At 33.3% G+C, this 144,179-nt stretch overlaps 1 protein-coding gene across 3 annotated transcripts; it reads right to left on the bottom strand.

Annotated features, from left to right (window-relative positions):
• Nucleotides 1–66,587: 66,587 nt before the first annotated feature.
• LOC124534851 (hemicentin-2-like) lies at nucleotides 66,588–124,297 on the bottom strand. Of its 3 annotated transcripts, none has more exons than XM_047110879.1 (7): nucleotides 124,255–124,297; nucleotides 115,769–115,938; nucleotides 99,614–99,750; nucleotides 80,552–80,762; nucleotides 78,698–78,797; nucleotides 71,293–71,450; nucleotides 66,588–68,140 (listed from the first exon to the last, which is right to left on the bottom strand). In XM_047110879.1, the coding sequence occupies exons 2-7, from the start codon at nucleotides 115,806–115,808 to the stop codon at nucleotides 67,860–67,862; spliced, it is 927 nt and encodes a 308-aa protein (XP_046966835.1). In that variant the 5' UTR covers nucleotides 115,809–115,938; nucleotides 124,255–124,297; the 3' UTR covers nucleotides 66,588–67,859. The 3 variants fall into 3 exon arrangements, with proteins under 3 accessions (XP_046966835.1, XP_046966834.1, XP_046966833.1); XM_047110878.1 differs by having other exon boundaries at nucleotides 115,769–115,958; nucleotides 124,255–124,290; XM_047110877.1 differs by having other exon boundaries at nucleotides 115,769–115,971; nucleotides 124,255–124,288.
• Between the last annotated feature and the right edge of the window lie 19,882 nt (nucleotides 124,298–144,179).

Here is a 144,179-nt window from a genome sequence, read left to right as displayed (position 1 = left end):
GATGATAAAACTAACACATTCTTTATAAACAAAACCCAAAGTCCCAATAACAAACTTTCTATCCCTTATTTAACCCCCTGGGAGATTCATTAATCATAAATCGTTTCTCAATACGTTATGTGAGCGTTCTATAAATATATTCTGTGGAAAAATTAATGCTTCTAGAACCTTCGGCTTAGGTTGTCCGTTGTCTGTCAGTCTGTTAGACAGACAGTGCCAGCATTTTATTAAAGAGATGATACCCAGTCTCTCTTCAATATTATTTATAAGACGAGGTAGAGCTAAAAATGTATGATAGGGTTTTTTTTGGTAGAGTTTAAGTTTAATTTTAAATCAGTTTTTTTATTAATATAGGAATTAATAGCATGAAATACTTACATTTATACAAATAAGAACTAAAAGTAGTTACTGTATAAATCTTGAACGCGTGGAATGGTGGCAAGAATGCTAGCAACATTTCTCTGTTGAATCGCAATTCCGATTCTTTGTGCAAAAACACACAAGATAATAATATTTTTAATTAGTATTCTTGTTGTATGACGTACCAAAAATTTATCGATATAATTTTGATTGCTTTTACAAGTGCTTCAGCTACTTTACATTGGGATCAGAGTAATGTATGTGATGTTGTCTCATATTTATATTTATATTTATTTACAGCCTGTAGAGTTTATTTTACTTGCCCCGTTAGCACGCGTGGGTCAAATCTAGCGACTGAATTTTAAGCAAGTTCCATTCAAACAATTGAACTGAAATTTTGGACGGTCTTTTGTTACAGGTGACAATTCCATCTAGTTCAGCTAGGACATGGAATAAACTGTAGCTTGTTTTAAAAAATGTATATTTAACCTCAATCAATTCGCGTCGAATGTGATATTGTTCATTTATATCGTTTTTTATTTCAGTATAGCCTTATCTTTTATTTATTGGCTATTTTTATTCACAGCGTTATGTTTATAAAACAAGTACCAAACCTTTTTTCTGTGTTATATGGGTATATATTTTATGCTATAGGTTAGCGGACGAGCATATGGACCACTTGAGGGTAAGTGGTCAACAAAAACAACAACAGCCTTTAAATTCCCACTGCTGGGCTAAAGGCCTCCTCTCCCTTTAAGGAGAAGGTTTGGAACATATTCCACCACGCTGTTCCAATGCGGGTTGGTGGAATACACATGTGGCAGAATTTCTATGAAATTTGTCACATGCAGGTTTCCTCACGATGTTTTCTTCACCGCTGAGCACGAGATGAATTATAAAGACAAACTAAGCACATGAATCAGCGGTGCTTGCCTGGGTTCGAACCCGCAATCATCGGTTAAGATACACGCGTTCTAACCACTGGGCCATCTCTGCTCGGGTAAGTGGTCACCACCGTCATTAGAAGATGGCGCTGTAAGAAATGTTTACTATTGGCTCACTCACCCTTCAAACCCAACACAACAATACTGAGTACTGTTGTTTGGCGGTAGAATATCTGATGAGTGAGTGGTACCTACACAGACGGGCTCCCACTAAGGCAACCAATGTCTAACTATTTTTTAACAAAATATTCACTGGTACTATTATATACAAACAGCACAGTATAGTATACTTTACCACGCGATTTCGACGTACATTTACCGGTGTTTTTCATATATTACTTACACAGTCTTTAAAACAAAGACAATTGGAAACACTTTTAAGCAAGTTACTTCACTCAAGCCTTTACGTACCGGTTAAGTACCGGCGAGGGGCCTGTCAGGTAGCGCCATTTCTTGTATTGCTATTTCTACCTCTCTTCCGCACGGGATCGTTTCCCGGTTTTTACTACAGAGTTTAAAACCTTGTGTTTAAAAGTGAAATTATCTACGGTGAGTTCGGTTGAGCAGAGATGGCTCAGTGGCTAGAACGCGTGCATCTTTGCCGATGATTGCGGGTTCAAACCCAGGCAAGCACCGCTGATTCATGTGCTTAATTTGTCTCTATAATTCATCTCGTGCTCAGCGGTGAAGGAAGACATCGTGAGGAAACCTGCATGTGACAAATTTCATAGAAATTCTGCCACATGTGTATTCTACCAAGCCGCATAGGAACAGCGTGGTGGAATATGTTCCAAACCTTCTCCTCAAAGGGAGAGGAGGCCTTTAGCCCAGCAGTGGGAATTCACAGGCTGTTGTTGTTGTTGTTGTTGTAAGGTGTACGTACACTTTCAAATTTTAGAGAAATATTTAATATCATCGGCTTACATCAATGATAAATACAATACATAAATGTATAAATAGCGGGTGATTTGTGGTTGACAAGCCCCCGGACATACATAAATGCAACGCCACTCGAGACGGTGATTGACAGCTCCATCGCATAACAGGACCCGGCGGATCGGGTTACGGGTGCACATGATGTCTGCGATGATTTTCCCAAAACTCAGAGAATACCGACAATGACATTGACATATCGGACGCAGAGTACAACGGGCAAGGCAAGTCAGATTGAGATTACATTTATTGCACGAGGTACCTCGGAACTAGATTTAGATGATACATTGGCTTCCAGGGCGTTTCATATGAAAAAGTATATGTATGTGTCTCGTCTTAACAGAAGTGATGACTTAAATTAATGTAAGTTGAACCATTGAATATTGAAATAACATTATCAGCATATATTCCTCCGCTGCTAGACATAGGTCTCTCCGATTGCACGCCTCTATGATCTTTTTTCGGCTACTCGCATCATATTGAAAATTACTAATTCACTTCAAATATTATGAATATGATAACGTAAGGAAAGATTAATTATAAAAATAACCTTTAACTAATAATAAAATATATTCTATTCGTAGTTACAATTATTGAGTGGTGCATTGAAATTTTTTTTTTTTTATAATTCTTTATTGCACACCACAAACAGAAACAAAAAAGAAAGTAACATAAAATTAATAAAATACAAAAAAAACAATTAAAAAAAAAACAAAACAAAAGAAGTACATTAAAAGTGTTGTACAATGGGCGGACTTATGGCTTTTTAGCCATCTCTTCCAGACAACCCAATCAAAGGGAGAATCCAAAACCATCGGCGTAGGCGGTGCAGTCATAAACTTACATACAAATAGTTACACACTAATACTTATACTTCTTATATATATATAAATATATACATATATAATATATATAAATAATATATATCTCTATCATACACTAATACATACTTAAGATAATAAAATGATATAAAAATACATAAAATTACATAATAAATGTTATATAAAATAATTAATTAAATTTTGTGTATGTACATCATTTAATCCTATAAAATGCCTATCGCTGTTCCATCCGTAATTGAAAAGGAAGTCAGACAGACTGGCGCCGTAATGCGTTACGTAACGAAGTGGTGTACCCCCCATAAGAACTTATCACTTCAAAAAAACAATATTTTTATTGAGTTTCTCTCGCTGGATCTTTTGAGGTTTAAGGTGCTTCTTTCCGAACTGTGTTTAAGAAAGTATAATATATTCAATAAAGATTTTTGATATATTTTGCTTCAATATTCTTAACATTCATTATTGGCTATCACGGAAGTTTACTTTCAACGTCGGATAAAACAAAAATGTGATTGTTATTTAGACTGAGATGTACTTGATGTAGTATTGTTAGCGAAACATATCATACGAAATCAATTGTATATTTCGCTATTACTCTAAATTGGAAACGACACGATGTATTTGTTTTAACGAGTATTTCAGTTACGTGCATTTCGTTTTATTGCCCTGCACTTAAATACCCCGGAGGAATTGCTACATCTACCGCGGTCAAATACAGTTTTTGTATTTTGATGGCATAATCCGATATAATGTCGAAGGGACTTGAAACGGAAAATATATATTGTCAATAATAAGTGCCATAAAGCTTAAATGGAGCAGCAAAAAGTACAGGTACCTCTTCAAAAATAGTCTGTTCAAACCCAACGAGCATCGCTGAATTTTCACCATCTTTCACGTGGATCTATAATTTTGGCTTTTAATGTGTATTTTTTTATTTTATTTGTAGTTATCTTTTATGTGCGTATTTATTAGCAAAGGTGGTTCATTTGCTGGGTAAGTAGCATCCACTCTTCCGATATTCTAAATTCTGCGAAAAACGGCAATTTGAGTGAGTGAGTGAGCCAGTAAAATTACAGGGATAATTTTTGAGGTTTCTAAAGTGATGTGGTAAATAAAATAATTTTGAGCTTTCATTGCAAGCGTCGGTTATACGAGATAAATCAAAATAATGTGCTGCAGTATTGTACATCATAAAAATGTCTCCAAAAAAGTTAACGATAGTATATGTCTATCTCTTAGGGATAACCCACAACAACCATTTTTTATCCTTTACATGTCACGAAAACTAAAGGTTTAATTTGAAGCCATATTAATCAAATCAACATTTATCCTTATCTAATTAAGTACCTTAAACACATTATGCATTTAATATAGATTAATGAGCCCTATTACAGTGTGTAATTTAAATGAAAATTTTCGAAGATATTACAGATTTAAAACGCAGGAACATAGCGGGAACATTTTGTTATATATTTAGCATCAGCATTAAACCCGTGCGAAGCCGAGGCGGGTTTCTAGTTTTTATTAAATGCATCTAGTAAAAGCTGAAAGGTAAGTAGAGCCATCTACAATACCATTTACACTAGAAAAGGCTTAAAAATAAAATGATATTTACGTCGATAAAGTTTAATAGTAGAACCGAGGGCATATGTAGCAATAATCTCGTTGCGTACGCTGAGAATATACTCTTACATATGTATATTCGTGGGAAAATCATTAGCATCACACGCCAGGAAATTATGAAGGGACGTAGGCATACAAATTGACAATCTCAACTCCTCCCAGTGGAATCAACTTGTAGTCCACTGTCTATACTATAGCATAGACATATAGCACTAGTTAGGCAGTATTGTTATAACAAAAGAAGTAACACCGTTACCGTTTATTTCATTCAAATACAAACACTTGGATATAATAAATTACAGACATTGCACTAAAATTAAAAAAAAAAACAAAGATAAATACAAAAATTAAATTGCAAAACAATTATAATTCGTGGAATAAAATCAGATCCTTTGGATCATTACTCTTTCGTGGGTTTTCGTGGTTTACGTTCTCTTAATAGGATCGGTAACATTTTTTTTTAATTTATAAAATAAAAACTCATTAAGTAACTTTTGGGTAATAATATATTATACAGCAATTGACGCGTTACACCATTACTCACCTTTGGAATAAATCGATGGTCTCTATACCGGAAGTGTAATAATAGCCAAGATAAAATAATAGCAAACGAAAAGAAAATAATCCCGTTCAGTTAATTCTGTTGATTCCTCATAATTAAAGGATTTTTGTTGATTTCTATATCAAACAAAGACTTTGACTTCGTTCAAACTTTCGTAAAAAAACATTCTTGTATTTTATACTCCCGACGATAGTAAGGTAATTTACATTATTTACAACCTATGAACAGCCGGAGTCCGTTCTGAAACAACAACGTATCATGTGAAATTTCCATAACAATGGGATGAGTAGTTTTTGCGCGAATTCAAAAAGTACAAACAAAACAAATGTAATCCCTTTGTTCCACAAGTATCGTTACGACAAGCACTTGTGTATCAAATTGAAGGCAATATTGATGTACTTTAGACATATCTTTTACACAATTACGAATAAAATATCGTCTTCCATTTTTACATCATACATTTAATAAACAAGTCACTCTTTTTTCTTCTATAAAGTGCAAAACTAAGTTTTAAAGTATATTTTTATCTTCAAAGCAACTTTAGCGTTCTATTCGTATTTTTAGGCGAATATTTCTTGCGAAGAAAGTGATATCTTTCCGGTCGTGTCGTATTTCCGTTCCATCGGATTATAAGTGAAGGAATAAAGAGTGCATCTGTATTTTCTCTGGGATTTGTGCACTTTAATATCCCCTCCGCAGGTAGATAGTTTTAAGGGGTTGGTCGTCAGGCGTTAGCCATAAGAATGAATTGGTAATCTTTCTTGACGTTCAAACAGCTTCATAGCAAAATTCATCGAATTCCGTTCATTAGTTTGATAGTGAAAGATTCACACAGTCAGAAAGAGAATTTCGCTTATATAATATTATATATACTAATAAATATGGCGACCATTTATTTGTATTGTCTGACTGAAAAAGGTACTAATCAACATTAAACTTATACCAAAAGATGTGTAGCGCTTTAGTATATAATATTATTATTTAAGTAGACGCGCTTCGCAGTTTCATCCGCTTTAAATTTATACTATTGACGTGACAAGCGTGAATTTCACGTTCTCGTTATGGTATAAAATTAATTTATATTCAGTGCACGTGAAAAGCAAAATTACATATAATTATTAAACAAAAACTACTATCATTTGTTCGACAGGTTATGTAATAATAAACTTGTATTATTTATATTCCGTATCAAAGCTTTTGAAGCGTCGTGCGCTTATAGTTACCGGGTAACGCTTTCCTGGCATTAGTCATCAAATCCTTGGAATGATTCTTACTTGGTCGTATATCTTATGTTATTAATCATTACATGCATCAACAGCCTGTAAATTTCCCACTGCTGGGCTAAGGCTTCTCCCTTTAAAGAAAAGGTTTTTCAACATATTTCACCACCCTGTTCCAATGCGGGTTTATGAAATACACATGTGGCAGAATTTCTATGAAATTAGATACAGTTTTCCTCACGATGTTTTCCTGCACTGGTCCATCTCGGCTCTTTTACTAGTAGCAATTAGGTATTTTCGATGTTTATTTGCCGGATATGTCAGATTGTAGTTACCACGTTACTAAGATTTATCTAAGACTTTGTAGAACTTAACAAAATAAACCAATTAAGGATTTGTCCTCGAGGCTTTTCTATAAGCTGTTACGCAGAACGCGGTTTTCTAGATTAACATACAATTGTACATGTATTTATATTTATAATTTCAACTTGAAATTCGATTGATCCAACTAAAATATAAAAAAGTCGATTTTGAATACGTATCGTTGCCGAAAAAGCTTATTAAATCCGATCAACAACCTTAAAAACTTTAGCAAGCGGATTCGCGAGTGCTTACGTGTGGGGCTAATCTCCGGGAAACAAGTTATTTTCATCTCGAATGGTTTCATTTTTACGAGTTCAACCTTAATCCGTATCAAGCTTATTTTTTCCTTATTTAATAAAAATGGAGTCCATCTTTTCTTTTCAATCAATTACAATAGCAAATCTGTGATATGACAATTCAAAAACGCTCATAAAAGTCTGCTTGTATAAAATATTTTAAGTGTTAGAAGAATTTCGAGGCGCCGAGTGCAACGCTATTTACAACAACAACAACAACAAAGCCGATAACATAGGGACTTTACATGTTAGGAAGCTACCTCATTATTCCAGGAGTCAATGACCTGCGTTATATGTAGACCACCGAACAACCAGTTGCTGTTAATTTTTCGTCGGGCGAAAATGAAGTAGTTTATTTTTTTTATTGTTTATTTATTTGCTATCAAAAGTATTTACAATTATTCGTTTAAGGTTTAGATAAATAAAATTAATACAGTAATAAGTACAGGAATGAATAAACAATAAATATTGGAGTTTTCCGGGATTTGAACTCATGGTCTAAGGATGGAATTGAATCACGGTTTTTATTCGGTGTTTGAGTCAACCAATTTGAGTGATTTGCACCACTGATGTGAAGTGTCTTTTTGTGATTTTCAAATAATAAATGTAAATTCCGAAACAGCTGAAGTGATTCAACACGACCCTTAGATACCTACTCCTAATACCTACTTTTTCAAAATATATCAGAACCAATAACTAAAGAAAATAAGGCAGTGTGTGTATTGACTTACATTTAAAGACATTGCACGTACTCCCTTACAAATTCGACAAAAAAATGAGATGAATTATATCTAAAAAAGAACCTTATTTTAACAAAATCATAAAAAGTAAAAACCTCTTAACATTTTCTAAATAAATTAAAGTTTCTAGGACAAATTATTGAAGCCTGCCGAGCTGTCCAGTCGGTTCAATGTTGATCTCCAAAATGTTAATTGCGAGCTGACCGACGCGCTGATTTCCGCGAAACGCCATAAAGCCTACAAACATAACGCCTCCGTAACTCCATTATGACGCGTGACGTTAAACTTCAATAGAATTTGGTGCATCTCTCTTTTTTTGAATTATTCATTTAAATACCAAAAACCCTTAGAATTCGTCAAATAGAACGTTCGTGAAACATATTGTTTTACAGAACTGTTTACCTGGAATACCATCCATACATATATGATACGCATTTAAATAAAATAATTTGCTCTAGCATGAAATTAAATGCAAGAGTTTCTAAGAGAATAGGCTATTTGACTGGTTTTTAAAATCCATTTTATATTATTTAGTAGAGGTTAAGAAACCCAGTAAAAGTTGATTTTTTTATTTCTAGTACATATTTGCCGAAAAATATCATATTAAAAATTCCATATTTAAATAACGCGTGAAAACGCGACTTGGACAATATGGCGCTGCAATGGGGTCGGTGGCGTCACTTTGCTGTATTTTAATCTGTGGTACATATAGTAGAAAAGCAAGGTTTACAAGAAAGTGACTTCATCATAAGCCCGGCCAATCAGGAGCGTTTTGTGTCACGTGACAAACGTTTGAAAAAATGCATTTTTATTTGTTGATTTTTGAATAAATTAAGTATTATTTTCAAGTTTCGTTAGTAAATAACCATTTTTAAATTCATAATATACAGTGATTACAATAATTCACAATTTATTTTTCGCATTGTCAAATAGCCTTATTCCATTAAGGGTATTTCTTGAAGAACTCTGTTATTTATTTCTAAGGTGACTAACTGATACAGCGATGTCGTTGGATGAATATTGTTGTTTATATGAAAATATAATTAAACACAAACTAATTTTAAACCTAAATAATAAACTTCAAGTATTGATTAAACATTTGGTGTAATTTGTTTGTATTCCATGCTCGGTGCTTTCACCCCACTTCAATCCGTCCAAATCAAAATATACTTTACTGAAGTAGGCTCTCTATCTCTCTTTACCAAGAATTAAGTTACATAGATAATTAATTCAATATTATTAATCCTGCATGAAAATTAATAAATCACTCTACGCTCTGGTACCAATTAAATACAAGTAATAGTCCTTAATGACTGTTTTGGGCGAAATAATAGCTAGGAGTCATATGATCCCGCCCGCGCTGTTCCGTGTTGCCGCGTGACTAAGACCGTGTGGCTTAGTTACTTTAAAAGTCAGAGTAACTTTCACTTTTATAGTGCTAATATAGATAGGGTTAATATTCTATACGTTCCCCGTATAATCGGTCACACACATTCATACACACACCAAAATAATAATTTAGAAATAAAATATATCTTTTTTACAATTATAATTAGAGCCGTGATGCCCCAGTGCTTAGAATAGGTTAAGATGTACATCTTACCCGATGATTGAGGGTTCAAACCCAGGCAAGTACCATTGACTATTCACGTGCTTAATTTGTGTTTATAATTCATCTCGAGCTCGGCGGTTAAGGAAAACATCCTAAGGAAACCTGCATGTGTCTTAATTCATTGAAATTCAGCCACATGTGTATTTCACCAACCGGCATTGGAACAGAGTAGATGAGTATGTTCTAAATCTTCTTCTAAAAAGGAGAGGAGGCTTTAGCCCAGCAGTGGGAAATTTACAGGTTGATGATGTACGACCAAGTAAGAATGATTCCAAGGATTTGATGACTAATGCCAGGAAAGCGTTACCCGGTAACTATAAGCGCACGACGCTCCAAAAGCTTTCCTACGGAATATAAATAATACAAGTTTATTATTACATAACCTGTCGAACAAATGATAGTAGTTTTTGTATAATAAATGTAGCCCAGAAATTTACAGCCTGGTAATATTTTATTAAATATAATTAATGTGTTTTATTTGCATGAGTTTTAAACATTCTCTAGTTGCATTGTATTGAGGCGAGGAAGTATCCAGGAATATTATAAGTCGCAACTCGGTATTCAATTACGTTAATTTTAATAGATTTCAAGTAGGTCGACGAGGCACGAGCCGACGCGAAGGCTGCCGAGGATGAAAGCGTTTCATCGTTGACATTGACGTTTAGCGTTCCGATTTGTTGTCGAAACTAACTCGGAAATAATTATGTACCAAATCGAATTTATGTTAAATTGTATTTGCCATAATTGAAATCATGATATTACACTGTTGTTGAGTACGACACATAGATGATTAATATTACAAAATATAAAAATATTAAGTGACTGCGACTTCGTACTTGTGATAACAAAAAAGTTATCAATTCGCAGAATTTATTATACTTATTAATCCACAAGGTAGGTTTTTTGATATTTTTTTTTTTGTTTATTTAATTTACTACATCCACAGGCTCAAACATTTTGGCGTTTTATATTTAATACTAAACATCAGCAGATCTTCGCTGGAAATCATTCTTGTCGTCTTCTTGGGAGACGTGGCCCTCACTGACATTTTTTTTTAATTTTTTAAAATAATATATACATAATCTATAATAAATAATATATAATAAAAATATGTAGCAGTAAATGTGAAATTCGTATTACTACAATACAGCGGGTCCTGGTACGCGCTTGATCGGAGAGAGCACGGCCTCGGCGACTCTGATGTCGCGTTTATGTATAGATGTTATGATATTAAGTCGTTGGTAGGAGGCATCCGACGTAACGTCGGAGTGGAAGCTTGCGAGACGGTAGTATTTAGACATCGCAGCGTGACTTCATCCTTAATTGATATATATTTATGAAATGAAAGTAGTCTAAGTTACTCCTTATTGTAACAGCTATGTGCTATAACCAGTGAAATTACTGGCAAAATCGGTTAAGCCGTTCCAAAGATTAGCCGGAATAAACAGGCAGACAGACAAAAGATATAAAACATTGAAATAAAACTAGTTTTAACGGATTTAAATCGCGTATATTAATTATTTTTATCGTCCCGACATTTCGAGCACTTTACAGCGTTCGTGGTCACGGGTAGACATTTTAACATTCCAATTTTAGATAGATAGACTAGATATGATTTGAACAGTCGTATATATACGGCTTTATATAATTGGCCTTAATACCAAGTGATGCTTAGTGTTACAACGCGAAAAAGGTAGATAACATCTGAGTTAACAAGATTGGTGATGTTGGGAATGGAAAATATAAGTAATAACTATAAATATAAGTATATGCATATGTATATGTTATGTCTGATGTATTTATATGATGAAATGGGATTTTTATGATAAGTGTAGCATTGTGTTTTGCTCGTTTTAGGCGTAACTGGTCCATCTACGTGATTTGTTGCGTGTTTTATCTTTCAACTTTCTCAGTAAATGGTATTTCTCACGTGAAAAGATCTTTTCATTAATAGATCCTCAGATCTCATCTTTTTCGTGTCATGAACGTATATATTTAATCAGTATTGAATAATCGGTTTCATAGAAGTGCACAGTACAGAATAAATCCTTTTATTACCCCGTATAAAACACATCATACCGAAATGTATACAACATTAATTTATCTGTGACAACTCCTTCGTTTTGGACTTTTGTTTATAAGTAAAATACACGGTGTAGTATTAATAAAAATACCCGTCTTAAGATGTTAATCAACAACAACAGCCTGTAAATTCTCATTGCTGGGCTAAAGGCCTCCTCTCCCTTTGAGGAGAAGGTTTGGAACATATTCCACCACGCTGTTCCAATGCGGGTTGGTGGAATACACATGTGACAGAATTTCTATGAAATTTGTCACATGCAGATTTCCTCACGATGTTTTCCTTCACCGCTGAGCACGAGATGAATTATAAAGACAAATTAAGCACATCAGCGGTGCTTGCCTGGGTTTGAACCCGCAATCCTCGGTTAAGATGCACGCGTTCTAACCACTGGGCCATCTCGACTCTTGATGTTAAAGTTAACTGCAAATTTAAATTATTGAAACCAAGTTAAACGTTTTTAAAATTCAAGTTAAATAATGAAACAAACCAAATACAACATAAGAGGGTTAAATAAGGGATGAACTTTTGTATGGACGTTTGTCGTTACACAAATGGTATGCTGTACAGACTCTCAAAATGCAACATTACTATACACTCGGCTTACATTAGACATTTACATTTTTAGTAAATATTTCAAAAATGAAAATCAAAATAAGCTTTATTCAAGTAGCCTTTTACAAGCACTTTTGAATCGTCATTTCACAATTAAGTGAAGCTACCACCTGTTCGGAAAGTAGATTCTACAGAGAAGAACCGGCAAGAAACTCAATAGTGACTCTTTTTGAACATTTAAAAAGTACAGTAATGTTAGTTCAATACAATTATATAGCTCTCTAGCTCCAATACTATAAACAGATTTAAATATAATATGCTACTTATTTTTGTAATTAATATTCGTAACTCTCTACAACAGCTGTGGATCCAGTGTAGCATGGGCATCGCGATGTAATCGGCATTGCTTTGCTTCAGAAAACGCATCTAGTTAGTTACTAAAGTTTAAAACTATAAAGTTACTCTATTGTTATATTTTTATAATTACTTTCAGTCATATAAAGTTTGAATAATTAATAAGTTTTCAAAATAATAATTTCAATTTACTGGCTTTGATTTCCGAGTAATTGGATAGTGTATTCTTAACTTTGATATCGTGGAACGTTTCATTGGTTTCTCAGAACAATTAATCTCTGTTTAGGTCCACATTTCTCCGACTATATTGTAAATTAACGAACCTAATTAATAAATTATTAATTATATTTTCACAATAGTTGCAAGGTGCAAATAGCTTTTCGTCTGTTTTTACTTTCATATTAAAACAAGCTTAAAAATTGAAGCATGACTGACGTGTTTAAGTCAAAATCAAAATATAATTTATTCGAGTAAGCTTTTACAAGCACTTTTAAATTGTCATCTTATAAACTATATGAAGTGAAGCACGGAATACAGAAATAATCGTGATTTATTATTAGTAACTTATATAAGGTATAACCAAAAATAATGACATCACAGGTGTACGAGTATAAAAAAAAATATATAATTCGTATTCGAAATTATATTTGTGGTTCATTTTCTGTTGAATCACTTGAACCTTAGAGTATCAGCGTTAAAGCTTCATGAAAATTATAACACCTCGCCTTATTGCTCGAACAGGTGACGGGAATGTAGGTTCACTTTTGTTTGCTGCACAGACCAGATTTGCGATTTAAAGAGGAAATGCTAGCATTCTTACCACCAATGCACGTGGTCATGGTTTTTACAGTAACTATATTTAATTCTTATTTGTATATAGTTGTTACATTAAAAATTATTTTCATAATTTTAACTTTTTTTTATAATTATATAAAACGTCAAAAAAGTGTCAATTCGCTAAATTCCGTGCCATTGACCCATTTCCCACTTAGTTTATGTCGGTGTTGCCAGTATAACGCTTCGACTTGGCATTTTCTAAAATTTTAATTAATAAAATAAATTACATTTATTTTAAAAGTGCATTAAACAATTATTAAAGTAAGATTTTAATCATCTAATTCGTTTGCTGAATTTGATTAGAGGTCATTTCGCATCGTTTCAGATTAATTTAATAGCTGTCTTCCCGTTTAAAGGTTAGTTCTTCGATGTAGGTGTCGGAGTCTAGTTATGATAAATTTACTTTGCCTCATATTTGGCTTTTCTTAATTTTAATAATTATTCCATAATTATTTCCTTGATTTTATTATGGATATAATTCCTTTTTCATTAAGGGTATTTTGGTAGTGATACTGGTCACCCTCGCTAACCTTTCAAAGGTTCGTGAACTTTCGATTTCGTTCTTTTTGAATTTTGGAACTATCGGCTTCACACCGAATCCAAACTTCTAATTCGATATACTGAATATATCGGTGAGTTGTCTTAATAATTGAGTTTCTTAATTTGTGGTTGTTTAGTATCCAGTGCTTTAATAGCAGTTATCTTTTCAGAATTTATATTAACAATGAAGTTTTGAAGTTTGACAGAACTTTATATCATGTTTACCGACTCGTAAAAAAATGTAAGTCTTTAATTCTTGTTTTTGATTAAATGCATTGGTTTGCAATTCGAAAAGTCGTAGTCATGTGTAAATTGTGGTTTCCAGTGACCCTTTGAAATGGTTCTCCGGAGTTGAGATCGTCAATTTGTGTAAGCAGGACTTTGAACCTCCAGAAGGTAAATTCGTGCTTACATTTCTCGTTAAGGTATTTATCATTTGCTTATTTGCTTAACTTATTGAACCTGTATATTTCGTATTACAGGAGGTTTTTTTTTTAATCGGATTTACCCACCACGTGGACTTCTTGAATGGAAATATTAAGAGTGAACGGCTCCAGGTTCCTGGTTGAGTGTGCCCAGATAGCGGCTGGTGCAACTCCAAGGATGGCAGGCCTGTTCCCTAAGCCGTTGTCGGTATCCACGTGTAGCTGGAAACTTTGGTGATGTACCCCCTTTGAATTATATTATAAATTTCGTTTACACCGGTCTGGCGAACGGTGTATTCTTTCAAACCACATCAACTAATTTAATCGTCAGTGGCGCCTAATTTTCAACCTTAAATTTTGGATTAGTAACATTGAATTTTCAAGCTTGCCTTTTATCCCAAGTGACCCACGCTGAGTCTAGCTGGCATAATTTTATATAATAGTCATTATAAGAAGTAACATAAGTAACTAGTAAATTAAGTAATTGGTTGTTTATAATACTATGTTACTGTGCATTAAAAATTTTATAACCTAATAGTGTTTCTTTACACCCAACCACCTAGAAAGGTAACATAGTCAAGGCCATAATGTTAATATTTTTATGCAAATAAATATCATTTAAATGTAAACAATAATATGTAACATATAATTTTAGAATGTCTCTTTTTGCAAGAAAATCCATTTAGTTATTATGTTGAGTGTATCTTACAAGTAAAATTCTTGTGTATAGTATAATTAGATATAAGAATACTTTAACGTTTAATATGTATAACAATTATGTGTAATTATAGAAGCAGATTTCGTTCGAGTTCGAATTCGAAGTAACGAGTAGATACTTCTTCGTCCTATTGCGTAAGACAAAACGAAACGAAAAATATTTAGCCTATGGACCCACCTGATGCTAAGTGGTAACCCCAACCCCAATATTGACGCTGTAAGAAGTATTAAATATTCGTAGCATCAGCACCGTGCCACAAATCTTGGAATTAATATGTTATATCCTTTGTGCCTGTATCCATATTCACCCAAGTCACCTGTAATTTAACTATTAACTACAGCAAGTAAAATATCGAAAAATTACAAAAATACTAAACATCAAACCAAAAAATGTATAATAGAAATCGCATTTATTATTTTCCTGTACTTAATTTAGTTTCATTTATAAATTGCCAATAGCTTCCAATCTTTGATATAACAATCAGTATATCTAATAAATGACTGTCAATACAAATCGCATCCAACAAAGGGCAAACCGTTCTGTGCGTGACATTAATAGGATGAAGGCTATCCTTCACATATTGCTTTTATTGGATCATATATCAGTCACGATTGTTTAACCCGTGACAAAATGGACGTACAAATGCATGTCGTATGCTAAATTGTGTTATATAATATCTTTGAAAACGTTAGAGTTTAATTTAATGGTTGAAGGAATCATTAGGACAAGCCATAACCGTGTAGAGGCTGAACAGGTCCAGCATTATTTTTCCCATTCGTACTAATGAAAAGTAAGTGGTTTTTTTTCTGAAACAAATAGTTCAGCTCCGAGGTTCAAAGTTAGCGGCGATGCACACCCGTTCCCGGAAAAGCACGTAAAGTAATTGGTCTTGTTCAATCAATCAAAACATTTATTCAAGTAGAAGTTTTGAGCTTTCGAATAGTTATTTTACGGAATTGTATTAAATAAAAAGCTGTCACTTTTTTCCCGAAAGATTATACCGAGACGATACGGTAAGAAATCAGACTTTTTGGCCATTCAAAATACAAACAGAATTGTATTAAATAAAAAGTTGACACTTTCAGAAAGTAGATTATACCGAGACGAAACGGCAAGAAAACAGTCTTTTCGGCCATTGTAAGTACAAATTGAAGTCAATTAATTAATGTAATATATCATGCATGAAAGACAACTCGTATTAGCTCCACACGTTTTCATCATCTATATAATCTTGTATTGTGCATGTATTTATTAACACATCTTTAATAAACGGTTTGAGTATTCATTAATGCATTTCTAATAAACGATTAAAGTTAATGTATTGGTAAACTTAAAAATATCTGCGTAACTTTATTACAGGGACGAATACCTTGCCCCATGAAGGGCATGTAATTGGTGTGCTGGATCTTTCTCAAATTTATGAGAGTGACGGAATGGAGATATCACGTATTCACACACATTTTTGTGCAATGACATCCTCCGAACTCTTTTTTTTGTTATAGGGGCAAATGAACAGGTGACTCACCTGATGGAGAGTGAACCTGATGAATGTCCACTGCCCATTAACATCTGCAACACTGGGGGGTTTGCAGGTGCGTTGCCAGCCTTTAAACTCCTGTTTCGGTCAGGATATTAATGTATAATTTTATTTTTGTTCAAAATATGAATGCGTTATTGATATAAAATAAAAGTTTGTAATTTTGTTTTGTAAATCGTTTGCCAAGGAGCGTGTGTGCCAAATAGTAACGTATAAAGTTGATCGTGTGGAGTTTAAAATGCAGCAGCATTTTGTAGGTATAAATTGTGTCCAAAATATAAATACATATACATGACTGAATATAAGATTTTAAATAAACATAGTTATTTTTAATATTAAAGTTATTAAATATGGGATATTTACCATGTTTTTTATATTTATTCGGTGGAGCTCGATATTTCGACATTATCTATGAATGTCTTGTTAACGAGACTGAAGTTTGCGGGTAGATGTTGATAATGTTAGAAGTGTTCATATCGGACTACCTCCTGTCTCGTGCGTTTGCTGTATTCCACACTCTCGACAGTTGAAACCGATACTCTCAATTGAAATTACTATATTTAGTTATTTCAATGGCTTCTCATACCAGTCGGGGTATATAGTGGAGTTCTGTCGTGAGTATCTAAGTTGTTTTCTTTTTTGGTAAAACTAGCCTAAAAAAAAACTAACAACTAGCCTTAACTAAATTCGGTGTACGGTGAATTTCGTCTGTAAAACACGGGATCGAGTGTCGAGTGTACGTAAAATTAATATAACTAGTGGCAATGGTAGGGGGGAAAGTGAAAATAGTAGAGGTGACCGGGGTTTACGCAGCAAACGCACGAGAAAGGAGGTAGTGCGATATGGACACTTTTAACATTTTCAACATCTCCCCGCAAACTTCAGTTTCGTGAACAAGACATTCGTAGATAATGTCAAAATATCGAGCTCTATCAAATAAAAATAAAATACATGGTGAATATTCTGTATTTAATAACTTTGATTAAATAATATAGGACCGAAACGTTCTTAGTGTTCGAGACGCGATTATAGCGGCGTTAACCGTCTTCTTATCGATATCCGAATTGACCGCTCGACATTTTACGCGTTATAATAACTGTCATTCAATATATGTGTGAGTTCTATCATCATATATTTAGATAGATGGACCGAAGATACCTCCTGTACTAGACAAAGTTTGCAGACACGAGTTGCAGCTTTCGAAAGTAGGAACTCTGCCTCAATTCCCTTTTATTTGTGATAATAACTAAAGTAAATTAAATGATATGTATTACACGAAGACACATGTTATAACATATGACTCTTTAATCTGATCGAGAAAAATTCAGTTCGAGGCACGCCAGGTCTGTTACTAAATTCTTTATTGGAAGAACAAAAACGTTTTTTGTACAGATCTAGAGTTCGAAAGTGGAAAATCAGGATCCGCAGCGTTGAGATTATTAATAAATTAGTTGCCCTTGATACTTTTATTTATTCCTTCTAAAGACAAACATTATAAATAATCGCAGAACGATTAATAGCCTGGTTGATGCCCAAGGTTCGGCCACTTTACGGCGCAAGGAATTAACATTTTATCTTAAAGTAATAATTGTCATCGATGATGCGTGATGTGATCTATTATCTTGTTGTATATCTTTGCTCAATAGTAAATAAACAAATATGATGTGGTTTTTCGTAGGATTTTTTTGAATCTTGCATTAATTTCTTAGACCAAATAATCACATTAGTGTAAAATGTCATAGAACGTAGTTAATTTCATTCCATACATAAATCGTATCTCATTGGAGTCCATTCATTAGTATCATTCGTTCCGTAGTAGATGTACCGGGAAATGTAATGTCGCTTTATGAGGACGACTCGGAAATCCCGTAGCCAAGTGAAATATGATGCGCATTAACTAAAAGCTTGTTTTGTCCTGTTTTTGCCGGCGAAGCGTTTCGTTGAATTTTATTTACGAGTGGATTCACTTGGATACCGCGCACTTATGAATCGGACGCATATAATTTTTTAAACGAATCATTAGTAACAAGCGTATTATTTTCCCCTCGCTGGTCGTTTTAACTAATTGCTTCGTTGCTTAAAGTAAGACGTTTACTATCATCAGCGTGTTTCATTTAACAATTACAATTAAGTTTTTGAACGAATAATTTGTAATTCTATCTGAACAAATAAATAAACACAGATAGAACTAGGATGAAAGGAGATGGAGCGAAAATAATAAAATTGAATACATTATAATTACTTTCAATTAAAAGTAACGAATTAAAAACGTTTTAAAAAAGCAATTGAGTTTAGTTCGATAGTACCGAAAGGATATCTTTTAACACATAAAATATTGAGCGTTCATTTGATTGAACAAATAGCAATTACGGCCAGTCCCAGAAGAATGATGCAATTTGTGAAATTAATTTATTACATTACTTTTTCGGACATCTCTTTCCAACAAATCATGATTAATTTCGACGCTCAGTTCGCTAAGAAAACAAAGGCCAGTGATGTGCCGTATATTTCAATTCATGAATATCTATATAATGACATTCATTTGCAATTTACGCACATATACATCGGGATAATTACTTCGCTATGGTTATTTACGGAAACCCTCGTCACTCGGAATGTGTTATTTTACACGTCATTCCAGTTTGCTAATGAAAAAAAGTGCTCTGGGAAAAATAAATTGCTTTTAATTGTTCAACCACAGTTGGGTGCGTAAATCAGAGATTAAGCGCTTTATGTAATACTGTTCACTTTTAATCGTTATAATTAATCATTAATGCTGCAGCGGCTGCAGATAATGTGCTTGCGAAATCTTCAGACGGGTCGAGAAGTTTGCGTCTTCCGTCATTATTGTAGTTAGTTTCCTATATTCAATTAATTTACTAGACGGGCCGGGCTCTATGCTAGACCTTCTTCGAATTATTCTACAGCCAAATATCAATATTCTGTGTAACTGGGTTATAGTTTGTGAGCTTAGTGAGCCAATGCGATTACGGGCACAAAGGAAAATATATTAGTTTCCAAGATTACAGATTCCTTACACGAATTGGTATATTCCTTACAGCGTCAAAGTAAATGGTCGGTGGTGACCACTCACCATCACGTGAATCATTCGCTCGATTAAATTCCAAAATTGTTAGTTTCTGATGACTAAGTGAAAATGTATAATTAATTCACTAATTTCTGAATTAATTCTAAATAGAAAAGATAATCATTCCAAAACTTGCTTTTGAATACTACTGTATCCGTCAGACACCCACGTTAGACGAGAGGCGTTCTTAAATTAGACTAGCACGAATACACGACCGGTAAAATAATTGCACATTAATTTGAAGTCTAACATGCCGTTCTATTTAGCATACATCAAAGCGACTCCGAAGTCTGCACTTGACAAGCGAGCCTGGCGAGTAAAAGCCGGAGTAATGGCCAGTGTAGTTATGATAATAATCGCTATATTCCTAAGTGCATTAGGGCGTCGTTAGTGCGATTGTTTGAGGAGCGTGTCCGGTGAGAAACACGACTATTTGTCACTGCTACGCCCCCCGTTGTGTTCACTGATTTCAATGGTCTGTGTTCTCCTTGTCCTATTATCTTGGGAATAATGGCTGACCCTCGTGATTGAAGTTGGGATTGTGGTTTATTTTCATTCTTCAATTACATGAGCTCTATAGATCTCATGTAATCGTATTTCATGATACATACATATATTTTAAATCGTATATATTCATATTTTTGCTTCCTTTAATAATGATCATTCGTTAAGGATATTTTAATTACTTAAGACAAATATTGCTTAAAACCGACTAGCTAGTTCATAGAATACGCCAATCTTAATATTCTTAAAAAAGATACGACTTCAAATCCGGCTAAAAGAATATTGTTGTAAAATAAATATCCCTTCCACATTCAATTTTATATGTTCATGTGGGTGTAAAGTTCAAGCAAACCTTTAGAAAACTTGTCGCTTACTGGTTTTCTAAAGATTTCTTAGATGAGGTACGATCACATTTGTAACTCTCATTGGGAACGTGGTTGAATAAGCTTTATATCTTAATATTTATTTAGCTAACATTGTGAAGCATGTAGCTAAAAATATAAATTACAATTAAATACGTATGAAACGGCTACAAGTGTCTAAACTAGGCAGATACTGTCTGTCAGACGGTATCTTCCGATGACGTCACACAATTTTAAAAGTGGCATGTGAAAATGTAGTACAACTTAATATTAGAAAAATAGTCTAGTCGGTAGGTTATGATAGCGAAGTTTTTCTCAGTTTATCATTTCGATGAGAAATAAGGGAAGGTGTATTAACAATTTTTTTTAAAAAAAATGAAGTTCAAATTTGTGTTGCATGTTTTTATATTTAATAAAAATAAATGGTGAATATACAGAGTTAATTGGTTTAACTTTAAATTATATATGTTTATTTTTACTTGATACGTATTATTGTAATTTTATTTAGCTTTAAGCCTTTAGACGCGGAGAGGCCTTTGTCCAGATGTGACACATTCACGGGCTGCTTTTAGCCTATTGGCTTGATGGATGTTTTTAAACTAAAATGAACGCTGACAAAGCAAGCATGACCTTAAAAAGGTAAATCTAAAAGTCTACGAATAATGAAAGTAAAATGGCGATAGTGAAGGAACTTGTTTCATTGTATGAAATGATTAATAGTATAGTAAACAGAAGCTCCCTTGCGTTATTGTAGAAGGGCATGCCTTCACGACCTTTGCGTTAATGGAATATTATATCAAGAAATAAATACGTTTTTGACATAAAAAAATAGACCAGTTGAGATATCATCAGAATAACTTTTTAGTGACAAATCTAATAAAATAACTTATGGTATTGTCCAAAAAAAAATAATCATTAAGTTAATTTCCTCGTATATTTATACATCATATACTGGATATGTGCCTCTACCAAAGTGTTCCAAATCTGCCGCTTATTCGGCTTCCGCACAATTCAATTCGGTCAGTTTAACTGGCTGGTGTTCTTTTTATGCCGCTTTTCGTGTGTGAATCGTGATCTCCAAGTCTTGTCTGTTTTAACAACTACTGGTCCTTCGAGATACGTAACTGAGCTCACTCCTACTTCAATCCGCCAATTTTACTAGATTTTTGCCAGAAGAAGTGACGGCTTTCTAATTTTATTCTTCAACAATTAGCGCGTTCGCGATAGCACGCTGTGCCTTCTTGAATTTTGAGGATGATACCGTATTTCATGGCAGAGATGGCACGTTTGAAAATATTCGTCATAGTGCGGACAATGTATGTGCACTGCAGACACATTGCGGACTTGCCGAAAAATGTATATGTTATATATATGTTATGTTATTGGGTGATTGGTATTATCCAACTTTTCTTTCTAAATCCTTGGTTGGCTAATAGATAATGCTATATAAGAAGACATTCACTTGTTAGGGCAATAAAGTATTGAGTGAATGAATAAACAAGGGGTATATAGGAAGGGACTACAATATTCACAGTCGCTTGTGTCACATTAATTAAGGATTACAGTCATTAGTTACTTTAGCGTATTATACTCTTATATATTGCCACATATGTCCCACGATCTCGTTCGTACTTAACGCTGACTGACAAGGGTCAACAAGGAGGGATCCACTTTGCGCTAACATTTTATAGCCAATATAGTGGAATATAATTATTTTTTGTGGCCTCCTTAGTCTCGTAAGCTTGCAAGGTGGCAGGTTTCCTGGTTCAACTTCGGTTAAGAGTCAATAATAAATTAGAATCGTATTGCCTAGTGGTTAAAAGAGGTATTTTTTCACAAAAGATTAACATATGTTTTTTTTATTTATCTCGTGTTCGGTGGTAAAAGGAAAAATTAAGAGGTCACTGGATGAAAACCTGCTACGTATGTCCACCAATCTGCATTGGAGCAGCTTGGTGGTGGAAGCTTCAAACCTTCTCCGCAAAATGGGAAAGAGACCGTAGGTCAGCAGAGTCTGAAGGTGGCGGAAACGGTGTTGATTGCACGTCTAAAATTTCTTTTGACGAGATTGAACATCTGAGACTCATTCTGTTAGTATGTGCTGCGTATATCCATATTATATATATTAAATACATATGTACGTATTATGTCATACGCAATTTATTCATTAAAATAAAAATAAATTCTATACGCATATATTTAAATGTAATTTCTTTATTCAAATAATATAATACAAGTTTTAAATATGTTATGCAAAATGTAATTCCGTTTCCTAATGCAGAAACAGACTATTTCCTGGTATGCATACAAATAAATTTCAAATGCTTCTACGTGACAGCTTAAAATACGGAGATGCATCACTGGGAGCGGCCACTCACGAGTTAAAAAGACTGATGCTCACGTTTAAACTATTTTTCAATGTAGGTATTTTAAATACCTTCATCTTTCGATACGCCAGGATGTCAATTGCATAATAAAATTGGTCTAATTTTAAATTAAAAGTAACTTTTTAAGCTAAGTAATATTATAATAAGTAAATATTGGATAACATCAGTCAAATGAATAAAAATAAAGTTTATTCAAGTAGGCTTTTACGAGCACTTTTAAATCGTCATTTTACAATTAAGTGAAGCTACCACTGGTTCGGAAAGTAGATTCTACCGAGAAGAACCGGCAAGAAATTCAGTTGTTAATCTTTTTTTTACATCACATACATTACTCTGATCCCAATGTACGTAGCTAAAGCACTATTGTTATGAAAAATCAGAATTAACGACTGTACCACAAACATCCAGAACCAAGACAACTTAGAAAACTAATTAATTTTTTCTACATCGACTTGGCCGGGAATAGAACCCGCGTAACACACAACGGCGTACCCATGTAGCACACTAATCGACCACGGAGGTCGTATTTTATTATCAAGTATTTAAAAAATTAATATAGATATAAAACATACTACCAAGCTACATAAAGTAACTGACAAGCCTAGCAGTAATTATTACGTGATCGGCATCTACGAAACCGTAGCTCTACGATGGCGTATCCCACGCTGTTGTAGCAATATCGTAGTGTAGGGAAAAGTTTACTTATTACACAATCTATACATTGTCGGCCTTATGTGGACTTTATCACAATATTATTTCCCATGTATCGATGATTCTCCTCTTGATTATAAAACAAAATTGAGCGCACCAAACATTATAGTAAAGCAATGAATTCGAATCAAATCATAAGCGAATGCGCAATGGTAGTGTAAAACGACTCGTATTTTTTGAATGTGCAAGTCAAAATATTTATTAATTTGACGTAATAACTAACTGAAAATTACTACATACACTACTGGGAATTAGCATTTGCTTTTCCTTCCATATTCTTGACGGCATACCGTAATATTTCCAGTATTTCATCTGCCTTCGTTATCTGATTTGGAATCTGGTCTCCTGATCGATTTTAGCCGACAACAATCTCAAGGGAAACTGGCCAACTGTGCAATAAAATTTACATTCATAATCCACTTGAACACAACACTACACGACTTGAAAGAGTTTTGTTGCAGGACGAACTATTTTCTGTATTATATTATGTCAGATAATCCTAAAAAATGATTATCGGTCGGACTTAGGATCTGAACCAAAAACCTCAGGATGTGTATTCCTATAGCCAGCCAGTAGACCAACGGGGTACGGATAGTCATGCCGTAAGTATAATTTCTTTGTTAGTTATATTTTTGGTTCGTCTCGGGGGACGGCGAGCTCTTTTATTGCTTTATTTCCCGCACGACCGCCTATCGTCCGTCGCTAGTTTGTCATTCCTTTATTAAGGAGCAAAGTTTACTGACCAACTAAGACCTCCGTACCTTTTAATGCCGTAGCGTGAGCGACAGCTGAAAGCCAGCTTTGACTTTCTTTGTTACAAGTAATTCGTGAACATTCATTTGTTGTTTATTTTGGGAACGCTGACGAGCAAATCTCGATAATAAAAGTAGAACCATTTCACTTATAGATGTGTATTGCTTTTCTAGTACCCGTTAGCTCCGGAATTTAAGATGAATTTTCTGTTAAAAAAGCCACATTCTTTTCGGTTACATTCAATTCGGAATTCTACAAAGTAGTAAGTAGTAAAGACTCTAGTAGTGGAAATCTAAAAGTTGTATTCCATAGGCGTATTAATGTCTTTAAAGATTTGAATAATATATATATATATGTCGTGTCGGAAATTTAACTTTTTCTTTTTTTTAAATATTTTAATTTATTATTTGGAAAAGTTAATTAACGGTATCAATCATTTTTGCGTGTTGGCGGCTCATTCGCAGTTAACATAATATAGAGTATGTATGTACATACGTTCGGTAAAATAGCAGTGGACGGTACCTACGAAGGCTAGCGTTATACAACAATGTACATATGTATGTTAACGAAATTGAATATGTCCACCATTTTATTTATATTTTATTATGACAGTTGAAACTTTTCGATTACGTGTTCGCTCCACCGGTTTCCGGTACATCATGTAAGCTGGTTTTTATTTCCCGCCGTACTTCATAAATCGGTCTCAATGTCCGGTTACGGATAATTTACTGTTTACCCGAAATCACTGTTTATTGCCTCGTGGAATTGAGTTTCGTTCACTATTCGAATAAAACTAATATACATATATTTATACAGACGTGTCTCGTCTGTGGACGTTCAAGTATATTTATTTACATAGTTTTTAATATTAAAAAGGACTTTTTTAAATAAATAACAACGTTTTACAATGTGTTGCTACATTAAAGAACATTAAACATTATTACATCTTCATTATTTCTTTTTTGCAATCATAATACTGTATTGTCACGCGATTAACACGCGTATGCAAAATGCTAGCCCAATCGATAACTGGTAATTAGATCGAATTTAACTTGGTAGATTTGATGACAAACATCGGGACGCGTGAAACTAGATAAAAGCTTGTAATTAATAGTAGTAAGTAATCATTTCACAAATTAAAAAAAACTTATTTTTTAAATGTGAAGGTAAACTACCTATCGGTCTTTCACGACCAAACCGCTGAACCGAATTCGATGAAATTTGGAATGAACCAAACTTGAACTCCGAGAGAGGATGTAGGCTACTTTTTTTCATCTGACACATGACAACCAACAGCCTCAAACGCGCGCAAAGCCGCGGGCGACTACTACTATTAATATATACATTACTAATGAAACCTGACCTGGTGTTTTAACTAAAATTCGTCAGTCCTACAAATATTATCCATCAAAGTTCCTGCATATCAATGGTTCGTTCTCAATGTTTGTTAACACACAGCGTCGTTGTATTTATTACAGACTAACGGTGCATATTATGCTGCGTAAACATTTGATTAATGTAAATAAATACAAACGGCAGCTAAATGAAAACAATTTTAGCGGGAATATTAAAATATAAAACAAGAGGATTGCACAGCTCGCGAGCCGTGCGTCGGAGTGTAATTTGTCATTGTACACCGTTCATTATGTAAGCCGCTGCGCTCAACCGTCTGCACGATGGCGCGCTAAGCCTAATTAGAAGCTAATCCCGCCTGACATTATCTTACTTGCCGTCTTTTTTCGCTTAAGGCATCTTATAATGTAGTCGTCTTACATAAAACGGCTTTAACTTCATCCGTAACCTAAGATGGTGATTTTTTTAAATAACCTAATTCACTTGAAATACATCGTTCGAGTACTGCTATGTAAATATCATTGGTTCGTAAAAACTATAAACATGATTAATTAATCATTTTTTACCACAAGACCATTACCATTTATATCGTCGTTACATAGTATAAAGCAAAGTCGCTTACCGTTTAGTTTTTTGTATGTAATATACGGACAATATAATGGATGTCGTAAATAAACAAATCTTTAGTATATTTTGGTATTGGTTATTGCATCCGTGCAAAGCCAGGGCGGGTCGCTAGTATGTATTATAGTTGTTTGATATAATGTTAGATTTGATTCCCTAGTGGTCTGGTGGTTCAATATATGTCCACACATCCTGGGTTTAAAGTCAACCGGGCCGTTAGACAGTTGTTGAGCTATATTTCGAGATATTCTCAGTAGCATCCCGGAGTCTGTAAGTTGCGAGCGTTTACAGTCCCGTGCCTCGGAAAGCACATGAAGCCGTTGAGCCGTTAAATCTAGCGCCTGAACTCTTTACGTTCGCGCCGGAATCACCGGTCCATCGGATTATGAGTGTGAAGGAAGGGAGATGGCATCAGTGTCGAGCACACATTTTTACACTGTAATATATCTTGCGTAGTCAGTCTGCCTCGATATTGGCGAATTTCGCGAATAACATGGAAGTTTTTAGTAGGTATTTATTTAGAAATTTACTATAGACCACTTTACTATAGACCACTTTACTCACACGCCAAATCATAGAGAAATATCCAGACAGAATAGTCTTTAAAATATTTTACTATAAAACATAACACGTTTTCGGATGCAGTTTAAGCTTAAAAATACCCTTTGTCCTTTTCCAAACTATAAAGTAAACTAACAGCCTGTAAATTTCCCACAACTGGGCTAAGGCCTCCTCTTCCATTAAGGAAAGGGTTTGGAACATATTCCACCACGCTGTTCCGTGGCGGGTGGGTGGAATGCACATGTAGCAGTATTTCGACGCAATTAGACACATGCAGGTTTCTTCGCGATGTTTTCCTTTACCGCCGAGCACGAGGTGAATTATGAACACAAATTAAGCACATACATATATATAGTGATGCTTGCCTGGGCTTGAACCCGCAATCATCGTTAGGATGCACGCGTTCTAACCACTGGACCATCTCAGCTCATTTCCAAACTATAATCTATGTTAAATATTTTTAACGCGATTGGGTAAGGAACTTCCATTCATCAATTTTAACCTTCTCATTTATAATATTAGATTATATAAGAAACCAATTTCTGTAATTTTACTCAGCAGTTTTTAACCTAGGCCCAAAAGATTCGTTGTGATGTAAATTTACAATACAGTACATACTATTAATACTAAGACCAGGCGTAATCTTCTTACTCCAAGCACCCGTTTACATAGTTAGTAACTCTTTTGTGGGGAATATCTAAGTTTTTATAATAAGATCCCAGAAAACGACCAAAATATTGAATTGTTAAAGAGCGTTTGTTTGCTAAAGGATTACAAGACTGATGACTCCCTCATTGATTGCACAACTTGGGAATAAGATGATCGCCTCCAGGCTCTTTCTGATAATGAAAATATATGTATTATTATTGTATGAAAACAATAATGATATTAAAAAGGACCGTAGAGTTTATTTTGCCTGTTCTCATATCTAAGGTGTTTATTTCCGAAACGGTGATAGATTTTAGATAATCAATAAGCAATTGTTACGCTTTTATATTAAACTTGTACTTGGTGGTAGGGCTTTGTGCAAGCCCGTCTGGGTAGGTACCACCCACTCATCAGTTATTCTACCGCCAAATAACAGTACTCAGTATTGTTGTGTTTCGGATTGAAGGGTGAGTGAGCCGGTGAAACTACAGGCACAAGGGACATAACATCTTAGTTCCCAAGGTTGGTGGCACATTGACGATGTAATGAATAGTTAATATTTTTTACACCGTCATTGTCTATGGGTGATGGTGACCACTTACCATCAGGTGGCCCATATGCTCGTCCGCTAACCTATAACATAAAAAAACTTGAAAAAAATCTACACTCGGGTAAAATGAATAAAACTAAATAATTATGGTTTATCATTTACTTTTTATGTATATTTTTTTATAATTCTTTGCACAGCATTCTGAATGCAGTCGTAAACGTCAAAATGGCCGACCGTTGAATTGTCGTGTCATTGAATTTTATGGAAAATATTCGTCACGTTCACGCTCGATATCTCAATCGAAAATTAAAAAATGTATGAGACCTAAATTGTCGAACCATCATCTTCATCCCATTTTTTTTATAGTCCTCTGTCTGACGTCATCTCACAAATAATATTCTTTCCAGCCAAATAGTTTTTCACACAATCCATCCATTGTTCCCGAGGAAGAAACTGTTGTTGTTGAAGCAACAAAAAGTATCTTAAGATAAGTATTGTATCACGAAGCACAGCTGAGTTTTCTCAAAAAAAGGAATGTCAACACTTTTTTTAAGATGCCGTCGAACGCACATTGAAATCGACGTCGACAATAATGAGTTAAGCTTTTCTTCAGTGGCGTAGTTATCGTAGGGCCAGGTGGTGCAGTGCACCAGGGCCCCGGAGTTCAGGGGGCCTCTAAACTAAACCTTAAGCTTCTGAAGCTAGAAAATCACGACCCTGCACACAAGATTTCTTATTTCCTATAATTTTAAAAGGTAATTATTAGTTAAAGAGGGATGGGAAAGAGGGGGTGAGGGCCGGATTCTTTTTCTATATACCGGGGCCCTTTCTCACCTAGCTACGCCACTGCTTTTCTTAGGTACCCATTTGCATTTCCAAATATATATAACTTGTAGTCGCCCGCGGCTTTGCTCGCGTTTTAAAGTGTTGGTTGTCACGTGTAAGTTAAAGAGTTGGCCATGTCCTTTATTGGTGTTCCAGTTTTCTTCATACCATATTTGATGATCAGTGCAGCGGTTTGGTCGTGAAAGAGCGACACAGAAAGACAGAGTTTCTTTCACATTTATAATATTAATATAGATAACTGGCCTCAACTGATAAATATAATAACTGACTTGATGACTGTGATGTTAACTGTCAATTTTACTAACAATAAAGCGATCATACAATCAGCAATAATTAATAAATAATAATAATAAATAAATATGAGTATGCATGGAAACCGGTGTACACACCACTCGACCATGGAGGTCGTCAATAATTGGTGTCATATAAACGTTTTTCGAAGTCGATTTGACGGAACGTTCGGAGTTGTTAATTACTGAATACGCGGCGGTTTTTATTTTTGCCAGCACTCGAGTTCAGCGCCAGTCGATGTTAGGGGATGAACAAAGGTTGATAGGGGTTTTAATTATCTCCACTCCACCATGTTTTGTATGAAACGATTTGAACGACATCTCTATTAGGTACATATAGAGATACCATTTAGTCTCGGCAAGTCTAGGAAAAGTTATAAAGTTAGCAAATAAATGTCTAAATTGTCATAGTTTTCAAGTTTGGCAATCAGACTACGCATTTCAAATTACTAACGTTAAATAAAAATAATTGAAAGTTTAATTTAGTGAATACTTGTTTGTATACGCCATTAAAAGTCATGCAACTCAATCCTGGTGAAAAGTACGGAAATTATCTATTTAAATAAAAATTGAGATATCGTTACAAGGTTTTTGATCGTCATCTATTTATAGGGTATATGACGTCACTCTTAATTCAATATGGATACATCTAGAGGATATCTAGAATAGAATATAATGTAGTTTATGAAAAAAGTACCCTTGTAAATCAAATGATATGGCTCAATCAGCACATTTAAAAATATATTGTAAGTTATTTTATGATATTATCAATGATAAAATATTCAAACGTATTATACTGATAGTTTTATGGATATGTAGATGTTGTTAAAATATCGAAACAAAGTTATTTGATTACGCTATTTCGAACAATCGCTTCTATAAATAAATCATTGATTAACAAAAAAAAAAAAACGAAAAGAAAAAGTTCGATTTCACTTGAACATCGTAATATTCAGCGAAACCTGTTCATGTATGTAGATGTTGTCTGTTCGGATCGTTTGAAGCGTAGTTATTGTGATTGAAAAAGTTATAGCTCCTCGATATCTACGAAAATAGTTACGGACCAATCGAATTGAAACGATCCGCAGGTGTTTGTCAAACTTTTTCAACGATCTAACTTTTTATCACATAATAAAGATATTTTCTCTTACAATTTACGTCTCGTTATTGATATTATACCGTCACACCGGTACACTGTGACGAATTTATGCGATCACGTAAAACAATTTCAAGACCGAATATAAATATGAATATTTAAAACAGAAGTTTTGTAACTACTTCCAAAATAAGTTGATGTATTTGAGTTCATAGCACCTGCCTCACTGTGATTCGATATACGATAAGATATATATATATACGTGAATTAGAATTGAATATCTGATAGTATCATTTTAATGGTCTTCAAATGTCTTTCAACGTCGGGCTTAAAAGCCTCTTCTACACTTGAGGAAAGAAGATAAACAACAATTAGTAAAAGGAATAAAGAACTAAACTACATATAGTTTCGCAGTCGTTAGGCATAAAATTAGCATATGTATTTAAGCATCTATAGCGAAATGGTGTACGCCTGACAATGAATAAAGTTGCAGGAACGATTCTGACCCTTGTGCTATTTTTGTCCTCAGTCCTAACTCAAGTGATAGACTTAAAAGGAGGGGGTAACAGGAATACAAGTAATTTCATAAATAATTAGGGATATCTATAAACGAATATAAATATTTCCTTCGTTGGAGTTAAGGCTCAAATCAAATCGGTTCAAAGGTAAAGTCTTGAAAGAGTAACAGACAGTAACTACCCTAGTTAGACAACATTACTATATATATATGTCGTGGAAAGCTAATCATTTTGATTAAAAGAAGCTTATTTGATTATTATAGTAGTGGGTAAATGCGGTGACGTCATGGAATGTTAAAGTCACGTAGACAGAGTCGTGTTGGAGAGTATGGGGACTGGAAAATGAGACTTGCGTTTGAGTAACTGATCAGCCCACACCTCCAAGGCGAAACTGTCGGTTTACCTACTTAAGATCCAAGTTGTAAATCCGTTATAAAACTTCTGTCGGCATACCACGTGTTATTTTAATTCATCGTGATGGATCCCGTACCACCGAACACAGAAAAGGACAATTCTACCGCTCAGCCATCGTGTCTTCGCTTTGTTTGTATCGTTTAATTCAATGAAATTAATTGTAGGTACAAAAGTTAGTTTAGGCCACGAATAATTATTTATTTATCATATTATATTATAATAAAATAATAGTTACAAAATTACAAGTGGTCATCGATGTAACCAGTATTTAATATTAATTAGTCAATTTTAATGTTTTTTTTTTTTTTTAAAAAAAATACTGTACACGCGAGAAATAAATGTACTGAATTTAGTTGAATGAAAAGGTCAGTTGTTACCTTGAAATCTGGGCTTTGTTTTTGAAGACACTTTCTTCTTGGGAGCGGTCCCTTGGTCTTCAAACACTCGAAGTACAGGCGAAGGGATGTTATAGGAGAAGGATAACAGTTCGTACACTAGCTAATTTCGAAGCGCGGCGCACTCCCAGTGCTCACGTTACCGCGGCCCACGCGAGAAGAGAAGTACGTCATACTAAATCATACCATGGACAAAATTATTGACGTTTTAATATATGTATAAAATAATACGCTACAAATATCATAAATAATAATAATAACTGATCATGATAATTTTAACTCCTACTCGACTTTATTGTCAACTTCGATTAAGTTGCCCGATGATGCCCAATGATCTCTCATTGTTTGATTTCGCTTCCAAGAAGTAAAACTAACTAAATTATAGTACACCTTAGGAATGCCGTGAATCAAAAACTGTTAAACTGTGGAAATTAATAAATAAACAAAAAAGACGAGTTTACACTATTTCAAAACAAATTAATATGCACTACTACTAAAGTAATACAAATGCGTATTCAATATAATTTTTACAGTTATCCTGTTAAGTAAAATGAAATGAAAAATATTAGACTACTTAAAAATCGATTTACGACATTATGTAATCGCATAATGTACTTAACAATTATTGTTATATTTGGAGTCGGTGTCAGCCAAGAAAACCCTACAACATATCTAGCAAAAAATAATAATAGATTTTAAGAATGAATATATGATATTAAAAAATCTAAAATAATTTTTCAGGCATGTTTATTGTCACTATAAAATATTATCGTATTTTTAATATCCAACGTGCCAACGTGCCAGTGTGAATTGTGAAACGCAAGGCAGCCTGTCTGACGCTGCGCGCTGCGCGTAATTTGTCATTGTACAACGTTCATTACTTAAGCCCCTTCGCTCCTGCGCTTGTCTAATTAGTAGCTAATTTCATTATCACCGACATACTATATATAAACATTACGTATGCTTTCTAGTAAATATTGGTTTGTGGTACGGAACAGTCTCACTAGTAAAATATATGGCGTAATTTATTTTTCTTTGGTTTTGATTTTCTCATCGGCATTAGATGAAGTTATTTCCAGGAAAACATAAATCCAATGTAATAGTGACTCATTATCGGACTGGGATCTGTTTACATATATAAAAGGATTTAGTATCAGAATGTTATAGTTTAATATGAGGATTATTTATATTCCTGTTGAATAACAGCTGTTCGTGTTATTTACGATTTCAGAACTCAGAAGTTGCAATCTAATAACCATATAATATTGAACGATATTATGATTATCCACAGTAATGCTAATTATTTAAATATAAATAATCACAACTATTTACTTAAAAAATAAGGATTATAAAAATTGTGTAAGTGGAGTTGGCACTCGTTGATTTGCAGGATTAATAAAATTTGAAGTGCGTATTTATAATTAAATTAAAATTATGATCCAATTGATGACGATGTTATGTTATGTATGTACTAAAAAATATTAATGATTTCATGAGAAAATGTGATACTCATAGCATTTGTACAAGGAACAAACACAAACTTGTTACTCCTGTTACTCGACTACATAGAGTCAGTAACTCCTTTGTGGGGCAATGTATACGGTTTTACAACAGGATCCCAGAAAGCGTTCAAAATGCCTCTGTTGTCAAATTAAAAAAAATATTAAGGAACGCTTGTGTGCAAAAGGTATACTATACAATTAATGAGTTTATGATCGATAGCACACCTTGGGAATGAAACGATCGCCTCCTGGCTATTTCATCTCATATTAAATTGTTTAAATAATATATGAGACAAGTAAAAAAAAAAACCCGCTGAGTTTCTTTCGCCGGTTCTTCTCAGGTCAGGGTATTTTCTTTTCCGAACCGGTGGTAGTGTTTCAATTGACCATCAATAAGAAAGTGTAATGCTTCTATATTGAAAAAAGTTATTTGAGTTTGAGTTTGAATTTGATGATATTTGATGCTTGCTACATAATACAATACATTAGTAAAAACGGCATATTATTCGTTACAGGATTTTGTAGATGATAAAAAAGCGTGGAATAAATACCTGTTGACTTCCAGGCAGGATATATTAATTTAAATAATTGTATTAACTAACATAACTGTATTTTTTTAAATGTTGAAATAGAGTAACTACTAATTTTATTGCCGGTTCTTCTCGGTAGAATCTACTTTCCGAACCGGTGGTAGCTTCACTTTATTGTAAATGACGATTAAGTGCTTGTAAAAGCACACATGAGAAAATTTATATCGATTTTCATTTATTTTTTGTTGACTTTTGATTATCGACCATGAATATAATATATTTTCCTATTTTTATGTGTCTTTGTAGTGTCCATAAAAAAGAAAATTGAGCCTAACTGTCATTCTTAACAATGTTAGACTGTTCGGCTAAAATTCCTTTCTCCAAGTTTTCCTGGAAATTTACCTCAAAGCTACCTCGAGTCGAACATTTTATGAATTGTAATTTAATCTTGTCCGAACTGTGTTAGCGAACTCCTACCATTTAGATTTTGAGTAATTAGTAGCAACCTTTTCAAAGACCTTTTTCAGTTTTTCATTTGTTTTGAAGGTTTTTCATCACTACATATTATAAAACAAAGTGCCCCGACCGTGTCTGTTTGTATGTTCACAATAAACTACAAAACTACAGAACGGATTTCCATGCGTTATTCACTAATATACAGAGGAATTCATAAGGAAGGTTTAGGTATATAATTTATTAGGATTTTAGTGTAAATAAATTGAAATAGAACGAATATTGTTTTACATGTCGAAAAAAAGAACAAATAAAAGGTAAAGATATAAAAAACAACCTTATGTCCATCCGTGCGAAGCCGGGACAATCCGCTAGTACATATTAATTTCGATTGCAATCTGAATCCTATTAAGTAACAACACAAGCCTCGTTATATTAATTTACTACCCCCTTAGACTTCATTTAAATTTTGAAACATTGAACAAATAGAAACTTAATACATATTAATGACTTCAAATTATTTGTTCGGCGCGAATCGACGGCGCTCTCAGACTGTTCAACTTTGATTTGCGAAATTAGAACATATGATATTATATACGAGTAATTAGAACTGCAATTATATTATATATCATTGTATATTATGTGAATAGTAATCAGTATTTACAGATGATTGATTGTGATTATTATTATTACATGTAATTATGTTGTCTAAAACAATTTTTTTAGGACAGTATTTTTTCACGATACCGGTTACAATTCATCTACCATGTATAAAATACTCCATGCTCCTATATAATATCTCCATGGGTAATCAGCAAGTAAGGACCACATCTCATCCTAATCCGCTGACCTGTAATACAACAATTGGCGACAGTGTATGAAGCGAGTCCGTGAGGACCACATAATCGGTGCTGTACTCCAGTCGAGACAGTGGTGCCTGGTGATGATGCCCTGGTAGCCGTAGCCTGGTATCCGTAGTCCGAATGGAATGTCACTAGAAGGTGTTAGGTAGCTTTAAGAATAACTTTTTTTAGACACCAAATGGACTGATTTTACTGTAGGTTATAACTTGATCATATGTGTGCCCTACGACAGGCGGCCTATTTCGCATTTCCTGGATTAAGACGTCCCTGTCCGCCACGATGACAGGATTTGCGCTTTTAAACTTGCAAGCATTACTTTTCACGTGCTTTATTTATGCTAAATATAAAAGGAAACTTGCAAATAAAAGAAAGGCCTCGTGAGGAGAGAGCTGGACAATTAGACGCTCTTAACTTGAAAATGGTAACCGTTTACTTTAACTTAATGAAATCAATAGTACTTTATTTGTAGAAGCACTTCATTATTATGGTGAAAATAAAATTAATTCAAAAAGGCATACCTTCATAATAATGCTATAGGAAATCACTTTAGTAGCTGATTAACGCTATTCCAGAACCTGTCCTTGAGATTTCCTAGACAAAGCGACTATTTTAGGGATCTGTAGGCACGGTGGAGCAATGAATGTTATCGTTGCGAACTAATAATTTGGAACAATCAATGCTCGTTTGGCAGCGTTCTTAATTTTGTTAGATGTCAAGAAGGTGAAATCATTTTTGTGTGTCTGATCTGACGCATCGTACGCAGATTTAATTTATGTTCTATCACAGTTTACCTGCTCAATCTAGCCTCATACAAGACGACGAATGATTTCCAATGACATACAATAGGTACCTTTCACCAGAAGCGATTATCCCATTCTGAAACTTCTAATATGGTATGCAAAATATTATGTAAACCAGCTTCGATTAACCAAAGTCACACAGTTCTTGTACAAAAACGTCAACCGGTAAATATCCTAAAGTTAGGAAAAGGCTATGTAGAGTTTGGAACTCCACCAGACTTTTCTTGTAGACATGTATAAAATATTCACAAGACACATACAAATTTTCTCTCAGCGTTATTCTTCAGCTTCGAATACAACATAAATAAACACAAGGAAAACACACATACGTACATTTAGTGATGCATGTATATATTCGAAACAGTGACGTTGTTACGTGAGGAAGGGCCTCGGTGCATGGAAAAATAATCGGGCCCTAACCCCACTTTCCCATCTTTCTTTAACTAATAATTACCCTTGAAAATTATGGGTACCAAATAAGAAATATTGTGCGCAGGGTCGTGATTTTCTAGCTTCAGAAGCTTAAGGTTTAGTTTAGAGGGATAAACTCCGGGGGCCTGGTGCACTACATCACCTGGCCCTATGCTACGCCACTGATTCGAACTCACGAAGTTCTGTGCGGCTGAGGCACCTGACTTCATATATATGTAGTATACGTTGGCGGACGAGCATATGGGCCACCTGATGGTAAGTGGTCAACAAACAACAACAACAGTAAATTCCCACTGCTGGGCTAAAGGCCTCCTCTCCCATTGAGGAGAAGGTTTGGAACATATTCCACCACGCTGTTCCAATGCGGGTTGGTGAAATGGATATGTGGCAGAATTTCTATGAAATTTGTCACATGCAGGTTTCCTCGCGATGTTTTCCTTCACCGCTGAGCACGAGATGAATTATAAAGACAAATTAAGCACATGAAACAGCGGTGCTTGCCTGGGTTTGAACCCGCAACCATCGGTTAAGATGCACGCGTTCTAACCACTGGGCCATCTCGACTCTCGGTAAGTGGTCACCATCGCCCATAGACAATGACGCTGTAAGAAATATTAACTATTCCTTACATCGTCAATGTGCCACCAACCTTGGGAACTAAGATGTTATGTCCCTTGTGCCTGTAGTTACACTGACTCACTCGCCCTTGAAACTGGAACACAACAATACTGAGTACTGTTATTTGGCGGTAGAATAACTGATGAGTGGGTGATACCTACCCAGACGGGCTAGCACAAAGCCCTACCACCAAGTATATAATAGTAATAGTATATAATACATGTATAAAATATCAATTGAAATTGTTGCTGAAGGAAGCCTTCATCTTTGCCTCGTATAAAATTGTAAGCATCGGGCGCCAGCCTATTCGTTTGCATTCGTAAATGTACGAGCAAAAAACGCAAAAACGAGTGATGAGGGTCTCGTTCGAAATACCGTGAAAGTAGGTAATCAGCTCGTGTACCGCCTCTTACTTCAAAGTGAATACTTCGTTTACTCCCTTTTTATATTTAACGCTCGGAAATGTGTTCTATGGCTATAACACATTTTATGTTGAATAAAATTTAGTGTACTCGGTATGGCCTTTTGTGTCTAAATAATACGGAAATTTAGCTTGTTTAATCATGGTGCTATTATTGCAGCAGTACCTTAAATATACATGTATGTCTATTATATTTTCGTTTTTAAAAGGAAGATTAATAATTTATTGTCTCATGTAATTATTATTTAAATTCCGGTTTTAGCAATTGCTGTCTCCCTTATTACTCCTGTTTCTTATTAATTATTAAATAAAAAATAAAAACTTTAATAATTATTCATTGTATTTAGTTATTAGAATAATTATGATTGTGACTTTATTATATAATGTATTGTTGAAAATTTTAAACTCGTGAAAAACTGTATTCGAAAATAAATAAGAAGAAAAATATATAAGAAGCTGAATCTGCGGCTCACCCTTGCGAAATTGTGTATTCATCCGAATTTATCTTATTTATTTTTAAGTCATAAAGCAATTAAAGGATTAATATGTTTTATTCGCATTTAAAAACATATATATGTATAGATTATGAATTTACACGTATACGAATTCATTTGTTAGAAAGACAACGTGATTAAGTTTTATAGGGTGGCAGTTGAGAGATGTCAATGGTTTAAGTCAATGTCAGTGTATGTTCCTTAGTTGAAGGAGGCTCTTGGTCTCTTAGTCTTGGGACAGCTACAGCGCCAGCCGTGCGTACTGACTGCAGTAATAATTTCAACATGTCGGAAGACAATAAATTATATCCATTGGAATCTGCGAAATATATTTAAGGTATTGTAGATAAAAACTATTATATATAAAATCATTTTTACACATACATTTATTTTTGTGGTGTACATTTTATTCAACGTTATTTACATAGATTGCCATAGATTCCTAATTTATCGCATGATATTTATTCAATTAGATGGTGTTGAACGAAGGCCAGTTGCGCATTAGTCGTTATTTCGTTCAAATGTATATAATTCCTGGGTTCTCTACTAAAACAGTTTTAAATATTTGTATCTTTTTATAAGTATGTAACTTTATATAATGGTATTTTTTGTTTTTTAGCCTGGCTATAATAAACATTTTAAATTTAATAGCAATGTTATATCCCCTTATTTTATTGTAGCGAATATTTTCCACATAACAACACATATAATTGCTTTTTATTTGAGCTAACGATTTTTGCAAATAAATGTATCATGTCAACACAAACGCGATGACTCAGTACGGTACAAAAGCGAATCTAAAATGAAAAAACTGAATCAAATACACAAACTATTTGTTTTTAATGAAAAAGAGGAGTCAGTTGCTATTTGTATTTGTTTATTAAAAACCGTACACGACCTTAGCTTGTGATCTATGTTAGAAAATATATTTTTATTTTGCATATTAAAATATTTAAATTAACCAATTAGAGATATTTAATTGGCCAGAATTATTACTTATTGCAGGATATATAGATGATAAAAATCGTGGAGCTTGCATTGGTTTTTATCGGCCGGATGTTTGGTAGAAGAACATTGCTTATATTATAAATTAAATTTCTGACATGAATAACCCACAATCTATGCTTAATATTATAAATGCAAAAATAAATCTATCTTTTATCTCTTTACGCTTAAACCACTAACATTTTTAGACAAATATTAGTATGGAGGCTAATTTTTCTAAGTAATCTCTCGAGAGTGAAATGGGGGATGAAAACTTCGTGATATATAAATATCAGGTCCTAATCATCTGCTTTTCAGTACAATACGCTAAACCACTCGAGTGGCTTAGAAGGACAAAAATTTCTAAATTTATTATTCTTAAAATATCGGCAAAAACCTTTGAACATTGTCGGGTAAAAACGATGGAATACAATGGTATACAAATATTATAAATTGAACCTTAGCGTTACATTCTCCAGCCTCGTTCACCCGCGTGTATAAACTCGTTAATCGGCGCCAGATCTCCGGCCGTATCGGATGGCCGGGCCAACCCATCGGAGATTTGGGAGTAGGAAGCGAACTTGTATACTATATCCTACGCAAAGGATGAAATTGTTCCAACTTCAACATTAAAAAACATAAAAAGCAGTAAGTAAGAACGTTATACAATTTTGATTTTTTAAATCATGTAGACTTTCAGAATTTTCGGTTCTGATTAGTAATAATTATTCACACATTTAAAAAAAAGTTGGTTCTTTTTGTTTTTTATTACGGTTGTTTCATTATTACCTTAAAAAGTTACTTTAAAAAATTCTTTTTTTTTTAAATAAAAAAAAACTATTTAAAGGATGTCTTTATTAAAATTATACATTATTTAAAAGAAATTGTATGCTAATTCCTAATGAATATTTTTTATTATAAGCAATTAAAACAACTGATATGATATTTATTTTAAATTTATGCTTAAAAATTAACCATACAGATTCAAATTCAAAAACTTCATCTACTTTTAGTTTAAATATATTAAAACCTCCTCAAATACATTTATCAAATGTAAGTGGAACGGTGCTTGCTTAAGCTTCATATAATTTTAGCGTGGTCGCAAATAGTTCGTGTATTTTGCGAAAATTTGAAAATGTTATTTAACAATAACATAAATTCCTAATCACAAAAATTTGGGTTTTTTGCATGAGTCAGGTTTCTAAAGAAAATTTTCTGTAAGGGGTTGAGATAAATTTTAAATATAACTAAATAATAAAATAGAGTCAGAGTAGTACTTTTGTTCTGTTTTGAAACCTCGAATGTCCTTATTCAGTCTTTCTTTCAATTTTCTGAGTTTTTAAAAATCCATGACCAAGTTGAATAGTTCTATATCTTTGACATAATTTTGTTGGCAATAAGAAAAAGAAGTTCTCTTACTACGGTGGGTCTCTTTCTTCCAAGGTGAACATTATGTACAAGAAGTATATCCCCTAAAAAGGTTGATTCACGCAAAACTGTTTATTAGTGAATGTCTAAATAGTAAAAATAATATATCGGTCAAATTATTGTGGATCGCACATATTTCGGATGATTAGAGTTGTGAGCGAATGATATTTCTCTTGAATATAATTAGACAAAACGATTGCGGGAATGTTGCCTTCAATTTCAATTACACGGCTAGTAATTAGAAACCACAAAGTTAGTGGGTCTAACACACACATGCTAGCCGTTCTAACGTTACGACGTGGTGTAATGAAGCCTTTGTGCGCGCTGGAACAATTAGCAATCCTCTAGCGGTTTTTAAGTTTATCTTTATGCAGCATGTAAAGAGAGAGAATAATGTACAGTGTAGTTTAACTGAAGAGCGTTTTATTTGTATTGGACGGGAAGGTAGACTAGTAATTGGGCCAGCTCGTAGTCATCTCTGCTTGTAAGAATTTGGCCTGAAATAGTATTTACATTACTAATACAACCAATACGTCACCGATCATTATGCCACTTCTACATTTTAACAGGGGGTGGAAATTTTGACAGAATAGCTGATCGAGTGATTAGAGGTGACTTTACTAGAAGAGTTTTTTTAAGGCCCTGTACCAAATATTTGACTCAATTTGAGCTTTCATGCAACATTTTTGTGTTTTGATTAAACCATTAGCATTTCAAACATTAACGAATGATGCTTTGTCACATGTTTATGATGTAGACGATTGTTTCACGAGCATACAATCATAGTTAGTGATTTAGTCTAATGTAATTAGCATTAGGGTAGGTAACACTCACTCATCAGATATTCTACCGCCAAGCAGCGATTAGTATTGCAGTGTTTGGGTTTAAAGGGTTACATCTGATCCCAAATTTGGTGGCGCTATCGCATTGGCGATGTAGGTCTGGTGTAAAATACTCGAAGCATCAAAGTCTATGGACAGTTTCTTAACATATAGAGGACTATTTTATAGAATAAAAAAAAACAAAATTAAAACAAACTTAAGTCAAGTAGGCTTTTGAATCGTCATTTTACAATAAGGTGAAGCTACCACCGGTTCGGAAAGTAGATTCTACCGAGAAAAACCGGCAAAAAACTCAGTAGTTACTCTTTTTTAACATTTAAAAAATATAAAGTCATATTAGTTAAATACAATTATTTGAATTAATATATCCTACTTATCCTTACTCCTAGTGCACATACAATGATTATCACTGACTTTATCAAAGTGATCAATGTTACTGTGAATATACATAATATTGTTGTAAATATATTGCGACGCAACAGTGTCAGTCTACGTATGTATGTAATAAATAAAAAAGGACATAATTGAATGTTTTCATTTATGAATAGAATAAAAATAACGAAGGACGACTCTTACTTGATAAGGAAAAGTATTATATTAAAGAAACTGACACGCGGTTACAAAACGTCAGAAACAAATTATGAAAGGAACAATCACGGACTCTTGAACAATATTAATGAAAACATTATACCGAAGATACGCGACCGAACTGAAAATGATTTAATTTTTTGCGGGTTTCTTAAACGTAAGAAAAATATATCGATTCTATATAATATTTTTTTGATTTCTTTTGTTTGAATGGGTTTTATATTCCGAATTCCAAATTTAAATTATTCTACAATATGAAAATATTTTAAATCATTTTTCAATTTAATTAATCTATTAAATAACATGCACGTGGCCTTAATTATCTCTTTGTTTTGAAAAAGTTAAGTTCATACTTTGTGTAAAAGTATCATCTAAATATATCAAACTAAAGGGTACAAGTGGTACGTTTTACGGCGACGTCGGCTCTCCGGTCTTCTGCAGTTCAGAAGAGGAGCAATATACTATAAATATACCTAGGTTCTTATTTGAACTGTTTTGAGGAAGAAGGAAACCAGAAGCCAGAATGCAGAAGGAAATCATCTTCTTCCAGCAACTTCTCGCAACCGAGCATTACATTAGCCTTCAGGGAATAGCCTCCATAGGGCACACCATATACAATTATAAACCGTACTATTTCTTTTAAATGGTGTAATCAGGCAATCATAAAGGTAGATACGATCCGCTTAAAATATAGAACTTGGAATTCGAAAGGTACTTACTTTATAATGCAGACCTTTAACCTTCGCACGCTAAAGGCTTCTGTGAAATTTTAATTTTAATTGTACCGTTTGCCCCTCTTGTTTCAACTTCGTATATTCTAATAATTATCACACTGAGATATATAAGTATGGACTATATGTTTGAAATGTGACAGATTTGATACTATTATTGTTATTATTGTTGTAAAAAGATACAATCTTGTGTTCTGACTGGTTTAGCCTAGAATGCTAACCTAGATGTCCAAAAATCCTCAACAGCGCAATTTTTAAAACATTTTATGCCTCTCACAACAATCTTTGCTTGCGGTTTTTCCGAACCTTCGAAAGAGCGTACACTTTCCTTAAAGGCCGGCAACGCAAGCCCCCAATTGTTGCAGATGTCCATGGGCGGTGGTATTCACTTTCCATCAGGTGAGCCTCCTGCTCGTTTGCCACTTATCGCATAAAAAAAGAAAAAGTGACGATTGAATTTATGAGAGACGAGTGTCTACATATATATAAAGAGTCATTAAAACAATATTCTCATTTCGATAAAATTTGTTTTAAATTTTAACGAACAATCTTCGCTTAGCAAATATTAATATAAATTTTCATGATAGTAATCTCTAAGGTGTTCGTAAAATATTATGATTACTAATTAGCATTAATATTTTTAAGCGATTTATAACGTAAAAAAGTACTTACGTAGACATTATAGTAAATATAACAGTATTTTAATGTGAGTTACACTTATTATATTGCACAAATTGCCATGTAGGTATATCTTTATTTCAGTTTGAAGGGTGAGCGAGCTAGTGTAATGTAAGCACATGGTTAATGAAACGTTAATATTCTTTATCGATGATCGTAATAGAAACTGATATTCATATAGTTCCTGTGACTAGGAGAATAAAGTATACGTATATTTGTACATGTAGGTATTGTATTGAAGGGAGTATAATTACAATCTGCTTTACATTCTCCGAAACAATTATTGCTAATAATTCATTTACATACACTAATTAACCCGCAAAACCATAACTAATGATTGCTACTATTCCTTATTATTCTGAATATCCATTGTGAGCGGACGTTACAATAATGAGAATCAAATTAAGCATAAAAACTGTATACAGACCTCTGTTTATACGGATTCCTATTAGTATTTCGTGCGTTGTCACTCCCATGAGGACAGATCGGACGGGCGTTCGTAAGCCATCAGTCTTTCATATCCCACGTGTTTTGTGTTAAGTTTGTGATGAAATAACATAAAGATATACGTCAGCCGAGTCGCATTGAATCTTGTGATACGTGCCGGCGTATACTCGTATATACGCGTGAGAATTGCGAAGAAGTTGCCGGCGGTATTTATCAAGCGTGATATTTCACGTATTAGGTGGAAATATAAAAACATAATAAAATAATAAAATCATATTCAAGTAGGCTTTTATTAATACTTTAATGAATTGTATTTAATGTAAACAATACAATGTTTTTAATACAAAATTATGTCAGTCAAAAACAATTAAATTTTGAAACAAAGGACTAGGCAACAGGTACTAGACGCTTTTTTTATCATCTACATATATGACCTTTTGTTACTAATATTTATTCAGGTTTTTTTAATAAACTAATTGAATTGATGAGTTGAACATGTTGTTTATACTACGTATATATACATATATCTGATATTGTTAACGTATATAAAATCCCTACATATGATAATCTGTATGATGATCTTGTATTTTTAGATACATTTAAAAATAATCCGAACGGTGTAGATTTTTCACACCCCACTAGTTTATTGCTTCAGGAAGCTTTTCCCGCGTAACCTTTACAAAATGTTATAGCACACAAATCTTCAAACCCATTATTTACAACATTGATTTTCGATTCAAACGTCCACCAAGGTGGGTGGAAGTTACACACCCTTAAGGAACGACCATATTTTGTGATAATAGCTAAATTTATTCATTAAACTGTGTCCATACCAAATTTCATCCAAAATTGTGTAACTGTCTGTCTCGTGAAGAGTCTAAAGTTTGATGTTTGTTGTGTCTCCTGCGTTAGAATTTTTCCTTTACAGTACGAGCTTGTAATCAATGTGGTGATTTTGTTTTGTTTGATTTATCGAAGTTACTTTTATGGCTCAGAGAAAACAATAAACAATAAACTTATCCATCTGGAACGGAGTTTGTAGAAGCAAATCTTTTAAAATGGAATGAGTTTTCACTTGTTAAACTTTTAAGTATTTTCTATATAATGGTTTTAGGAAACGTAATCAAACTTTGACAAAGTGAAAAGATTGTAAAGTGAAATGGATTTGATAAAACTTATTTTATACGTATATACCTATATTTTAAAGTCAACTTCTATTTTCTGAATAAGCCTCATTGGAGCTTATACCAACACGCTACTCTACTGCGGTTTGGTGGATTGAAAATCAAAAAAAGTCATGGCTTATGCAGGTTTTCTTATCGTAACCTATTTTCTTCGGATGACATTCACTCAAGCATCTTACAGTTTATTTATTTATTAATAAAAAAAATATTTTTCCAAGATATTGAGGTGAATTAATTCGCCGGAATGTCTATGGGCGGTGATAGTCACTTTCCAACAGGTGTGTCCTGCTCTTTAGCCATCTAATGAAAAAGAAACAAGTCATATATAATTCTTTATGTCAATATTATATTCAGAATACTATTTTTTATTGTGTGGGTTTGTGTACACTATTTAAAGCGTGTGTGCATATTCGTGAGCGAGTGCGTGTAGTGTGCGTGAATTCGCGTGTGTGTGATTAAAATGTTCATAAATTGATTATTTTATACTTTATTGAGTCATTAAAATTGGTTGTAATATTTATACGATTATATTCACTCGCTAACAGTCCCGACCTCGTAAGGGTTAACTAATAGATTTAAATGTTATTTGTTGGTAATTATATTTAAAAGTTCGTAATAATTTACAATACAAATGTGTGATAAAATATTTATTTATTTGGCTTCGGTAGTACATACCACAGACAAATATATCTGAAAGCTGTTGAACAAAGTTTGTATGTATATATATATATATATATATATATATATATATATATATATATATATATATATATATATATATACAGTTATGAATGTTAAATATTTAAGTAAACTTCACAATGCAGCGTTTTTGGAATCGTCTATATTTAAACACTACTATGATATGGTAATCCTAATGTATACAACCATATCCCACTTTACCTAATATTGTAATCTTTGCTACTTAAATATAGTTTACATACTACTACAGATATCGTCGCGACTTCATTCGCATAAAAAAGTAATTTCTTCCTTGAAGTTTAATCTTATTTTACACAAAGTTCATCAAATTAAATTCAGTGGTTGTGTCGAATAAAAGCAATACATACATACACACATACATGGTTACTTTCATATTTATAACATTAGAAACCAATAAATGTGTGAGAAATAATAGACTCCTGTGCTTACCCACAGTCAATCATTTAAAGTACACATTACAATTCACGACTATTTCGAATTTTTAACAACAACGAATTCGATTCGATAAATTCGAAAAATAAAAATTGTATATAACGGAGGAGCATGTCCGAGCCCGTTTTCAAAAAACATGACGTCAGCATAGCTGACGTCACGAATGTCAGAGTTTCGATCTTTAACCATCTTCGGTGGTATGAAATAAAACTCAGGAAATAATCCTCTCTGATTTATTCAAATATGAGACGGTCCGATCGCTCCGACGGCTCGACCAAGTCTGCCGATAACGACGGGAGCTTGATCTTTTATAACCAAAATAGGTGGGTAGACTTATTCACTCAACATAACAGCTGTTTGCAAACACTAAAATATTTTAGACTAATTTCACATTTCAAAATTCACTAAAAATTATTAATTTAACAATCAAACAGTTTTAAATTATTATTATTATTATTATTATTAAAATAATCATTTCTGGACACGTGTTTTTCTTAAATTCGTGGTTTCGCGCCGATATATATTATTTAAATAAAAATTTAATGTTAACTTACCAACATGTATTATTATTTTCACTCTGCATCTGCCTACTTATATGTGTAACAGCGTTAGCGGGCAGATGTTAAAATACAGTAAACAGTTGACGGGTTAGGCACCCTATCCTCTTCACTGTTTTGTGTTTGCTATGGTAACGTTGAGTATGTGTGTAAATAGAATGTTTGTCACGACACATGTTTGCACGGGTTCAAATCCGCGACGTGTAAGGAATTCGAGAGTACCGAATTATGTGATATGGTATCTGTCGTCTATTTTTCTGGCTTATCTTAATAATGCATTTATTTGTCACTGGCTTATGTTATGATATTTTGTAATTATCTATGTATATTATTTTAATTACCTATTATAAGTAATATGTAAACTATTCCTTACATCATCAGTGTGCCATCAAATACAGTGGCGGATTTACAAATCTGCCGCTAGTAGGCTTGTAGGCTATTGAATTTTTGTCGCCCCTACTTTTTTTTTTGCAACATTTATGATTTGTGTTCTATCGTCCTCATTACATCGGTTTTTTCCTTTATTAGTATGATTATAAACTAGGTGATATTTCTGTCAGTTACTAGATTATTTTTCCAACCCGCTATGTAGTGACGAGTATACGGATTACGGATGTAATTAATGTGTATACATATAGTTATAAGTATTTTTTTTATTTCTCTAAGATAAAACATATTTATGCTAAATCCGCCCCAGGCTCCAGCCTACTTAGCCTATTGGCAAATCCGCCACTGACCAAATCTGTGAACTAGTATATTATACCCCTTTGTAAATGTAGTAACATAACCTTTTTGTTTTGTTATATAACGGTTGAATGAGTGGTAGGTACCTTTTCAAACGAGGCATGCTCAATTGCACAATGTCTCACTATTTATTTGGCAGATTAATTAGGATTAATACACTTGTAGTAAATACATAATTTCATACTGGCTCCAAATATACCAATAACTATAACTACGTTATATAATCGTAAATCGACTTTTAAGTAGTCTAATATTTTTCATTTCATTTTTCTTAGGAGGACTCTAAAAAATATGTTGAATACGCAATTATTTTTATTACTTTTGAGTGCATATTCATTTGTTTTAAAATAGTGTTTTGTTTGAAGCTTGTAACAGTAAAATTGTACCCTTCAATATCATAGGTGTTTAATATAAATATATAAAAATCTGCATCTAAGTTTCTGGCCTGTCCTTAACTTCGTTGTTAGAGTTTGAACTCCAAGCCGGTGGTTGTTAAATTAATCTCGTGTTTGATAATTATACGTGCTTGCCTACTTGTAGAGCCTGACAATTTATGGCTTATTTTATTTCATTAACATAACATTAACAACCTGTAATATATAATTTCCCACTGCTGGCCCTCTTCTCCTTACTGAGGAGAAGGTTTGGAGTATATTCCGCCACGCTGTTCCAATGCGTGTTGGTGTAAACACATATGGCCAATTTCGTTGAAATTAGACTGATACAGGTTTTTTACTCTCGATGTTTTCCCTCACAATTAAGCACGAGAAGAATTATAAACATAAATTAAGCACATGAAAATTCAGTGGCGCTAGCCTGGCTTTGAACGCGCAATCATCAGTTAAGATGCACGCGTTCTAAATACTGTGTTATTTCGGCTCTTCAATTGCCATTAAGGGTATACCTAATACAATGAAATAAATATATGTATAATAGTTATTATCCATTTTAATTACAGGCAATTACAGAATTATACTGACATCAACAAAATATTGAAAATATACATATATTGATTAAAAATTAAAGAAATTTTAACCTAACGAAATTTTTTGAAATGGTGATTAAAGATTACGTTAATATTATAGAAAACTTATTAAATAAATTGAATATGTCATATTACAGTTAAGTAAGCAAATTATTATGACAATTGTTTATTGGTTATTACATTCTAATAATAGTATTGTTTAGTTATTATACTGTAATACGTACAAACGTCTCATCAAGAATAAGAGTACGAGCTGGTCGAAGGTAATGGTAAAATTATAAGCATATTTCTTGTGTACGTTCACGTTAATTTACAGAAAGTCTTATTCAGTAAAACGAACTTTGTTAGAGTCAGGCTCGTTTAAAAGTTGCTAACTTTTATATTGGAAAAAATAAAATTAAACGGGACACGGAACTTCTGAAACTTTTAATTATACACTGAATTTGTCTACTTCTTCTGCACTAAGTATATTTTCATTTCTTTGAAGTAAATAAGCAAAGTACCTGTTACGTTGTTTCACTTCTTAAGTTTATATAACATAATTTATACTAGTATCTTATTAGTTGTAATAATTTGTGCAAACCTATTGAGATATCGTATCACTCACTTATTACATATACCCGCAATAGAAGCACTACACTGCTGTCAGCAAATCAATTCAATATAAATCTAACACCAAATAAATAATCAGTACATAGTATAAAACAAAGTCGTCTATCCCTATGTTTGCTTATGGATTTTGATTTGGTTTTTTTAATAGACGGAGTGAGAGGTAGATTTTTATGTATAATACGATATGGTAGATAAACACTGATTTTTTTAAAGGTTTCTACAGTGATGTCGTAAATAAATACATATTATTGTGTTTACACTAAAAACGCTGGCTGAATCCTAAGAGACAAACTAATGACGGTGGTAATAACTAAAAACGGTGGTAGTATTTAATTGTTGACGATTCAAAAACGCTTCATTGTGAAGTGTACTTGAGTAAAATTGATTTGATTTTATTTGAATGTAATACTAATAATTTAAAAAGGTCTTCAAAAAGTCCGGGATGACATTCCGTAGTATATTTGGAATCAGCATTGCACTCGTGCCAGGGCGGGTTGCTAGTATATAATGATATATAATTAATAACTGTTTATGATAGTAAACTTCAAATATTTTTTACTTTGTAATTTATATTTAATTAGCTGTTAGAAGTTCATTTAATTGGCGATATAACTTCGTAACTGCCAAGTGCGTTTCAATGGTAAAGGTAAATCTAATTTTAAAATCTCTCAAATAAGTGCATTCTTCGCATATTTATGATTTTCCAGTGCGTTATTGGTTGATATTTCTGTGAAACTCGTTTATAGCCTAGCTTTTTCTTCGTAGTCATTCAGTAATCAGACATACTTTCCACAATTCCACACGGTCATGGATTGTAATGAAATTATAAATTAATTATAATTTATTTAATTATTATGCAATATAATTTAGATATCATAAATTATTTTATAAATGTTTATTTAATTTGTTGCAGTTTTTTATATAAATATTTTTTTTTTATAGAATTTTCAAAGTATGAATAAAATGTTATGTGAAATTAATCGGAGTTCATCAACTGCGTCAAAGTCCAATACATCGGTTTATAGATAAAAGAGTTGTAGAAGGTTTGGGGTATTCATAGTTTTGTCGCCCCACAACTTTTCTAATAACATTTTGCTCTTCGCCTTTGTCCCATTTGGTATGAAAGTCAAAAATACATTGACAGTTGCAAAGAGAAATAAATTTAGATTTCTTAGTTAAAAAGTCTTTTGAGAATGGATCAATATATTTTCAGCTTCGCGTCCATTTTCCGATTTCTTACTTTTCTGTGTGATTTGAATTTAAGAAAAGATTTATTTTCAAAGTAGACAGCAAAAAAGAGCCGTTTCAATTCATCATGCGTGGGTGTTAGGAATATATTATATTAGTAAAAAGTTATAAAATTGAGTGTATTTAAATGTATCTCTGATTCGATATTCTCTTAAATTAAACTAGCGACCCGGCTTCGCACGGGTACAATACTGATACTAAATATTCTATTTACGACATGACATTATAAACTTCTAAAATTCTAAATGTATATATATAACCTTCCTCTCGAATCACTGTATCTATTAAAAAAACCGCATCTAAATTCGTTACGTAGTTTTAAAGATTTAAGCTTACAAAAGGTCATAGGGACAGAGAAACTGTCTTTGTTTTATACTATGTAGTGACATATCACTAAGTTACGGCAAAGTCCCAACCATGGAACCATATAATTGTATCATAATACTATTAGTATGATTTTATTGGTTTACACAATATTTGAGAGTAGGTAAATCAGAGGCTATGTTTATGGTTCCATGGCTATGGTGTCTCTCGTAATAAGTATTAATTGTTGTTAATAATAACAAATGAAGACTAAGAACTGAAAAGTGAAAATTACACAGTCATATGAGTCGAGTTTTTAAGCGTAGAGGCGATCTAATCACGTGATCTTTTTATGATTGTCATATTAGATACTGTACTATGAAACTATGAAATTAGAAGTTTGAATGGAGCGACGAAGTTTGATGGGATGTGCGTAGGGCAGCGCAAACCATCTGGCTGGCATTTTACTCTTTATTATTATACTGTTACTCTGTAGTCGAGGTTTCAGGGCTCCTGGACTGTGAAAACTGAACAGCGAATCCGTCGAGTGGGATGATAGGGACTATAACAGTCTTATAACATTTTGATATGATTCACGTGTTCAAGCCATTTGGTTAACACAGTACAAATACTTATTTTTATTATAAATAATGAACCCAGAAAGGACTAAATAAGAAGTCATTTAATCCAAACATAATCTTTTGTTAAAAGATATATTTTGTATTTCAGTAAAATTTTTCATCATTTATATTTGGTGAATTAATATAAATCATTTTCCTTTAAAAAAACACATTAATTCGCCAAGAGGCAGCTCAAGAAATCTGATCTAGATAACATGGATAAATTTCATCGACGATCTTTTTAACCATTAATATTCAAGTAAGGACGTCCGTTGTACATATATGAGGCCCCGAATGAAAAAGGTAACCCAACATATGCCATAAATCTACCAGCCTTTTGCTTTGAAAGATATTTTCGTAGCAAAACTAATAATTTACGTAGAACTTATGCGCACATATGAGTTTCCTGTTGGTGTCTGGTTGTAACGAACTTATAACATACTAGCGATCCGCCCCGACTGCTCGCAGGTACTTGATGTATCGTTATGACCATATTATGATTTGTTATTCTGATGTGTAAACTATATTACTGTAAAATTTGAACCAAATCCGTTCAGTAGTTTTTTCATGTAAGATTAACAAACATACATTCATCCATCCTCACAAACTTTCGCATTTATAATATTCGTAGGATTTTCTTCTGCTTCGTGTGTCCAAAAATACTATAGATTTTTTTTAAATTATAATAAATAGATAAGCAGCTTGTCAAATTAACCCCTGGTAATATACAGTAATAAAATGATTAGTCAGCAGCGGAAAGAACCAAAATAAAATTATAATTCTTATTCAAAGGAACGCAGCTTCAGTGTATAATTTGATTAAGAAACGTACTAACTAGAACAATGGTGAAACGCATTCATTATTAATAAATTTGTTATAAAACTTTACTGAACGATTTTAAAAATGTATTAAAAAGGAGAAATTATACAAATGTGGACATAGGTTGTGTTTCTTCTTCGCATAGCACGATAGCATCATAGCATTCTCCACCAAGCTATCTGTAATTTTTTTCTTAGTGCTGGTAATATATAATTCCAAACTGCAAATAAAAACAACATTTAATACTTACTATTGGAAGTAATATTGTACGATACACGAAAAGATACAATAAAAGACGCGAGACGTACAATACAAGATTGCATCGAGTATTTGACACTGTTTGCTTTAGTTTAAGATATATTAAATCAAAATAAATGATTTATTGCACGAGGAGCAGTATCGTAAGGAGAATTCCTCCACTGGTCTGAAGGTTGCTGAAAAAGATTGAGGAAGGCGTCGCCGTTAGGCGATTTTCCTCCTTTGCTGTGGAGACATTGGTGGGTTCTTTGTAGCTCTTCTTCACAATGGGACGTAATGGCAACATGCCCATGAGATCATGGAGTCCCCTGAAGAGAAAAAGTGGGACTCACTGGTTTTTTAATGTGTATTTCGGTGCACTCAGCGCTTGCGAATCTGAGCTGTGAATCGCGAGAGATTTTAAAAGTATAGCTATATATATATATATACTAGGTAAGTCGTGCTTATCAAGAATGTACTTGGTACGTGCTTGGTTCTTGAAAGATAATTTGGTTTTTTAAAGCACAATGTCAAATTTATGGTGTAACGTAAATTAATTTTAATAATAATATTTTGGTAGATTACATAAACAAGTCGGCGGTATACCACAAAATTCTTAATAATAATGTTCGGGGTCTCGACGATCTCCAGAATTTGTTGAATGGGATGCGAATGACAAATGAGGATCGTGACTGTGCAGAAAATTAAGAATAAGATGTACCGGCGGACCCTTGGGGCTTCCAGTGCAAACCTAATTGGTTTTTTTCACTCAAGCCGAAGATCTACTAAAATTGTATCAGTGTTGTATTGTCAAAATCAAAAAATAAAGATTGTTATGCTTTAATTTTTTTGACACGAAGTAAGCTTTATTATAATATACTTAAAATTGTGTTTCAATATGTGAAGTGTTGTGGGGACACCTGTATGTAGGTACTGCTTGCAATTCTGTGTGTGCATTTAATCGGTATAGTGTGGTGAAAGAATCTCTTAATAAATGCCTTCTCAGAAGGCCATTTACAACAGATGGATAAAGGCAAAATATATTGTTTTAATATTTTACTTCCTTGTTGCTTGGTTTTACTTAATTTGTCATTTTTTTGGTCCAAGAATTTTGGAAAATTGTCGATATAAGAAATACGAAAAAAGTCTTTACTTGGTTATTTATGAGCTTTATTTTCAATGTTATAACAAACTATCTATTGTCCAACATCATTTAAAGAAATATAATATATAAAGTAGCATATTACTTAAGTTATTTTGCAAATAATAAACATCAATTCAATCAATGTTATTTTCAAATCAGCGTTATCATGTAATTTAATAGATCTCTATATTTGCAAATGGTCTCTTTGAACCCGATCATCTTTAATCCTGTTTGCTTACATCTGTAGAGGTATTCAGTAAGAAGAAACGCGAATGTCAGAATGTGATATGCGATACTGAGTATAATTATGATAACAATTATAGGATACACATTATCAAAATGGCGTAGCACTGTAAGGTGGCTGTCAACATTTCATGATAATCTACAATAGGAGTCTACCTACGAATCTCGTAACAAATAGTATAAGATTAAATATGACAGGTACTATTTTTTTCTCCTGTAGCAAGATAATAAGTCATCATCATCATCTTCATCAGCCTGAATCACTTCACTGTTAGATATGTCTAACAAGTTAAATACGGCCTCCCCCAAGGCGCGCCACTAAGCCCAATCTTCGGCCCTTATCTTCTACTTGTGCCACCATCCTTAAGAACTAAGACGTTATGTATCCTGTACCTTAATAACACTGGAGTACTCACTCTTCACTGAGTATTGCTGTATGACGGTAAAATACCTGATAAGTTGGTACCTACCCTGATAATACCTTTCACGCTAAGACGATAGTAGAATCAAAACAATGTAAATGCAACGCCTTACACACATAATATACCATAAATAATATACATTTAATAAACTGTCTAATTAGTTAATAGTATATCTATATACTGTTACATATATACTGTGGTTAGGCGATAAGATGACATTTATGTACGACTGATTGACAGCCACTCGTATATACATCAATCACACATGTACATACGTCGTTTGTGTTCTACGCAGAGCTAGCGGCAATTATAACATGAATCTGGTAATAGTCATTAAGAGGTCATTAATTACCAGAGCAGATTATTGATTCGCTTTTGTACGTTTGTAAGGCTTAGTCTCCATAGCTTACATTATATAATATTGTAGATATTGAAAGCAATACTATTCATATCCATAGTGATGTTGATTTATATGGAATTTGATATAAATAGTATAACCACAATAGGTAAAGAAAGACTACAAAAATAATCTTATTCGGTCGGGTGTATTAACTTGTGTTTTTAAGACAAAGGTCAACTACCATTAAATAGTCTACTTGATGGTAAGTGGTCATCGCCGCATCAATAAGCATTCCCTATTTGACCAATGTATATATAATACCTTGTGCATGTAGTAACACTGATTCGATAACAATTCAAAACGGAACGCAATAATACTAGGTATTGCTTGGTGGTAGAATATCTGATGAGTATGGTATACAAAGAGTTATCACTAAGTTCTAAAACACGTTTAAGTATGTAAATTATTAATTTAAAATCTTTTACAATATATTGTTTACTATTCAATAGGCGTAATATTTGATAAACGGTGACAAAGGAAATCGCATGTAGGTTATTTTAGTTGGCTAGCTCTACCCCGCGACATCGTGGTCGTTTGAATGAAACAAAACAGTTATCGTTCAGTTCGCAGATTTTTATATAATGTTTTATTTCTGTATAATTCTTGATGGTAGGGCTTTGTGCAAGCCCGCCTGGGTAGGTGCCACCCACTCATCAGTTATTCTACCGCCAAATGACAGTACTCAGTATTGTTGTGTTCCGGTCTGAAGGGTGAGTGAGCCAGTGTAACTACAGGCACAAGGGTCATAACATCTTAGTTCCCAAGGTTGGTGGCACATTGACGATGTAAGGAATACTTAATATTTCTTACAGAGTCATTGTCTATGGGCGATGGTGACCACTTACCATCAGGTGGCCCATATGCTCGTCCGCCAAGCTATACCATAAAAAAAACAGCACCGTATAAACATCTTTTGTGATATTGAGTCATTGGCAGGAGGCGGTATTGGACTATTTTATGTATGTTACAAGATAATCACGAGTTAAAGTTACCTTTCGCTTTAGACATGGTAATACTATCGCCTCATGAGGGTAGGAAGTAACACAAACACAATAATTGTCTGTACTTTAATGTGGTTCACAATAAGCACAATAACCTCAGTGTACACAGTAATATTCGCAATTACTTAATCACAAGACTTTTAATTAGATAGCTATGTGTAACGAGCAACAGAGGCAGGGGATCTGTCGGAGGAATGCAAGCGAACCCAACGCCTGCCGACCGAGAACAGTATTCTGACGTTCCGTTAGCGCGAATTGCCACGCCATCTGCCGGCCAGCCATTTTGGCCATTTTGGCCATTTTGCCTCAACTCAGCGCCTTTTTATTATTTGCGCCGACATATATAATTATAAAATAAAAGTAGCCTCAGTTACTTTTTATTACATTAGCTATCTGCCAGTGAAAGTCCCTTCATAATCGGTTAAGTCGTTCCAGAGATAAGCCGGAAGAAACAAAAAGACAGACAGACAAAAATTGTAAAAAATGTTATTTTGGTTTTTGTACGGTGTATACATACACATGTTTTATCTATACATATAATAAAATTGAAGTGTGTGTTTGTAATATTAAAATAGCCCTTTTTTACTCAATGCATATGTATTTATACACGATGCATATGGCAATATAACATTTTGTCTATCTGTCTGTTTGTGATGGATAATCACTGGAACGGCTGGACCAATATTAACGGGACCTTTACTGGTAGATAACTGATATAATAGGAAGTAACTTAGGCCACAATAATACATTTCTTTTGTTATATTCAAAGGCGTAAAAGGTCGCGGGCACAGCTAGTTGTAAATATACGTATAAAGTAATATGTTTTCATAATAATATTAAAATATCAAGTGGTTAAAACCTGCTCGGGCGAAGTCAGGATGGAAAACTAGTTCTAAATAAAGGCTTCACAAATGTTTCACTGTACACACGACCGGTCATTTCTCTGCGGTCGGCAGAGGGACAGTTGACGGAAAGCTATCGCTCATCTGTTCGGTATGTTGCACGTGTGTGATATCTGTTACGATATCTGTTCAATTTGCGATCATAGCGTTTGATGACATTATTTTTTTATCGTTTTTTACTAATTATGTATCTTCTGTCTTTAAGAGGCTAATCAAAGCAAATCAAAATACCCTTTATTATACACGAATAAATAAATATTTTAGATAAAATTTAGTAAGGTGCACAAGAGGTGACCTTATCGCTAAAATCTAGCGATCTCTTCCAGGCAACCTGAGAAATAGATATAGAAAGAGAAAAAACAGGAGGAGAAGCAATTGTTGTAAATATAGTCTCAATTTAATTATTGACAATGACATTACAATACATTTGTTATTACAAACATTATCAATTAGTCAACCGTTCTGCTTGAAATCAAGTTGCAAATTGCGTATAGTTGGCACGATTCATGGGTTTAAAGAGTGAGTGAGCCAATGTAACTACAGGCGCAAGGGACATATCATCTTAGGTTTCGTGGCAATGTAAAAATGTGTCATAATTCTTCTAGTGACAAAGTCTATGGGCGAACGGTGGTGACCATTTATCGTCAGATGGCCTATCAGCCAATCTGCCTTACTTCGTATTATAAAAGATATATAAAACAAGTTATTACTGATAAATATTGATATTCAAGTTTCCTCTCTTTAGTTAAGTTAATATAACTAGTTGACGCCCTTGGCTTCGCTCGCTTTAGGGATTCGGTTGTCATATGTTAGGCAAACAAAAGTAGCCTATGTCCTTCCTTGGAGCTCAAGTTTCCATCCATCCAACAGCCCATTTCTGTCCACTGCTGGACATAGGCCTCTTCAATTGCACGCCACTGAGATCGTTCTTGGGCTACTCGCATCCAGCTCCTGCCAGCCGCCTTGCGTAAGTCGTCACATCACCGTGCCCGAGGACGTCCTACACTCTGTTTGCCGAGACGCGGTCTCCACTCTAGAACACGTTTCCCCCAACAGTTATCGGTTCTGCGACAAATATGGCCAGCCCACTGCCACTTCAGCTTACTAATCCGGTGGGCTATGTCGATGACTTTGGTTCTCTGGCGGATCGAATTATTTCTGATGCGATCCCGCAGAGAAACTCCGAGCATAGCCCTTTCCATAGCACGCTGAGCGACTTTAAACTGGTGGACCAGCCTTGCCGTGAGTGTCCACGTTTCGGCTCCGTATGTCATGACGGGTAGGACGCACTGGTTGAAAACTTTCGTCTTAAGGCACAGTGGGATCGACGCTGTAAAGATTCGACGTAATTTTCCAAACGCTGCCCAACCTAGCTGAATTCTTTTATTCACCTCAAGCTCAAGTTTGCTTTATACCAAATTTCATCAAATTCGGTTCAGTGGTTTGGTAGTGAAAGAGCGACAGGCAGACATAGTTAAGTTCACATTTATGATATTAGTATAGATATATAAAAAAATATCTGCTTTTAAGAATTAATTAATAAATTTATATGGTTTCCAGTGACATATAAAAAGAAAAGATGACGTCATACGTCATTTAAATAAATTTGTATTTCGACGACACGTCATACATTTTCCTAACTCTGATACATGTGTGTTTAAAAGGCAACAAACGGAACGTCACTCAGCGTGATAGCTTGTCGGGGATACTCGTGTCATTTATTAAATATTTAATTGAAGAGCGAATAAACTTTACAGAATGTTATTCATACAACGATTCAACAGTCTTTTGTCTTAATGTCAAACGTTGACACAGCGAGTTATGATAGACAATTAACTAATATTATGAATGCGAAAGTATTTATATCTGTTACCTTTTCACGTTTAAAACGCTGAATCAATTTATGGACATTAAATTTGCATTAACTACTTTTCCTTAAATTCATCTCTTTAATAGGTAAAATGAGGGGTGGCTTGTGTGCTATTCAGCCGAGATGTCCAGTGGTTAGAACGCGTGCATCTTAACCGATGACCGCGGGTTCAAACCCAGGCAAGCACCACTGAATATTCATGTGCTTAATTTGTGATTATAATTCATCTCGTGCTCGGTGCGGAATAAAAACATCGGGAGGAAACCTGCATGTGTATTCCACCAACCCGCATAAGAACAGCTTGGTGGAATGCGTTCCAAACTTTCTCCTCAAAGGAAGAGGAGGCCTTAGCTCAGCAGTGGGAAATTTACAGGCTGTTGTTGTTGTTGTTGTGTGCTATGGGTAAAGTTTTATAAATTTCGCGAGGTAAAACCACAGGTTTAGCTAGACCTATTATAAATATGATGCTTGGGTTGGGTTTTTTGGTCAATTGGAATATTAAATTAATTTAATTTTTTAATACTCCATTTACAAATTGTTGCTCTTAATGAAAATGAAGACTAAGTGGTGCTCGTCTAGATTCAAAATATACTTTATTCAATAAGACTCTTAAAACACTTTTGAATGGTCAATTCAAAATCATTTTTAAGGTCAAGCTAACACCGGTTCGGAATGTAGTCGTAGTTAAGAATTATATCAAATACGCCCCAAACTAACATGCTGCGGAACTAACTACGGCTATAAATAAGATTTTTTACCTAAACTACAATTCAATGTAAACATATTTATTTTACTCGGTGGTAGGGCTTTGTGCAAGCCCGTCTGGGTAGGTACCACCCACTCATCAGTTATTCTACCGCCAAATAACAGTACTCAGTATTGTTGTATTCCGGTTTGAAGGGTGAGTGAGACAGTGTAACTACAGGCACAAGGGACATGACATCTTAGTTCCCAAGGTTGGTGGCACATTGACGATGTAAGGAATTGTAATATTTCTTACAGCAATGACGCTCTATGGGTGGTGGTGACCACTTGCCATCAGGTGGCCCATACACTCGCCCGCCAAACTATATAAAAACACCCATGTCTGTCGGAGGAACAGGATACCGAACAGTTGGGTTTGGTGGTTGATCCGACATGGAAAACTATTTAAGTTAAATGGGTTTGCAAGTCACCGTAGTATTCGAGACGCTTGTCAAATAATAACTGCTTGCGTTCCCATGACACTTACAACGCCATTCGGGGTGATCCGCTCTTCAAAGTAAATTAGCCATCAAATAATATTGGTAGCTCTAACTATTAATTATGAAACACAAAATTGCGATTCAACGGGGAAATGCTGCTAGCATTCTTGCCACCATTCCACGCGGTCAAGATTTATACAGTAACTAGTTTTAGTTCATATTTGTATATATATATTTAAGCATTTAATGTTGTTAATTCTTATGTTAATAAACCTTAGTATAATTCTGTTGAAACACAAACAAATAAAGCGCGTGCCAACATTAATATATAATTTATTGTTAATTATTAATAATGTACAAGTATTTATAAGTTATTGTGGATAAAGTGCGAAAACAACTGCAACAGTAGTCTAAGGCAGACTATACATATAATATGAATCCATAGATTTGGTTAATATAAGATAAAAAAGAATAATTCAATTCGGACAGCGCGGTCGCAAGCCGAATAAAATAATTCATATCCCAAACGTGACCGTACGCTACACACGGGAACGATTCGTCCGGTCCTGACAAATACAAATGAAACTAGAGAAGCTCTGGTTAGTTCCCTTCTGATAGGATTAAATATGTATCTTCAATTTCGCCGCGTGCTGTTCGCATTGTTTCACATTTTGCTACTTTTGATATAAAAACAGAAAGCAACAACAACAACAGCCTGACAATTTCCCATAGCTGGGTAACGGGTAAGGCCTCCTTTCCTTTGAAGAGAAGCTTTGAAACATATTCCACCATGCAGTCCCAATGCGGGTTGGTGAAATGCACATGTGGCAGAATTTCAATTAAATTAGACACATACAGGTTTCCTTCACCGCCCAGCGCGAGACGAATTATAAAGACAAATTAAGTATTTGAATATTCAGTGCCTGCCTGGACTTAAAGCCGCAATCATCTTTTAAGATGCACGCGTTCTAACCACTGGACCATCTACAGACAATGGTACTAACAGAAAGCCGAAACAGATATCCGAAAATAAAATGGCGCGTTTAAACACTCTAGATGAAAAATACAAATGTTTTCTTTTTTAAGAAAGAAATTAAGATAAGTGCTGTGGAATATTTGGTCTTGGACAATATTTGTTTCATAAACGATGTCTAAGATGATACGACGTTTTGATATTAAGATATTTTAGCTGCTTCGGATTAAGACGTTATTAATTGTTCTGATTCTAAGTCTGAACAATCAACACAATCAATCTTTGTTTGTAACAGCATGTAAATTTCCCACTACTGGGATAAGGCCTCCTCTTCCATTAAGGATATGGTTTGGAACATATGCCACCACGCTGTTCCAATGCGGGTTGGTGGAATGCACATGTGGCAGAATTTCGATGAAGTTAGACACATGCAGGTTTCCTCACGATGATTTCCTTCGCCGCCGAGCACGAGATGAATTATAAACACAAATTAAGCACATATATATATATATATAGTGGTGCTTGCCTGGGTTTGAACCCGCAATCATCGGTTAAGATGCACGCGTTCCAACCACTGGGCCATCTCAGCTCAATAAAATTATATGCGAATGACATTTTACTGATCGATTTTGAAATTATTATTATTAACTCGGCTTGGTGCAGTCACGTCTGGGTGAACTAGAGTCACCATTTATTCGACCGCCAAAGAGCAATTCCATATATTTTAGAGTGTTTCATTTATATATTAAACTTTATTTAAGTATATATATTTTTGTTTGCTCACTTCATGTGATGGATTAAGTGATACGTTTCCTATAAGTATTAACAATGTTATTATTATTATTTTTTTAATTAATGAGACAACATCTCATACATTACTCTGATCCCAATGTAAGTAGCTGAATCACTTGTGTTGTGGAAAATCAGAAGTAACGACGGTACCACAGACACCCAGACCAAAGACAACATAGAAAACTATTGGTAATCTACATCGACTCGGCCGGGAATCGAACCCGGGACCTCAGAGTGGCGTACCCATGAAAACCTGTGTACACACCACTCGACCACGGAGGTCGTAAGGTCGTCAGTTTGGGTGGAATACCGTTAGTGAAGAATTGGTCTAATCATAATGGTTTATTTGTATTTTATGTAAACACTTCCATGATAGTCTAGTCTCTGCTTCGTAGTGCAATTCTTATGGAGAAGTTGCTGAGTCCAAATTTCTATACGACCTTTTAAAGCGTTAGTGAGTCAAAGTAATTACTGGTTCACGGGTCTTTGCATCATTGACTTTGTAAAAAGTTCTTTCTCAGTGTCCTTCGAATGTGTAATGGGGAAGGTTCAGATCATTAGGTGGCTCATTTGTTCGTCTGTTTCCGAGAATAAGTTGGAAATATAATAAAATTCAAATCCCGGTGTGTACGATGAGGGAGATGGCTACCGCAAACAACTTCGCTCCCCAATGGAATCGAAGTTCAGGAAACTCACGTTTTTAAATTATTTTTATTCCAAACCGAGCGCAATTATAAAACTTTTTGTTTTAAATTAATCATTATTTAATCTGATAAAAATCTGGAAAAACAATTAGTGTTATTAATCGTAAATGGATTCGATTAAAGTACCGTGACAAATCGTGTCTTAATTTGAATGCAATATTTTTAATTTATAATATTTAAAGCTAGAATTTACTACAGAATTTGTTTGTTTATGACATCACATTAGAAACTTTTAAAACTTACAGTGTTTCTTTATTAATGTGTCCATGTATCATATACAAAACTATTCCTCACTCTATAAGATTTTAAATGAACATGGTTATTTTTATTATTACAGTTATTAATTTCGGGTTATTTACCATGTTTATTATTTTTGTTCGGTGGAGCTCGATATTTCGACATTATCCTGAAATTAATAACTTTAATTCCTCACTCTATCTATTAAAAGAAACAGCATCAAAACACGTTGTGTAGTTGTAAAGATTTAAGCATACGAAGGGAAATAGGGACAGAGAATGCGAATTTGTTTTATAATATGTAGTGACGAAGGTAAATAATTTCAGCTACATTTAAAATTTAATTTGATATATCTTTATATAGTTGAAAGATTTTCCAATTTAGGTAAGAGGCCCGAATGTTATGTCACAAAGCGAGCAGTAAAATACATTTGTTATACCCGAGCGTTACCTGCGCGGCCCAGGGGAGCCACTCGCTCGGACATGACAAATATAAACGAAAAACGTATCTATTGACCTACCGGATGGCAAAAACTTTAAAATTCTAAACAATACACAAAATTTGATGATGAATATGCTCGGGAGAGCTGAGATGGCCCAGTGGTTAGAACGCGTGCATCTTAACCGATGATTGCGGGTTCAAACCCAGGCAAGCACCGCTGATTCATGTGCTTAATTTGTCTTTATAATTCATCTCGTGCTCAGCGGTGAAGGAAAACATCGTGAGGAAACCTGCATGTGACAAATTTCATAGAAATTCTGCCACATGTGTATTCCACCAACCCGCATTGGAACAGCGTGGTGGAATATGTTCCAAACCTTCTCCTCAAAGGGAGAGGAGGCCTTTAGCCCAGCAGTGGGAATTTACAGGCTGTTGTTGTTGTATGCTCGGGATTTTATATGATAGATGCAATTTATAAACAAGAACATTCATATCTATAATTAAGGCGAGTGAAGCTACTTGTAATAATTTATATTTTTATAGGAAAGTAGTAGTCGCTCGCAGCTTCGCTGTCTAAGTGTAAGCCAAACAAAGTAGCCGATGTCTGTTCTTGGAGTTTAAGTTTGCTTCATACGAAATTTCCTCAAATTCGGTTCAGCGGTTTGGTCGTGAAAGAGCGACAGACTAGAGTTACTTTCCCATATATAATATTACTATAGATAGTAGCAATGCCTCTTCTATATGAATTACTGTCATTCCTATTTGCAACACCAACTGAGTGTGCAAAAAAATGCTAAAATAACTTTTAGAGCTTTATTTTACCATAAGCGTTAAACTTACACACTAATTTTAAACATAGCTTAGCTATTTTAATGGCGGCCACGTGTTGTTAATTCGTTTCGCAAATGAAAAAAGCCTTCCGAATTCATGTATGCATTTGTAAATTGTATTCGGCCGCAATATACGCCTTGTCCAAATATATTGGTTCCAATCAGAACAAATATTTTATTCCACAACATTCGTTATTTACTTGTATTTTTGTTTATGATTTTAAAGATTTAGTTAATTTATCGATATACCAAAAAATATGGTGATACATATTTTCTATCGTTTCAGAATATGTATGTTGGTATTATTTTGTTTGTAATTTGTTTTGTGTATGTATAGTTACGACCCGAGGTGGCCCAGAGGTTAGAACGCCTGAATTTTAACCGATGATCGCGGGCTCAAACCCAGAAAAGCACACAGAACATTCATATGCTTAATTTGTGTTTATAGTTCATCTCGTGCTCGGCGGTGATAGAAAACATTGTAAGGATACCTGTATATTCCTAATTTCATAGAAATTCTGCCACATGTGAATTCCACCAACCCGCGTTGGAAGTGTGGTGGAATATATTCCAAACCTTATCAAAGGGAGAAGAGGCATTAGCCCGGCAAATTGGGAAATTTACAGGCTGTTGTTGTTGTATGGATAGGTAATGGAGAATGTTGTTTGACTGTCTCGTTATTCTAGCGTCTGTTCGGCTGCAGGTCACGCGATCTCAGATTTGACTTCTGTTTGAAGCGAATTGTAAACTTATATTAAGCACATTTAGATTTAGGTTTACGATTTTTATATCCACTCCGTTGGGCTTACCAAATGCTTGTTACACTCTTATACTTATAATGTTAAATAAATTTAATACCTCCCATAAACGCTATAGAGTGCACATTACTTTGCACTCGTGAAGCTGACGTACGACCTTTGACTTTTTCAACAGCGAATCTTTGCCTCCGACTCGGTCCCGCATTGCTTAATATAATGATATCTTTAGTCTTTGTGTATCTCTAATGACTGGGATTTGAACTCTTCTACGTCTGCGGTCGTGGAATTTTTAATGAGATTGAATATAATGTCGGCGCGGTTCCGAGACGCTAATAGCTTTGAAGGTATGCAATGTCATAGAATAAGCCTTAAATTAAACAATAATTATATATTCGAAGTAATTCCATGTATTTGTTACAATATGACTAAAATTTTGAAATTGATAAATCAGTAAGATACATTGGAACTTGCATGGGAAATCACTGCATGAAAATGATGAGATTTTTTGATTCAGGCAGAACATAAATTAACTAGCAACCATTTTTTTAATATTCCTAAAATACTCCTTAGTCTTAGCCCAAGAGTCGAGATGGTCCAGTGGTTAGAACGCGTGCATCTTAACCAATGATTGCGGGTTCAAAGCCAGGCAAGCTCCGCTGATCCATGTGCTTAATTTGTCTTTATAATTCATCTCGTGTTCAGCGGTGAAGGAAAACATCGTGAGGAAAACTGCATGTGACAAATTTCATAGAAAATCTGCCACATGTGTATTCCACCAACCCGCATTGGAACAGCGTGGTGGAATATGTTCCAAACGTTCTCCTCAAAGGGAGAGGAGGCCTTTAGCCCAGCAGTGGGAATTTACAGGCTGTTGTTGTTGTTGTTAGCCCCTAAGATGTTAATAATTATGTATCTATGTGGAGATCTATTAATCGTACTAATAAAGTTTTATGTCTACGATTTTGCTGGCAGGGTTCTAACCCGTCTCACGTGCAAGTCATCTTATAAGGACAATACTCACTCATAGTAATGCACGCAATAATTTAACCTGGGGGCAAAGGAGGGGGCACCTTTGTCAGGGAATAATGATTGATGTAATAATTAACTCCTATATTTTAGTTTCTGCTTAAAATAACTCGCAACAAAAAACATCTCTGACTTTGACCTAATACCCTATGTACATCACAAATAGTTTACATGTAAACGTACTATAGCTCACCTGAATCTATCTGATACTTGCATATTAATCGGTTCAGTAGTTGTTGCTTGGATCAAGAACAAACAGACAAACTTACCTCTTTATTATATATCCTCCCAGGTTTGCAGGTTAATTCACCACTATGCTCAACGCACTCGTGGCAGAATAACTTTGAAATTAGACGAATGCAAGTTGCGTCATACGGTTTTCCTTCGACGCTGAGCGCGAGATCAATTATAAACACAAAACAAGCATATGAAAATTCATCGGTGACCAGGTTTGCACCCGCAATCAAGAGATGCATGACTCCATTATAATGTGTACAATAATAGTAATAGTTCCTTACCTTGTGAAAACTGTATCGATCTGTTGATTGAAGTAGTTTTATTTGTTACAATTAATGAAGGTGAATAAGTGTTTTTGAAAGTTAATTGTGGAATAAAACCTCCTCGCTATAAATCAAACTTGCACGCTCAAAGCATTTCACAAAATTTAACATAAAAATAATTTGACATCACGTATATAAATTATTCTACAGAATTTTTAAGTTCACTTATAAATAATATTCTAGATTGTGGTTTGACGTAACTAATAAATAAGTAATGAGGCTTAAATTTTACCTGCGAACTAATTAAACACATGCAATTAATTTTTCCACAGTTTATTTGGCGGTTGTTATAAAAATTTATCGTTAATTCATAACCTTTGTCGCTCTCAAAAGTAATCTGTATAAAAAGTCACGCCTGTCTATTGAAGGACACATAATATCTGACTCTTTGCGGTGAGTATTATAAATTTAAGTATTTAAAAATAGTTCATATAACTATAAATCGTCACTTTGGTCTCGTGACTGGTTTGTAACGTAGCAAGCCTGGTCCTGTGATTGAGCTGATATCTATCTGTAGTGAGGGAATATTGAGTGCATTTGAGATCACTCACACACTTGTGAATATAATATATTCTATATAGTCAAAGTTTGTGTCAAGGGATACAAATAAAAGTAAAGTAATTTGTCAATAATTTACTTCTATGATTATTCTTACAAATAATAAGTAACATATTTAAATACATCTACATTTGATAGTTTATTACACAACCCTTTTGTTTTCTACTAATATTAAATGACGGCTGTGACGTTTTACACGATCGTGTAAAAATTTTATATGAAATTTACGTTCAGCCGTTGAAAATCATAATGTTTACAGTATGTTACCACTATTTACATACAGCTATTTACAAAACCTTAATTAATATTTACAAAGTGCATACATCGCTAATTAAACGAGTATAATTTATTTTTAAATTATTCACAAATATTAATATTTATTAATACGACAAAACATCAAATTAAAAACGATATCTATGTCTTTGACAATTCCAACATTTCAACAAAATTTATGATAATAATTTATATATCCAAATATTAATAATACAATTGATAACTTAAAACAAAGAAGTCAGTTTTCGAGTAGTTTCTAAAAACTGTTTAAATTCATTATAATTTAACATTTAATAATAAAAAGAAGTTTTGGTAGTTGATAAATTTATCAACTATCAAAACTTGCAGATGTGTTTTCGTTTTTCCGAGCCGTTAACACTGTCTCGTAAATTTACTTTTCGCCGATACCAAGCGGTGGGAATAAATAAAAGGTAAAAATAAGAAGAGAAATTGTTCGGTTCTGGTGAGAAAAGTTCGAAACGTCTGCGCGATGAACGACTTGCCGTCTCGGGTATCTTTGCTCAGTTTCCAGTCAGCTCGTGCCTTGAAGTTCTCAATAACTTTAGATCTTATAAAAAGAGCGACATGAAATAAAAAAAATAATTAAGATTATACTTTTTACAGCGTCAGTTTTCATGGGTGTTTTACTCGTCATTATATTACAAAATAATTAATTGGAATCGTAATTGATGAGCAATACATTTCAGATGTTAATCGAAACGAAATATATAATGTATACCAATTATTAATGATAGTGGAAATTTTATTAGTAAGGGTAGCTTGACACAGCTCTCAAGCAGGCGACATGATTGTATAGACTGTTCAGTGCCCGGGTTATCAACAACGCAGTTTGTACTCCATATTGGAAGCAATTTCACTGAAAATTGTTCACGTCGCAATTTTCACGGAATATTTTTGACGTACCATACTCAGTATTACCTGATGTACTTAGGATCTTCACTTTACTCCCGTTAATGTACTTTATATGTTTTAACTGCAAAATGTACAGAAAATTCTTAATATGATATAAAAAGGTCAAGTTCCTTTCGTGTTTGAATGTATTGGTGAAAACATACGTGTTTAATTGACCGACCGACGTCTTAAATAAGTAACATCATCGACGTAAGCTCTGCTTATATTGAATCTAAGCTCATAGCGGATCGGAATAATGAAATCGATTCGCTCCTAATCTCGCTACAGAATTAACAATGGGCGTATTTAGCTGGAAAAACGAAAGAGAATAGGCGACGGGTAATCTCTTAAATACCTAAGCCGCCGACGAGAAAGCGAGACGGTAATGTCCTTAACGACAATTATTATCGAAATAATATTTTAAAGCCTCCATTTTTATGAGACACTTATTGTGCTATTATACTTTAACTGTCTAGTTTAGTCTTTAAAGTAGGATGATAATCTGATAAGTTAAACGAATCCGCGTAATATTACGTTATAGTTTTATTCATAAAATAATTTATTGACCCTTGAGAGTCACAATACATTATAAAATCGTTGTATTTCAAATACACATCGTGTTCAACGTAGTTTCATTTAACAGTTTCAATTTACACAAAGCAGTTTATAAATTATCTATAATTACACCCCTTTTTAATTTACCATTCGATTTGAATTGGTCATCTCGAAGCACGGAGGTTTGAATAACCGTGAGTTTTATGAATGAAATATTGAATAACTACATTGGTGAAGACGATGAACATGACTATGAATGTTGAGGTAAGTTGGTAGACGAGGATGGATATGGTGACGGGCAGCCAGGGTCTTCGTCGGTGGACAGTGGAGGCGGTGGCTATGGTGGCCAGCACGGCGGGGGAGACGCGCGGCGGCGGCGGCCCGGAGCTCTGCATGGCGGCCGGCCTCTCCCCGCTGAGCACGTGAACAATCACCGAAGCGGACTCTGCGTGAAATATTCATAATATTAAAAATCTAATATATTTTTATTATGGAGAGCGTATCAGCCAGCGATGTGGCAAGCGCTGCCAATATCGTAGCACACTATTAGAATTTAAATACGGATCGAATATCGTTATAAATATTAAAGCCGCTTTGTATTTGATTTTATTAATATATTTAGAATATCTTGTGCTGCTCGTACTAAATAATATTCGAAAGTTTTATTAAAAAATGTTTCAGTAAATTTTCTATTGTCAATCTGTTTACAGAAATTAACGTCGTATTTTTTTTTACGGATGCTGAGATATGATATCGTTGATATTCCCGAGATTTTGGCGAGATGATCAGCGACGAGAATGCGTGAATATTTACCGTAGATTGTGGATTCAAATCCCGTCAAACACCCCTGAGTTTGAATGTGTTAGTTTGCTTATATTATGAGGAATAATCAGTGAAGTTGACTTCTTGTTAGGTTTTGTAACTTTTTAATATATCCTGTCTTAGTTTTAGCAATTCATTAAACAAAATCGAAAACATTTAAACATTAATTTCAAAAGAAGAGTATTAATATTTGGTAACGCCTTAGCGACATATTGCGTTGTATACAAAACAACAAAATAAAGGTTTCATAATATTTAATGTGAAAACTCGTTAAAGTCTCAGGTGGCCGAGTTTACACTTATTTATCACTTATCACACGGTCGCCACTCTCACAAATTTGAAAGACACTTGAATTTCGAGTGTTTGATACACCTGAATAATATCATAATAAATACTTTACTACAGACTGATCCATTAAAAGTTTAATAGATTAAAAATATATAATTTTTATCCAATCATAGTGAATTTCAATATTTTTTAGTTATTAATAATTTATTTAAGCATCATATTGCATCAAAACAAGCTGTGACGATAATATGATAGTCATAGTATAAAACTGTGGTGCATTTATTACCGCCCGCCAACAAAGCGACACTGCTCTATTTCTTAATACATTTCAATTTCTCGAATTGGTTAAACATATCAATACTATAATACAAAAGAAAAACAAAAGAATTGAGAATATATAGATTACAAAATTATAACATGACAAAAATACAACACATATTAACGGATTTAGATAAAAATATAGTAAGATTGAAATTATACTACATTATAGAATCTCATCACATTAGAAATTCCTAAAATTATACGTGTTTCATTACTATATTGTCCATGTATTACATACAAAAACCTTTCTCTTGAATCGCTCTATCTATTAACAAAACCGCATCAACATCCGTTGCGTAATTTTAAAGATCTAAACATACATCGGAGCAGACAGTAGTAAGCAACTTTGTTTTATACTATGTAATGATTAGTCTAGATTGACAACACTTTCAGCCCAGTGGTCACTGAGTTAAACAATACAGCATACTATCCTTTCGTCGATTGCAATCAGGATGCGGTTTCTATAAATGTATACCTACTATATACTGACGTAGGATTTAGCACACAAACACATGTAAACACAATACAAACACTGAGAAAAGAATCCTTTGTCATAAACAAGCGACCCATCCCTGACAGTAAATTTGCAACGTTCACAGCTTTTTCAGTCGTTATCAGTGTTTCTTCACTATATTGTCCATATATTATATACGACAACATTCCTCTCGAAGCGCTCTATCTAATTTAAAAACCGCATCAAAATCTGTTGTGTAATTTTAAAGATCTATGAATACATAGGGGCAGACAGCTGTGAGCGTCCTTGTTTTATATTTTGTAATAATAATGATACCAATTGTAACGATAACTTTAACAAGATAAAGGGCTCAGCTAACTCCAAGGTGGTATGGGCAGCTTACCTCAGTGATCAATTTTGTTTTGTTTACAGGAGGTATTTCGCCGAGATGACGAAGTTCCGAGGTTATATTACATGGATGCTGATCACTTTGCTTTAACCGAAAGTTTGTTCAGCAACTAAAACCCACGTATACGATACCGAATAATAAGTTACTTCCCATATTTTCAGAACAAGTTACTCCGGTTAGTCAGTGAAGTTAGCCGAATTTAGTCTCCGCATGTTGTATCCGCAATGCGTTCACTGCCATTTAAGCTCCTTATGTGCAATGCATACGGAAAGGCTATGTACACTTCATATGCGTTTTGTTATAATAGTACACGAGAATTGGTAAATATATGGAATTTGTGGCAAACAATGTATTTTTTATTTTTACTTCAATTTTTTTTATTTGAACACTAAATGTAATCAATAGCTTCCACAAAAAATAGAAATGAGCCTTAATTAACTGTTTTATTTTGTATCTATCTGTAGTTTAAGTTTGGGCGAAATTTTGATATTTTTTTTTGGCAATTTTAAAATGTGCGCAGTTTTATTAATTTTCGAAGTAATTTTATTATATTTTAGAAACGAATTGTTTCTAAAATATAATAAAATTTAGTAGTTAAAGTTTTATTAACGCTTAGTACAGTTGTAGATGAAACAATCTCAGTTACTAATATTGGCTTGCTATTTGCAGATCTAAAGGCTTCCTATAACAATTAGTGCGGTATATATAGAGGACAGATACGAGTGCTCAATTATAAATGAGACAATTATGCTTCCCGTGACCAAAATTAATCGCTTTTAGAATGTAGTAGTTGATGTTAAACGGGATAGGAATCGTTTGCACGCTGAAGTTTATTAACTTCTTGGGTACAGAGAGTTACATTTGCCTTCCGTATAGTAACCGTCAAGTGTATTCTAATAATATTATAACTAAAATTATTAAACATATCAACAGATCTTTCGATAATTTTAATAAGTAAATCGTAACATTTGAATGCAAAATGCTTGATGAAGTAATGTTTTAAATTCTTTTTTAAATATTCATTTACTTTTTAAATTTGGAAGTTAATAATTTGTTACATTTTAAAATCATTTTATTCATTCAAAAGGTTGTTATTATTCTACTAGCTATGCCCGCGTCTTTGTGCGCGTTTGAATTTCATAAAAAAGTTATTTTTATAGCCTAAGATACTCTTTAGGCTACAACATCAACTTACTATATCAACTCAACTTTCTTTCTTCGTAGTAAAAACCGTCTAAAAATGAACTTAAATGATTTTATTCAATATTTATTTCCTGTTTTAAATGTAATGTTACAAACTGACCTGAACTGCTGGGGGCGCACGTATAGTTTCCCGAGTCATGGGGGGCTGCCCGCGCTATGAGGAGGCGACTGGTGCGCGTGCGCTGTTCCGTTTCAACACTTATGCCTCCGCGTTGAGCATAATTGACCACTTGCTCCCCTCTGTACCAGTATATAAAGCTGGAAAAAATACACATTGTTATTTCTAAATCGGGCAGAGCTGTTTTTCGAGTTTACTTTGTGACACTTGGGATAAAATTTCGATTAAAGTATGAACGCAAATTCTTTATAACGTACATTTGAAATAGAAAAAATTTAGTACTATTTACGTGATATTGTAAGGAAATATTTTAAGTTTCCGGTAATATGTTTATCAATACTAATATTATAATCGTGAAAGCCACTGAATCAATTCTGATAAAACTTGGTATGCAGTAAACTTACGTCTTTATAAGTACACAATATTTTTTTACTTGACTTTTCAGCTACTTCTTATAAACCTCCGCCTATTTATTAAATACCTATACCGCACGTCGAAACAAATGTTTTATTCATGGTCGATAGAACTAACCATGTATTAAAACTAATAGGTCATATTTACATAGATAATTATTATATGGTCAACACACATGAGTAAAATATTTTGGTAGTGTGAACTAAAATATTTATAAATGCCGGAATATATTCATAATTAAGCTTCTTAAATATTAAAATAATATCGATAGGTGCACAATGTACATCCATCGTTATGTACAAGTTATTTACGTAATTATCATTCAAATTCTAATATCTTTATTCATATCATAAAAGCAAAAGAACACGTCAGATCTGAGAAGATGCGGCGAAAGGAAAATCAAATGTATATTGAGAAGCGATAGTCAAACTTTTATTTCCTTATATCTACTTTGTAGCAAAGATTTAGAAAACAATGTTAGTAGTAAAAAAGAATAAAAGGCAAAACGTATTGGACTCAGGAACTTTGGTCTGCTTAATGCTAAATATATATATTTTGGACTAGTTTTAACAAGTTAGTTCAAATATTGGCCCCGTCCATGACGTTAGTGTGATGTCTATTTAGCTCTCAAAATAATATTATTAGTACCTTACTTGTGCCGTTTTAGGAAGTCTAGCTATAAATAGAAATGTAAATACAAATGAATGTTAATTTAATTCATATTATATTCACAGTGCCGGTTCGTAACCAGCGAACGGATGTACCTCCCACAAATCTAAAAGCCAAGTTGACTTTGCTATAAACATTGAACAGCAAGCTCTTGAATTACCAAACGTATTGTCGGCTATATATTGTAATATTGCGTCACACTGATGTAAGAGTTACCTGTATCTAGAATTTACTGTACGTTTTTTTTATTTATTTTGGTAAGGCAAATGAGAAAATTGACCAGCCAGTGCGTTGGCAAACAAGGTCAGAGATTTTGAGTGACTAAGATATTGCTGTTTGGCGGCAACTCAAATAAGTTCACTTCTATAGGTATTGGTTAACCGATTATTTTGACAATAAAACGGGTGTATTAGTAAGACATACGCTGTGTGTTTAAATATGATTCTTTTTATCATTGTGCGTCTCAAAACATCAATGTAGGTTACCAATAATGTTATTAACATTAAGACCTTATCTATATACAAATAAAAATTAAAAATAGTTACTCTATAAATCATGGTCGCGGGGAATGGTGGCTAGAATGCTAGCAGCATTTTTCTGGGCAAAATGTTCCAGCCTTGCTGTCACCAGTGGGAGCAATATTATTACACAACTATATTAAATATTATATGTAATATAAACTTATATTAACTAATATATAATTATTTGAAGACGTAACGCAAGAGATTATCTTTGCCACTAATACAACAAACTAGTGTAATTTACTCTTCCATCAGCAAAACTTGAGTCATAAGGTAGGGTTAGCAGTAAAACACTTAAATGCCGGTATTACTGCGATAGCAAAATTTAATATCTCCGTAAAGATTATTTCGAACATCCTACGTGCACTGCAGTAGGTTGTATTTCATTTTAAAGTACAGCGAACAGTTCCCGAGGGTATGTTTTGAGTAACGATCGGAAGCATACAGAAGGTTCTTACAGTATTTTGGACTGATACTGTTTTAATCTTTAATGAGCTGATCCCAGGTGTTGGATGAGCTCCAGACATTTCCTCCATTGAATTTCGAGTATTTCAGATTACATGAATACGTAATTCGTTACCAGCTGTTACATTGATTTAGACTTTTTTATTAAAATCAGTTTAAAATTAATTTTTATCTCTGGTATCTTTAATAGGATTCAAGAAGGAGGTTTGTTATGTTTGATCAGTTACAACTTCCTTGTTTATGGTCTGATTTTCATGCTCTTTTATTGCGTTACGTTTAATATAACTGACAGTTCAATATCCTTTCTTAAGTACATAAGTAATCGCAGCATATATTGCTGCAGGCTCTTTTAAGGTTATGTTTTTAAGTTATTACAGAATCAGTAAACTCTTTCTTTTTGTAGTTGGCAAAATTGTTTTTATGCAATTGACGTTGATAATATTTGAAACAAGCTATTATATAAGAGATAAAACAAAATTCCATACGCAACATTGTTGGGCTTCTGTGAGAAAATACATTCTATTTGAATTTAATATTATATACAGGACATCAATCCTCCTATCCTTATCGCAATTTTATTTGGAGTCAACGCAACGCGTCTTCTTCTTCCACACTTTTTGCCTGACGTCATTTCACAAGTAACATTCTTTTCAGTCATATCATATCACTTGGTGGTAGGGCTTTATGCTAGCCCTAGCCCTGCCTGCCTAGCTTGATGGTGGTCACCATCACCCATAGACAATGACTCTGTAAGAAATATCAACTATTCTTTACATCGTCAATGTGCCACCAACCTTGGGAACTAAGTTGTTATGTCCCTTGTGCCTGTAGTTACTCCTTAGTCTACTAGCTCACTTACCCATTTGGAACACAACAATACTGAGTACTTTTGCTTGTCAGTAAAATATTTGTTAAGTGGGTGGTTCCTACCCAGACGGGTACACAAAACTTCACCATCTAGTCTACGTAGTTATTAATAAAATGTAAAAAAATACAAATCACTTACAATGAAAAAAAAAATGACAAGTCGATTTTAACCTGACTATTGATGCTCGGGCCATATACAGTAAATATGTACCGATGTTAAATGCGTGTACCGTGCTTTTAAAATAAGCTGAAATAATTGATGACTATAACTGCCTGTAACATGTGCACACGCGAGAAAGATGCACAAATTCTAAACGAAATACAGTTATTAATCAGGTCGACAAGAAAGAATTGAGAGTAAATAGTTAATATATTTATTTTAAAATTGGAATAATATTTAAAATAAAAAATTAATCTTTTTTTTTCTAGAAAAATAAAACAAACGATCATAAAAAAATAAAATCATTTACGACAACGTTTACTCGAGGCGGTCTTGCCTGTTTCAGACAACCTTTGAAAAGATATAAAATTGAATAAACCCGTCAGAAATATATATTAATGGACCCAGTATATAAATATACATTTTAATAAATACATAAACACTTTCGATACATTTCATCACGGTCCAGAATAAAATATTCGACATCCAAGACTCTTATAGAGCGTATCACCCTATCAATATTCAAATTGAACGTCCCTCGCTGAAAGATCTCAGGCACATGGTACCATTAAATGGTGATAGGCGAAGAATGCCTCACTTAGGGACCTCGACCGACCCTTTTATCAGAAAATAAGCTTATCATGTTTATGGATGTGGAAATATTTAGGTCGTGTGAAAAAATACATTAAGTTTATTAAAACGAAACCGCTACAGTTATTGATGGCGGACCCAGATTTATTTTTTATTTCTGCTTCGCTTGAATATATTTATTAAATTTATCACGATTACATATTTAGGAGATATAAGTACTTATATAATCTTCTATACTTATAAAACCTGGCTGGAAAAATCAATGCATTTTTGACGACTTGAATGGAAGGACCTTTCGAATATTTTTTTACCGTCAATCAGTAATAATCTAAGTGTGTTAGTGTCATTACATGAAAGAAGCATATAGCTTGGTGGGTGGGGCTTTGTGCAAACTCGTCTGGGTAGGTACGTATGTACCACCCACTCATCAGATATTTTACCGCCAAACAGCTGTACTTGATATTGTTGTGTTCCGGTTTGAGTTGGCCAGTATAATTACAGGCACAAGGGACGCAACATCTTAGTTCGAGCAATGAAAGGAATGGTTAATGTTTTTTACAGTGCCATTTGTTATGGGCGGTGGTGACCACTTACCATCAGGTGGCCCATACGCTCGTCCGCCAACCAATACCATAAAAAGTACATCTTAGTAAAAAGTACATCTTAGTTGCTATGGCTGGCGTCGGCTACTGCAAATACTATTTTATTTACTTCAGTCTATTTCCTCGTCTTAAACAAATTAAGGCTAAACTTGAGACAATAGATACAAAGAGAAACTTAAATATTCTCTCTAAGTACAGTCTTTTCTTTGTTGAATTGATTCATTTGAATAGTCTTTGTGTAGCGAGTTCGCATTAATCCATACTAACTAATTGATAGTTAATATTTAATCAAAACTCGTAATGGTGTGAGAGATTTGATGCAGAGGGTGTTTTAATAAATTGGTCTTATTTTGACCAATCTGGACGCCTACCCAGAATAAATAATAAATAAATAAATAAATATGAGACAACATCACATACATTACTTTGATCCCAATGTATGCAGCTGAAACACTTGTGTTATGGAAATCAGAAGTAACGACGGTACCACAAACACCCAGACCCAAGACAACATAGAAAACTATTGGTAATCTACATTGACTCGGCCGGGAATCGAACTCGGGACCTCAGAGTGACGTACCCATGAAAACCGGTGAACACACCACTCGACCATGGAGGTCGTCAAAAGGAGAGTCAAAAGCACCTTTGAATCTTCAAATTGTAGTGTTGAAATAAATTTAAAGTAGTCACCGGTTCGAAGAGTACATTCTACCGAGAAGATTATGTAAACAGTCGTTTCTTCTTTTCACATTAGTACAAAATTAATTACAAAAAAGACGGTAAAGTATATCTAAATTATTATATATCCTGCCTAATCATCAATAAATAGTAGGTCCACGCTTTTTATCTTAAATATCTCATCAAGTAATAAGGCTAATTTATCATTGTTTTAGACATGAGATTTCAATTTTTTAATATAAACCCTTTCATCCGTTTAAGCGTGATCAAAGTAAACATCATATAAAGATATAAACAAACACACGTATTTATTTAAATACGTATAAAATTAAATAATACGCTCGTTACATTTTGGTTGATCGACGCCGAAGCGTGAAGTTTAGATTAATGATTTATTTTGGAACTCATTTTGTATTTAAACATACAATCATTAATTTCTATACATTTAATAATTATTTATAATATAATTATTGACTATTTCATCCGAAATTTATATAAGCTATTACATTTCTTTCATTTTTAAAATAATCAAATACCGTTATTTAAATGGCCGGCTATGATCATAATAATTTAAAAAAAAACCTCAAATTTCACAGATCAAATATTTAAAGGTCAAAGTAGACTTCATATTATATTATCAGTTAATAATATATTAAAATAATAACGATATTGATGACCGTATGTTTAGTATGACGTATGACCAGTTGTGGGTACGCAATATCCTGTTCTGAATCCCCGTATGCAAACTTTTACGATAATTCAGTAGTTAAGATGTCAGGTCGTTATAAACAAAATCGACTTCAGTCAATGACATGAGTATGTATAACAGAATTACGTGTAACTTTTGTATCATCTAAGCTATTCGGCGTGTTTTCTTGTTAATACGACATAGAACACTATTGGTATACAAACATTTAACAATTTTATTACTTAAAATACAATGAATAAATCTAGCAAAGCTATACATTTAATAATAACATATCTGTCAAAAATATTAATATTATTTGTAGCAAATGTTTTACTGTCTTGATATGTTATTTATATCTATACATATAAAAAAATTGGAAGATCTGTTTGTAATATTAAAATAGCCCTTTTTCACTCGATGCATATGTCTATACACGGTAGATATATCAAAATAACATTCTTTACAATTTTTGTCTGTCTGTTTGTTCCGTCTATTCTCTGAAACGACTGTACCGATTTTGAAGGGAATTTCACTGGCAGATAACTGATATAATAAGGAGTAAATTAGGCTAAAATAAAATTATATTTTGTTAAACACAAACGCGTCAACGTCGCAGGCACAGCTAGTTAATTATAAAATCTAATACAAAACCAAGTCAAGACAGCTGTAGTATTTGTCTGCGCTCGTCTCCGCCCTTTCATTACGCGAAAGCTATATCTGATGCAGGCCTACCCTTTTAGACCGATGAGATAATTCAGCTCACGAATATGTAATCCAATGATAGAACGCGAGGGCTTTTTTATAAAAATGGATGTGTTTACGAGCGTTGGTGTTAAGCTGAACCTCTGTTAATTGATTTATTACGCAATTACTGAAGAACAAAGCTTTTATTTGCTCAATGTTAAATACATTTAAAATGTATACGTTTATTATTACAAAAGATATAGATAGAGATACAATATATTGTACGTATAAATTATTTTTAAATATTTCTACGACGAATAATTTATTACACGTGGTTTAATATATAATTAAATTGTATCGAAAAATAGGTTGATAATATTCTTTGTCGTGTGATTTGATGTCATAAAAAGCCTTTTGACATCATGGGCGTTTGATTTTAGCAAAAAAGTTGTTGCCTACATTACTTCTTATTACATAAGTTATCTGCCAGTGAAAGTTCAGCCGTTCCAGAGATTAGCCGGAACAAACAGACAGGCAGAATGACAAAAATTATAAAAACTGTTATTCGGGTATATGTGCATTTAGTAAAAGAGGTTATTTTAATATGACACAGACACTTCAATTTTATTATATGTATACATTTATAACAATGAAAAATAATCCTCAGACATTAGGTAATGTTTTGTTTAACTTGAATGTTATTTCAAAGCAATAAAAAATATTTTAAGTCGCTATACCGACTCTTTAACGTAATTTTCAAGTTGTACGAAGTTAAGGAACACCGGAAACGTAACATTCGAAGAACAAAACAACTCTTAACAAAACTTTAATGAGTTTAATTAACTTGCCTCGAAAATTCTCTTCCGTTGTACTCGTATGAGTTGTGTAAATAAAACTGTTTGAAGTCAACAATTATCTAAAATAAACCGAACAATTAAATGTTCAGTGGCTTTTGATTATATCGCCGATTCGTATTACAAGGCAGCTGCTGATAATTTTAAAATAATTGCATTTATATGGGGTGTTAGTAAATAAAATTCTCACTCACCTGGGAGGATCGGGAGCGTGCTTAGCGACGCAAGTGAGATTAATATCAGAGCCCGCTCTCACGAACAACTCCGGCCCGGATAAAATTTCCGCCTTCGACACTGTTGACAACGAAATCATTTTAAAATATTTTTCTTAAATCTCTAAGTAGAATATATTCGAATTTGAAAACTGTGATATAATCTGAACAGCAGAGTTACTCTGTGTCACTTCACATTTCAATCGTGAATTTACTTTCATTATTGTTATTATAAAAGTTAATATCGCATATCAATTGCTGAAATTTTATGATCGTATTATATACCTGTTTAATCTTAAAGAGTAGCTCTACAGATAATTCATTTCGATTAAAAAAATAAAGATACATCAAGATTTTTTATTACTATATAATGTCATTGTTAAATCTGTAGCTGACGCCAAAACGCTGAAGGTAATGTACAGCGCAAATATACGCCTTAAGTTAGAATGTATGTACTTGAATCACTTGCAGTTGAAACTCTTAACTTAAGTAGTACAAAACATCCCTAAAACATATGACATACAGATATATAAGATGGATTTTGTGAATATTATTAAAAATCAGAGCACATGCTGAATACATTTAATATCGTAATCAATCTTTCTGTCATCATCAATCTATGTATATGCAGCGTCTAAATCTTTAGTGTGATATAATGAGGTGAACAGGAAAGAGGTTGTAAGCGGAGAGAAGTTGAGGTTTGCGAGAAAAGGTGAGGAGAGGCATTGCTTACAGTTGTCAAAACATAATAGAATGGTGATATTATTGGAAGAGGTTACTCGTTGTTTGAGAAAAGAAAATGAGACAAATAAACTGAATGATAATATTATTAGTATTGAAATTTTACTATAATAGGGTTATTGCCATAAACAAAAAGAAAAATTAAATCGCATGGTTAATATAGGAAAGTACTACACAGACAAAGTATACGTATAAATTTTCTGCTTTATTATTTATTGCCATTATTAAAAACTATTTAAATATCAAATAAGATTTTTGCTGTTTCAATAATAATATGATTATAGCGTACTTTAAACTCATTTGAGCCATATAATTTTAAAAAAGACACTAAGTCTTGTAACAATACTTGTAGTCTAAATATTTATGTCGTAAGAAACTACAATATAGTATTTATCATGATAAAAAATGAAATTATAAATCCTTTCATTAATGCTTATTGAATCAAAGTCTAACAATATTCATAAAAAATATTTACGAAATATTTTTTTAAATACAACAAAGATGCTGAAAGGCTTTTCTTCAATTGTAAACCATTTAGGTATAAGTCGTTTTAAAATAGCTTCAATTACTTTACATTCATTTAAACAGATTCATAATAATATTATCCCTTAAAAGCTCTTACAAATTATTTTAAATGATGTCTTTTTGACTTTGTTCGAAACCTCAGATTTTAATAGATAAGATGAAAGGCTTATTATATTTATTACTCTGTGAAAAATAAAAGAAAATATTCAGTTAAATCAAATTGAAAAAAATAACATCTGCATTCTTTAGGATTTAGTATTCATTTATTTTAGTGTGAACTTTATAAACTACATTATATTTGACTAGCGACCCATCTTCGCACGGGTGCAATACTGACACAAAATATACTACAGAATTTCACATTAGATACTTCTAAAATTATCAGTATTTGTTAACTTTATTGTTTATGTATTATATACAAAAAAATTCCTCTCGAAAACTATCTATTAAAAAAAATCGCATCAAAATCAGTGTCGCAGTTTTAAAGATTTACCATAGTATACATAGGGATATACAGAAAGAGAAAGCGACTTTGATTTATACTATGTAGTGATTGTAAAATATACTGACCGACGACTGTGAGTCGAAAGGATAAACTGATCTTGGGTTCAGTGGACACTTGACACTCATAGACGCCGGAGTCGCGGGGCTGCGCCGGGGCCACGCGCAGAGTCCACTCGTCGGAGCCGTCCGCGTGTAGGGCTGCGAACCGCGCGTCACTGCTGTACGTGTGGACTCCAACGGTCAGGATATGCAGGTCTCGCTTACGAATCCATGACACCTGCAACAATGTTTATAATCATAATCTAGGTGGCTTTTAGGTGATGTCAGACCTGGCTGGATGTCGGAAATGGCTCTATCCATTTGATTATAATTCTTATATTGATCTTTTGTCAATCAAAATAAACTTTATTCAAGTGGGCTTTTACAAGCACTTTTGAATCGTCTTTTTACAATTGATTGAAGCTACCACCGGTTCGGAAAGTAGATTCTACCGAGAAGAACCGGCAAGAATCTCAGTAGTTACTCTTTTTCAACATTTAAAAATACAATCATACTAGTTAAATACAGTTATATATGTATGTAATGTATCCTGCCTGGAAGTCAACAGGTATTAATTCCACGGTTTTTTAGCATAATTTATGTGTTGACTTATTGGCCATCTCTATCAGTTTTTAAAATACAGAATTAGATAAAACATCTTAATCCGTATTGTAAAAATTGACTTATTGTATTTTTGGCAATCTATCCATCAATCAAGCATGTAAGAAACTCATTCACGAGTAGGGGAAACTATATTGCTAATGAAAACATTCCAAAAGTTATCGTCGAGCAAGTACCCACCCATGAGTCGAGATGGCCCAGTGGTTAGAACGCGTGCATCATAACCGATGATTGCGGGTTCAAACCCAGGCAAGCACCGCTGATTCATGTGTTTAATTTGTCTTTATAATTCATCTCGTGCTCAGCGGCGAAGGAAAACATCGTGAGGAAACCTGCATGTGACAAATTTCATAGAAATTCTGCCACATGTGATATGTTCCAAACCTTCTCCTAAAAGTGAGAGGAGGCCTTTAGCCCAGCAGTGGGAATTTGCAGGCTGTTGTTGTTGTTGTAAGTACCCACCCGTTACATTCTACCAAATCCATGTTTGATCAGTAATCAAACTGTGACGGTCCTAATGTATCCCGAAAGTTAGCTAATAAACATTAACTTTAAACTTTCTATCATGCATTTGATATTTTAAAATAATACAGAAGATTTATTTTCAATTATTAATAAAAAATAGAAGTATTTTTTATTTTACACGCTAAAGCGATAAGTGTAAAGAAGTATCTAACAGCATATTTGCATAACATATTGTATCAAAACATGTACTGGAACAGTCAGCTGTTATTACATAAGGTGAATGAGACCGATGAATAGGGTGTTTCATACCAGCGATATATGTAACGCATTATAATCAAAATTAAAAAGGAGTACATATATATACCTACTTAAATGTATTAAGCACTGACTTCATTAAAAAGACCCAAATTACCTCGCATAAGAATATAAACGGTTTTATAAATAATTTCCAGTACTTTAATGGGCGGCAGGACGAAACAACGTCAGCTCGGGGACTAAGAACCAATTACAAGTAATTGTAAAGTTGTTTAAAACCTCTCGTGCTGTACCTAAGAGCACCTTAAAATCTGGCACACTTAAGACGGGCTCGGACGGCGCACGACGGAATTAGTCCTCGGATTGAAAGTTTCTCGTAAGACAATAAAGGCAGCTCTAAACGTCTTAATTGGATAAAATCTGGAACGAAGTGAATTTGGGTAAGTAATCTGTTTGTGTACTGAGCTTACGTTTACTGTGGGTTCCGAGAATTTACTGGTAATCATTCGCATATGGAACACGGCGATTGTATAGTAATTCCTTACGCCCAAACGTCTGTGTGTTCATTCGATTGAGTAAAGGGATTACTCGGTGTAGGCGTGATTGATTCGCAATAGAACAAATATATGGAAGAAATTCGCATGGACTGTCAGTCATGCGAGGGAATTCAGATCAACCGGGAGCGAGCACGTGTACTTAACGAACATCAGACAATTACGAAATCACTCGAGCCCGCTCTATAAGCTTTTATTTCATTTCGCCTCACAGTGTGTGATCGAGCTTATATTCGCATTTTTGCTGGCATGATATAATACAATTGTTTAAATAAATTTAAGCATTTCAGTAGATGGATTTATGAAGAAAATAGTTTTATTAAATTGTAATATTATCTATATCTATACTAATAATATAAATCTAAAAGTAACTCTATCTGTCTGTCCGTCACACTTTCACTACCAAATCACTAAACCGAATTTGTTAAAATTTGGTATAAAGCAAACTTGAAATCCAATTTTTTTGCCTAAGGTAAAGTAAAGTAACAGCCTGTAAATTTCCTACTGCTGGGATAAGGCCTCCAAACCCTCTCCCTAATGGGAGAGGGTTTGGAACATATTCCACCACGCTGTTCCAATGCGGGTTGGTGGAATGCACATGTGACAGAATTTCGATGAAATTAAACACATGCAGGTTTCCTCACGATGTCTTTCTTCACCGCCGAGCACGAGATGAATTATAAACACAAATTAAGCACATATATACAGTGGTGCTTGGCTGGGTTTGAACCCGCAATCATTGGTTAAAATGCACGCGTTCTAACCACTGGGCCATCTCAGCTCAATAAAATTATATGCGAATGACATTTTACTGATCGATTTTTATTTTTTTGCCTAACACATGGCAACCAACATCCTAAAACGAGAGCAAAGCCGCGGACGAATACTAGTCTTAAATAAATCCAGTTGGTCATGTCCAAAAATTTTTACTAAAGAAGTGTAGAGGAATAGCTCTGAAGATCTCTAAATAAATAAATAATAGGCTATTTTCCCAGCAGTATTTACATCAGACATTCGATATGAAAATATAAAACTTTGCGATTTCAGAAACGACGTGGTCGCCTTATAAAATAAAATTATGCATCTGGAACGAAAAACAGTAACAGGTTTTATGAGAGAGCTATAAAGCAGTTCGTGATCTATTCTCTGCGCGGCGCTTCGGATTGGCGGTATCGGAAGTTTTATTTGAATTTGTATTCGGCGGGTTCGGCCCGAGTTTTTAAAACTTCCTTCGCCGTGGCGCGTTTAAAAGCTCCGCGGCGACGAAACTAAGTGAACTAACCGGGTATAACTGCATATTCACAAACTATTCTTTCGCCCCGAGCGAAAGTTTTTATGGGTCAAGCCTAGATCAAGCAGCATTAAGCTCGTTGTGCGAAAGAAAGTAACGGCAGCGATGTTTTGTGACATTTCGAATTTATTTTCTGAGACAAATAATTGCAATTGCATTGTTAAATTCTTATTTATAGTCAGTTTTACAAAATGTTGGAAAACACCACGACTACGAGTTAATAATAATAATGGTTTTCGTCATCACGAATACAGGCCTCGCAATTATTGTAAAGTGATATTTATATCTTATAAGTGATTACATTAATATTATTGTTATTCCATATTTATTTAATTTTTATCCAATTTGTTTTCCAAATAAAACCGATTAAGATTAATCATTGTATTAGAATTTCTGAAACAATTCAGAATGGATTTAGTATGTCTGCTATCTGTAATAAAATAAAAATGAGTTTGTGAATGCTAAGCTCGCGTAAGCTGGAGAATAGAGAGTGTGGAATGACTTCATTTGATGAGATGATGAGGGGTATCGTTTGTACGGCTTTTCATTTTAATTGAGATTGAATTTTGATTGAAATACAGTATACTTTGCAAACTTTCTGCTCAAAAGGACCTTAGCCCAGCCGTGGGAAATTTACCGGCGGTTTTGTTGTATTATTGTTACACTTCGCTATATTTTTGGCGAAGGTCTAGACTATATCATGAGTATTTGGTACGGCAATATTTATAAGTTATTTTGTCATATTTTTCAGATTATATAGCATTGTATTTATACTAAACATTTTTCGTTATATTTTATTTTCTTTATTAGTACCATATAATTGAAAAAATATGCATAAAATTATACCAGAATATACAGCGTGTTGCGGAGGCTTTAGTATATGTTTTTAGTATTTAAGTAGATGCGCTTCGCAGTTTCATCCGCTTTAAATTTATACTATTGACGTGACAAGCGTGAATTTCCTGTTTTTGTAACTAAATATATTAATAATAATAAAAATGTTTGTTAATTAAAGTTTTAAGTATACATTAACAGTACTAATATTATAAAAGCAATAATGACTCTGTATGTTGCACTTCTACTGACAAACTACTGAAAGGATTTTGATGAATTTTGGCATGAAGCAAGCAACTTAAAAAACTGCACGTCCTTGGGATACATTCTTGAACCTATTTTCTTATATGTATTTAAAAGGCGTCAAACTCGTAAAAAACAATCAAGGTTAGAGGAATCAACTTGTCCAAATCAAGATATACGTTATCGTAATTTAACAGCTATTTTAACCGAAGCTACCTAAGGTTCGGAATGCAGATTCTACAGAGAATAACCGACAAGAAACTTAGTAGTTACTCTTTTTCAACATAAAGAAATACAAAGCCTAATTAACATTAGTTAAATACAATTAGATATGTATATAGTACAAGTATATACTGAAAGTCAACAAATGTTTATTCTCACGCTTTTTTATCATCTATATAATCGTGTATTGAATTATTATTATTAATCTATGCCTTCTTTACCAAAGTGTTTTCTACAAATGATTTGATTTGTCGAAACGGAAAAGTTAAAAGTGTCTGCGGAATTTTATTATAGAAACCGATACCTTGTATAGCAGTTATAAATCTGGCGCTGTAAGAAATATTAACTACCCCATACATCGCCAATGCCAATTGGGGACTGCAAACCGGAATACAATGATATTGAATACTGTTAGCGGCAGAATATCTGATAAGAAACGGGCTAGCACAAAGCCCTACCAAATACCATCATACCATCATCACATAATCATCAAACGAAGCGGTTCAGTTACTTACTATCATGGCTAGGCGAATACAATGTGTCAAGGAATAATCCTCTCTCGTAAACCAGAAATAGATTACAAATATTACGAATAACATTAACATAAAGGTAAATTTTCAAGTGAATGATATAGAACTATTTAATGTCCTCGTGCGCAGTTACAACAGAAGCGACCACTCTCAAAACAATGGCGGCCGGCTCATTTAACCCATTCTATAGATGAGTGAAGTTTTTGTGTGTTGGTAATGATATTTATGCTAATACCATTCACTGGTATATTAAACCAACAATAATATTCGTGCTATAATTTATTGATGTTGTGGAAATATTTTTTTTTTATTATTGTTATACACTTTTGGATATATTTTTAATTAATATCTCACAGATACTACTAGGACTATTAGAAGAATATCTGCATGTGTTGTAGTGCCTAATATGGACAGGTTTGCGTATATGCATAATATGTGCAGGTTTCTTCTCATTGTTTTCCTTTCCTTTTTCTCTCCAGCAGAAAATTCATTGGTATTTAGTGGAATTTATAATAAAATTAAGGTGACTTAACCATTACACTATTTTGGCTTGGTAATAATTTAGTTGAATATTTTTGCCTTAAATTATAATTTACAGTATATATTGATAATTCTAACAACAGTAATAACGACAAGATTAAAACAGTTAGACGACAAATAAGACATCAAAAATGTCGCCGTGAGAAGGCAGATAGCCGAAAACCAATCGCTGTCGCTTAGATTTTATACCTCAGACGATGGTTATTTTGTTCACTTTATCTCTATAAATATTTTCTGCTATGTTAATTTTCAATAAACATAATTGAACGCTATATAATAACTCAGGCTTAATGATTTTGGAAGCCATTTGGAGGCCAGATGTTTTGCCGTAATATTAAATATAAAGACTGTTGAAAATAATTTTTGAAGTGTTTACTTGGCCTTCGGAACTATGTTAAAATATTAAACCAATTGCTGACGAGTCTTCATCATAACAGCGCAATTTAAATTGATATTGTTTAAAGGTAGGCAGGTAGGCAAATGTAGGCAGTATTTAATGTTATGTTATAATGTTCTGGCTTAAAGGGTGTGTTAGCCAGTGAACTAAATTCATAAGGAAGATAATATTTCGGTGGTAATGAGGACTTCCCAACAGATGGCTCATCACTACATATGTTTACATGTCTATATACATTGTCTGTCTGTATGTTCGCAATAAACTCCAAAACGACAGGACGAATTTTCATGTAGTTTTCACTAACAGACAGCTTGATAAGGAAGGTTTAAGTATGTAATATATTAAGGTTTTTGTATTAATAAGTTGAAATAGACAATTGTTTGATATGTCGAAAAAAATACGAAATACTATAAATGAAAAATAAAAATATTAAGAGAAAACTGATGTCCATCTGTGCGAAGCCGGGACAGGCCGCTAGTACTCGTATATAAATTTATATTTATTTTATTATTTCTAATTCCCAATCCCTCAAATTATGAATGGCTCAAGTATGAATCGGCGCAATCTTCGGCTCAGATGAGTCAGCAAGGCGAGCCCTTCAATAGCAATTTAGACACTATTCAGTCAACGTTCATACCGGAAGCCACTAGAAAAATTATCCTCTCTAGCGGATATTCTGAAGTAGTTGTGTTAATTTTTTTAGAAAATACAAGTAGGAGAATGTGTCGTTTAAATGATTAAGTTTGACTACTAATATTTATGAAAATAATAATATGATTATTTTTGTAGTAATCAATATTCTAAAAGCTTTTATAAAACTCAAATTAGCAGCTGGTACGGTCTCGTTGGTTTCGTATTAACAAATACATTTTATGAAATATACCAAAAGATTAAAAAAATTTTACTAGACTCTACTTCAAGGCTAAAAATGTTATTATAACAATTTTTTGGCAATGACATTACATGAAATATCCATTCTTTCCACGGTAAATGTGTCGCCCAGTGTTATTGATGGGAAGGCAATTCGGCTGGAGGAGGCGTAAGGGGTAAACTTTGACGCGGTTTCTTAGTCACTTGAGTGTGACGTTGCATATTTTTAACTTCCAACTGCTTATTATTTTGGCAGAAAATTTAAATAGTTCTATATATAGTTACATAAAAGCGTATATCAACTTCTCGTACTCCCAATTATTTTCGCTGAACACGAATATAAAATTATATATACGAATATAAATATAAAGTTGGTGCATATTTAAATTGTGAGGATTGATATAGAAAACGAAATTTTTAAAATTGTGCTCACCAGAAAAAGATTTGTGCAAATGTTGTAGGTCATGAGATGTTAAAATTTAAGTAATAAAATTTTCGTGTCGAGCCGGTCGTTTTACAAAAAAAATGAGATGGTCTTAAATGTGTACATTTTGTAAAACTCCATTAGTTTCGTTATTATAATCGAAAAAAGTCGGAATCCATTTATAGGTAGAGCTGTAGGGGTGCCTCTAAAGCTCAGATCAATCGAAGATATGAACTTTTAGGAAAAACACCTAGTACTTTTTAGACCAATGGACCTTTCGCTATGTAGCTCTATAAGCAATGTCAACAATATGCCTACCCATTATGAGCTTTTCATTAGATCAAAGAGACATGATGTCATTTTGTCAGCATCGAAAATTATCATATGGTTTTATTTATGATAAAAATAAAAAACCGACAACACGCTATACTAGTTAACATATTTTTGTCATTAATTTTAATTAGCTTTTTGTACATTTGTTAACGTTACAAACGACGTTAGAGAAATACAGACTTTAAAAAAAACTTATATGGGTTATATTTGCATGTTTGTGTGAGTGTATATTTTTCAAAACTGCACAGCGATTTTTTTGTTACGAATTGAACACATCTTAAATGGTTGGGTAGATTACGAATCAATGCTTGTATCGATTGAGTTTCTCTTTCACTCATTCTATTGACTTATCATTCCATCCTTTTCTATCGACGAAAATGTTTCCCACATATATATATTTTGTATCACACGGAACAAATCGCAGACAAACATGACATATTAAACTTTAACTTCGCAACCCTACTTGAGGTTCTTTATCTTGAAAGGGATGATAATGTTGTTTCATTAAACTTGTATCATTGTCGTAAAAGTTTCGCAAACTTTTTGCTTTTAACTTATATTCCGCTGTCTGCTGGTTGCAAAATTATGCCTGTTATATACTTATATTTATTTTTCGATTATTTTTGGTCTTTTTATCGATCTAAATATATTAATGTATATAATAAAATTCCGCAGACATTTTTAACTTTGCCGTTTCGTAAATTCAAATCATTTGTAAAAAATATATTGGTAGAAAAAGCATATTATTTGATACAAGATTTTGTAGATGATAAAAATGAGTTAATACCTGTCGATTTCCAAGCAGGATAAATTAATTTAAATAATTGTATGTAACTACTATGACTTTGTATTTTTTAAATGTTAAAAAAGAGTTACTACTGAGTTTCTTGCCGGTTCTTCTCAGTAGAGTCTACTTTCTGAACCAGTGGAAGCTACACTTAATTGTAAAATGACGATTCAATAGTGCATGTAAAGGCCTACTTGAATAAAGTTAAATTTATTTTGATTTGATTAGGTATGTCTTAATGTTATTTGGTGAGGTGAGGTATGTCTAAATGGACTTCAAATCGTAAATTTTAATCAATATTAATATTATAAACGTGAAAGTAATTCTGTCTGTCTGTATGTCACCATTTCACGACCAAACCGCTGAACCGATAATCAAATATGGTGTGAAGAAAACTTTACTCCAATAAAGGACATAGGCTACTTTTTTGCCAACACATGACAACCAACATCCTAAAACGCAAGCAAAGCCACGGGCGATTACTAGTTAAAAAAAGCATATAGTGCTTCGTTTGTAGAATTGTATGATTGATAAAGTGTATTAATTGTTTGACCGCAGCGCAGTGTCCGACATTGTAACAGTCTTGAGGTTTTCGATTTCCGTTTTTGGCAGTAAAATAATAATATTCTGAATATGGAATATGAAACGGACACTGCTCCACCAGATTATAAAGAATTCTTAAAGTAGAGCGCATTTATTTTTCATCGGTTATATTATAGAAGATCAAAATGCTTAATTTATTATTTAGTTTCCCGAAAATAATACTAGTGAGATATATATGTGAATTTTCACGCACAATTATGGATCCAATCTGGACACTACTCTACTTATCCTTGTGGATATATCTGCCCAACCTGTATACTAAAGCTGGTGCAGCGTGTTAAAAGCCTTAATCCATTTACAGGATGATAATATTGCTACAGGTATAAAATTTGTGGTGTTCAAATGCAACTTTATATACCTGTGCTCTGACAATATATTGTGTGTGCAATAAATTTAATAAATGTTCGAATGAAACTAGTAATTCATTTCGTAAGTCCATGTAATAAAGTCGCAATTGAAATGACACATTACATTTTAAATTAGTTTCTTTATTCGACGTAATAATGGGCGTATTTACAGTTATATAAGGCTATATTTCATGTTTGTGTTTAATCTATTTTGGACTTTAACGAATGGTTCGAATTCGTGACTTTTAGTGGTTAGCTTAAGGCTTTTAATGTCTGATGTTTTTGACTGATAAGAACTGCTACAGTACAGTCCAGTACTTTGTCGTACTATTTAACGTAATTATACAGATTAATTCTAGTTGTTCGTTCTTAATTTGAATCAATCTTCATCATTATTCGTTCGCTTTATTCCCAACCGATATGGTACAGTGGTTAGAATACGGGAAACCTAACCGAAGACTATAGATTCAAATCCGAGTAATATTCTATTTCCACATGCTTAAGATGTGTTTGATAATCAGCCATTTGTGTTTTCATCAACAACATCGGAAAGCTCGGTGGAATAAACTTCAAGTCTTCTCTCAAAAAAGGAGTAAAGTCAAAATCAAAAATCTTTATTCAATATGGAAGTGTTACTCTTGCTTATTGATTGTCAAAAATCTACCAAAGAGTTCAACCTAGCTGTGGGACATTTAACTGTAAAGAAATAAATATTATGAGACAACATCACATACATTACTCTGATCCCAATGTAAGTAGCTAAAGCACTTGTGTTATGGAAAATCAGAAGTAACGACAGTACTACAAACACTCAGATCCAAGACAATATAGAAAACTAATGGTTATCTACATAGACTCGGCCGAGAATCGAACCCGGGACCTCGGAGTGACGTAGCCATAAAAACCGGTGTACACACCGCTTGACCACGGAGGTCGTCGCTCATGTTAACAGTACAATGTTATTTTGTTACTTTATCCCGTTTCGGTAAAGGGTGTAGCGCGGCTGAATATGGAAGGCAAAGATCCGACAGCCGTGATGCCAGTTCGTCTAACAATCGAATACAATTAGCTAAATAAGGTGACGTTGATGTAAACCGCATGGGACACAGATCTGACTCGCATTAACGCGTCTACTTGTATTGCACGCTCATGCAAGAGTCATTTACAATTTCCTAATGAGTGTTTTTTTATGGAATAGGTCGGTGGACGAGCATATGAGCCACCTGATGGTAAGTGCTCACCATCACCCATAGACAATGACGCTGTAAGAAATATTAACTATTCCTTACTTACAATGCGCCACTAACCTTGGGAACTAAGATGCTGTTTCTTGTGCCTGTAGTTACACGGGCTCACTCACCCTTCAAAAAGGAACACAACAATACTGCGTACTGTTGTTTAGCGGAAGAATATCTGATAAGTGGGTGGTAAACACCCAGGCGGGATTGCACAAAGCCCTACCACCAAGGAGTGTTCGATATTGTTAACGTTTTTATCTAGACTTCATTGGTTTGATTATAGTTTTTAATCTAAATTTTTGATATGTAAACGAATATTAATAAATCTGTTTTAAGTTAAAAGACATTGACACTGTTTGATTAATTACAAAAATATGTTATAAATATAAATAAATAAATATGAGACAACATCACATAAATTACTCTGATCCCAATGTAAGTAGCTGAAGCACTTGTTTTATAGAAATCAGAAGCAACGACGGTACCACACACACCCAGACCCAAGACAACATAGAAAACTAATGGTAATCTACATCGACTCGGCCTGGAATCGAACCCGGGACCTCAGAGTGGCGTACCCATGAAAACCGGTGTACATACCACTCGACCATGGAGGTCGTCTTTCTATTATGTTTATACTGTCAATTTTCTTAAGGGCGAATAATGTAATGAATCACCTTGTCAATGTAATGAATCATCAAATCAAATCAACAGCTGAAAACGTACGTACGATTTAATTATTAAATCTTACCTAACATCCTAACGGATAAAATTATTAAAGAGTACGTATGAAGTAATGATCAATCTCGGCTTCCATTTGAAAAGACGACCTACCTGTGCGGAAATATTCACAAGTGTGTACCCAAGTAAAGTACTTCCCTCTATCATTATCCGATGAGAGATGAGAGTACATTTAATGGCTTAACGTATGAAAGCTCTAACGTGTAAACTCTATCTACTTCCCACCTAGACATAAAACCCTGAGCCTTAAAATCTGAGAACACCTGATGCAAACACGACTGCCTTAGACTATCACTACACGAACCAACAGATAGACAACCATTTTTATTTCTATGATGATATGGATTGAACGAACAAATGGGCTACCTGATGGTAAATCACCATCGTCCATATACCATGGCATTGTAAGAAATATTAACCATTCCTTACATCACGAATGCGCCACCAATCTTGGGAACTAAGATATAATGTGGTACCTACCCAGACAGGCTATAAAACTCTACCACCTGAAGTAGAGAGTAGGGTATCATTTATAGTAAAAAAAATGGCGTCATATTTGGAAGTTGCTATTCAGCACAATCGCATCGCATTTTCATATGATTTAAAAACATGAATACGTTTAAGGAAAGAATTATGTCGCATGAATTTTATTTATTGTACGATTCTCACAATATTTCACGCAGCTCATTTTGCTTTGCCTCTAGGAGTTCATCGTGACCTAAATTCATAGCCAGCTCAGTATTATCTTATGCTAAATACAGAAGTTTGCGATCGAGCGAGGCATAAGTATGAGCATAAATTAAGCCGAGGATTTTATATCATCATCAACTTTGTTTTTATGTTTACATAAAAGAGCCTCTTAATATATGACACTGCACCGAGGATTTATGAAGCGGGACACTTCGCGCGTGTACATTATATTATACACAAGAAACTTCTTCATTACAGTTGCAAAGAAATTATGATTAACTGAGTACCCGATCGCAAATCCCATTAGAAATATTAAACGGAAACCCACCACCAATATTATATTATACAGAAAATATTAGAATCTTTTAACATAGCAACTATTTTAACTCATTAAAATAAGTCTCCATAGCGAGTTATATATTTCTAACATCAGAAATAACGAATTTTCATACAAAAACAAATACAATAATTTATTGTCAATGAAACGGATGTACAGCCAAATCCTTTATTAGTATCCACTTCGGTTCCAGTAAGATATCCTGAGCAAAAGTTTCACCTTGCCCCGCTGAACTGGGATAAGTGCGTTTTACGTCAGTCGGTCAATTTAAAGTGTCATTAAGTAGATTATAATAAGACATAAGACAAAGCAGTCTCGTCTGCGATATTATAAGAACAATAAAACTTTGGAACACTCGACCGCAGTTCAACGAGCTGTCTGCGAGCAAACCAAACAAGGCTTGGTGTTTTTATGTCAATAAGCCAACGTATATTGGGAACATGAGGTATTTCGGTTGATAAATATAGAATTTGATATTGACTCTAGCATCGTATTAGAACCTAACCTAGATATCCTCCATCGTCATGATAAAACAAATTTGTTGAGTTAATATGACCTCAATTGATCAAGCCGCCCACGGTATGTACTTTGCGCACGCGCTAACTAATATATAAAGATTTGAGTTTCCATCATATCAGATGCTATAATTTAAAAGTTGACAAAGTATCAGCTTAAGTTGACATCAATGCCGTCGTATCTATATTTTGAAAATAAATAAATAAGGAGTTGATTAATTTCACAGATATACAACAATTCAAGTTCTTTGATCGTTTTATTAAAAACGTTCAACGGTTTTATATCTCTATATTTTTGGATCACGATATTAAATTATGCTTGTATTGCATCTCGTGCTCAGCGGTGCGGAAAATCTATAGGTCTCAGTTAGCCTGTAGATGATCAACGTGGTGGATTAAGATTCAATCCTCTTTTTAGTACACTGTCAATTTCCTACAACTGGGCAAAATGTTTACAAGCTGTTGTTAAGCTTACACTTATTTTTTTTATTTATGCATTTTATTAAGACTTAGAAACTCTTCAAAATTATACACAAAACCATATTACGTAATAGATCACAATGTTATATCTACATAAAATATGTGTAGTAAATATGCTCTGTTACCCAAAAGCATGGATTTTTGCGAGGCTGCTCCATTTTATAAGATTAAATTAAAAATTCTTAAATTATATTTCATTGAATAAAAATATATACGAGTATAAAGTAATAAAGCCTGTGTTAGTCTTATAACAACACGAGTACAAAAGGTAAAAAGAAATATTGAAAAATATATATTAATTTATTGCTAAAGTTAGAACTCAATCTCCGGCCTGGTTTCTTGATCGATATTCCATATAATATTCTACACGTGTATGTTTTTGGTGTCGAAGCCTTAATTCAGTAGGTCGTTATGATGAACATGTAAATAGATAATGAAACCGCAATGTATACGAATGTTCGCTTTGGAAATTAATAAGTCAGATTTAAGTTATTTTTAATCGATACAAAAAAAATTACTACGCTCTTACACGAACGTTTCAAGAAGTATTTTATTATCATCATTATGGTAAAATGTTATCTAACCACATATTTACCACAATTCGTCAATGTGGTTCAGATTTTCATCTATTTTTTGTCATAGATCTAGAGAAAAATTAATCCATGGAATTCTGTAGATAAATTATAAATGTAGAGTTACTACACACACGGGGACGGTGGAGTGGATACTTACACAAGAGGAAGAGGAGGAGGAGCTGGATGCGAGTAGCCCAAGAACGATCTCAGTGGCGTGTAATTGGAGAGGCCTATGTCCAGCAGTGGACGGAAAGGAGCTGATGGATTGGATTGGATTGGATTTACTACATGGTTTTTCAGTCTTTCATTGCAATATTTCCCATTTTAAACGTCTGTTAAAGTACGTATTACTTAAAAGATTCAGTACAATTTTTAATTGAACTGAATAAATTTATAATAAAAGGGAATATTTTATCACGCCTTGAATAATCAAGTAACCATCGTTGCGTTACTCACCCAAAATCCGTTGTTACCTACAATCTGCACACGGATGAAACCGCTGTCAATTACAACCGGTAATTACAACCGGTTTTGTATTTTGATAAGACCCTCATACCAGGCAAATTGGTGAAGTAAAATCCTAAAAAACCGCTGCATAAGAAGACTGGAAGACTGGTTTTATCGGTGTCAATTCAGATCAAAATATTTCATATAGACTTCATCTATCAGCTTTTAAAGGGTTATTTATCTCTAAAGGATGAATGAATTATTTGGAATATTTGTGAACTATTTAATATTCAAAGGGTATAATATGTTAATGCGAATTTAACCCAATTTAAGTATGACCGTGATGATCCTCGTAACCCGTTTCGTTCTTGGAAAGAAAAGTTTTGGGTAGCGGTTTAAGGAACATTTTAAAATTAATACAACAACAACAGCCTCCTCTCCCTTTGAGGGAGGAACATATTCCACCACGCTGTTCCAATGCGGTTTGGTTAAATACACATGAGGAAGAATTTCTATGAAATCTGTGACATGAGCTTCACTGCTGAGCACGAGATGAATTATAAAGACAAATTAAGCACATGCATGCAAACAACGGTGCTTGCCTGGGTTTGAACCCGCAATCATCGGTTAAGATGCACGCGTTCTAACCACTGGGCCATCTCAAAATTAATACAATATATACTAAATAATATATAAGATATATCTTTGAAAACCCTTTTATAATGATCCTCTATACCCTGGGCAAACTCAATACCTTTCAAATTCACTTGAAATTTGAACCTTGGCTGTCTTAATAAACTGAAGTCAAAATCTGATAAAACGTTTTAATGATTTATAGACGTCGTAACGTAATATCGGATTATGTAAGCAAGCGAGTTTTCCAGCAGCCACTAAATTTATTACAACAAAAATTAAAAATTTTAAAGTAATAGTAATTTTATAGTATTAATGGGAGTAATAAACGACTAAAAATGTTTTCGTCATTTGAAACAGCCAGGAAGCGGTTGTTTCATTCCCAAGGTGTTCAATCAACAAGGAAGTTATTAGTGTTGTTATATATTTTAGTATAATATAAATTTGGTTCTTTTTAATTAAAAAAGATATGTAATTTTTATCGTAAAAGATATATATTTATGTCGTGGAACCGTATTTGTTACATATACTCCTTTCAAATAGTCTCGTACGTAACTCGGTCCGGCCCTTATTTCTGGAGATGTGGCCAAAGAATTTTAGTATTCGTAATTAAAAGGCCGATAAAAATATTTCTTTGATCTTCTGTCCCTTACATTTCGACGCTGTACAAAGCATAATTAGCATTGAGATCAATGGTATTAATTAATTGATTGATCAAAAATTATGGAGAATTCGTGAATATTTTTTTTCTTTTCTTTTTTATTGTATATATAAATGTGTGTTCGAGTTATATATTTTGTATTAGATAGCTTTATAATTGATCAAATCTGTTGTTTCGTGAAAACGTCATTCACACATGGGCTGAATCCGAAAATAATTTTAATTTGTCAAAACATTTGCTCTTTCACGAGAGCAGAGTGATGCTGCTAAGCAAACCACGTGACCAAGTAAAATCAGGCAAATATTTACCTTGTTTGACTCCTTTGGTGTTCGCAACCGACAAGGGCATTAAAATGTGTGTTTAACATTTGTGTTAGTCGCCATATTTGAACAAATTAAGTAAATACTATCTAGACGGTCCTCTACACATCGCTGTGTCGAACAATTAATGCAAACATGCAAAAATGCTACACCACTAAATATGTAAATGTTATAATTATAATAACAGCATTTTACAACATCCGTATGTATAAAGAGATGTAACAATACTACACTGGCATCTGATTATTAATTCTTTTATAAAAATATTTATTAAACTTGAAACTTTCTGTATTCGTCAAGAGGTTCATGTTTGGGACGGTACCATATATTGCAGCCGTTATTAGTGAGATAATCAACATCAGACAATTTCTCGGACTCATCACGGTCATAGGTCGTAAAGATGAACCTTTTGAAGACCTCCAAGATTCCTCTTGAGTACATCCAAGTCTTGAAGCGGTGGAAACTTGAACTTAACACGACGCAGAGCCTCGATAACTTGCGCCTTTCATCAATCACTGGAGTGTGCTTTCATAATGGACCTTTAAATGTTCATCATCATCACCAGTGTCAAACAACGCAGTGAACGGTGTATCAAGCGTGTATTAAGCAGATTTATATAATTTAGAAACATAAGTTAAGGTCTCCTTGTTGATCTCAATTGGATGAATCGTATAGGGAATATCGTTTCAATGAGATGAAATTTCGTCGATTCGTCGATGGCATTTGCGTATAGCGTGGACTCCTGATTGGCAAAGTTAATCTAGTTTCAGGCTTTGAGATTTACCTCATCACTAGGTCATTTCCATATGCCGGGTATTTTGGCATATAAAGACCTTAGGTCTGACAGGTATTTTGGAGATTGAATTTGTACGTCAATTATAAAGGTAATTTAGTTCGAACGGTTTTATCGATCCGCAGACTTTTTATTGTATTAGTTCTTAGCTGTGTTGCGGAACTATCAATAGTTTGAATATCGATAGTTGATCTGAAAACTGTTTAGGATATCAGGGCCCCGATTCAAGAATGACACGTGACCATACCATCGATGCTATCGCTAAAACCTTAACTATTTATAGACTCTCGATAGTCTATCGATAATGGACTATCGATATGCAACACTAGATCTTATTAGTGGACAATTGTTATTAGGTGGCACGCAATATCGCAATAAATTACGCTTTCACTACTCAACAACTCGAAGATCATTATTTCATTTTGCACACACTAATAGCACAGATAACATTGTGAATCTGCGTGTAGAAGTTTTTTTTTTAAATTAAATATTGGACAACATCACATACATTACTCTGATCCCAATTTACGTAACTAAAGCTCGTGTGTTATGGTAAATCAGAAGTACCTAATGACGGTATCACAAACACCCAGACGGAAAGCAACACAGAAAACTAATGAATTTTCTACATCGACTCGGCCGGGAATCAAACCCGGACCTCGGAGTGGCGTACCCATGAAAACCGGTGCAAACAGTACTCGACCACGGAGTAAAATTATATCAATTTAAGTCGGAATAATATAATGGAGGCGATGAAAAACAACTACACAAAAAGATAAAATTTATTTATTGTATATTATTTGTTTATTATAATACGAAGAAATGGGTAAGAATTATTTCGAATATTAATATAAAGTAAGCAATAATAAGTAGGTTCCATCGACGTACAACACAGAATAATAAGAAATATTTACTGAAAAAATACAGTAACACAATAGAAAACTCCGTAATGTTAAAATTTAACGTTCCATTGGCAATTAGTCATGTATTTATTAACTAAAATAATGCTCGTAAACTTATTTTTTTTGTAAATAAAATAAAACGTTTAAAAGAGTTCTGATTCGAATAAAAGCCTTCGTGTCTCGTCAGAAACATAAAGGGAATATCAGTTTAATAGCGAGTAAAACATTAATAATTACATGAGTTAATGAAAACAGTGTCTTTGTATGTAAACTTTTAATTTTATTCTAATTTCGTAACTTTACCAGTGAGACAATAATAAATGTCATGATAGGCATCACTAATATGCTCAAAGTTCTTATTGTTTTCTAAATAATAATAATATATGTGTGGGTGTATATACACGACTGAACAATAACACACATGTGAACAATGCCACATAAATTCATAACGTTTAATTTTCCTGCATCCTGACTATGACTGTTTTGTAAATGGCCAATTCCTATCACGTATCTACGTTATTAATCTATACTTCAAACCCTTCAGTCAGTTCTCTAGCGAATTGTATCTAATGGACTCGTTCACTGTCAAAGTCAGATGGGACCTAAGTATTTTCAAACTCAAAACATCGTAGGTCCTTATAAGAAAGGGCGGAAACCCTAGCAGTTTCACCGAAGGCAGAAACTTGGAGCGATTTATGTCAAACCCCATTTCAACAAACGATTGTGTACATAGCTCCTCCCAAATAAGAATTACAAGGTTTAGTTCCTATACATGATATGTTTATTTTCTTTGCATGGAGCTTAGAACTGATCTCTATACCAAAGGCACAGTCAAGTCAAACGTTTAGTATTAAGAGTATATAATAAAGTGTTGAATAAATAAATTAAAATAAATAAGCAATTGTTGTCATTGTTTCTTTGACCTTTTATATATTTTAGTTTATTTATTTCTGTATCACATTATATATGTTTGTATTTATTTATATTTATTGTTGTATGTACTATTATATTTTATATGCTGTATATAATTGATCATAGTTAATGCACCCTTTCGCAAATTTGTTTTTACAACTAATCCGCTGCCCAAAAGTAATCTGGAGGAGATCGCTGTTTTAGCGATAAGTTCGCTTATTGCATTAATACAAGTTTAAGTGTTAATCCTATAAATATTGGACAACGTCACATACTGATCCTCATGTTAGTAGCTAAAGCACTTGTGTTATGGATAATCAGAAGTAACAACGGCACCACAAGCATCCAGACCCAAGACAACATAGAAAACTAATGATAATCTATATCGACTCGGCCGGGAATCGGACTAGAGTCCTCAGAGCGGCGTACCCATGAAAACCGGTGTACAAAGCACTCGACCACGGAGGTCGTCATATAATGTAACATTAAGTGTTGGTGAAAATAAAACACAAATAAATAAAATTCTTACCGCTCTGTCTGCGAGGTTCCTGACTCTGCAGTGTAGGTACGCAGGCTGTCCCACGGCGGCGGTAGCCTCCCGCTTCGTGCTGTTATCGAAGTAAGGCTGTCCCAGAGGTTCCCAACCTCCGCCACCGGCTGTTACGCCTGCGAGCAAATTTATACATTAAAACTATATTCATAACTAACTAATTGGCATTGCAATATTTAGTTCTTAAGCCACTATTGCTCTTAATGCCTTTTTAACATTGTCAGTACTATGCCAAGATGTAATAATAACTGTATAAAAGTTTCTACGCTACGGATGTTTGAACGCATAAAATACTGTAAAAAGACTCATTTTTAAAAATACCACGAAGGAAGGTGCTTCAGGGTGAACTTTATTAACTAATCGATCGTCTTCTCGCTATTTTTTCTTTTCCTGGAAATGTGGCGGAATGGTCTGGTATATGTTTAAAATTCTTCAAGGATTTGGCAACGACTTCAAACAGTTTTCTGGTAAATACGAAACTTTGAGTTATGTTTCAGGTTTTAGTGCTTTCTCTGTTATGTTTAAAACAGTTTGTATTTTAAAAGCTCATTTTGTAAACCCCTTTGCTATTCCTTAATTTAAACAACAAGAAACATAAGCAGTCTTATAATTTCAAGTCATTTATATATAGCTATCGTAGAGTGTATATTGTCAAATGGATTTTGACGTACTTTATATAAAAAAATTAACCAACCATACTACCGCTCATAGACAATGCTACTGTAAGAAATATTATTTATCCCAACAGCACTGCTGTATATATAACACAACAATACTGCTGTATATCAAATGAGTAGGTGGTACCTAGTAACTTGTACACCAGTAAATTGGCACTACTGGCAATTAAATATAAATGCATTATATATGTAAAAGATAACGTCAGTCAACTATTCATTATACTCATTTTTACATGAATACGTTTCCCATATAATTCACTCGTAGAATATGATATTTTTATAATTTAATATGCCAACAATTTCTAACATCAAAGGCCTCTACATAAAGAAATGTTTCGTTTTATAAAACGTTAAAGAAAATCTTATCCTAATAGCAAAAAATTAGTATAATGCGATGTACTGATAACTGGTGTATGAAAATTAGAAACATATACAGTTCTATTGATTTTAGGGTATAAAATAAAATGTATAAACTATGGTATCAGTTATGTCTATATTATTTAGTATCATTTCATTTTATTTATTAATAAACATCACCCATCCGAAGCCAGGTTGGATCACTAGTGATTTATATAATGTACTTGTTAATTCGTTACTGGCCTACTTGATTTTGTGGTACATCTAAACTGTACCATATACTCTATTATACTATAAACTCTCTGTAGCAACACAACTTATATTAAGGTATTTTAAAATTTCTTGATAGCATTATTATTAATTGAGTTACTTATCTATATTAATATTTTAAATGTGAAATTAGCTCTGTCTGTTTATAGCTCTTTAACGACCAAACAAACTAGAAGTCCAAGGATTGATATAGGATACTTTTTTGCCTAGCACATGACAACTAACACCAAAAACGGGAACTAAGCCTCGAGCGATTAGTAATGTATATATTATTGAAAATGAAATTAAATTCTGTACCGATGGCCCAGTGGTGAGAACGTGTGCATCTTAACCGATGATTGCGGGTTCAAACCCAGGCAAGCACCGCTATATATAATATGTGCTTAATTTTTGTTTATAATTCATCACGTGCTCGGCGGTGAAGGAAAACGTCGTGAGGAAGCCTGCATGTGTCTAATTTCATCGAAATTCTGCCACGTGTGCATTCCACCAACCCGCATTGGAACAGCGTGGTGGAACATGTTCCAAACCCTCTCCTTAATGGAAGAGGAGGCCTTAACTCAGCAGTGGGAAATTTACAGGCTCTTACTTTACTTTACTTTTTTACTTAAATAAATTAGTCCTCTTTTAACTAGTTAAACTTATTAATAAAAAGTAAATAATCTATTGTTAAAAACATTAAAAAAATATCTCACTAAACTGGTAATTTTTTTACAGTCGATAGGAAACTTAAAACTTTTCTGTGAAATAAACATATTCGAATATGTTTTACTTTGAAGTCATATATGTTCTCCTAAATAATAGCAGTATTATCATAATATGTGCGTATAAAAAAGGGATAACGCGTGTTATTCGATCGGTACCTCGATGAAGTCACTTACCCCAAAGTTACTTCGATTACAATATTTTATTATTACATAACATCATTCGCTCAGGTAATCGGCATTTCGTGGAAAAGTCCCGCCCTTATATTTTATTTAATTTTATCATTATTGCTATGTATGTTTTCGATTGTATTTTTTATAAATTGTTAATCTTCCATAGTAAAATATATGTATGTAATAAAGATAAACCAAAGACACTGGAGAGGTCCATTACAGCATGGAAAGCTATAAAAACCGTTACCATAAAATATTATACCAAGAAACACATCAAACGATCCGTTTATATTAAATGGTTTATGTTTTAAGCTAGTATATGTTATAGCGTTTATTTTGTTGATATATATTTACTAAGATTAGTGATGTATGTTTCAATCAAAGTTTAAATAAAAATCTTACCGATAAAATATATTTGAAAGCATTTGAGTAACTGAGTTTCATCTCGACAGAATCTAGATTCTCAGCCGGTGGTAGCGTAAAGTTTAAGTTAATCATGTAAATTGATTTCAAAAGTTAAGCAAGAGGCTACGAAAGAGCCTACTTGAATAGAGTACATTTTCGTTTTAAAATAAATCAATATTTGTCGCATATTTTTAATCTATATTAAAAATTTCGTTTAAGTTTAGACCATATATATCTATACCATAGAAACCTATATACAATTTTATATAGTTCAAAATTAATAATTTTTTAGACTATAGCATAATTATATCCGCAAAATTCGTATAATCAAGATATTTCGATATTAAATCCGCAAAATTTAATGACATGACAGTTTAACGGGCAGCCATGTTTGACGTTTACGGGCGCGTTCAGAAAGTGTGTTCAAAATAATAATTTCGTGCAGGTTCACGGTAGACTCGATAGATACTAACAATAAATTATTATAAATCAATAATTATGAAAAAAATATATTTTATTATTAACTATTATTAAATGAGGACCATGTTATAAGGAAGGCCTTGAACATGGATGTCGATGGATATAGAGATAGAGGACGACCAAAGAAACGATGGATGGGTTGTGTGGAAGAAGATATGGTTAGAAATAATATTACTTGTGAGATGACAAGATCAACATGGTTTTGTAAAAGGCAGATCGACAATCACTAATCTGGTGGCATATGTAGACCGTATTATGATATTAATGGACGATCAAATACAAGTCGATGCAATCTACACAGACTTTTCGAAAGCCTTCGACAGAGTATGTCATGATACACTATTAAAAAAACTATACAGTTTTGGAATAGTTGGTTCTTTACTCGATTGGCTTAAATCGTATTTAAACGATCGTACACAATACGTTGTTGTAAGTGGTTTTCGATCTGTCTCTTACAGAGTCAGTTCTGGGGTTCCCCAAGGGTCACATCTAGGTCCATGGCTTTTCAATGTTTTCATAAGAGATGTATCCAACACAATCAAGCATAGTGAAGTTTTCCTTTTTGCAGATGATTTGAAACTTATTAAACCAATTAAAAGTAATTTAGACTCTGTACACCTTCAAGAAGATTTAAACGCTTTACATAAGTGGTGTGAAATGAACAAAATGATAATGAATCCCGAAAAATGTTTTCATACAAAGTTCACCCGCAATAAAAAAAAACCTTCCATCAGATTATTACATTCAGGGATTCATTTTAAAAGAAGTTACACAAATTCGGGATCTGGGCATCATTTTAGATTCAAAGCTGACTTTTTTGCCGCATTTAGATAACATCACTGCAAAAGCATCAAGAAAGTTGGGTTTTTTAATTAGAAATGCCAAAATATTTAAAAATGCGTCAACAAAAATAATGTTATACAATGTATATGTGCGCAGCATCCTAGAGTATTGTAGTACAGTATGGTCGCCACATTATAACGTGAATCAACTTAAAATTGAGAGAGTACAAAAAAGATTTTTGCGTCATTTAACTTTTTCAAGTGAAGGTTCAAAACAAAATTATAATTACAAAGATCAATTATCATTTTATAACATGTACAGCCTTTCAAGTCGTAGAATTCTCTTGGATCTTTTGTTCTTGTACAAAATAGTCAGAAATAAAATCGACTGCCCTCAAATTCTCAGGGGAATAAATTTCAATGTGCCTAGGAAAGTAAGTCCACGTTATCCAATAAGTGTATTTTACATTAGACCATCTAAAACTAAACTAGGACAAAATGCACCTCTTGTAAGATTAGGTAAAACATATAATAAATACTCAATGTCACTTGACATATTTGAGGACTCCATTAATAAATACAAAAAATATATTCTGGAGTTATTATTAGATTCGTAACTACAAAATAAAACATATGTTGTAAGCATGTGAATTTAAGAAATTAATGAAAAATGTATTCAATGTTATTATTAATTTTTTTTATACTTAAATTTCTAATTTAAAAAAAAAAAATGTTTTTATTTAATTAATTACTATTTATTGTTTTCTTATTTAAATTATTTTGTCATATGTTATTAATGTGATAAATGATTTGAGTTTACTAATTTATAATATTTTTTTAGCTTTATTTTCAATGTTATTAATTATTATTATTAATTTAAATTAATTTATTTTTAAATCTTTAATTTTATATACAAATGTGGTTAGAAATTGTTAGTATTCAGTATTATAAAAATATTGCTTATGTTGTAATCTATCTTAAGTAAAACAAAAAAATATATTGTACCTAAGAATGCATGTTGTGGCCGTCTTAAAGAGTCGCACATTTTATATAAGTTTCAATGTGTTTTTATGATTACTTGTGTAAGTGTTGTGACTGCTGATGGTCCTTAATAAAATAAAAAAAAAATAAAATAAATAAAAATGACGTCCGACAGAGAAGTATGGATCGAGAAGACATGCTTCGCAAACCCCAAATAAAATTCGGCAGGTGGATGATGATGGGGGTGATAATTATGAAAAAATGTACAATATGTAAAGAATAAACTCCATTTATCTCTTTTTTATTTTATTAGCCGGAGCTAGGTTTTCATCTAGTGTCTTATAAAAATATAGGGACTATTATATACTAGACTCTATTCCACGAGCTTTTATAATACGAGTTCAGTTTAAATCAATTTGTTATGTATCTTAAGTTAGTGAAAGCCTTTTTAATGCCCCAAAAAGCATCTTTAACGACGATCAAACAACATCAACAATCTCTCGAAAATTAATTAATTTAATATAAGCGTTTTATAAATATAGCAATGTTTCTGGGAAATGGAGCCTAAATTATTGTGAAAACCAAAACGTATATCGTGCAGTTTAGAAGAATAAAGAGGTTATATATCTTTTTCGGGAACAATGTAACATCCAAAAGATTTATTAATCTATAATGCTGCCCATTTGGAGATTTGGAAAATACCTTAGGCGGAGTAACTGACCCGATTAAGACAGATTTATTTTAATAAATAAATTGATCTAATTCTGGTACATTACCAAAAATCTAAATAAACTTTATTCAAGTAGGCTTTACAAGCACTTGAATCCTCATTTTACAATTAAGTGAAGCTACCACCGGTTCATAAAGTAGATTCTACCGAGAAGAACCGGCAAGAAACTCAGTTACTCATTTTCAAAATTTAAATAATACAGTCATGTTAGTTAAATACAATTATATATTCATGTAATATATCCTGCCTGGAAGTCAACAGGTATTAACTCCACGCTTTTCTATCTAATATCATTCTTAAACCAAATATTTTATATTGAAACAGATCATGTATACAAGTGTTATATTAGTAGTTAAAAAATATATATTATCCACGCAATCAGAAGCCCTTTTTTAAAGTATAGTGATATGTGTGTTGTGTGAATAAGCAGCTCGTAAGGATCGCAGGTCTGAGCATAAGGATCTTTTAAAAGAAGACTCGAATAACATTCCTTGCTCTACAGCAAGTTATATCGGAATCAATTAAACTTCTGATACATACTAGTTTCTTCATAATGTGCAATATCAGTGATACTTATACTATATGGGATACTATACAGGCTAGAACCAGCGACCTTATGTCTTAGGTTATATATGTTTAATCATTTCGACCATATCATATATTATAGGGAACATATCATCACTGAGGCCAATGACTCATCAACTAGTCATTAAGAAATAAATTAAATAAACGACGAGAGCATTTATTTCCGTATAAAAGTTAATTTATACAGAAATGTTAACAACATTGTTAGTGTTAAAATAAAACGTTTTGCGTGGAATAAAATCATTTAAAACCATTGATTTGATCGAAATGAAACCTCGCTAACAAATTAATGTTGCTGAAAGCGTTATTCGATTTTTAAACGAAAATTGCCGCGATTCCTGATGAAACAAACTTTTAATATTATCATAATATGGTTATTTTTATTATATAGGTCATCGAATAAGCAAATGGGCCTGATGGTAAGTGGTCATCGCCGATCATAGACAATGGCACTGTAACTGACCAATGTATGTAGTATATTAACTTTTACCTCGATCTTTACTTTAACATTAATCTCTGTTACTTACGAGTATAATCGACAGGGCAATTTTTTATGACATATAGTATTATCTAAGTAAAATATATTTCGTTATTGAACCGTATGTTAGTAACAAATTAAACTGATTTGTTTGTATACGTCGTTGAAATACTTTGTTTTAATAATATTGTGGCAATATTGTTGCGTATTTATATAATAAATATAAAAATAATAATTAGGTTATCAAAATCAATGTCTTTGTCATTAAAGTAGGACAATAAAAGTGCTTTTCGTATTACAGATTCAATTTCAAAGTTGCACTGGCTTACGAAATTTTACTTTTACTCCTCTTAATAAATTCTAAAGCAATTTCTGTAGCGCAGGCGACTCAAGATTTGACCATCATTTGCGGCCCCCAAAACGCGGCGTACGTGTTATTTGCGTAAAAGTTGTCAGACGAAAAACCGACAGGGCCTTAGCAGGTTCAATTTAGGTGATTTCCGAGGCACAGGGGTTTTAAAAATCAGTGGGAGATCTGAGTTTCTAATGAAGCACTAGGCTAGCAATCTTTTTCCAAATGTGAATTTAGATAAGAAATGCAGATAGCTCATTTTGAAATAATCCGATTAAATCTACTATGTATTCTACGTATAGCATAAACAATTCTACTTCCCAAATCAACGCTCTGTTTAATCTCATAAACGTACTCAACTAGGATATCGAAATAATTAGTTAATAATATTAATTCAATCATCCTTCCCGGAGCTATTGTTAGCGGAATAATGAGCACAATAGCTAAATATATGATGAACGCAAAATAATAATAATTACCATGTTACGAGCATGTACGTATTTTAATTAAGAGATTACGATACTTAAACATGTCGAATTTTAATCGGTACTAGGCCTGTATATAAGCCACCGGGTTAGATACATAACAATCATAATATGTACAACCAATTAAAAAAATCGGTATTGTTGTGTTCCGGTTTAAATTGTGAGTTAGCCAGTTTAGCTAATAACAAAGAACGTAAGTTTTAGTTCCCAAGGTTGGTGACGCATCGGTGATATGAGAAATGGTAAGCATTTCTAATAATCATTTAGTTTATGGTGATTAGTTTCTTAATAGGTGAAACATGTGCCAGTACAGTGTATACTATATATATGTACATATATATATATATATATAATTTTTGTTCCATTTGCTGCCGAAACGCTTGGCCCTTAGAGTAGGTACAAAAAGCTTAATCAAAAGTATAACACCTCGCTTCATTGTCTCCACTGGTGACAGGAGGGCTGGTTCGTTTTTTGCCCAGAGGATCGGAATTGCGATTCAACGGGGAAATGGTGCTAGCATTCTTGCCACCATTCCACGCGATCAAGATTTATATAGTAACTAGTTTTTGTTCATATTTGTATATATACTTGAAATAATAAAAAAATCTTGTTACTCAATATAAATAATGATAATAATCAATACGCGTTTAGACTTATAAAAGGCTGCCTCAAATTAATCGTAAATGTAATTAAAAAGAGGGTTGAAATATAATATGTAAATATGTCTTTATTGTTTACAATATCTATATTGTCTTCGTGCAAATTTGAATTTAACAAAAAAGTTATTGTTGTAGCCTAAGTTACGTCTTATCACACTGATTACATCAACTATCTACCAGTGAAAGTCCAGTCAAAATCGGTCCAGCAGTTTCACAGATTAGCCGGGACAATAAGAAGATAGACAAAAATTTGAAAAAACAATTGTATTAGTACCGTGCACATGCATATAGTAAAAAGCGGCTATTTAACTATCACAAACAGACACTAGTTTTATTATTAGTAGAGATATTTTGAGAAAAACAGCTAAAAACAGCTTCACTTTATATACTTAGAAATTGTTATGATATGTAAAAACAAAGTTCCAAGAAAGTGTTTAATATAGCCTTGTCTATATAAACTATACTATTCCGAACTGAATCAACCAGCCACTGATAAGTTTTACCAAACAACATCGATAACACATGTTTGTGTTGCCATCCGAAATACGCAAACTTGCAAAGTTTTAAGCCCACGCGACAAGTCCTTCGGTTACAATCGCCTCCCTAGAATTGTTTACATCTATACTTATAATAAATCTGTAGGGAGGTCAATTCTGTACATGAAATATTTTTCCAAAAAAACTATCAGAGGTTGAAGAGGGGTCGATACTGATGACAAAAATGCAATCAGTAAAATTTTTGTCTGTCTGTCTGTCTGTCCGTATAACCGTTATAGAAACAAAAACTACTCGACGGATTTTAACGAAACTTGGTACAATTATTTTTCATACTCCTGAGCAGGTTATAGTATACTTTTCATCACGCTACAGTCAATAGGAGCAGAGCAGTGAAGGGAAATGGAGAAGTTACCCCATATTTTGAACTTCCGTCGCGTGTACAACCTTAATGGTTAAAGCTACATAGAAATTGTGTATTACGGAAATATTCTCCTTAAAATAAAGTAAAAAATATCCTATGGCAGCCTTTGTCTATCTTTTATGGTTGACTCACAATAACACGTGTCTCTCCCAATAGCTTAGTAGTTCGAAGCTTTCTGATTATATTTGTCTATTCCTGTGTTTATAATACTCTCAATCGTCCCAAATTAAAAAAGTTAACAGTATCAACTATTCCATAAAAAAGAAGCATAGAAATCGGTATAGAAAAACCAAAGTTATACATTAAATACGCTAATAATAAAGCTATCGCACGTGAATACAAAATCTATACTACAATATAAATCTCTAGAGTCTGTCTGTACACTTATTTTTGTCGTTATTCGTCATAAGTATTCTTTTTTGATTGACTGACATAATTTTTACGATTTTTGACATTTTTGTCTGTCTGTATGTTCTGCTATAACTCGAGAACAGATGCACCGACCTTTATAAAAATTGGTATACAGGAAAAACATGTGCTTGCGCAAATGATAGAATATCTATGTACAAAAATGGATGTGTTTGTATGTATGTCATCGATAAACTACGAATCTATTTGATCGGTCATTAAGATTAAATGAATAAAGAGATTATGCTATCCCCATTGATGTAACTCGCCACCAGATAGCGCTGAGATATAAATATATCTGCACCGTTCAACCGATATTATTTCGCGTGTATTTTTTCACGGAGAAAGTAATTATTTCATCCGTATCATTAAAAATAAGCAACAGATGGCCCTTACGAGTATCACGTTGCATTTCTATGCCGATCAACCGATAAGTATAAAATATGAAACAATAAATGCAAATCACTGATCATCATTGAATCAAATAATTTATATAAATAGAAAATACCATGCCATTGAAGAAACAAAATATCGGAACATCAACAATATAATATGAGCAGCGTCATCCAAAAGAGCTACGGAAACAACACACCAACAAGAAATACGTTTAAAAACAAATAGAATCCGAATTTCTACTTTGAGAGTTGCCAAAACAGTTAGTCAACGTAATGATCAAGTTCAAATCTTCGAAAAAGCATCTTTATTAAGAGATACTGAAAAACCTGACGAGCGAGCCCAACGACTGGATGATCAACGATTAAAATAGACTAAGTCAAAAACTAGACCCAATCTCAATAAATCCCGATGTGATCATTGGTTCAATAAAAATAGTATGCCCATATTGTCACGCTATGATGTTTAAAATAAACTGCTTAGTGCTACTCCACTTGCAAAATGTATTTACCACAACTGTTTGAACCACCAGAACTTCTTCTTATCTACGTTACGGGAACTACTGAGGAGTCTGAATTTTTTCTTCTGCATATTAGAAATTACAATTCTTGCTTTGAAATTACATTGTTTGGAGCAACAAATATTGTGCAATACAATAATTTAGTGTCTAAGTTTAAAGTGTATCATATGATTGGTTCACTTCTTGCAGTATATAAATAAAATCTCCAGTTTCTGGACATTTATTCCATGGACAACGTAGAAAAAGATTGATCTTCGATGCATGATCAGTACCACAACTAATCGAGAAATCATCGCTAAATTTAGGATTATGCTTTATGAAAATAAATGTTTAGTTAAAGATTTTAAAACTGCTTTAAGGTGAAACAACAAATGATTCAAAGTCATTATCAATGCAGATAGAACGTCATTGAATGCAGAACATGAAAGTCGTTTTAATGCTGCCGTAGCTCCTGAAGTCACAGCTGTAATTGTTCGTACAGATATTTAAAAAAAAACGAGGTATTGTTATCAGTAAGCGACACAAAAACAATCAAGGTGTCGCTGAAACACATCAATCGTATGACAATTATTACGATTATCCAATTATGTTTATGCAAGCAGAAGATGGATATCATCTCGGACTGTATGAAAATATTCTCACGACAGGCTCTGTGAAATCGAAGAGTTAGTTGCATGGATTTTTTTTGCGTATCATAGAATGATTAAAGATAATAATCAATCTAACCATATTCTGAAGTGTCGTCAATTGTTTTAACAATTCATTGTTGACATGTACGCTATGGTCAAGAACGAACGATTAAACTACATTCGATACAAACAATCAAAACTATGAGCGAGAGTTCATTTATTTACGAGATACAATTTCGAATGATAAAGTAGCTGCTGATATTAGACAAAGATCTTCGTACAGTGGAAGTCCAAGCCATATGCACGAATACGCTCAGGATGCTTTGACGTACGTTCGCAAGTATTGACAAGGTGGTAAATGTAATAACATCGATATTCGATAGAACCGGATAAAATGACGTGTTGGTTTGAAGCAAACTTTTACAGACTATAGAAATTTAATTAAAAATTTCATCGTACCTATAGAACATCGTATGAGTTGATGGGTGATATGACCAATCTGCAGCCTATCGAGAACACCATTGAAGAAGATGAAATAGATGACGAATATTAAATTTTTTTTTTAAGAATTTGATTAGATCTCGCATGTTTTTTATCTCTTATTTGTTTCTTTATTATTTGTACATTGTTGATGATCAGTAATTAAGTACAAAATTAAAAATTTATTTTTCGGCGACTAATGCCCAGCGAAGCGGGCGGGTATAGCTAGTATTTAAATAAATAGAATAATTCCTTTACTTTTGAGTAAGGTTACCGTATTGATCTTCGAATTTGGGAGAACTAATCATCTCTTTCATCACCATCATTTACTAGATGCTAGGCCGTCTGGGTAGGTACCTCCCACCCATCAGTTATTTTTTCGCCAAATAACAGTACTCAGTATTGTTGTGTTCCGGTTTGAAGGGTGAGTGAGCCAGTGTAACTGCAGGCACAAGGGACATAACATCTTAGTTCCCAAGGTTGGTGGCATATTGATGATGTAAAGAATAGTTAATATTTCTTACAGCGTCATTGTCTATGGGTGATGGTGACCACTTGGTCTCCATCACCCATAGACATGGTAAGTGCCACCAGGTGGCCCATATGCTCGTCCGCCAACCTATACCATAAAAAAACATCCAATAATCATACATCAGTTCTTTTTGTGTTCTTAATTCAAGATACAAAACATTTTGAAATTTATACTACAATGTTTATTTCTTTTGGAATATCAGACAAATTACATGCCTTGATCCTTTGAGTGTTTTCTAATACAACAATAACACCAGCCTGTAAATTTCCCATTGCTGGGCTAAAACCTCCTCTCCGTCTAGGAGAAGTTTTGGAACATATTCCACCACGCTGTTTCAATGCGTTTTGGCGGAATATACATGTAGCAGAATTTTTAGGAAATTAGACACATGCAAGTTTCCTCACGATGTTTTCCTTCACCGCCAAACACAAGATGAATTATAAACACAAATTAAGCACATGAATATTCAGTGGTATTTGCCTGGGTTTGAACCAGCAATCATCGGTTAAGATGCACGCGTTCTAACCATTGGGCCATCTCTGCTAATTCCTACAATTCCCTAAAAAGTTTCTAACCTGAATGTGTCTAACTTATATTAAAGAAGTATCTCCAAATATAAGTACGACAGTTTAATGAAATTTTTTGTTCGTGTAGTGTCTACAAGACTCAAAATAGGATAATTTTATTGTTTGACATACGTCATTTTGAATATGTCTACGAATTTAGATGTGGTAACGTTTAACCTGCAATATGATACATTTACATAATATATATGCTCGATTATATGCTTAATTATATTAGTGGCAAGCTATTTAATCTCGTATAATTATGATAATTTTATCATAATATACAAAGCGAGTTTTCCTTATTTCCAATACGATTGATATGTAACATTTCAAATTATGATATGTTACAGTATGCGAGTGTATATAGTATATAAAGTAAGATTATATGCTGTAGATTTTTATGTAGTCACGTTCATCAACGTTGTAGAAGAGAAATTCCTCTCCGGGAACTTTGCATGCGAACCTTCCGAAGCTATAATATACGTAAACTTCGTATGTAAGTTTTAAAGCTCTATGAAATTATTAAAACAAGATATATAATTATATTTATTTGGTAAAAATATGAGTACCTAGTTAATAATATTTCAGTTTTAAATTTAAAAAAAATATAAGCTAGTTAGCTGTATTCCTTTTACTGTTACCGTGAAAATTCACCGTAATAACATTTTCCATTCAAAGAATTTTCAATAAATGAAAGTTGGTACATCCAATTTGCAATTAGGACTAATTTAAAGATATTACAAAATATCTGAATAAACGAACGAGGAAAATGAAATGATGAACGCAATGTGCGATTAGGCTACGAATGGAAAGGCATGAATGTGTGGAGCGACTCTAATTGAAGGAGAAAGAAATAAAAGAATATTTGAATTAGCACACGACGATAAACAAGAAAAAAGAACCTGAATTAAATTTTTGACTTATACTCTTTAATTCACAAACAAAAATAAAGTCAAGAGAACAACAAATACAAATAAGTTAAAAAGGAAATTAGATTAAAAAAACTTTTGTAATTATCCAAATGATTCAGTCTTAGCCAGATGTATATGGTGATACTTCACGATTATTTTCAGTGCAACCCTCTGTGGTTGCCGCTGAAAATAACCAAAGACATATGTAAAAAAAAAGTTGTCTTATTTAAATTAAAAAAAAAAACCCTTAGTTAATATACACCTATATATGTTTTTTTTTAAGTTCGTGTGAAGTCGAAGTACCTATCTAGTTTCTTACGTTTTTAAAATAATGTTTTGTTTTATTTTTACCAAATATTACAACCGGATATTATTTGTATCTTTTTGGAAAAATTCTCGCAGCTACAAGGAACACATCAATCGTTACTTTTTTAATTCCGTAGCAATGAAAAAGGACCATGAGGCAAATTTAATAAACGAATAAACAAGTCGTTACGCGTATGTGTTATAAGCATTTTTTCTGAATAATGCTGATTTTTTTAAACGGGCCGATGTCGACCGAGTCCGTCCGAAGCACCGACCATTACCGCGATCCCTAGCGACGATAAAAATGTACTTTGTTTCCCGTCACGTTCGTTGTTTTTTATACTCTGCTCATAGAACGTTAACTGCTGTGTTTTTTTTTAATATTTCTTCACGGACTCTAAAATGGACTTCCGTTGAGCTGTTCTGTTTGAACAAACTCGAATCTTACAACGGAAAACGACCGTGATATATTGGAAAGTGATATTGTTGGATATTGGCCCCAATAAACAATCATTATAGCTTAAAGAATTTATACTATTATTATGAATGCAAAAGTAACTATGTCTGTCTTCCTTTCGTCCCAAAACTACTCTCCCAATTTAAATGAAATTTTGTACACAAATAGTCTAGAACTTGCAAAGGACTTACAAGGGATCTTTTTCATTGGATAGCAATGTTGTTAACAAAGAGGTCTTACATCAATGTGATATTTTGAATTAATTTGTATATTGATATCAATTTAAAAATCGAATCTAATGTTATTGATTTTATATATGATAAGAAAATGTAATGATGTACGAGTTTAAATATTGACAATCAAATAAATTCGATATTTAAATTGTTTTTTTTAATCGTTACATTTAAAATAATAAGCAAAGAACATTATCATATAATAAAATTTTATTTATCTGTAAAACATATTGATTGTGTTTATCAGCTTCAGTCGAACACACCGGATAGTGGAACAGAAAGGACATGGCTCTCTAAACAACTATTAGGTTACATTGAAGACCGGCTTTTAAGGGTAGAATCGTTATTATCCCCTTCGCAAGAACGTTTACAAAAGCCTTTATCGTGTAATAGTAAAAGGTTACTTGTATTCTGGGGCTCTATAATTGTAAATTATACGTTACTTCGATACCAATAAATGTTATTGTAGCGACTTCGAATAGCTTCGCTTAATTAGAGTGGTATTCAAATAAATACTGATTAGGTGAAGTATTTAAATATTGTTTTTAAACTTATCGAATAAATATTTTAAGTAGTATTTTTTACGATATTTTTTAAAGCATTTTTACTTTTACTTGTAAAAGATTATCGTTGAAATATATATTTATTAGAACGCGCTACTGATATCGAATAAAATACACAGAATAACTTACAAATTCATTATTATATATACGGACATAGAGGAAGAACTGATTTAAAAGTCGGTTGTGAGTATAGATCCACACATTCTTAAATAAAATCTTGTAATTTCTCACTACTGGAATTAGACCCCTATCACTTTAAGAAGAATACTTGGAGCTTATTCGCTTAAGCTCCGATGCCTGGAAACATGTGAGAGATTTCACCCAACACCTCCTCACAATAGTTTTCTCTCTCCGTGCTCGAGTTAAATTATTATAATTATCGCCATTCGAAACAGTAACGTATTCTGATTAATTGGCATTCTCATTTTTTATGAGCGATATATAACTTAAATGGCACACACTGAGGAGCCAAGATAAATGAAATAATAGAGTAACCGTTTGGTATTCTAGAGAAGGTAAGCGAACGAGAGGTAGACCTCAGAAAAGATGGGGTGATGATCAAACAAGTGGCAGGAGTGACGAGTAGAGTGGCTCAGGAACGAGCAGCATGGAAAAGGTTGGAAGAGGCCTTTGCCGATTGGCAGACGGATCTAGACGGAAAAAACAAGAAATGTTGAAAAATATTTAATTCAACATTTGTTATTTATTTATATATTATCAATTAATTGCGAGTTTTTAGATTTTTATGTAATACTTTTTTAGTTTTACCCTTCATCGGGCACGAGGAACTATTTTACTACTCTCCTAATCTAGCTAATTTCCCCAATATTTAAAATGTCTACCTTTACGTTATATTATTTATACAAAAACAATCAAGGATAAATACAGAGTTATTTTACTCTATATCTTTCAAATTTCAAATGTAAACATCAGAATCATGACCCAAGAACATATACTTAAGCTTTGAAAAACTGTTTTTTTTTTAATTTAGTTTTTGTTCCTTGCCGATTAAGGGTTAAGTTTGATGTGCTGTTTTTAAGATGCGAATAAAAGGCTATATTATTATTGTATAACTTAAATATATTAAACTTGTACTCACCGAATAAAATAAAGAAACAGCTCAGCTCCGCCGCCCACATCGTGAACGTTCTATCACATCGTGTTCTTATTACACTGTACACAAATATTTCACTGCACTGGAGCACCGTTTGCTTATACTGGACATACTTCAAGATTGATATAGTATCACCTTTTTATCCTTCTTCTAATCTGAGATATACGACAACAGCCTGTAAATTCCCACTGCTGGGCTAAAGGCCTCCTCTCCCTTTGAGGAGAAGGTTTGGAACATATTCCACCACGCTGTTCCAATGCGGGTTGGTGGAATGAACATGTGGCAGAATTTCTATGAAATTTGTCACATGTAGGTTTCCTCACGATGTTTTCCTTTACCGCTGAGCACGAGATGAATTATAAAGACATATTAAGCACATGAATCAGCGGTGCTTGCCTGGGTTTGAACACGCAATCATCGGTTAAGATGTACGCGTTCTAAGCACTGGGCCATCTCGACTCTGGGATATGTTTTGATTTGACTGTTATATGTGTTTTATATAAATGACGTTCCGATTTCACGGAACCGTGATTTATCGAGGAGTATTCGACACGATGTTTGAGGAGACTACGGCTTCGCTTAAGCGTTGCGTTGACACGTCAATCTCCCCGAAACATTTCGACCATTCCACAATAAATAACGTTTGTTTATACGTATTGGAACTTTATTAATAAGAATATTTTAATACTAAAACACTAGAATACTTATTCTTTTTTTTTATTTTTTTTTATGGTTTAGGTTGGTGGACGAGCAGATGGGTCACCTGATGGTAAGTGGTCACCATCACCCATAGATAATGACGCTGTAAGAAATATTAACTATTCCTTACATCGTCAATGTGCCATCAACCTTGGGAACTAAGATGCTATGTCCCTTGTGCCTGCAGTTACACTGGCTCACTCACCCTTCAAACTGGAACACAACAATACTGAGTACTGTTATTTGGTGGTAGAATAACTGATGAGTGGGTGGTACCTACCCAGACGGGCTTGCACAAAGCCCTACCACCAAGAAAATTTATATATTATATATTCTATTCTGTTTAGGTAATTAATACATACATAAAGATAATAATATAATTACATATCTTTTTTTTCTTCGTGGCCTTTATTATTTATATATTTTTATACTGAATTGATTATTATTATCAACTGAGTTCTTTCAGTTCACGGTCTTAGGGGTCATTGTTACATTATTTATAATTTATATTTTATATGTTATATATAATAGATTTTTTAAGTATGTGATTTTTGTGACTGAATTATTAACTTGAGACATATAACTATCTTACTATGATTCAACATAAATAATTATTTTTTTGTTATATGCCTCGATGTATAATAAAATGACATATTGCATAGTTCTATATAAAGTTTAGTATTATATATGTATATTTTGTTTATATGTGTCTCGGGATAATCGGAAAAAATCGTATATTTTCGTAGATCCTAGAACGATTCAACCGGATAATTGGAATCTAAGGCAGGTTTTCACAATCGTCTGAGCTATTTTTAGAACCATCACAAGACATACACATTAGTTATATCTGTTTATAAAGTTACAGCCTGGAAATTTCCCACAGCAAGGCTAAGGCCTTCTCTCTCATTAAGGAGAAGGCTTGGACTATATTCCACCACGCTGTTCCAATGCGGGTTGGTTGACACATGTGGCAGAATTTCGATGAAATTAGACACATGCAGGTTTCCTCACGATGTTTTCCTTCACTGCCGAGCACGAGATGAATCAAAACACAAATTAAGCTCATATATATAGTGGTGCTTGCCTGGACTTGAACCCGAAATCATCTGTTAAGATTCACGTGTTCTAACCAATTGGCCATCTCCACGCCGTATATCCGATTATAAATTTAAATGTAAAGTATAAAACATGCGACGAAATATAAATAATTATACGTTTAACGGTATTTGACTCCTTAATGGTCCCGGTAGTCATGTCGGAAAATCAATAAGAGGCATTTACTTTGAAAAATGTCCGAGCAATTTGTAGATAAGATCCATAATGAGTTTGTAATGAATACCGCAGTCGACCACTAGATAATAATTAGTCATATACAACGTACAGCCTTCCAAACGAATAAATATGTTTATGTCACGTGTGTACGTGTGATTGGAAGCCTTCGTGAAAGTAATACAGATTCAGGGAAGCGAAAATAATTAAATGATCGAAATACTTTGACAATGAGAGTTCACTGCTATTTTCTTGTTTATGTGGAGATGTACTGGGTTTCTTAAAGATCTGTCATATTCTATATATATGAACACGACTTAAATATTTCAATGTAATTCGATAATCTTTTATATACTCTTTAAAAGAGATAGGTATGAAATCGTAAAGTATTACGCCTAATCCCTTTATTTATATATATATTATTTTATATTCGGTGTAAAATAGATCGAAATACGCAAAATATTTTATTCAACATTGACGCATTTATTTTATTTTATATTTAAATATTTACAAATCACAAAGTTTACAAATAATTTCTTGTAGCGACCGTTGTTATATATGGGACAGTGCTACCTTATATATCTTAAAATATCTGCATAATTATTAATACATATGAAAAATTTCAGTCTTAAATTTAAGCTCTCAGATACGTTCAGATATTAATTAAAACTAACGCTCATTTATTATAAGCATCATCGAAATCTACCAAATAAGACTTAAAGATTCGATAAGAGTTTCGTAAATGTATTCAGCGATTAACTGCAAAAAGTAATCGTATTAATTATCAATGAATTCACAAATGTACGCAGTTCTTCACCTCTGCTCATTTCAAGAGCATTCTCAATTACTTCTTTCGTATAAATGAATATTGCATTTCGTATTGAATAATTTATCTATACATATAATAACATTGGAGTGTCTATTTATAACAGTAAATAGCCCTTTTTACTGAATGCATATGTAGTATACACGGTACATATACCAAAATTACATTTTTTACAATTTTTGTGGGAATGTCAGTCTTCGGGGACATTCACTGGCAACTGATATAATATGGAGTAACTTAGGCTACAATAATATTATTTTTTTGTTAAATTCAAACGCGTACAAGGCACATCTAGTATGAAAATAATTATATAAAACTATACATAAAGTGTTTTAAAACGATATTATTGATTCTTTGTTTTGTGCTCGAAATAACATGACGTCCCAAAGGATTGAAAAGCTATTAACGTGGCTTTTATTGAGTTATATATTTTTCTTTCCACATATACAGCTCGACTGAAAATAAATCTGATACATTAAAATACACTCTTTATCCGACGTGAAGAACATTTGGCTAACATCCCCCAGAGTATTATTACATCAATGTTTCACGTGCGGTGTAAAAGTATTTATGCTGCTTTAAGCTCGAAGCTTTTGTGAAAGAGCTATAAAGCATTTCAGTTTAGATTTAACGATCGTACATTGTATTACTGAACCTTATTAAAATCTTACGATTAAATGTTCATATTTAAAAAATGAATTAATTTAAGATATTTAAATGTAATTCCCATTTTAATTAATATCAATATTTATATAACGAAACTCTTGCGTACTTTAATATTATATGTTCTAATCTTTTTTTTTACAATACTGCAGACAGAAGCACATACTACTATATATTATATACATAAATGAATTTCGTTGTCATTGTCTCGTCTAACTTCGTAGATTTCCACAAACGTTTGTGTTTTAACTAAATTCATCAAATATTTCATTCCTTTGATATCGGTAATAATTTCAAATGGTACGCAATTATTTTTTTGCTAAATAAAAATATTTCTCTATCGTATTATACAGATTTTAAACGAAACACTGAAAATGTTTCTCTTATTAATAAACATTTTATTATCTTGCATGGTGTCGGTTACAAAATCTATAATTTTACACGACAAATTCTAATTTTGATGACACGCGATACTATTTTTTAACGCGATTGAAACACGAACCGTATTACGGTTTATTTATCGTAAAAAAGAAGCAATGTCCATTTTTAAGTTAAGTTTAAAGAATATTTATTTTCTCATTAAAAACAAACAGTCACTTATATGAGTAATGATACTAATATTCCTCTTTATCTCTCCAAATAAGCTTAAAGATTTTGCTAGGAGGTGGGACAATAGTCCACGGATCAGGATCGAACCTGCGACTTCATTCATCGCTAGGCGGCCCACAAAACATTACGCTATTGACATTTAACTATTGGCCTATTCCTAGTTAAAGGCAGTGCAAAGCATTTTTAGTTCATAATCGGTGAGATTTATGTGAGATTATATTTTTTGAATAATAATTATATTATTTTATTGTACTACTTAGTTGTTACTTATACACAATTTCATGGTTTGACTATTTTATATTGAAATCAATGAAAAAAATGTCATTCAGTAAAGTCGAGAAGATGATTGTTACAGAACCACCATTAATGGCATTTCTCATAATTATAGTTCATTGATGGTATCAGGCAATTTATTGCAAAGACCACACCCAGTCGTCCGATACTTCGCTGTTTGTGCTGAACGTAATTTTATTCCTTTATGGCGACGCGGAAGATCGCATGGTTAGATGGAAACAGCGGGAAGCCTTGAGGGGCTTAATGCAAATATCGAGACTTAGCGCCTTTATGGCCGTTTGTTTGTTTTCTTTTGTATTATGCAGAGCAAGAGTGTATCTTTATTGTATTAGAATTTAAAATACCGTGTGATGAAAAAATTAAAGTATGTACATAATTGTATTCAAAGTGAGGTGACTTTAAAAGGCTTTGTTTTAGTACGAACATCCAACATTGCATTAAATTCAAGGATATTATATAATCGTCTATTATATATAATGTAATGGCACACGTGGTACTTGAGAATTATGTAACAACAACAATCTGATGTCCTAGTAGCTTACCTAGAGATAAACCTAGCAATTAATTCACCAATAAAATTTTTTCTACACGTTAATTTATAAATTCTTCATGAATATCAACCAATAGCTCCAATTTGTTTTCTCATCTCCCCTTATATTTTAAGAATTAAAATTGTTTATTGTAACAAGGCTCAGTATATGGTAATACTCGATATTTGTAAAAGTGCTAGCGTAATTTTATTGTGTACGTACACTCAGTACACTGCCCCTGGAAAGATGTCTTCTAAGGGCCGGAAACTGTTGCGAATTTATCTTTATCTCCCGCGTTTATATGATTGTTCCTATTCTTTTTAAGTAATCACAAACATTTATGGGTATATATATTTTATATATGAAACTCGCATTCCAAGATTTTAACAGCTTTGCACATTAAACATATTATCATTTCATGATTGTTAATCTTACGTATTCACTTTCTCGTAGCCCGTCAAAGCTACAAACGCTACAATTGAAAATCAGAGATGGATTTTGGAATCCAACTGGATAGATAAATGGTACGCAATGCTATCCTTATGGTTATGACATGATTGCACACGTTGTTATTTGTTTTGGTTTAGATTTAGTCTACTTACTTTCTTTTTATTAGTTTTTTTTTTCAATTGTAAAATATTGGTGTCTCAAATAAACTTATTCATACTTTGAGAATTATTCTGTTGGCAGTACTTCTGTCATCAAAATATCCTAACTGAGCCGTATTAAGATCAGTTGTCTCACTTTTCTAAGAGCTCGAGCTCAAGAGCTGTATTGTTTCGGTCAAGTTGATAAACAGACGTTTCGATTCCGAAGTTATGCCTTATAATACGTCGAATTAGTTATACAGACAATTATTGTTTAATTTGGGGATTATAAATACTCTTTTTTTTTTTAAATAAATAAATCACGAAGTTTTTCTCTGCTCTCAGGCGCTTGTTTCTAACCGGTGGTAGATTTTTGACAGTCGGTAAATACTTGCTTCCCCGCGAACGTGAATTTTACACTTGTGAAGTTTCTATAATTATTAAAGATTTTGAGTTTGACTTGTTTAAAAATTAGTAATTTTGATGATTAATTTCGTAAACGCTAGGCATATCTTTATTAAAAGATTAATTATCATAATTACTGTACAGTAACCCGTGATCAGTGCATGATACGCGCCTAATTAACCTTTGTTTTAAAATAAATGGATAATTAATATTGATGTAGTTTAGTCGAATTATTAATTGTTGTAACATTTTGTTCTTTTAACTAAAAGTAAAATCATATTATGTAAAATCGTAACAATTAAATAAACTTATTTAATTGTTACGATTCACATAATTAAGGTTATTTTGGTACAAGTGATTTATAAAACTTTACAAAACATGTCATTTAAACGCCAGTTACGATCGCAGTAATATAAAACTAAGTTTAAAATATTATGCAAGGTATGCTGATTGTACACCGTTGAGCTATAATTGACGTTCAACGTTATAGGCAAGTCGACGTTGCATCGCCTGTGTTAGGCAGCCTCACAAGAACCTCGCTGTGTTAACTACATAATTTTCATGTTAAAATGTAATATAAAATATTGAACATGCAAAAGAATTTGTTACGATAATATTAAAAGGCAAGTGAGTATCATATTACGGACTTCCTTAAGGTTTTAATTTATTATTATTATTATTTATGATGACAGTGTTCTAAACAGTGTAACTTTGTGTATTTTGTAATTAACTGTCACGGTATTTGCTAATAATTGCTATACCGAATCAACCTCAATTATAAAATAGTAGCGACAAGGCTTTGCAATACTGATGATAACTACGACATCACATGAAAAACATTAAAATTATCAGTGTCTCTTTAGCATATTGTCCATGTATTACATACAAAAACCTGCCTCTCGAATCACTTTGTCTATTAAAACCGCATCAAAATCCGTTGCGTAATTTGAAAGATCTAAGCGTACATATGGACAGCCCGCGGTAAGCGACATTGTTTTATACTATGTAATGATCAGTATTCTAAAATTGTGTAACTAACTAACTATAACGGTATTCGCTAATTATATTATATGTTATACTGAATAAAGAATATAATCATAAAATGTACATATAATATTAAGACGAAATCTGGTCGGTTATTTTTCTATGATATAATAATGAATAATAATCTCACATCTTGATAACTAAGACGTTATGTCTCTTGTGCCTGTCTTTGTACCGGCTCACTCACCATTCGAATTGGACAACATTACTGAGTACTGCTGTTTGTCGGTAGACATTATGTTGAGTGGGTGGTACCTACACAGACGGGTTTACACGAAGCCCTGCCACGATGACGTCGAACACTTTAGTTTAATCGTTTATAGGTGACGGTGCCACTCGATAGGAATTACGTTCCCTAACTTTAGCTTACATTTGATTGATTTACGAAAAATAACAATGTAAAATAAAAAAATCATAAGAGTGTTACAATTAGTGGGTTCATGGTTGATAGCACACTGGAACAAAACGATTGATCATTGGCATTTATACTGTATATATGTAAATAATCATTGACAAAGCAATCGCTGCTATTCTTCACCGGTTCTTCTAAATCAGGTTTTCTTTTCAGAACCGGTGGTAGTATTTCATTTGACAATCAATAAGTAATTGTAATACTTCAATGTTGAATAAAAAAATTTGATTACATTTAAAAATACCTACTTCAGCATTGCTTTAATTTGATTACTGTATACGCAATATAAAGCAAGTCCAATCAAATAATTTGATGAATATAAATACGAGTGTACTGTCTTCTTAATAAAATTATTTTATACATCTGAATAACGAATAAAATCTTTTATCAAGTCATGTATTCATAGCGATTTACATTAAAGAGATAATTTATATGAAACCGTCTGATTTTAGCTTTTACTTTGCTTATTAAATATGATGATAAAAATACTGTAATGAATAAGGTTTATTATTGAATACGATTGTATAGCTGATAATAAGCTGTTTTTATTAGCTTATTTGCAAACTTGAGCAATTTAATTGTATATGTATTACACGTATTTCATTATATAAAAACTGTAATTTTATTACTTCTGGGTGTTATGTGCAGTACCGTCGGTAGCTTGCATTCGATTTGATATTAAAAAGATGAGTCAAAAGTTCTTGAAATGACAAGAAATATCTATATATAATTTTCTTTTTGAATGTTTAAATAAAATTATAGATTTTTTTAGAAAATATTATAGTAATTAAATATGTATAATTATAACGGTATTTTGTTATTTTTAGAAAGGACGTTGGTTTATTAGTTTTAAATTAAAAGAAATAATAGTTTTCGTTTTACGTTTATCTTGTAACTATTATTTGAATACATTCTAAATATTACGATTGAGGTTAATTTCAAACTAACTCCTGACTGTCTGTTTATTTGTATTGTAAAAATTTTTCAATCTGATTAATTACAATTTTTTTAACGCCTATCAAATAATAATTCGGAGTCCCACTGCTTACGTAAATACCAAAACTAAATATCAAGTAATCCGCATCAATCGCGAAGAAAGTTAAACTATACCAGATGCAATCTTACAAAAATACCTCTCCAAAAGTTAACACAAGTTTAATTTAAAAGTACCTATATGTTTTCGTTAGAGAATTGAACTTCACTGAGCACAGTTTAATAGAGAGTTTTGTTTTGTTTGTAATTTCGTTCACTTGTGTCACTCACTCAATTCCATTTCACTTTTAAAAATTCTGTTTACACCGATTCGCGCGGAGGTCTCGGTCGTGGTCACAGCACCTCCCGGCCCTGCGAGCGGACTGGAGTGTGGAGTGGTGGGCCAGCCAGCGGGCGCCGTAGCGCGTTCGTACATGCGCACTCACAATCCTTTGCCTTAAGCCCATTGTGAGTTTTGCCGCTGTAAGCGTTCCCGCATTGGTTGGAGATAAATTTGATGATATAGTCGAGTACTCTGTAAAAATACGTTATCGCTTAAAGGTTTTTAAATCATATCGAATGCTAGTAATATCGTTCTGATCGTTTATTTCTATAAACGTATAATTTATTGAATATGAGACGCTTATATTCGTCCCTGTTTGAATCTCGATATGGAAGTAACGTATTATTTTTGAATTTTCAGTGGTAAATGTTTTTAACACATTAGTAAATGCAGAAGAATTAAAATAGAAACAAAATGTCAGAGACAACTAATTTATCAATCTAACTAAGTAGTATAACAAGTCATACTTATTCTTTGGTGAATCTTTCAGTAAATTTAAGAAGAAAAAAAAACGATTTATTTATATAAATAAGATAATAGATGTATAATAAAAAAGTATAAATAAACATTAACGTACTCCGCTGCTCAAATCAGACCGCGCGGATTAGAGAAACTAGTAATTAATCCCCTTGTTTCCTGCAAATAGCGTAGGTTTTTTATTACATATGATAGCAATTTAACTCAAAGTATTATATGTTCAAAAACATAGAAACATTAAATCCAATTTACCGTCTGCGATTATATCACTACATAGTATAAAACAAAGTCGCTTTCTGTTTCCCTATATCTATGCTTTAATCTTTAAAATTACTCAACGGATTTTGATGCAGTCTTTTTTAATAGATAGAGTGATTCGAGGGGAAGGTTTTGTATATAATACATGGACAATATAGTAAAAAAACAATGATAATTTTAGACGTTTACAAATTCTGTAGTACATTCAGTATCAGTTTTGCACCCGAGCAAAGTCGGGGCGGGTTGCTAGTTATATATAAACAACAAGTAGTGATCACAGATTGTTTTCAATTTTTATTAAAAACATATTTGATCCTTTTTATTGTATACGTAGGTCGACAGTTGTATGGGCCAGCCAATGGTAAGTGGTAACCGCGTATATATAGATATCTGTACTGTAAGAAATGTTAACCTTCCTTACGTCGCCAATGTACCTCCAACCTTGGGAACAATGATGTCACGTCCCTTGTTCCTGTAGTTACACTAGCTTACCCACAACACTCAGTATCGCTGATTGGCGGTAAAGTGTGTAATGAGCGAGTGTACCTATCCAGACGCCCTACACTAAATATACGTCACATATAACTTACCTTGTAATTAAAATCGGCTTACAATTTGTAAAAATATCGAACGTGTCTTTAAAGGAAGCCTAACTGATTTCCTAATTCTAATAGTATAAATAACCTGGTCTTCTTAGCTCTGCTCTGCTCTGTTCTACTATTACCTCTTATCAAATTATCTTTTCAACAGTCAAGTGTCATCCTTATTGTAATATTCCAGCAGCGCTAAATAGTATGGTTATATTTCCTTGGAATTGTTATACAGTCATATCTTGGTCCCAGAAAGCTATTTAAATAATAATGGGACTTAAGGGTAATCTTAACATTTTCAACACTTTATTTAAATCATAATATAATTGTTTAATATCAGTTTACTATAAAAAACAAAAGTTCGTCAAATAGCGGCTATTTTTAAATGAGTATACTTAGTGCAGTAACATTACCTAAACAAGTATTATCGAGTTTTCAAATTAATTACTGTTTCTATATTGTGATCTGATGAGATAGTATCTCTACAAATAAATAAATTAATGAGAGAAATAAATAATTGTATTTTATTTTTTAACATCAATTTTTTTGTGTAAACAAACGGACTATAAATTATTTTACGATTTTGATAAATGAGGCTTCATTTTGTTTGTGAATTTAACGCGAGCAAATATTTTCAATACAAGTTTATATATAAACTTGCATTGAACCTTTACATAATATAATTGAGATTTAAATTAATAATGAATTTGGCTTAAAAATGGTACCCCATTTTGATAATTTGCTTGTGGTTTTGGTTCCCGTTATGATGTTCTCCACACATACTACTGTTACTCTACAAACTACTACTCGACAGAAATCCACAACTATAAACATGATGGCACTATTCTTCTAAACAGCATGACAAGAATTACAAATGTTCTTTATAATAATGAATATAAACATATCTATTTATAGCGAGAAAAAAAGGAGACAGAATAAATACTTACAAAGGGACGTCTTATCGCTACGAAAGCGATCTCTTCCAGACAACCTTAGGATAAAGGACATGAGATTGTTTAAGCGGATAAAACTTGAGAAATATTTGTACATTTTAGTTTTTTTTTTCTTATAGACTTCAATTTTTATAGTTAATTTGTTCTCGTGAGCATCGATCGAGTGGAAAAGGAACATTCATCATCTGTGTGTGTGAAAGACAATGTAATTGACTTCACATGAAAGCATGATTGAAAACATGATTTTTCTAAACTCAAACGTAAATGGATAATGTTCGAATAACATTCTCAGAAGTCACATAAGTTCAAAGTCGCAGACAATTTGACAATTTTGTAATGAAATTTGTTTCAAACGGTTTAAATACTTTGAAAAAAAACTCTCAAAATAAATCGTGATCCAATTAGCACCTAGGTCGTCACGTAGCTTGCTTATGTAACTTACAGTGAACGCAGTGGTATTAGAGAATAGATATATAATAAGAGCCGAGATGGCCCAGTGGTTAGAACGCGTGCATCATAACCGATGACTGCGGATTCAAACCCAGGCCAGCACTACTGAATATTCATGTGCTTAATTTGAGTGTATAATTCATCTCGTTTGCGGTGGTGAAGAAAAATATCGTGAGGAAACCTGCATGTGTCAAATTTTATAGAAATTCTGCCACGTGTGTATTCCGTCAACTTGCATTGGAACAGCGAGATGAATGTTCCAAAACCTACCCCTCACAAGAGAGTGGCTTTAGACCAGTAGTGGGAAATTTACAGGATGTTCTTATAAAAGTAAAGTACCTAACATTTATACTTTTCTTCGCTTGGGAGCTCCTTCGTCAGAGTTCGTTCAGAACTCCTTCGGAGTTCATTACAAAGTAAAAAAACACTGATAATTCAAAAAGAATTATATATATATATAGATCGTTTCGTTTGGGACAATTATTTTCAGATACAATCACATAACATCAACAAAACTTGTTTCATCCACGTTTTCGTTTAAAAACAATACAATTAACTTTTAAAACCGCTATAAGCAACACATTCATTGAACGAACAAAGGAAATATTATCGGCAGTCATTACTGGTTTCCATAATTTGTATACAGTTCAGTATAAGTCGGTTCGGCTATTAATGTTAATATACTTTTGTACTGAATGTGACCTCGCTTTCGTATAATTAAAGGAATATCATTGCGAAGCTACAAGGTCAGATTTAAGTGCAACACTTTTGACTCTGCTTCAAATGGCGACATTTTTGACACTTTATGAATAATGAATTCGTAGAACATTATTTGTTATGTTCAAAACTTTATATGACGTATTCTTAATAATTTGGTAACATACTTTATTATAATTGGCGTTAGTTAAACGATAAAGTTTAGTGCATGGAAATGTTTATTATGAAACAGATATCGAAAGTTATAATATATTATGATTATGCGAAAGACGCTTGCTAGAAGTGGAATTAATTTGTAAAGTAAAGTAAGTAAAAAGTAACAGCCTGTAAATTTCCCACTGCTGAGATAAGGCCTCCTCTTCCATTAAGGAGCTTGGAACATATTCCACCACGCTGTTCCAATGCGGGTTGGTGGAATGCACCTGTGACAGAATTTCGATGAAATTAGACACATGCATATTTCCTCACGATGTTTTCCTTCACCGCCGAGCACGAGATGAATTATAACACAAAGTAAGCACATATATAAAGTGGTGCTTGCCTGGGTTTGAACTCGCAATCATCGGTAAATATGCACGCGTTCTAACTACTGGGCCATCTCAGCTCAATTTGTAAACTAATTCTTTAATGATATCAAATCTAATATAAGGCATCACTTAAATATAAAAAAGTCAATTCATTAAAAGTATTAAAAGTGTTAATATGTGGGTCACTCTTGACCTTGCACACTCAAAAATATTAAAAAAAAATATGTTAATGGAAACATACTTATTGTCGCTACGGCATCAACTCAATATTAGTATACTCGACAACTTACTAATCAGTTTAAGAAGACGCGAACTATTTGGTCCAAATTACCATTTCATTGATTAAGTTAGTTGTAAGGAATATTCGTATATATGTTGTTAATGTTATATATATATTACATAACTGACGTATATGTATAGCTAAGTAAATAGGATAGAGTTCAGTATCTGTTTTCCTGTGTGTTTCAACGTATCTTCATTTTGTTAGCCATTTACGAGCTTCAGTGTTCAATACAAAAAAAAAATATTGGTATAAGTTCGAAGCGTGCAAATTCGTAAGATATGTTTACTTTTATTTTCAATATTTAAAAAAAATATTGGTATATTAATACATTGAAACATTTAAAAAATACAATAACTGTATCCAAGGAGTGTATTAAATATACTAAGGCGGTTGAATTTACCGAGATTTGACCTCAATTCGTTCAGGGTTGTATCCACCAGGTCAATCCAGTGTAATGTCGCGTCGTTACGTAGTAGAGTCAGGTAGGCCAACAAACTGATATATCGTAAACAGATTAATGCCGCCCGCCTCCCGGTAGCTTGACTTAATGCTCTAATGAAAATAGCGCCCCCCATTCCTTCGCAATAACAATTTTATGACTCCCAACGACTAGATATTGTGAGTTATCGGTATTAATTCGCGTCAATAATCATAAATAGACAATCTTTACGATAACGCGAGGTTGTAAAACAGTCATACAAATTATAATTCGGGCAGAGCTCTCTGTCATTGTAAAATACACAACATAATATATTAACGAAATTCTTTTTTTTAATATTGAACAATGTTATATTGGACACCATCACATACATTACTCTGATCACGATGTAAGTATCTAAATCACTTGTGTTATGGAAAAACAGAAGAAACGACAGTACCACACCCAGACCCAAGACAACATAGAAAACTAACGAACATTTCTACATCAACCCGGCGGGAATCGAACCCGTCCTCGGTATGGCGTAACCATGAAAACGGGCTCACACACTACTCAACTACGGAGATAGTCAATTTACATCAACATATTATTTTAATATCTTGTCTTGTTCTAAATCTGTATTGTAATTCCTCTCAAGAAAAAGTAGAATATTCAATACGCAATGGAGTTACTTGGTAAATTAAGGTTTCTCCTCAGAAGGTGTGGAACCGCTCTGTGCTGGAACGATTGTTGCTATTGCGCTCAGAATATGTATCATAATATTTTTGGCAGGAAAACGTCAACTGTTAGACAAGATCCGCCTTGTAGAAGAAGCGGCCCGTGCTGTTTTGCACACCTACAGTTTGTCTCTCTTGACAACTTTCGACACAGCGAGGTCAATTCAACGAGCGAACTTTCTCTCTTTTATTAGTTATGTTAGTTTCTTAATATTTATATATGTTCAACTAAAAACTAGCTCAATAAAGTTCGGCTATTTTGAAATTGAATTATTTTAAAATATGTTAGTATGTATATATGATATAGAGGCCGCTATGTTACCGTAATAAAATTGAAATTGTAGTTTGTATATGTATATACATCTCATATGTGTGCTGACGAGATTTTCATCTCAAGAATTCGGGCATTTTTTTACGAAATTCAACCTCCTTATCTGTTGTGCATATCTAAGGTTGTATAGCAGTTGTATCGTTTGAATAAAATAAACGTAAATGGGAGAGATTCTCGTACAAAATGATTATATTAATTTGTATACTAGTTATTAAAAGTAACTTTACAATGAATACTGAAATAGATGATTAAAATTTTCACAATAAAACTCACAAGTTTTACATGAACCAGCTTAAAACTAAATTCGCTTTTCGTTTTGCAACATTCTATGATAATATTAATGATTAAAGTATTAATATTTCGAAAAACCTTAAAGAACAACCTCATATTCATTTTTTTTTTCGACAGAAGGACTAGTTTGTGAGCTAAACAGTATTTTTGCGTTTAAGACGAGGAAAATACAAATAACAGTACTCAGTATTGTTCCGTGTTCCGGTCTGAAGGGTGAGTGAGCCAGTCTAATAACAGGCACAAGGGACATTGTATCTTAATTCCCAAGGTTGGTGGCACATTAACGATGTAAGGAATAGTTAATATTTCTTACAGCGTCATTGTCTATGGGCGATGGTGACCACTTACCATCAGGTGGCCCATATGCTCGTCCGCCAACCTATACCATAAAAAAATACGATGTTGCAGTGTTGTTTGATTGTGGACGTGTATATTTATTGATTTGTCATAATAAATATATATTTCAAACTAAATAACTCTGCAAATATGCATCTCCTGAAAATAAAATAAACAATCAATTACTTAAAACTAAAAAATGATCTATGAAAATATTACACATTTAACATACATATTATAATTTTACATGAAAATTTTAGTCTAGCATTATTTATTTTTAAAGGAATATATAGAAATACTATTCATGAAAATTACTATTTAAATATCCCGTAAAACAAAAACTCGTGTTGGAAACAAGATATTTTCTCTTTCAAACTAAAAGTTTCAATGAAAATAATTACCCATTCTATTTTAATAAAATATATTTTAAATATACATTAAACATTGAAAACTGATCGGGTTTTGATTTTCAAAATCAAATGTCAGGTATGAAACGGACTTTTATTTTCATTTTAACTCTAAAATATCATATTGAAATTGATTAATTGGGAATAAGAGTCGTAGTTCTTTCAGGAAAAGGTTTCAGAACTTAACCACGCTGTTTTAATGGATCTAGTAGATCGTGATGGGGACACATGAAGTAAAATTATTACAATATTTGTACATGTGTTCTTGCTTTAAAATACCAAGTGATCTAACCACTAGGCACTCGCGGCTCTTTGACTAAAACAGATATATGTGGTACAATGAAATATAACTCATATTAGACTTGTAAAAAGGTTTGAAGATAATGTTCTTTTTTTAAAATAAAAGGAACAATAAATACGAAAATAAATAAGATCAGTTATCAAAAATGAAATTCACACAAATTATACAATATAACGACTGGAGAGCATAATTTATGGCGCGATCGTGTGGTTTAATATTGGGGCCCCGTGTATCACATCCTGTGGGCTGTGTAAACTCAGCCTTACATATATGGGACTTGTAATTTGCATTTTGAGTAAACGTCATGCAGTTAAAACTTCGCCGCTAAAAGCCACAACGTCTGCGTTACGCTTTACAAACTTTTACTACATCTGTTTCAAACACTTGTAACTCGTCTCGTTACTCCTGACTAACTACATATTAGGCATTACACGAACATGTTTATGTGTAGTGGACATTTCTATTCCTTGATACTTTAACTGGCCGAATTAGAAATCGGGATGTCACATATAATTTGTGTTTCTTTTGTAATATTAGGTATGAGATGACATGAGGACAACTGTGTGTCGGAAATACTGCCATATACCTGATGTAAACCAATACGCAAAGAAGTAGTTTGGTGGTTCAAGATTAAGAGGTCCTTTTAACAAGTAAAAAAAAAGTAAAGTAAGAAACTGTACGTTTTCTACTGCTGGGATAAGGCCTCCTCTTCCATTAAGGAGAGGATTTGGATCATATTCCACCACGCTGTTCCAATGCGGGTTGGTGGAATGCACATGTGGCAGAATTTCGATGAAATTAGCCACTTGCAGATTTCCTCACTATGTTTTTCCTCACCACCGAGCTCGAGATTAATTATAAAAATAAATTAAGCACATATATATAGTGGCGCTTGCCTGGGTTTGAACGTGCTATCATCGGTTAAGATGCAAGCGTTCTAACCACTGGGCCATCTCATCTCTCACCACTGGGCCATCTCAGCTCTTTAACAAGATAATAACATAAATATTGACTCGAAATGTTTGTTTGTTAATATGTTCGGGTGAGGAAATTTCACATGCTGGTTTGATTCCGATAGCAATCTACTTTTTATGGAAGTCAGTCACTCCCAGAATTATACGTTTATGAAAGCTTTGAAAATGCTAAGTAGATGGTATAAAATCTGTTCAGTACCTACCTAAACGACCTTGCACAGAGCCAACCAAACTAATACAACAACTACCAAGTAAGTTAGTCTAAACTGTGACATCTATCCCAACGCGCACAAAGAAATTTGGCAACTCTTTTCTTTGTCGCACCGCCAAAACATGGAAATCTTTACCAGCACACGTGTTCCGCTCCTCTTATAACCTGGGTGCCTTCAAACGAGGCGTGAAGAGGCATCTTGCTGGCCGGCATGGCGAAGGTGACTAGTGCAGCTCATTCTTGCTGTGCGTACTAGTATTCTTCGCGTTTGGATTCCATTTCCACATACCATCAGGTGGAGTGGAGTCATATGCCTAACCGGATATTATATAAAAAAAAAAACATATTTTTGCGAGAAATATGAAATCTTTAAAAGCATTTATTAATAAATCGTATTCCAAAACACCGTATACTTGAATGCTTTTATTTCTGAAATTACATTAATTTGATTTTTACGTCGACTAGCTCGAGTAAAGGGGTGAAATTGAATTTTTTGCTTTTGTAAAATTGCTAAATCTCAATTTATGCATCGATGGTTCCCGACAATGGCATGCGGATGCAAGAGCTTTCCGGCTAAAAATTGAAAAAACACTAAAAGCGCTAATGGAATATTTTGCTGTGAACAAAAATAACTAACGAACCCCAGTTGCAATGACTATGATGACTGTAATCATATCAAATTTTAACAAAAATAAAATTCAAATGTCTTATACATAATGTATATTATGTATGTCGGGTGGCTGAGCGATAGAATTGTCCTTTTCTGTGTTCGGTGGTACGGGGTCCATCACGATGAATTAAAATAACACGTGGTATAGCGACAGAAGTTTTATTACGGATTTACAACTTGGATCTTAAGTAGGTAAACCGACAGTTTCGCCTTGGAGGTGTGGGCTGATCTGTTACTCAAACGCAAGTGTCGCTATCCAGTCCCCATACTCTCTCTCAGAGTCAACACGACTCTGTCCACGTGACTTTAACATTCCATGATGTCACCGCGTTTACCCACTACTATAATAATCAAATCTCAAAAACTATAACACCTACAAGCTTGAAATTTGGCAGGTAGGTACCCTATAGGGTATAGACATTGGTTTTTTTTTATTTATTAGTCCCATAAATACGACGTCTATATAAACAACAACAGTCTGTAAATTCCCACTGCTGAGCTAAAGGTCTCCTCTCCCTTTGAGGAGGAGGTTTAGAACATAATATTCCACCACGCTGTTCCAATGCGGGATGGTGGAATGCACATGTGGCAGAATTTCTATGAAATTTGTCACATGCAGGTTTCCTCACGATGTTTTCCTTTACCGCTGAGCACGAGATGAATTATAAAGACAAATTAAGCACATGAAACAGCGGTGCTTGCCCGGGTTTGAACCCGCAATCATCGGTTAAGATGCACGCGTTCTAACCACTGGGCCATCTCGACGTCTATATATATAAAAAAAATTGGACCTAAAAGGAACAAACGGGGTTCAGTAGCTCGTATTTTGTAAATTTCGAGCGGTTAAAGCCACAGTTTCAGCTAGTATTATATATATGAGACACCAAATTATAAACAAAATTCTCGCGCATACTAAATATGTGATATTCTCTTGTGGACATTTAGAAGTGTTTACAATAGTGATTCACGTATTCAAACCCGGAATTCGTGTCTGCTGTAACTGTAAACCACAAAACAAATGACGGCGCCATGTATTTAAGCATAAACAAGAATTAAGGACTTACAATTTTTAGAAAAACAGAAGGAATACTTGTCTTATCAAACCTTAATTAACAGTTAACACCTATTAAAGCACTGAAACACTTCTCGAATTAACGATCTTTTATAGAAATAGTTCTAGTGTATCGAGTATAAAGTTTATACCGTCTATACCGCTTGTAGAAACACGCAAAAATACAAGTACTAAAGTTCTTAAAACTTTGAAAGGCTTCTAGAGCGGGACCAGTAGCAATACAAAAATTAGCCTAATTTAAGTGGGAGTTGAATCCATAATAAATTGAAGATACAAATATAGAAGAAGTAATTAATTAAATGTAAATCATTTATAAGAGAAAATGAATCCGCTATAATAAATAATACGCCCAATTTTCATACAAATACTAACTTTTATGGCGTATGACAGGTAACAAATTGATCTGTAACGATGCAATCGCACAACAAAGCCAATTTCGTAACCGAATTAGTTTATAAGATCGAATTATAATAAAAATTGTACTGAACGCTAAAATTAACTTAATTTATTTCATATAAGATTTTAAATTAACATGATTATTTTTCATGGAGGTTACGAATCGGGCATGTTTGACTTTTAGGTACTCCAACCGGCGAATTTTATTTGATGTTTCCAGTCCGTACTGGTTCACATAATGTTGTCTTAAATTTTCGCGATTATTACATATTTAAATAAAACTAGTTTTAACGGATTTGAATCGCGTATATTAATTATTTTTAACATCCCGACGTTTCGAGCACTTTACAGCGTGGTCACGGGTAGACTGATTATTTTTATTCTTAGTAAAAAGTAAAGTAGCCTGTACATTTCCCACTGCTGAGATAAGGTCTCCTCTTCCATTAAGGAGAGGGTTTGGAACATATTCCACCACGCTCTTCCAGTGCGGGTTGGTGGAATGCACATGTGGCAGAATTACGATGGAATTAGACACATGTAGGTTTCCTCACGATGTTTTCCTTCACCGACGAGCACGAGAAGAATTATAAACACAAATTAAGCACACATATACATATAGTGGTGCTGGGTTTGAACCCGAAATCATCGGTTAAGATGCGTTCTAACCACTGGCCATCAGCTTTATTTTTATTATTACTAAGTATATATATTAATTATATTATAATTTTTATTATTACTAAGTATATATATTAATTAAATTATAACTATTAATTTAATATTTATTAAATACTTTCGTAGATAATGTCGGAATATTGAGCTCCACTGAATAAAAATAAAAAAACACGGTAAATATCCTCAAACTCAAACTCAAATTCCTTTATTCAATATAAAAGCATTACACTTACTTATTGATTGTCAAATAAACACTACCACCGGTTCGGAAAAAGGAACACCCTGACCTGAGAAGAACCGGCGAAAGAAACTCAGCGGGTCTTTTTTTTCTGTTATTTTTTTTTTTTGTCAAATTTATAAGGTACATAGTAGTATATGATTAGAAATAGCCAGGAGGCGATCGTTTCATTCCCAAGGTGTGCTATCAAACATAAACTCGCTAATTGTATAGTAACCTTTTGCACACAAGCGTTTCTTAACAATTTTTTTAAATTTGGCAATAGAAGCATTTTGAACGCTTTCTGGGATCCTGTTGTAGAAGCGTATACATTGCCCCACAAAAGAGTTACTGACTCTATGCAGTCGAGTAACAGGAGTAACAAGATTGTGTTTGTTCCTTGTACCAATGTTATGAGAATCACATTTTCTCATAAAAACATTAATATTTTTCCGTACATACAAAACATTACAAAATATGTATTGAGAAGCAACAGTCAATATCTTAATAAAATCTATGCCTTAATGATTCCTTGGCTCCTAGGTTATAGATTGCGCGAATAGCCCTCTTCTGCAGCACAAATATAGTTTGGATAGCGGCTGCGTTACCCCAAAGCATAATACCGTAGGACATTATACTATGAAAGTAACTAAAATATACTAGTCGAGCCGTATCAACATCAGTAAGTAATCTAATTTTTTTGACCGCAAATGCCGCAGAACTCAGTCTACCCGCCAATCCGTTTATGTGGGGGAGCCACTGTAACTTGGCATCAAGAGTAAGGCCAAGAAATTCAGTTGTTTCAACTGGATCCATCGATTCCCCATTGATAAGTACATCGGGTTTTACATTTTGCACATTTGGTGTGCTAAATTTTACAATTTTGACTAACTGAACTGAGACCCCAGGAGACCTTGTCCCTTTAACGTCAACCCTCTGAATTCTATTGTTAAGATAGGAAGTCAGAAGGTCGAGTGCACATTCTCTAATTCCGTAGTGATATAGTTTCCTGACCAGAGTTTCATGCTGAACACAATCAAAGGCTTTGGATAAGTCGCGGAAAATCCCCAAGGCATCCTGCGACCCCTCCCAGGCCTCATAGATATTTTTTATAAGTTCGATACCTGCGTCGGTAGTCGAGCGACCCCTCATGAATCCAAATTGTTTTCTGTGAAGCAGATTGTGTCTATTGAAATATGCTAATAATTGATTTAAAATAATTTTTTCAAATATTTTGCTGAGGGTAGGTAATATTGAGATAGGCCTATAGTTATTAGGATCTGAAGTGCTACCAGATTTAAATATTGGAATGACTTTACTATGTTTCATCAGGTCAGGAAATATACCACGCTGAACACAATCATTGAATATTATTGCAAGATAAGGTGCAATCACATCAATAATTGAGTTTATCACCTTTACAGAAATACCCCATAGATCAGCAGTTTTCTTAATGTCTAATGATTTAAATGCACAAATTATGATATTGGTGTTTACAGGGGTAAAATTAAATTTTGATTTGCATTCTCGTAAATTTTCTTTCATCAATGATTCGGCAACAGCTGGAGAAGAAATAAGTAACCTAGTTGTAGAAACTGGTATGTCAGCAAAAAATTGTTCAAAAACTGAAGCAACTTCCCGTTCACTATTTATGACTTTATTATTATAATTTAAGTTTAATTCGGAGCTCCGATTACCACTTCTACCAGTTTCACAATTTATAACTTTCCAGGTCATTTTTATTTTGTTATGTGCATTCTTAATTCTATTTTTTATAGTTAAAGACTTAGCCAGAAAGCACACTTTTCTAAATAATTTTGAATAGTTACTTACATAGTTGGCAAAAGTGGCACTATGATTGTACGTCCTTTCATTATAAAGCTCGTACATTCGTTGCCTACTTTTATGAATTCCAATAGTAGCCCAATCATTGAATTTCAAAAAGTTTTTTGTATTAACTGTTTTAGAAGTGAATATTGCATTAAACTTGTTTCTAATTAATTTAAATAGGTTATTATACAAAACGTTGGGATTATCACTAAGAGTTAGGTGAAGGAGATTGGCCATAATATTACTTCTAAACTTCTCATCCCGTATTTAATAACTGTAATTAATTTATTTTACCCTTTAAATTATATGAAATCTTAATCGAGGAAATGAATTAGTATCACTCAATTTCTGACATATAAAGCAGGCTTATGAAAGATATTCCATTAAAATGACATTTTTGTCGTTTAAATTTGGTGGTAAAAATATTCTGTCACATAAAAAAGTTATTTAACACAATAGATTTTTTATTTATCCTGCATGAAAAGAGATTTTTATCGATATAATCTTTAATCGAATTATTCACAGAACTATCAAAATACTCATAAAATTTAATTTATTAAATAATAGACCATCTAACGTTTTTTTTTTTTTTTTCAATTGGATTGATACTTTCTAAGATAAGGTGAGAAATTGGTAAATAATTTGATATTTAGTAGTATTGATATGATTGTTTTTCAATAAGACGATTCTTTGACTTTTCTGTTCATTATTATGAATGACGTGATTGGTAGGATTTATTGGGAGCTCCTTGTGGAAGACATCTTTCCTGGCCCACCGAGGTATAAAATGAACATTTAAAGTACGATCTAATTTTATGATAAAGCATATTTGTTATTGCTTGTTTAATTTTTGATAATAAATGAATTTTAAATTAACATGGTTATTTTTATTATTAACGTTATAATTTTGGTTAACGAGAACAAGACATTCATATATAAAGTCGAAAAATCGAGCTCCATCGAATAAAAACAAAAAAACATGGTAAATATAATAGCTTTAATAATAAATGAATTGCTTATTGCAATTATCAAAATATAAAGTTTGTGCTAAAGTAATTAGTATTCATGTAAATATTTATTCTGCAGCTGTTATAATGGTTAAGTAAATAATTGTTCTTCGTACAATATTTTACTGGCTATATAAGACATAAATTTCAAATATTATAAAGTAATGAAAGAATAGAAGTTCCTTTGCAACAGGCGCTTTAACAATCAAACAAACACTTCAACTTCGTATAGTAAAATACACTGTGATTTTTTTCAAATATAAGCAAGCCAAGCCAACGCCAGGAAATAATCAATTTTGTTTTATTCCAATTTGAAGAGTGAGAGCCTTTGTAATTGTAGGCTCGACGAATATAATATTTTAATTCTCTTAGTTTGAGGTACATGAACGATGATAATTAAAATTTCTGACGGTGCCAACGTCTATGGGCAGATAACTAAATTATTACAGCTGCGAATGAGCATTCACTTCGAGGTCCTGTGAATATTTAACGAGCACCCATACAGAATTGATAATTGATGAGTGAGCATTAGGGCGACATAGTCGGCTGCTACAATATCATAAGATTTAATTTTTAAATCAATATACACGACTCCTTCAAAATATATGAGTTTCATTTCCATCAATATTAGCCGTAAACCGTAAAGTCTTTAAAGCTGAAATAATTCATGCTGTGTTCCTTAGTTTTCTTGTTATTTTAAACAGTAAATATTAATCATTTTCTGCTACAATGTGTATGCATTATTAAACGGTTATAAAATTCTGTTTTTTCAATTAAATAAATACGTAACGGTAAAATTACGTTTAAATATTGATGCAAAAAAATAAACATAAGCAATTACATTCAAATATATTCATTCGTTCATTCAAAATACGTGAATAACATGTTCAAAATTACGTTCCCGAAATTGATTACGTTCGGGCGAAATCGATCTTTATCTCGGATGAAATCGAAAGGAATTAGGAAGAAATTCTATGTCCATTCCATTTAGATTGTCCCGAACAATTTTTTATTACTGCTTGGATGAATTTAGTATCTGGGGAGACATAAAAGGAAATGAAGCTAAGCCCTTCGGAAATCTTAGAAATTGGCCTTTTCTCGAAGTGTGTATGAGGACAATGGCATAAGCTCCAAACCAATGAAGTAGAGTCTCTCGGCGCTCTGGGAGCTGTTTTACGATCGACTGCGCGATTTATTATTCCGTGACATTAATATTCTATAATATTTAAACGACTAAATCCAATTAAAGTAATTGGTGAGTTACAAATGTCCCATCTGACGTCATATAGCAGTTAATCGATTTGAAACTTCCATAATATTATTCGAGAGATCATGATGATGACGCCACCATTGCAGCGCTCAATGAACACAGGTGTACTCTGTATTCCCTCGTTCCCTTAATCTGGCATTCCGAAACGAATAGAGAGAGTTCAGGTGCAGAACCAACGACTACTGAAGCACGAAAATGTAAGCACAACAAACTAACAAACTTTGAGCAGGTCATGAGTATTTACCGAATGAAATACCGATTAACTTTTCACTGACTCGATTTAGTGAACTGTCTTGAGATTCGAATCAAGAACTTCATCGTCTCGACCTAATAATTTAGCCACTAAACGGGGAGTTTTTCATGCGTACTTAAATCGTAACCCAAACTATACGCTTTTACCGTTGAACGTCCTCGCGGGTCACATTTCATATTTCCTTCAGAAGTTCTTTAGGAAATGAAGGTTATACTTATGAACTATTACGGGCTCATATATCTATATATGCTATGGGCTATATCAAATTGTAGAATTTAGTTTAGTAACTTTATGTAAAACTTTTACTCCGCATAGATTTGTAACTAATGTTCCCAAAGTTTTGATAATATCCGTTGGCTTAAATAGCATATTCGTATCTCTAATAGCGCTCTGCGACAACTTACGATCGGGCCTAACAAACAACGTGAGCTACAGGATATTAAATCAAAGTGGTTTAATTAAAGAGCACCTATAAATTTGGACTATGCTTCATTATGCTATAATACCTTTACAGATGTTATAAGTTAGGAATACTCGGTAAGAATAAGCTTCTCATTTTTGGTTACAATACGGGTACAAATTTTACTAACTATTTAGAAACAATTCTTCTTGAAATGAAAAATAGTTTCGAGGTTTAATGTTTATTTTTTTTCAGATGACAACTTTTTACTTGGTGGTAGGGCTTTATACTAGCCCGTCTGGGTAGGTACCACCAACTCATCAGTCATTCTTCCGCCAAATAACAGTACTCAGTATTGTTGTGTTCCGGTTTGAAGGGTGAGAGAGCCAGTGTAACTACAGGCACATGGAACATAACATCTTAGTTCCCAAGGTAGGTGGCACATTGACGATATAAAGAATAGTTAATATTTTTTACAGCGTCATTTTCTATGGGTGATGGTGACCACTTACCATCAGGTGGCCCATTTGCTCGTCCGCCAATCTATACCATAAAAAAAATGTCAAAAGTAATTGTGTATTTATATTATTATTAGTGGAAATTTAAACTGTTTTTATCCTACAAAAAGAGCTATCCGGTTTGTACAAAAACGTGGAGTTCGTAAGAATACTTATATATATATACCTATACATATTATATTTTGTAATAATTGGATGTAATTCTAAGTAATCGCAATTGAAATTAATGCAATAGTTAGTAAGTAAGCAGTTGGATTGGATTTAACCGAATTGGACCAAAACAACCAAAATTAATAAATATTTAATGGATTTTGTTTATTATTGAATTGTGAAGATATGAATAATTACGATAGTTAGGTTAATTTGCCACGATTATTTTAATTTGGAGATAAATTAAAGCAATCTCATCAAATTATATTATGACGGTGTATTTTAATTTAAACTTTCGATAATTTATAAACCTGTAAATATTTGTGATTCTTCAAAAGGTCAACGTACGGTCACCATCATTGTTAACATTTTTATTGTTAGCTCACTGACAACGTAAGTTGGTGGTATGGCTTTGTGCAAGCCCGCCAGGGTAGGGAACACCCACTCATCAGATATTCTACCGGTAAACAACAGTACGCAGTATTGTTGTGTTCGGGTTTGAAGGGTAAGTAAGCCAGTGTAACTACAGGTACAAGGGACATATCATCTTAGTTCCCAAGGTTGGTGGCGCATTAAGGATGTAAGGAATAGTTAATATTTCTTACAGCGTCATTGTCTATGGGTGATGGTGACCACTTACCATCAGGTGGCCTATATGGTCGTCCGCCAACCTATCCCATAAAAAAGCTTCAGGTTATCAGAGAAACTTGAATCTCTAAAATGTGTTGAAGACATAAAGATGGATTTGTTTCATGTTTCGAAGGCAACACTCCGTTAAAAGGAAAATTAAATTAAATTAATTGCAACTAGATAAAAATGGATATGCTTAAATTTAATCTATATCGTTGAGGTGTTAAAACAGTCAGGCGTTCCCTGCGATCTGTGTGAGAAAAGAAATCCCATGGCTTTTTTGAGGTATATAGCATAACTCATCATCATATTAAATGTTAATTTAGTACAGTACGACACAACTTAGATGTAGCATCGGCAAAATTTGTAAAACCGATCACATCCGAATTAAGGACGCTATCCCAAATTATCAATATTTATTTCTCATGTGATTATGATCTTTACACAAACGTAAAAACCATAAATATCCTATAGTATCTATCTATAGCGACGAATAGCGTTGAATAGTATGATAAGGAGCTATTTATTTATTGGTTATGCAAATCGTCAGTAATCAGTTCTATTGAATTTGCCGATGCTACATCTAAGTTGTGTCGTACACAATAATAAAAAAAATTCACCGGGTGACTTTTGACACTGACCCATTTTTGACAGTAAATTAACAAACGTGAGTTTCACTTCTTCAATATAAAGTTTATGATTTAAATTTTTACTTGAGCGTAACGTTAAATAGACAGCGCACGCTGGGAATTAGCCAGTCACCGCCAAACACGAGGTTTACATAAAGACAGACGCGCTGAAAAGTCAACCAACAGACACAAAGTAGCGGGCGGTACTGATTGTGTTTAAATTGTCAAATCGTTTCCGTTTATCAAGGAAATACTAAGTCGAACAATTTTTAAACTTTTAAATGTATTTAAGGAGCAAATTATTATGGTATATCACACCACTTGCTTATGCTTTATGAGATCAACGATGTAAGCCGTTCCTGTAATTATCAAGGCTCACTAACCCTTCATATTGCAAGACAGAAATACATTGCGATTTTGTGAATAGCTTAAATATAGTTCGCACACACACACTTATCCTTGCAAGACAGAAATACAAATCGTTGCGATTTGGTGAATAGCTTGGATATAGTTCGCACACACACACGTTGTTACACAGATCGGCACTAAGACCTGCTTTTTTTTAATTTCTTCGTGAAACCCTTACTGAAATCACACCTCGGCGATTTTGTGGGGTTGTATTGGACTCCTACCGACTACCTACACCACCTTCCCTCCGAAGTTATAAAATTATTTTATGCATCCTATATATGACAACACTCTCTAAACTATAATATCATTAGTGCAAGAAATGTAAACTTTTATAATTTTCGCAAGTGTGAAGCCGCAACTAGTTATTGTATAATACAAAATTTATATTTTTTTAATTTGAATTTTGAAAATGAACTATTCATATGTTCTTTTGGTATCTTATGTATATGATATATGAACATACATTGGTTCTAGCGCAAGTTTTAAAAGTTTGATTCAACATTTAAATGTTTTACGAAACACTTGTTTGATAAATCAAATTATGTTCGATAAATTTAAATATTTAATCTTATCACAAACGATTTTCTAATTTGATAATTTTCAACAATTAATTAATTTGGTTATTCAGTTTGACAACTTTGAAAAGTTTCGAAGCAAATCTACAAATTGAAATGAAGTTATGTTTGGGTCATTCATCACACTTCGTCTGATTATGAATTAAGATTTAAATTAGTAACTTTTTAATTATTTCAAATACATTAAATGTTCACAGTTTGTTTGAGTAGGCGTTAGATGTTAAACTGTGAAACATGTATGATCAAAGCACAAATGCTTTATTGTGACATTTAATAAAATACATTTGATTTGAATGTTTACGTGGGTATTTGCCCTTTTAACAATTTAAATCAATTGTAAAAAATACATTGGTAAAGAAGGCATATTATGCAGTACAAGATTATGCAGACGATAAAAAAGCGGAATTAATACTTGTCAACTTCCAGGCAGGATAAATTACATTCATATGAAAAACTCAAGAAAGTCAGTAGTTACTTACCACTAAGTTTCTAGCCGGTTCTAATCTTCTTTCCGAGCCGGTGGTAGCTTCACTTAAACTATTTTAATTGAACTAACAACTATTTGTTAAATGATTTAAAAGTGCTTGTAAAACCCTTTTGACTAAACTATATTTTGATTTTGAATTCAAGAAGAAATGACGAAATAGAACCGGCTATAATTTTAAAGAGATACTAAGCGTGGTGGAATAAAATAAAATCTTTCTCCTCAAAGGGAGAGGTGTCATCCCTAAATCCCTAGATGCTAAATGATCTAAGCTATAAAGAAACAGAAAACAAAAATTT

Source organism: Vanessa cardui, chromosome 13 (genome assembly GCF_905220365.1).
Source record: "Vanessa cardui chromosome 13, ilVanCard2.1, whole genome shotgun sequence".
Taxonomy (NCBI): Eukaryota; Metazoa; Arthropoda; class Insecta; order Lepidoptera; family Nymphalidae; genus Vanessa; species Vanessa cardui.
The sequence above is the reverse complement of the archived record's forward strand: the minus strand, read 5'-3'. Positions and strand labels throughout refer to the sequence as shown.

Bases quoted from the DNA above. Each gene is read 5' to 3' on its own strand.
- LOC124534851 (XM_047110879.1), bottom strand. From the start codon at position 115,808: ATGTGGGCGGCGGAGCTGAGCTGTTTCTTTATTTTATTCG. The intron at 71,451-78,697 runs GTGAGTGAGAAT...TATTTTTTCCAG, and splicing joins CACGCTCCCGATCCTCCCAG to CTTTATATACTGGTACAGAG. The intron at 68,141-71,292 runs GTCAGTTTGTAA...TATTTCACGCAG, and splicing joins GTGCGCCCCCAGCAGTTCAG to AGTCCGCTTCGGTGATTGTT.